General features: G+C 39.3%; 8 protein-coding genes and 1 long non-coding RNA gene across 13 annotated transcripts; 6 read left to right on the top strand and 3 right to left on the bottom strand.

Moving 5' to 3' along the window:
* The first annotated feature begins 2277 nt into the window (after positions 1 to 2277).
* On the top strand, positions 2278 to 11999 carry LOC137187379 (adhesion G-protein coupled receptor G2-like). The gene is made up of 14 exons (XM_067596230.1): positions 2278 to 2656; positions 4925 to 5037; positions 5123 to 5198; positions 5366 to 5507; positions 6274 to 6393; positions 7538 to 7654; positions 7825 to 7870; positions 8017 to 8111; positions 9077 to 9192; positions 9531 to 9799; positions 10042 to 10138; positions 10295 to 10424; positions 10788 to 10944; positions 11734 to 11999. The coding sequence occupies exons 2-14, from the start codon at positions 4926 to 4928 to the stop codon at positions 11826 to 11828; spliced, it is 1572 nt and encodes a 523-aa protein (XP_067452331.1). The 5' UTR covers positions 2278 to 2656; position 4925; the 3' UTR covers positions 11829 to 11999.
* An 8351-nt stretch (positions 12000 to 20350) lies between these two features.
* Positions 20351 to 22765, top strand: LOC137189598 (uncharacterized). The gene is made up of 3 exons (XR_010929671.1): positions 20351 to 20407; positions 20507 to 20598; positions 21111 to 22765. It is a non-coding gene; the product is annotated as an uncharacterized lncRNA (long non-coding RNA).
* Positions 22766 to 26792: 4027 nt separating this feature from the next.
* On the top strand, positions 26793 to 36923 carry LOC137187358 (adhesion G-protein coupled receptor G1-like). 2 transcript variants are annotated; one of them, XM_067596206.1, is made up of 11 exons: positions 26793 to 26952; positions 28396 to 28483; positions 28830 to 28958; positions 30027 to 30194; positions 30279 to 30333; positions 30433 to 30524; positions 31034 to 31152; positions 33421 to 33695; positions 33830 to 33929; positions 34099 to 34400; positions 34489 to 36923. In XM_067596206.1, exons 2-11 carry the CDS (start codon positions 28442 to 28444, stop codon positions 34539 to 34541), a joined length of 1335 nt encoding a protein of 444 aa, XP_067452307.1. In that variant the 5' UTR covers positions 26793 to 26952; positions 28396 to 28441; the 3' UTR covers positions 34542 to 36923. The 2 variants fall into 2 exon arrangements, with proteins under 2 accessions (XP_067452307.1, XP_067452299.1); XM_067596198.1 differs by lacking the exon at positions 26793 to 26952 and having other exon boundaries at positions 27978 to 28483.
* LOC137189006 (uncharacterized) lies at positions 27605 to 76568 on the top strand. The gene is given in 25 exon segments (XM_067598628.1): positions 27605 to 27749; positions 27908 to 27962; positions 55998 to 56085; positions 56432 to 56560; positions 57746 to 57913; positions 57998 to 58052; positions 58152 to 58243; positions 58758 to 58876; positions 61141 to 61415; positions 61550 to 61649; positions 61819 to 62120; positions 62209 to 62248; positions 67485 to 67549; positions 67638 to 67751; positions 67910 to 67964; positions 68397 to 68484; positions 69375 to 69503; positions 69880 to 70047; positions 70132 to 70186; positions 70286 to 70374; positions 71887 to 72005; positions 73947 to 74224; positions 75630 to 75732; positions 75900 to 76207; positions 76293 to 76568. Coding segments are annotated over 25 exon segments (3234 nt in total). The 5' UTR covers positions 27605 to 27619; the 3' UTR covers positions 76403 to 76568.
* On the top strand, positions 37275 to 54078 carry LOC137187348 (adhesion G-protein coupled receptor G1-like). Its single transcript, XM_067596185.1, has 12 exons — positions 37275 to 37777; positions 38447 to 38501; positions 45374 to 45461; positions 45807 to 45935; positions 47120 to 47287; positions 47372 to 47426; positions 47526 to 47617; positions 48135 to 48253; positions 50488 to 50762; positions 50897 to 50996; positions 51166 to 51467; positions 51556 to 54078. Exons 1-12 carry the CDS (start codon positions 37705 to 37707, stop codon positions 51606 to 51608), a joined length of 1509 nt encoding a protein of 502 aa, XP_067452286.1. The 5' UTR covers positions 37275 to 37704; the 3' UTR covers positions 51609 to 54078.
* Positions 76569 to 77880: 1312 nt separating the features above from the next.
* On the bottom strand, positions 77881 to 80232 carry LOC137187343 (zinc-binding protein A33-like). The gene has a single exon (XM_067596173.1). It carries the CDS (start codon positions 80155 to 80157, stop codon positions 79372 to 79374), a length of 786 nt encoding a protein of 261 aa, XP_067452274.1. The 5' UTR covers positions 80158 to 80232; the 3' UTR covers positions 77881 to 79371.
* A 2600-nt stretch (positions 80233 to 82832) lies between these two features.
* slc7a6os (solute carrier family 7 member 6 opposite strand) lies at positions 82833 to 90524 on the top strand. Its single transcript, XM_067596161.1, has 5 exons — positions 82833 to 83072; positions 83893 to 84222; positions 88052 to 88258; positions 88640 to 88772; positions 89637 to 90524. Exons 1-5 carry the CDS (start codon positions 82884 to 82886, stop codon positions 89765 to 89767), a joined length of 990 nt encoding a protein of 329 aa, XP_067452262.1. The 5' UTR covers positions 82833 to 82883; the 3' UTR covers positions 89768 to 90524.
* Positions 90521 to 99724, bottom strand: slc7a6 (solute carrier family 7 member 6). 3 transcript variants are annotated; one of them, XM_067596135.1, is made up of 10 exons: positions 99585 to 99724; positions 96051 to 96633; positions 95819 to 95944; positions 95035 to 95179; positions 94827 to 94950; positions 94618 to 94721; positions 94354 to 94450; positions 93922 to 94071; positions 92386 to 92569; positions 90521 to 92294 (listed from the first exon to the last, which is right to left on the bottom strand). In XM_067596135.1, the coding sequence occupies exons 2-10, from the start codon at positions 96538 to 96540 to the stop codon at positions 92227 to 92229; spliced, it is 1488 nt and encodes a 495-aa protein (XP_067452236.1). In that variant the 5' UTR covers positions 96541 to 96633; positions 99585 to 99724; the 3' UTR covers positions 90521 to 92226. The 3 variants fall into 3 exon arrangements, with proteins under 3 accessions (XP_067452236.1, XP_067452249.1, XP_067452242.1); XM_067596148.1 differs by lacking the exon at positions 99585 to 99724 and adding an exon at positions 99398 to 99542; XM_067596141.1 differs by lacking the exon at positions 99585 to 99724 and adding an exon at positions 97228 to 97815.
* A 1422-nt stretch (positions 99725 to 101146) lies between these two features.
* LOC137187306 (adhesion G-protein coupled receptor G5-like) lies at positions 101147 to 122545 on the bottom strand. 2 transcript variants are annotated; one of them, XM_067596115.1, is made up of 15 exons: positions 121979 to 122545; positions 113323 to 113395; positions 109215 to 109474; positions 108611 to 108797; positions 108316 to 108352; positions 107941 to 108019; positions 106305 to 106427; positions 106064 to 106180; positions 105280 to 105322; positions 105058 to 105164; positions 104791 to 104906; positions 104407 to 104669; positions 104216 to 104315; positions 103715 to 103989; positions 101147 to 102692 (listed from the first exon to the last, which is right to left on the bottom strand). In XM_067596115.1, exons 2-15 carry the CDS (start codon positions 113384 to 113386, stop codon positions 102571 to 102573), a joined length of 1893 nt encoding a protein of 630 aa, XP_067452216.1. In that variant the 5' UTR covers positions 113387 to 113395; positions 121979 to 122545; the 3' UTR covers positions 101147 to 102570. The 2 variants fall into 2 exon arrangements, with proteins under 2 accessions (XP_067452216.1, XP_067452224.1); XM_067596123.1 differs by having other exon boundaries at positions 104407 to 104666; positions 121979 to 122541.
* Positions 122546 to 123688: the final 1143 nt, after the last annotated feature.

Raw genomic sequence — 123688 nt, 5'->3', positions numbered from 1 at the left:
ACAAAGAGGTGACAGACTACATCTCTCTCTCTCTCTCTCTCTCTCTCTCTCTCTCTCTCACACACACACACACACACACACACACACACACGCGCGCAAATAATCTGAATATAACTGGAAAGCAATGGTAAAACACTATGTGAGATAAGGTGACCATAAACTCACTAATCATTAACCCAGAATGAGATTGTTATTACTGTAAGTTTCATTCAGCCACACACACATGCACACACACGCACACACACACACACACACACACATACACACACACGCGCGCAAATAATCTGAATATAACTGGTAAGCAATGGTAAGACACTATGTGAGATAAGGTGACCATAAACTCACTATTCATTAACCCAGAATGAGATTGTAATTACTGTGAGTTTCATTCCGCCACACACACATGCACATACACACCGCACACACACATGCAGGCACACACACACACACACACGCGTGCAAATAATCTGAATATAACTGGAAAGCACTGATAAGACACTATGTGAGATAAGGTGACCATAAACTCACTATTCATTAACCCAGTGTAAGATTTTTATTACTGTAAGTTTCATTCATTGCTTACACTCTTATCTTTCCAGTTGCATCTATTGTATGTCTGTTCACTTCCATTCTTCGCAATGTGTATAAGCAATAAGTGTATTAAGTGCATCATATTTTTTTGCATATTAGGTAATTTTGTTTTTGTTTGTTTGTTTGTGGCTAGGTCAGGGGGAAGCACCTGTCGTCACCGCGGACAGCAGAGATTGGTCGTACTTCCTTAGATAATCCTTCTCAGTTCCTCTGTCTCTGTGTGATGAAGACTGCCTAGAGACATGTCTATAGATCCCTATCAGCTCACTGATCTTTGTAGCCTGAGGTCACTACAAGGGAAGTGGTGCTATTGTCTAATGATCATCCACAAAGGTTGCTGGTAAAACCTCCCTACAGCACTTCTGCAAAATATTTGTGCATCAGTGCATGTTGTAAATTCTCACGTCTCGCAGCTTGTGTCTTAGATCTACAAATAAAAACACAAGAAGGTTTAACATTTTAAAGCAATTCTATGTGTGATCAAGGCAAAAAGCGGCAGTAGATCAGATCATTTTGCTAAACGTAGGACTTTTACAGCGTGGAAATCCCCATCCCAATAGTTTAGTAAGTAACCACCTTTGCTGACAATTTAAAATGCTACATTTAAAAAACAGAGCCAGGTTTTCCCACTCTGTCATAATGAGTAACAACACCTGCTGTGTGTGAGTCATTATGCTTCAGTGGGCACTTTGTATCCAGGTGAGCAGTGTATGAGAGTTCATCACCCCAGAGGCTAACATCCATCACCACTTGTCATCTCAACTGTCATGGCATCAACCAACCAAATACAGGGAAATCCCCCCGCTAACAGACCCCATCCTGACTAATGATTAAAAAAAAAAAAGATGTATTTCATTTTTATTCTTTAGTTGGTAAACTGAGGAAATAATAATGCTCACATTCATAAATCCACACACACCATCCCATTCACAAGAGAATTTAAATCCTACATTATGTAAAGAAAATATAGATAATATATAAAAACAATGGCAGAAATAGCAAGAAAGATGCTAAAAAGTAGAAATAATAGATTATAGATAAATAATGATGATAAAGTTTAAAAGAGAGAAAGTAAGGATCAAGCTTGTCTTTGTCTTGTCTTTATCCCGTGCTGACGGGATAGGCCACCTGCACGCCTAGCTCGTAAACGTCCTGATGGATAAAGCATAATGTGTAACACACACACATACACACACAGCCATGGAATTCCTGTACAGTGTCACAAGCTACAGGTGAGCCCATAAACACATATGAGTATTAGAATTAAACAGAAGTTCAAGTCAAATGGCTGCTGACTCAGGCATTTCATTTTTATTCTTAATTATCTTAAAAAATAAAAACAAGTTAATGGCACATGTGTGTGAGATTGATTAAGATATGTTGGGGGGAATTTGTTTTATTGAATTTCACAATAGAGAGATACAAAGTATGGGAGTAAGAAGTATATGACTTGCAATACAGATCCAGATAATCATGTGGAATGCAGATTTGTTGACCACGCTACGAGGAGATGCCATCCAAGTTTTTGCCCATTAATATGATTTTACAGTTACTGATTCTTCTCTGATTTGGTTTTGACTTTCATTCATGTAATAACAGAGTGGGGGGGAGGGGGAGGGGGGGATCATATGTGCCTTGTTTTACTTGATTTTTTATGTGCTACTGCCCTCTGTAGGTAGGAGAAGTGACATACAGCTAAAAGATCATATACGGACCAATGACCTCTCATGAAATTTAGGTTAACCTGACTTCTAAACAAAACCACAATTTAGGACTTAATGTATAAAGAATGTATATGCAGTATCCAGCCAGTCTTTATCAATGATTTAATGTGAGTCCATGTTTACTTTAGGTTCAGTGGCACAGAGGAGTTACAGAAGGTATTTTTAGCTTTCTGTCTGTTTCTGCTTCCTCTTTTTACCTCACAATGTAATTTACATGTTTGTCTGTTTTTTTTTTTTCAACTTCCCGCAAAGGGTTATAATTTCAACAGCTTTCATCACTGCTGTCACATTAGCTGTGCTCTCTATTCAGACTTTCTACACGGACTCAGAAACATACAGAGGTAGGCTACGTTTTGCTTCTGGTCAGAGCCACTTTGTTTCGCTATCTATATTGATGCTGATATAAGACCTGTGAAGTATCTATTGCTTATTTAAATAAGTCTACAGACGTGACTTGTGTAAATATACTTTCTGTTGTCTTGAGATTCATAAATGTTTCTCTGTGTGAGTGTGTAAGGCTTCAATGTTTTACACACATTTTAATACGAGTAACAGTAATAAATAAAACTTTTATACAAAAAGATGCAAAACAATGTACTTCACAGAAGACAAAAAATACACATACAAAGATAGATGCAAAAATAGGAACATTAAAAACAACACAGAGATGATCTTTAAGCTATTCAATCACCAATTTCTGAAATTAAATTTACAAAACTGTTGACAGGGCTGATGTCACCAGTTGAAGCAGAATAGAGCTACGTGCTGTCTGCACAGCAGTGGAAACATATTTCATTATTTGTGGATATTAGAACCTAATGGCAGCATGTACAGGCAGAAAAGAATGGGGCCCCAGGACTGAACCTCACACCACACGGAACATTTACTCTTTCTGAACATAACTCCCCAAAGGAAACAATGTAGTCCAGATTGAATTATTTTCACATAGAGATATACTGTAGTGTTGGAGCCCCTAAAGTCAGACAGCTGAAGATGAACCATTTTCTTAAGCATTTTGCTCAAAACCACGGAGCTGGAAAAATTAAAGTCATTAATGTTTCTGGCATTTGGAGTGCTTTTCTTCAAAAGTGGCCATAGCAAAGCAGACTGTAGAGAGAGGATGATAATGTACACTACTGTAGTTCTGCTGACAAGCACTCAAAGACTGCCATAACGGACGCGTTCTTAAAATAAAGTGCCCAAATAAACATTGCAATAGGTTTTTCTTGCCATAATTATTCCTCCTCTTCATACTGGCCATTAGAAGATCCCTTTATGCACTCAACAATGTAAGTGATGGGGGCCAAAATCCACAAGCCTCCCTCTGTACAAAAATGTATTTAAAAGTTTATCTGAAGCAAATATGAAGTGCCAGCCATCCAAATGAGTCAAGTCTAGTAGATATCTTTCGACATTACAGTCTTTTTAGTGCCAAAGTCCCTCCTTTTGTTACTATACTTCCATCACAGCTCAACACGGAAACACTGAATGAGGAAACACAAAGAGGTAATTTGATGCTAAAAAGACTGTAAATGTGGCAGATATCCACTTGATTTGACTAACTCAGACTGCTGGAGCCTCATATAAGCTTCAGATCAACTTTTTAAATGCATCTTTTTACAAAATGACTACTATGGCATGAGGTCATGGCCTGTGGATTTTGGCCCCCATCACTAACATTGAAAGTGCATTTGAAGGGGATCTTTTAATAGCCAGTATGAACAGGAGGAATGATTACAGTGATGAAAACCTCTTTCAGTCTTCATATGAGCATCTGACTGTTGTTTTAAGACAGACTTGAAAAATTGTGAACCTATATCTTTTGAGAAAGCTGCTATGGCATGAGGTCAAGGGCACATGTAGTAGACTTAAGAGAATATGCTACACTGTTGAGCAAATCAACATCAACTACATTACAACAAATACTTTTTTTTTTTTTTAAATTAATGCAGGATTCCTGTGAAATATAGATATAAAGTAATCTGCCACGTTAGAGTTAAGAAAATGGTGTCTGTTTCCTTTCCTGGTTACTATCAGAAAGTAGTGACACACAGAAGAATATGCAAAAAAGAACAGCATCAGCGCAAGAGTTGTGGATCGCCTATGTGCTCAGTCTACTAATAGAAACATTGAGAAGCTGATTGAAGTCTGTAGAATATGAAAGCTAAAGCAGTCCCAAAGTCACAGAATCTGTCGCACCATCAACATCAACATGAACAAAATCACCCAGTTTTAGAATTCTGTCATAACACTGCAGTGAATGGTTGATAAAAGCTCTGAATACAAAGAATACAGGGCTGTGCTCGAGGGACATGTATGTAGACTGTAATAGCAACACTAGGATTACTTCTCACTGAAACAGCATGATATCAATAGAGGAGAAACTACCAAATGTCAGTGCTTTATGATTAAGGAAAGAAAGAACTCCCTCACTCTGACTCGCTTACTGCTGGAATATTTTATTAGCTTACAACGATTTAGTCTGTTTGACCTTCATCACTTAAGATCCAGTGTCTAATCAGATTAAATGTCTATTTCTCTGCCATTCAATAAAAAAAATGTTTTTTTGCTCTAAATGAATTCTCTGTATGTGTGGTGACATTAAACAGGATGAAGTGGTGGTTCCTCTGCTGGCTAATCCTGTCTTTGGTGTCTCAGACCCTTGAAAATAATCAACAGCATGGTTCTAGCATATTTGAGGACTACAATTGTGAACACCCAAGTGAGGGACATTAATGTGCATTTTTTTGGAATTATGCTATTTGTGTCTATCTTAAAAATCAAGAAATCTTTAATTTATTATACAGGTATTGAAGATATCAAGTCTTACATGACAGAAGTAACAGACATTATCCAAGAAGGGGACGTCAACAGAAGTATCGAGTAAACATTTTAAAGATGCTATATACAATAAAACACCTTTTATATCTGTTGCGATATTTATGATCTGATGAAATTTTAAGTTAAGGCATTGTGTGGCACAGGATTTATGATCAGGAAAACGACAGCACACAGATGTATGTTAATACTTTCTTGTCTTTTCCCACAAGAGCCACGGAATCGTTTGAAAAGTGTTTAGAGAATACAGAGATTAATAAGACTACATCCATATCCAGAGGTCGTTTTACAGCTGTCCTCTACAAACCCACAGACAGCTTCAACAGCCTCAATATTTATGCCAATGAGACTAAGGTAAGGCTATATTTAAAGCCTCCATCCTTAAAAAAAATTGTTTTGCTCATTGTTACTTTACTTAGATGTTTGAGCTTCACTGTGCAGAATGATGTATGTGCAGAGTTTGACAGTAAAATACTGTTTTCATATTCATCTACTAAAGAGCAAAAGTTAATTTGTACCGACCTTAAATCTGACTTTAAGATGTGCACCTACAAGCAGGATTTGGTGACATCACAACTAGACTAGAATCATGGTCGGGTATACAACTAACACAAGTGTGATGTGGAAACTTGAAGCCTCCAGTATACATACTCTGAGAACTGTGAAATGCAGGCTGGCAGGACAATGCTATATGAACAAGATATCTTCCTCAAATATACATTTTTTTGGAGTGGTTGAGTATATCTGAAGTATTGAATGCTCTCATGTAGAATCACCAACATTATTTTTACACCAATAACTAATCATTACCAGGACTACACAACTACTACACAATTACATCATATTACTTTTCATACTAAATAGTTGTATGTGCGACCCTTCCACAGGGAGGTTGTCAGAGGTAAGTGTCAGCTGTAGAACAGTGACTTCTGCTTCTACTTCTGCAAGCTGAATCTTTGAACCCAGACCTTCTGACTGTAACCTTGTTTGCAAATTCAAATTCTTTACCCAATGTTGATGTGCGATGCAAATGTAGCTGTGAGAGTTGCGTCATTCTATGACGAATATTTACATGCAATCGTTCACTTCCTGTTTTTGGCTCTGTGTCTCTGATATATAGGCACTGACAGAGACGGCTGTCACCAACAGCACAGTGAGTGTTCAGCTGCCGAGTGAGTTGGACATTAAATCACGCAACACGGTTGTGTTCTGCATGATTACCTGCCCTGAAAAAATGGGGGTCAGTGACTACACTTTTTTAAATGTAAAATAGAGTAGAAAAAATAATCTGAGGGGCTACAGTCTATATATATAAATTCTACATTTACGAAGTTTATACATTTTGAGATTTTGTTGACATTGTCAGAAAGGTGATAATTCTACTTTGTTTAGTGGTGGTGGGTGGTGGTGGTGTACTGGAGTGCGTTATATTGAATTGTGTTCCTAATATTTTGTCCACTCGATTAACATACATGAGGGAGGCAAAATATTAGGAACACAATTCAATATAATGCACTCTAGTTCACCACCACCACTAAACAAAGTAGAATTATCACCTTCCTGACAATGTCAACAACATCTGAAGATGTATAAGCTTCTTAAATGTAGAATTTATAGCAGAGCTGTTGTATTGGATTGCATTAGATTGCACAGGTGTTCCTAATTAAGTGGCCAGTGACTGTATATATATATTCATTTTGTACTGTATCCCATCTGCATGATTTAGGTCCAATTAGGATTCATAAAAAATCTTTAGATTTTTTTAAATTCACACATTTTAAATTCCTCATTTCATAGACATCCACTTTTTTTCACGCTCATATAAAAGTTTTTGATAAGTGGGTTAAACAGCAATTTATTTGAAAGCTGCCTGATCTCTTGAGTTAAACTGCACACACAATCAAGCTAGTGAGTAAAATGTTATCATAACAAACAGGAGTAATGGTCAAAATGTATATGTTTACATTACTGCTGCCTATTTTCAAATCATACTTACAGGCACCCATTGGTTTCCATTCATTTTAGTATAATGTGAATACCATTGTGCACATTGTGTTATTTATTTTTGTCAAAGAACCATTTTAGGTGTATCATATTATTACAGTTACAAGCAGGGACCATTTTAAACCAAAATGGTCGATTAATGAGACAAATTAATTTGTAGTATGGGTACGTCGATAAACTACAACAACAATTTAATAAAATGCCAAAACATGCATTGGACAGCTCCTGTAAGATTGGTGCTATCTGGCAGTCTAAGAGAAGCACTGGATGGCTTTTTCCTTAATCACAGTCAAGATACTTCAAGTAATGACAACATTTTGCCTAATAATTGTCTTGGATAAATTGTCAAACTAATGGATTGAATGTGTGTTATACTGTAGGGCAAAAAGGGTGAGCTGTATGAGGGGAGACTGGTTGGCCTGAGTGTGCGGGAGAAGAATATTTCGGGACTACACGAGCGTGTCAACATCACCATGAATCTTACTAAGGGTGTAAACGTAACTAAAACTTCATTATACTTATCATTTGCTATAACCTTACCTTCTGTAACCTTGTGTTATCATCAACTCATACATAAATTTGTGTCTTTCGCACAGTTCATGTTAGTTAAAATCATGAAAATATGTCTATAAACTTGATGTAAACTTGGTATATTGCTGCATCACAGGAGACTGAAAACCCCATTTGTATGTTCCTTAATTTTTCAACAAAGGGTGAGTAACTAAATATCACATCTATGGAAATAATGTTGTATTTTTTGTGGTTTTGTGGTCTCTGCAAAGCAAGTTAATTCAAATATGATAGTAACATTTGTGTAATGGATCAACGTGTACATCTGTTTTTTTGTCTGACTTATCAGACTACAGCGACTCTGGCTGCCGAACACTGTGGGAACGTGGTCAGAGTCACATCACCTGCTCCTGTAACCACCTCACATACTTTGCCGTGCTCCTGGTAGGAATGGCCTTTTTCATCATATGAAGTTTAACTATAGAGAGATAATCACAGCAGAGTAGTTGGAAGCTTATTGAGACTGCACATACAGTAGGAAAGCATCTGAAACTGTTTTATATGTTTCCATCCATGTAGGGCTGCAACTAAGAATTCATTTCATTATCAATTAATCTGTCGATTACTTTTTTAATTAACTGATAAATGTCAAAAAATAAAAATGCCAGAAAATAGTTACAAAATACCCATGACATTTTTTCTGACCAACAATTTAAAACCCAAATATATTCAGTTTACAGCGAAATACAACAGAGAACATCCCCAAATCCTCAAATTGGAAATTAGGGAATTCCGGGCAGTTTTGCTGCCTAAGCAATTATGAAAATAGTTTCCAGGTTATTTTCCTAAATAACTACAGTATACAGCCTATGACTGCCATGACTTGCCAAACATGACACAAATGTAAAATAAATAAATACAAGCCATACTGATTTCAAGTAAATGTACCAATATCCAAAATTTAAAAAAAAAAAAACTTACATAAAATTACAAACATATTATCAGCAAAATATTCTGGAATACTGAAGTAAAAGTATCAAAAGTAGAAGTAATCAGATGCACAAAGGTGTTTTGTTATTCTATTTATTCTATTATGGGATTATTATTACCAATCCTTAATATGTAAGAAGCAATTGAATGTTAAAGCCAGTGGAAGTGGAGCCAATTTTAGCTTCGGCATGTACTTTTAGGGAGCATGAATAAAATTGTATTTTAAAAGTCTCTTGTAAATCCTAATCAGTAGTTGTCAATACATACATTCCTTTACATTTAGTTGTCAGTATTGGAGTACCGTATTTCCTGAAATATAGTTGAGTAGAAGAAGTGTATAATATAAGTAGTATAAGTCACTAAATGTGATTATAGAAATGTGTATATCAAGAGAAGAATCTTGTGTATTTCCTTCACAGGTTTCAGCTTCCACCTCACCTGCAGACAAGAAGGCCCTGGGCTACATCACTCTAATTGGTTGCAGCATTTCGCTCGTTGCCCTCGTCATCACCGTTGTGCTCTTCTTCTCAAAAAGGTTGTTTATTCATCCCTGGTGGATGGCACCCATCTCAGCTTTGTCCTTTATCCCTCCCTTGTTTGACTCTTTTCCACTATTTTCTTCTATATCCAGGTATTGCTTAATTTCTCTTTTCTTTATGACTTTTATCACAATATTATTGCATGCAATTTCTTCTTCTTGAATATTATCCCTCCTTTTTTTCTCTTTCATCCATCCCTCCATCCTACCTCCAGTCTGTATGACCTTATTTTCAATAGAATACTTCTGTCCTTCCTTCTTTACTTCCTTGACATACCCATGAAATCTGCTCATTTTTAGCAAATAACACAGGCCAATTGTCCTCTGTCTGACAGAAAGGCCCGTTCAGATGTCTCTATGAAGGTCCACATCAACCTCGCCATTGCCCTGATCCTCCTCAACCTGCACTTCCTCCCCAGTAAAACAGTGGCAGCACTGTCTTCCAGTGGGTTTTGTCTTTACATGGCACTTTGCCTTCACTACTCCTTGTTGGCCACCTTCAGCTGGATGGCTGTGGAGGGCTTCCACCTCTACCTTCTCTTAGTCAGAGTCTTCAACATCTACGTACAGAAATATCTGCTCAAACTCAGCTTGGTGGGCTGGGGTGAGTAAAGTCACATCATTTGAATAAAGCAAATATGTGGAGAAGGTTTTTTACTTTGTATGTAGTAACTTCTGCAGCACTGTGGTCAAATATTTAGTCTCCCTAATTTATATGGATGGGATATACAGAATATTAGACGCATCTCAGTATAATCTAAAAACACAAGCTACAGCCTCCAAAAATGACCATAAAATAAATGATCACATGAAAGGATCAATTCTTACCTCATTGTTGTGTTGTAGGTATTCCTGCAGTCATTGTGGCCCTGGTGGTCATCATAGACAGAGACGCTTATGGCCGTGTTCCTCTCGACTTCTCTGACCCCAACAGCACCAAAATGTAAGAGGGAGAAGGAACAAAAATTGCAAGCACATGCAAATAAGGCTAATAATTAACTGAGTGTTTCAATAAGTGTCTTGCATGTGCTGTATAAATATAACTATAAATATAACTTTTTAATTTATATTTGACTTCTCCCACTCCCTCTGTTTGTAGATGCTATATAGGCAATAACACAGTGAAGATGGTAACTACAGTGGGGGTGTACAGCTTGGTGTTTGTCTTTAACCTGATAATGTTAGTGGTGACAGTCAGACGTGTTGTCAGTCTTCGCCATCACAAAGAGGTACGGGCCAATCCTCACTCTTTGCACTTTGCTGTTCTTGTTTTGATGCACCTTCATGGTCACTGGATGTCATTCATGTCTTTTAAATTTGTTTAATATGTGCTCATTTAAATCATGGTTGTGCATACAGTCTGCATATGTGAACTACTGTCTCTCATGGAAAGCCCCCTAAAAAGTGATGCCATAATATTTATATTTATCATTTTAAATAAACTGGAAAAGATAAATGCGCTTCCACACAGCTGGATTTTTCTAGACTCGTTGGTGAAGTTCACTGGGCAATGATCTGTGATGAAAAGCAGTTTTGGTGTTTCTGATTGTCTATGACCTGCTAATGTGTCGTACTGCACTATATTTTGCAAGTTTGGGCAGATTCAACGTGACAGAACCAAGCGAGACATCTGCACCCTGCTGGGAGTCTCCGTTCTGCTTGGCATCACCTGGGGTCTGATCTTTTTCTCATTCGGCGACCTTACCACTCCTGGCCTCTACGCCTTCTCCATCCTGAACTCACTGCAAGGTCCGCACAGCCCGCTTCCTCATCTTCAACTCTATTCTGTGGTGATGTTACTGTGAACATGACAGAAAGGGTTATATGAGGCAAATCTGTAGAATACATTATGTATAAAAATGAGGGCAGTATATTCATGTTACATTCAAGAAGATTCAGGATGTGGTACATGCTTGTGTTACTTCCATCACTACTGATAGACACACATAACAAGTCTTTGCATTACTACACATGTGTTTGCACAATTTAACTTGGCTAAGATAATAAATGGCCAAAGTCTCTGGACTTTTAAGCATAACATTAACAGTTGATGATACCGATCTCTGTTGCACAATAAGGTTACACTGCTGTCAGGAAAAACTACATTTAAGCCATTCTCAGTGGTGGATGAAACAAGTACTTTTACCTTAATACATTTTACCTGTACATTTTGCTGCTAATACTTATTACTTACTTCTACTTAAGTGGGATTTTTCATACAGGGCTTTTATTTGTAATGGAGTATTTTTACATTCCTGTATTGATACTTTTCCTAAGTAAAGAATCTGAATACTTCCTCCACCACTGGCCATTTCACACTACAAATAGTGCAAAAGAGTAAAACACATGCTTGTTTACACAGGATTTTTACCTGACTATTTGTACACTGATAAACAGTAAGCTGAGACAGTTAGAATGTAGCGTTGTCCTGTCTGTTTTGTTATTCATCAGAGGCATTTGCATGATTTGCATGACCATCTCCCCCCTTCTCCTCTCTTAACACTCTCCATCTCGTTTTCTTTCCTTTGACTCTCGCAGGTTTCTTCATCTTCCTGTGGTTCGTGATGTCTTTGAGAAAGACTGAATACCCAGCTTCTAAAACAAGCAGTGAAACACGTGACACCAACAGCTAAGCCTAACACACTAAGATATTTGGTGTGCACGTGTGTGTGTGTGTCGGAGGGATTCATACTGGAATTATGTCACGTTTGGTGTTATTATTCACAATTACGATAGCGATGTAAAACACGCAGCAGGTAGTAATGTAATGTCACTCTAACATTAAAAGTTAACATTTTTAGTTATTTTGTTAAAGTTTTGTCATTACTATCATATCACACATCACATCTATGGGAAATTTTTTTTACTTCAACCAGCATGCAAACTCCTGACAGCAAAGCAAGAACTGAGCAACAGTCATTATGGATAAATACAATATGCATGATTGTAACCCTAGTTGTTGGAGTATGCGAGGAGCTCTCTATGAGGGATATACAAGCATATACTCTCAGACCCTCAGGGATGGAGTGTGAAATAGGTTTTCTCACTCCTCTAGGGAGAAGGTTGAAGCCTATCTCAGCATGAGGTGGATGAAAGTATATATGCAAACTCAAGTGTGTGAGACTAACAAGATAGTGATCAAACTTAAAGTGTCTCAATATTTGCAAGATTTGAAAAAAGTTACTTTAGAATTTAAAATTTTTATAAATACTGATTTGTGAAACTTTTTTCCCTAAGTGATCTATTTTGTAATATCTCGAATAAGATTTCTATCATGTATATATTTGATATTTTTTCAGTGCACCCTCTCTTACATGTCACTTTACATAAACAGTAACAAAGGGAGTATCTTTTGCATCTTTTAGTGGTTTTTCAAACCATGACGCTATTGCATATGATATCACATTTCTGTTGACATTTCTGGTTTACTGTGGCAGTGGAGTTTAGACTGTGACGTCAGTTTTCACCTTTTAAACAAGAAACAAACTCACCTAGATTAACTATGTTGACATGATAAAAAAAATTTTGCATAAAACAAATACTTCCAGCTGATGGAACACAGGAACGATTGTATTTTACTTTTAAGTTCCCAATTGTGAGGTTACTCAACCAGCACAGCTCAGGTTTGTCTGGTTCATCCTGTTCACTTCAGAGGTAAGAAGAGAAATTATTCATATATATGGAGCACTATTGTAAGTATTTAAATGTATTTTCCTAAGTGAAAGCACTAAGCATAAAGAGTGCTACAAAGTACTGAAAAGGCTTACATTTTGCAAACATTTTTTTTAGAATTACTTGTCCAGGTCTAAAGTATGGAGTATTTTTGATCAATTAAGATCAAAGTTGAACATTTTAATTAGTTTTACAGATTTAGAAGAAAGCATCAAATTCCCCTTTCGGTGGAACTGTATTACATTATTTTGTCTATTTGGCCTACAATTTGGTGAAACTTAAAAAGCCATGGAAAGAATTTCAAGATTTTTACTGAATTTTGAATGTTAGATTGTTGCTGTAGTATTAGCATGAGGAAAACTGACCCCATATTTGTCAATATATCTTGGGAATGGACTATGCTGCTATGGCCATGGGAAGGCTTGTTGTAAGAAGAGAGAGATTATAACAAGAAAGGAAGAAAAAAAACTTCTTAACAAGTAACTTATTGTAGTATTGAATGTTACTTTTTTCTATATACAGGACAGGAAAACTTGCTATTACATCAATATTTGGGAATTCGGGAGACTCATTTTTACAAAACACTTCATGTTCAGAAAAAAAATGTGTATCATTGTAATCAGAGGCAGTCATATAAGCAGCTTTGTTCTTTAGTCTTGTTTATCCAGTCTCACATTTAAAAGGTATCCTCTTTGGATGTAAATTGACTTGCAACAGAAGTACACTGAATGCATGTGAACTAAAATGTCACTTTATTCTTGCTTTTTATTTATTCCATCAGTCACACATTCAGAGGACGTACAATGGTTCCCGTACTTCTGTTACTTCTGCTGCCTAATGCGATGGTCAACCATGGTATGAATTGAACTGGATGGTATTTTGTTCACCAAAAAAACAGCAATGTATCTATTCAAAATAGATATATTTTATGTATTTCTACCTATTTTTGCTATCTGCCTAGCCTATGCAGTTGAAAACAGCAGTGAAACATCACCCAGTGGGTCATCTAGCACAGCAGTGAGGTAGTCTTCTGTAACACAACAGATCAGGCTGAGAGCTGGTTCTGTGGAGTTCAAAAAAGACAAAAAATAAGAGCTTGTAACTTGTGCTGCATCATCTACATACAATAGATCACGGCCAAATCATTGTAGTTTTTGATCTCCAATATACCTCAGCATCTTTCAGGTTTTCCCCAATCATACAGATAAGATGATAATAGTTGTGTTATTTTGCTTTTGTGTCCTTCATAAGCTCCCCTGAAACTGAAAGACAACAGCCTCAGGTATTAAAGGATAGGTTCACAACTTTTCAAGTGTGTCTTTAAACAACAGTCAGGTGTCCATATGAACAGTGAAAGAGGTTTTCATCACTATAATCATTCCTCCTGTTCATACTGGCTGTTAAAAGATCCCCTTCAAATGTGCTTTCATTGTAAGGGGGCCAAAATCAACAGTCATGACCTCATGCCATAACAGTCATTATGTATAAAGATGCATTCAAAAAGTTGATCTAAAGCTTATATGAGGCTTCAGCAGTCTGAGTTAGTCATATCAAGTGGACATCTGCCACATTTACAGTCTTTTTAGCATCAAATTCCCTCTTTGTGTTTCCTGGGACAGTGTTTCACTGTTGAGCTGCGGTGCAAGTATAGTAACAAAAAGGGCCCCACACCGATACTGGATTTTTGGGGCCGATGCCAACGCTGATATTAGAGAGTAAAACAATTTTATATATACATAGACACACATTTTTTGCAATGATCCCTCAAATGTGGTTATCAAACACTTGTGACAAAGATATGTAATGGAGGCAGGATATTTTACAGTTTAACAATAAACTTTATTGTTTAAAATGACATCAGTGCACTGAAGCAGTAAACTTTGCTGGGAATTTAATAATTATAAATAACTGCAAATAAAAAAAACACATAGAACAAAAACATATGTACATATATATTAAACTTGAGTTTATATATATATATATATATGTATAAATACACTTTGGCACTAAAAAGACTGTAATATTTAAAGATATCTACTGGATTTGACTTATTTGGATGGCTGAAGCTTCATATTAGCTTCAGATAAACTTTTAAATACACTGTTGCACAGAAGGAGGACTGTGGATTTTGTCCCACATCACTTACATTGTAAGTGCATTATGAAGGAATCTTCTAATGGTAACTATGAACAGGAGGAATGATTATGGCAAGAAAAACCTATTTCAATGTTCATTTGAGCTCCTGACTGTGGTTTTAAGACAGACTTAAGAAATTGAGCCCATCCTTTAAGTTACTTTTTATTGAGAAATAACAAAAAATAACATCATAGATTTTGGTTGACTCTTTCAGAAACCAAGTAGCACAGAGCTTCTAGTGCTCCAAAGTATTTCAAAGTACTGCATGTCAATTGGAAAAGTATCACTGGAAGAATATCACTGAGGACAGGTCCGGTTACGTGAAATGCATGATGGGTATATATCCCTGTTCCTTTGACTGCACAGTCAGCAAGCAAGACATGGTTCAATGGATCATCTGTTTGCCTTGAAACTAAGACAAAAGATCCCAAGGTGTTGTGTATAGCTCACAACAAAGTAAGTACACTCTCTCTGGAGCATACAGCTGAATCTGTACATACAGGCCTCTAAAACTGGGCAGCACCACAGTATGCCCACCCTGTCTCCTCAAACAGGACAGCTACATGTCTGCTTGCATTCAGGTGTAACAAGTGCTTTAATGTTGTAGTTGGTCAAGGTGGAGCTCATTTAAATGCTATATCTACAGCTGAGTAGTTTAATCAATAACAATGCACCATGTTTTATAAACTTATGTGTTTTATATGTAAAATCTCACTCTAAAATTAAATAGAGTAACTATAGCTGACAAAAAGATGTAGTGGAGTAAAAAAATACAGCATTCCACTCTGAGATGAGGTGGAGTACAAGTATAAAGTATCTCAAAACTGTGCTGGTAACAGTTTACAATACGGTACACAAGATTGTCTGAAGTTACTAAGGATTTAGAATTATATAATAGATCAATTATTAATAAGTACTTCCCTAATAGCTCAGAAATTACAGATATTTATGAACTGATAATTACCAAATGATTCATTGATATAGTATCTTCCTGTCTGTTCTCTAGTAACTCATCATTATCTACTATATAGTCCTCTATTCTGCGTTATTAGGGATATTAATGATTCATCCGTTAATTACAGTACAGTACTCAATTAATGTACTTTCCACCACTGGTAGATGTACAGTATATACTAGTGGTTGTAGTAGTGGAAGTAATGGTAAACATAGCAGTGAAAGGAGGTAATGAGTTATTACATAATGCTAGAATTACAATGAAATTATGTCAAAGAACAAAACATAGTCATAGCAGTTGAGTGATATATATATATAGCATTATTAATATATATTTCTCCATATTTCTACTTGTTTTCATTTCTACCTCCACCCTTTAGTTCACCAGCTGCACAGGAACCAATCAGCCAGAGGATAGTGCTATTATAAGCAAGTTAACATTTAGGCCAATATCTTCTCAGTTATATTGTATAGGCAACAAAATATAACAGCATGGTATGAAAGAAATACAAATCATCATCATCATCATCAAATGCATCCACTCTAGATAACATCTACTCTAACAGAGTTGATGGTCATAGTCATGATGTTAAAATTAGCAGTAGTTAATATTGTGCAAGTTTCCTGTTTGACATTGCTGCTTTCACATTCTTCTGCAGTACAGAAAGAGAGATTATCTATAACATCATGCCAATGTTCAAACTGGAGAATGGCAGCTCTGTGAACTCCAGCCTGAAGGCCTTGTCTCTGAATGTAGTCAACATCAGTGAGACTCACCTCAACTCTACAGGAAACAACTCCAGGATCCAGATAGAAGCTCCACAGGTGCACAAACTGTGATAAAGGCAGATGTAACAGTGATGACAGATGATAGACAACATGTTGAGAAATATAACAGTGCCTTATCACACCTGCTTTTAGTCAGTGTCTGCTGTGCTCATAAATACTGACAGGTTTGATTATGACATAGTGAGCCATAATACTGATTACATTGCGTGTGTGTGTGTGTGTGTGTGTGTGTGTGTGTGTGTGTGTGTGTGTGTGTGTGTGTGTGTGTGTGTGACTGTCTGTCCTTGCTTGACATCAACTTGTAACATCCACTGTTAGCTGCTGCCTCAGAACCAGTCATTTGTCCCCAAGATTTGGCTGCCTGTGGACGGCCTGTGCACCATCCCGTAGCACAAGTTTCCTTCACCGACCTATGAGCACTATTGAATATTGTAGCATACATGTGCTTTTGATTACATTCTAATAAATCCATATAGAAGAATGATCAAGTGTTAGTGTTTGCAAATAGTTTTTGTAACAACCTGTGAAATCATATATGTAAATGAGAATTCAGATGATACATTAAAGAGTGAGTAAATAACCAAGTGTGAATTTCATTTTCTTATGTATGTTGCAAACTGGAAAACATTATGAAATGCATGTTTGAGTTCTGCTTCTGCAGCAAGAGGTAAGCGTCACAACATGTTAGACATTATACATCAAATGACTTTTGTTTGAACTTGCATCTATGGGAAAATAGTAACATTGAAAATATTTCAATATGTCCAGTACTTTGGTTTATGACCAAATACTGCAAAATAACCATTCCCATCAGCCTCAGTTGTAATTTGTGTTTAGTGCTAATTAGCAAATGACATCAAAGCATGCTAACATACTAAACTGAGATGACTGAGAATATTGACTATGCCAGCTTACCATCAGCATGTCAGCTTTGTCATTGTGAGCATGTTAGCACCATTGTGTCTATAGCACCTCAGAAAGCTCCTAGCATAGCTGTAGTCTTGTTTCTATGAACAACTTGAATGCTGACTGTGAATTACCTGGCGTTACAGTGTTCCTTGCTGAAGATAAGTTTTTTGCTGTCAATGATAATTCTTTAAAATAATTAAATAGTGATTGCTTAGCTCAGTCCACCATGATTGAGATGAAGTTTCCATACTGAAATATAATACTGCAAAACAAGTTCAGGACAAAGGTGACACTCCAGTGGTAGAAAAAGGAAAAGAATCACCTCATTTCTTTTGTTATTTTGGTGAATTTTATTCACAACTGACAAAACTGTTGACCCATTTAATTAGTGCAGGAAACAAAAACAGTAAAATAAAATATAAAGAAAATTGAAAAGGAAAAAGTGTGAAAATGAGAATAACAACAATAAACAATAAAAGTCTTCCATGACTGTCTCCAAAGTGATATCCCCTGGACCAGGCAAGTCATACAGTAGATACTAAGCCGATACTCAGAAAACTCTTCTGTGTGAAGGGTAATATGCATCTTTTTGATTTCATGATTGAGCAAATTAATTGTTTCCCAGAAGTACTTTTATGTATCACCTATATCAACATTGTGTTTTTAATTCATCAAGAAGCCTAACAGCCTCATATCAAAAGAGTTTTATTACAAAGAATACATGAATCATATAGTTGTAATGCCATATAACCTCATGTTTTGCTGAAATATCAATATGTTGGTAGTGTTTTGAGGACAGAATTGTAATATGCTGAATAAAAGGCCATGATGTGCCAAACTTCAATCATTGGATGGTGAACTCAAGAGGTGAGGTGACAATCAGTCCTTATTGGTAAAACAAAATACTTGTTTACTGCTATAGTAATGTTCAAATTGTCATAAATTGGACATTAAAGCTTTTAAAACTTTACACAACATGCATGCAACAGACATGATACTATAAAGTCTAGCCTAGGTATTCTGATACTGTGATTTCCTTCTCACAGCATCAATGAATTCACCATTAACTATTCAGCTGAACAGTTTATGATGTTGTATATGGTATCATTGTAATCCTTGGCCATCAAAACATAGGGGTAGACATCACTTTTTCTGTGTTATCACGTTTGGTTCAGGTGATATGATGCAATATACATAATTAGGTTATGGAGGAAAGTAAACTGGTCGCCATGGCTCCATGCGATGGCTCCGTTTCTGAAAATGTTCAGGGCCCCAATCTGTACGAGTTTCATGCTTTTATGAAAAAGTGAACATATCACCTCAAATTTGGCACATATCACCTGGACTAAGCCAGATTTATATAAACTGCAGTGGGAAATTACAGGTTTTTGAAGAATAATTACAGTAAAGAGTTCTTTCACCTATTTCACATACATATAGAGTCTGGGATATTACAGTGTCCACATGCAGTCATCTCACAGGTCATGGAATCATTTCAGCTTTTGGCTATAACATTCCCACATATCATGCTAAATTATAATCCTACCACGTTAAAGTGATCTTCAGAACAAATTATGTTTTGTGTGAATATTTTTTATGTGTACTTGTGTTTTTTTAGGCTTAGGGGAGTCCTACTCATGAACACACTGTTTACATCCCATCCTCAGCTCTACAGAGGAGCAGAGGTACTGCTGGTGATCACTGTGCTCAACAGCACTTACTTCAAGGTCAGTGGCTTGCGAGAATCAAAGTTTCCTTCAAACTCAACAACAAAAAAGCTTGTTTGTCAGTATGTTCCAGAACTATCAAATGACCATTACAGAAATAATTCATATGACTGTTTCCTGATCTGCCACCTGGTTACGGTTAGGTTCAGTTAAGTTGGTTAAGTTTCGTTTTTTAGGCAGAAACACACCTTGGTTAAGTTTACGGAACAATTGTGGTCATGGTTAAAAGAAAGCATCACTGACTGTCAGTGGAATATAGGTCAGTGTCACCCGACCACCAACTCTGACGTCCCTCAGAGGTTTTCCTCAGAGGCTACAACAATGTCACGATACTTTGTCTTTCGCTATTAAAAACCAAAAGTCAAATGTTGCACAACCACAAGGAGTACTTGTCAGGTAAATGTGAACATGGATAATTTTAGCTGTCCTTGCTGTTGCTTTTCCTGTGTGGACAGTCTCAAGGACATTATTTGAAGCCACAGAATTAATACTAATCACGATTAAATATGGATAAATTGAATGAGGTGAATTAGGGAAGTATTCTCTAGCTTTGAGAAAACAAAGACCCTGATGTTTGCGACTCCTTCATGTTGGCTTCCTCCATGCAGCTCCCTCCAAGTTCTGGCAATCCTTGTACACATATTTTGAAACCTGATTTACCTCAAATTAACCTTTTCCTAGTACTCATGTCACGTGTCCTCTCTGTCTCTCTTTTCAGCTGAGTCTCCCGCGGGCAAAAGGACAAGGGAGAGCATTCACATCCAGCCAGCCTACCTTCAGGCAAGACACTGTTATGGGGGAGTCAGTGCTGGTAGTCAAGGCAGGGAACCTTCCAGTCAGAAACCTCTCACAACCCATCAAATTAACCTCCAAACACAACAAAGAGGGAAAATGACAAAACCAGTTGTGCTAGCATTACAAAAGTGTCACAATCTGCTTTCCTCTTATGTTTTTGTAATATATGTTTCAGGTGGAAAATGGGACTTGTGTGTTTTGGGAGGAGTCAGAGCTGGGTGATGGAACAGGTGGGTTACATACAGCAGATCAGTCTACAGTGAGATTCACCTCAATTTTTCTCTCAAATAAAAACATTAACTCTTTTATATGTGTCTGTGTGTTTTCAGGTCACTGGAGCACAGACGGTTGTCATACCACCTTCACTGAAACTGAGTGTATTTGTAGCTGCAACCATCTGAGTTTCTTTGCTGTGCTTGTGGTAAAACCTTTCAACAGAACATTTCCTCTCACTATCAGCTCTCTTACCAGCCACATCGCTACCTCATGTGCTGAATAATGTCCCTCCCATTAAAGGAAGCTTTCAGAAGCTTGCTGAGTTTTAAATAACTGAGTCTATAAAATAGCAGCCTCCCTCTCCAATGGAAAATGTAATTTGTTTATTCATAGTTGTTTCTGATAGTTTGAGCTAGAAATTTCTATCAAATTTCCGTAGCAATTGTTGTGTAATTTTACTTTTGATGGTAATATAGGAGTAGAAAAATTCACTTGCAAAAAGGGAACCATGTTGTACTTATATAGGGAACCGCCCTAGTGATAAGCTTTCTACTGTTTAGAGTCTGAGCTTGTCATAGAGACATAGAGTAGAACTGTACAGTTCTGCCGTGGAGTGAATGAACCTAAAAAATTGCCAATATTTTATATTGAAGACCCATCCGGCTTAATACAACTTAATACAATATTTCATGTTTATTGCATCTCTTCCTGTTCCAGAGGGCCCTAGCATCAGTGGATGTAAGAAATGTTGTGAACCTTGGCCATATCACCTACATTGGACCTGCACTCTCCGTCTTCTTCACAGCCAACAGCTTGATCATCTATATATGTCTACAGTGAGTTTTTTCTACATCCCTATTACTCAAGAGTGTAGAGAGGGCAGTGGTGCCTAAAGGTTAGCGAAAGTAAGCTTGTCACTAGAAGGTTATCGGTTCAATCCCCTGGACCGGCAGCATAAATCACGGTGGGGAAAGTGAAAAGCAGCACTTGCCCCTCCCTCATTACCATCACTGAGGTGCCCTTGAGCAAGACCCTTAACCCCAACTGCTCCAGTGGAGCTGCTCAGTGGCAGCAGATCAGACTGTGGTTGTACTGGGCAGCTTCCAGGTGTGAATGTGTAACTGTGTGAATGTGATCAGGGCATTCCTGAAAAAAAGAGCACTGCTCTCCTGAATAAACAAAGGTGAAAAAAAATCAAATGAAATATCATAAAATTGCCATGTTAAAAAGAGATTATTTTATGTTTTTAAAAAATGTGTTTCTTCCTTTTTGTCAAGTTTTACAATATATGACAAAAATATGACAAAAAAAGCAATATGTGTGAGTTAAGTGTGTGCAGTGTTTGAGTTACTACTGGACTGGTTTCACAAAGTAACTGCATTTCCTTCCTGTAAAGTATAATAACTCATTACATTATGTGCAAAAAATTATTACATTATGCACTCACCATTTTTATTACATTATTAGCAGATTATTACATTATGAGTTGTTTTTTTTTTTTTTTGTTTTTTTTTTACGTATTTTTATTACATTATGCACAGTTATTGCATTATGAGTTTCTACAGAGTCCACTAGAATTACTAGTCTCATCCTGCACCATATTTATATCAGCAAAGTAATGTGGTGGTCACACCACAACCTGACATTTGCTCATCGACATGAAATAGGTGGAGAGGGAAGCTTTGTGATGTAGAGGCTACTCATAGGGGTTGTTGGTGAACTGCTATAGCCCAGCAGGTCAGTCAAATTACGGTGACCAGACATCCAGTTTTGTCCAGAATTGTACCGGTTTCAAGCTGGGTGTCCTGAGTCCCGACAAATATCTGTAAAACACTAAAACGTCTTTGTTTTCAACATTCACTACCAAATTGTCCATCACAATTAAAATAATGATTATAATGTTATACTTGTTTTCAGTCCTTACATAGATGTTTATCATGTTTTGCCTTACTCATTGTTACCTAACCCAATATAAAAACATAAACAATGCACCAGGCATCTGAATTCAACATTTATTTGTCTGTATGTGTGTCAAGGCTGTTGCTAGCCTATGACACTTACGGCTCTTTCTGACATAATCAGTATGTTAAAGGTTAGCTGTCATGACGAAGAGAGAGTCAGTCTTTTCTGAAGACCCTTTAATTTTCATTAAAGTTGTTTCCTTCACAAACCTTGAATATTGAACGTGTTTATGAATAAAGTTTTAATAAAGCATTATACGACAATGGTCAAGTTTTGCTAATAGCAAATGTTTGTTTTTTTATAAAAAGAAATTACTTTGAATTATTCAGATGATACTTAAAAGAATTTTCATTTTTCCATGTGAGCTGCCAACTTTGAAACACAAGTGATGCAGATATACAGTATATAGACAGCAGTTCAGCAATGTCATCAGAAAAGGTTGCACAGTATGTAGGTGGGCCAGCTCTAGACATTTTGGTGCCCTAGGCAAGATTAGGATTTGGTGCCCCCCCCCCCCCATTATTCAATTAGGGGGAGCGAAGTTATGGTTTAGCTACCCCACTTTTTGTTTTTTTAAAAATAAACTTATCATCATACAGTCTCATCAATCAGGTGATTATATTTCAGCAGCCTATATCAATGATCATTTTTCTATTTTCAGAAACTGACAAAAACTAGTAATAAAAATTTGTTTGACATTTTCGGACCACCCTTTGAGTTGGTACAGTCCAAATTGTCTTATGTATTTGTGTGTAGACTTCTGCAAAATACTCTGTGTCAAAAAGGCCCTCTTCAGCAGCGACACTCTCACCATAACGTTCCCTCTCTGCCCCCTCGAAATCTGCGAGGCATCAGACGCTTTTCTGGATTAAGGACTTTGCTTTGTACTAACTGTCATCTAGTGTCAAGTGCGTCTAACGCAAGTGAGTGAGGTGCTTGAGAATGCTTGTTATAGTTGCTGTTGGTTAGTGAATTGTTTCTGTGTCAGCTGATCTAAAGAGGCTCATGTTCATGTGTTCTACTGACTGTGTAGCCTCATATTAGCAGCTACTGTTACTCACAGTTACCAGATGTTAATAGGCATCATGCCATAAGCATACTGTTAGGACTGTATGTTTGGGTTGTGTTGGTTTACTATATAACTGATAGAATAGAGGACTGAATTGCCACTTGTAGGTCAGCTCGTTAATTAACTGGGCATGCACAACACGTGCAGTTTAGCAGCTCGTTCAGCCTCCTGTATAGATGCCATGCATGTCTACTACTGGCCAATAGAGGTCGGTGTTGCACTGCTGATGGACATAAATCCACCGTTGAAGGGAATAGGCTGTTTCAGCCTCAGATATGCCTGTTTAATCCATGGCCACATTATCAGCTGTTTGCGCCATGTTATCTTGTACAGTGGAAATTTATACATTTGAGAAAATAATATACTTTACAATTTCTACATTAGCCTGTTATATTTTCATATGGATATCTGACATGTTTATTCTGACGTATAATGTTCATTTACACAGGACCACTGAGTCATCAGACTGTTGTACAAGGATTGTGGTTGTGATGTTGACAATAAATCCATAAAAATTCAAGACATCTGCGTGATTCTGATTGATCACCTGCAGCTGGTTCTGTGTGAACAGATCCAGCACATAGTCACAGCAGGGAAACTAGATCTTCCCCACACTCTGCTTCAGTTTCAGTTTTAGTCTGACTTTGGATGGAATTATTCTTAAATATTATGAGGCATCACTTCATTTAATGATTTCTAATCTGGCTGCGCTGCTCTGCGCTTTCATTATCATGATTATTCTCTCATTTTCTCATACAGGGTAAATGAGAGCTGCAAGTTTACAGTAAGGTCTAGTCCTTGAATGAAATGGGCCTTTTTAGTCCTGAGGAGCAAAAGTCACCTTCTGAGTTGTGCATTAAAATAGTCCTTGATTTGAGATAATGTAGGTTAAAATAATCTGCTTCTAAAGTTATGATTGTTCATTCCTGTATAACATTACAACTACATCAGCTACCACTAGAACCTGTGTGTGGGATTGGAATTAGATAGTGGTTGTGAGGCCATTTCATTCATCCAAACTGTTTGTATTTTGTTGCTGTTGTTAGACAGTGAAGATGCCTTGTGAGTATTGAGAATTGTAACCCTCAGGTTTAACATTGTTCAACCAGGTTTAATTATACAAATCATATCGTGATGTGTTGTAAGACTATTTCATATATATAAATTGTTTGTCCTTGTTTGACCTTGAGGATGGCCTAGTAGCCTGCAACCTACTAACATTTTAGGCTACATAATGTTTTTATGAATATAATTTCAAATATGAAATAGCACTTCTTCTGATAATCATTTCCTGTCCTGATCCACTCAATTATAAACTGTTCTTGATCCATTCCTGGTTTTCATAGCACCTTCAATCTAACTAATTTAGACTAGTGCAGGTTGCTGTTTCTTGACTTAATCCAAGAGGTTATGTAGTGCAGAAATGCAGGAAATTTGTTTTAAATTACAATTTTTTTCTGGGGGAGGACCCCAGACCCCCCTCCAATAACTTTCCAAGTTTGCTCCCCCATTTTAATACATAACCATTGGGCTTTCTTTTCTTCCTCCTCTTTTCTCTGTTTTCTTCCTTTCAAACCTGAAGGTATGGACTAGGGGTGTGCAGAGATCCCAGAGTTTGTATTTGTTGAGGCAGCAAAATTATTTGTATCTATATTTGTATTCCAATAAAAGTGGAAAGAGGCTTAAAAATCCTGTTTTTGTTTTTATGACGCTTTTAATTTTAGAAAATTAAAGTGTTACAGTAAGTGTTCATGAATAAACTAACTTACAAAGGAGGTTCCCACATCAGGTCTTGAACTGGAGTCTCCCAGATCATAGACAATTGCGCTGACTACTGAGCTAAAGCTTTGCTCATTGTCTCATGCAGACAGACCTTCACCTATTCATACACCCATAACACAGAGATGGCACACTGTGTAATGTGTAGGGAGGAACTTCAAAGGCAATTATTGCTTTGCACTTTTCATCATTGCCTATTTTTTATAACCTAACTTTGTGGAAAGGAGTAGGGGAACAACAGGTTTGGAGAGTCCCTTGGGAGCACTTTGCTTGTGTCAGTAGCTCAGCTTTATCTCTGAGGAACACTCCCAACAAATAATTTTTTAAATATTTGTATGAAACAAATATTCGTATAAAACCCACTGTCTGTGCTTTGCTGAATAATGTATTTGTATTCAGGCACACCCCTAGTATGGACCTTTTCATTGTGAAATAAAATGTGGATATGCCTCTTGACATCTCTTCATAGACTTGGGCTGTGATGCGCATCAAACAGTATCCCACCCCCCACTTCCAGTGCACATAGTACATCTGCAGGTCAGATGAAAAATTGTGAGGAACAGGGGTGCAAAGTGTATTTCTTTCTTTCTTTCTTTGTTCATTTGTTAACTCGGGAAAGGAAAGGAGGAAGGGCAACCAATGGCAATTTTGTTTTATTTATTTCTTTTTTTCCTTTGAGGGTAAACAGCGCCCACAAGACAAGGTGGCACCCTAAGTGACTGCCTATATGGCCTAAAATAAACCACAACTCCACCTCCTTTTTTATGCACGCTAGCTTCACTCAGAAAACTCAAGTTAGGAGGGGTTGACTCGATAAGAACAGCCGCACTGTTATCTCGGTCTAAACAAGTTTCAATTAAAAACGATTAAAAATGTTTTTCCTGTCAAAGACCTGACATTTAATAACACTACATTTAGTGTGTCAAAAGCATTATAAGCCAAATTTTTTGGGACAGTGGCTGATGAAGAATGGATGCTAAAATTGATACATTTGCAGAATTGGTTGAGTGCTTCCTGTTTGTTAGCAGTTTCAGCATTCCTTTTCTATTACCTATCAAGACAGGAATTGAGGAAGCTATCGGCACACTGGGCCACAGTTTGTCCTGGGAAGAGTCGTGAGTGCCATTAGCCTTGCAGCCTGTACCCAGCACATATCAGTTAGATATACTGTACTGCTCTCCACCATTTCAGACAGAGCACTGCCCAGTCTGACAAACTGCAGTCTGCCTGTCAGGTAATTGGTAATCCAGGATGGTGGACATGTCTACCCACATCGCTTGCAGCTTCTGTCTCAGTAGAAGTGGCTGGATGGGGATACTGTTGAATACACTGGAGAAAATTAAGAATGTGATTCTCACAGTGCAACCAGTTATATCCAGATACAAGTGAGCACGCTGCAGCAGGTAGATGGTGGCATTGTCCACTCCCAAATGAGGTTGGTTGGACAACTGACTGGCTGGCTGGAAACCAGTGATGATGTCATCTATGGTCTAAGGTGGGCCAAGGCCAGCCTCTCCAGTACTTTCATCACATGAACAGGCAGGACAGGTCATTTTGTCATTGTAACTCTTTTGAAAACACATCTGATATGAATCACTTCCTGTCAGCCCTCACTCTGCCACCAACAAGCAAGACAGTGCAGTGCATTGAACTGATACACCATATGTGTGCTTGAGGAACATTGAGACATGATGTTGATGACTCTTTGTCTCGTCTCACTGGTCTGGGTATCTACGAGTCAAGCTGTTGGTGAGTGTTTTTGTGTTTATTTTGTGTTAATGGTTGTGTGCTCATGAGGTGAGCACCATTTGAACTGTTAATATATACAGACAGGTGAAAAATTAAAGGAAAAACTGGTCCAGGTCTGAATGCTTGACCCTTACAGTGAGGGGATCTGGTGGCTCTGTTATACTTGACGTTATTAAAAAGACAAATATGTCTGATTGACAAGAGCCGTGACACTGTTTACATAAAAGTTGGTAAACTCTTCAAGTAAAGGCGTGGAATGCCCGCCCACCTCAAGGTGTAATTAGTAATAATTAGTCGGTCAGTCTTAACAGCTTGAGCACCTGGTGTGGAAGTTAGTATTCACACAGACTATCTCAGTGGGCATACTAACTAACTTGGGCTGAAGTTAACATTACAGAGCAAGAAGAAGAGATGGAGCTAGCTCACCGAGTGCCCTGGCTTCCTGCTGTGGCAGCGGCACAGAGGGCACAGGGATTTTTTAAAGTAAATTGCACTTTAATTGAAGTAAATTGCACTTTAATTGTGTACTTGTGTTTTAATAAGGGGTCAAGTGGACCAAAACCATGCCAGCAAAATGCCCCCCACAGCATAACAGAGCTGCCAGATCCGCTCACTGTAGGGGTCAAGCATTCAGACCTAGACCGGTTTTTCCTTTAATTTATCAACTATGTATAAATATCAAGGTCATAGATCATCAGACCTAGACAAAAACAATGTCGCTCATGGTCCTCTGCTGCCCGACGTTAGTGACTCTAAACCAGCCTGGGGTGAAACACAAAACACCAAAGTTCCCCCGAGTAAGTGGTGAACAGTTTCCTCTCATGTTCTTATTCTGGAGTGAGATCTGTCATTAGCATGTTTTATCTTGTACTGTCAGTCTTCTATCCAGTGTGTATCCATCCATACACTGTACTATCTTAAACTATTTGACTTTCTTTCTCTGTCACTCTGACAGGCTTCTGTGAAAATGTCTTCTCTGAGTGTCAGAAAAGTAATGTCTCCTGGACCAGGTAACTCATTCAGTGGATACTAAGCTCATACTGTAGATCTTACACTCCTCCTTTTAAGGGCAATATACATCTATCTACTACACCAATGTTCCCTGATGTCTAATGAATGCTGGAGTAGCTTTGATATGATTGTGAAAGACAACCTGAAAGTAAAAAAGGACATAAAAAAGCGACTGAGCAAATGAATTATAACATACCGTATATCATATACATGACTCTGTGAATATCAAGGTTTTGAGCTTTTTCTCAACCCATAAATGACTGTGTACGATAATCCTTAAATCAATGTCACAAATCTGCAATGTTTTTACTCAGCAAGACCAGTAGTTGTTAATCTAAAAGTTTTCTCATAGAAATAATTGATTCATGTAGTTATCTTTCTGTATAACTTTGCTTGGTTTGCTGAAATGCTGAAATGTGTCTGTGTTGGTAGGTGTTATGACCACAAAATTCGAAAATGTACGATAAGAGGCCGTGGTATGCCGTACTTCATTCAACGGAGGGTGAACTCGTCTCAAGAGGTGAGGTCAAAATTTGGGGTAACAGACCCTGCAGCTTCTGTCTTGGTTCTTAGAGGTAAAACTATATGAAGTTTTATATGAAATTCACCAACAAATGAGCAAAACAGGAGAAAAAAATGTTTTTGTGTTGTTCATCAAGAGTGATTAAAGACAGAGAATAATAATTATTTTACATATTCCACATCATACATACGAGTTCAGGATGTCTTTCTTGGAACGTACAAAAAATCAGAACAATTAAAATCATCCTCAACAAGTTCATTTCAATATTTTTTTTTCATTGTTGTATTAAATACATGTTTTCCTTGGTGTTTGCGATGTCTTTGTATATACTTGTGTTTTTTAGGCTGTGGAGAGTCCTACTCTTGAACACGGGGTTTACATCCCATCCTCAGCTCTACAGAGAATCAGAGGAGCTGATCCTGAGGAGGAGGTACAGCTGGTGATCACTGTGCTCAACAGCACTTACTTTAAGGTCAGTACCTCTGAACATGCAAACTTTGAGCCACAGGAGACTTCTTTATCTTAATCCCTCCTTGGTTGCCTGTATTATTTCAATACTAATCACAATGGACATGTAGATACAGAGAAGTAGGTGAATTAGGGAGTTTTTTTCAGGAGAATAGATTAACACCTTGATTCCACCGGGCACGGCTGTGTCATGTTCCAGCTTTGGCGTGGTTTTGTGCCATCCTTTGCATGGTATCATATCCCACTGGGAGCGTTTCAGAAGCAGAGCATTTTGCTCCATCAGCGCCAGAGAGAAGACAGCCACCCCTCTACCTGGATAGGAAGCCAGTGCAGTCATGGCAGCAGTGGTACTAGAATAGGGGGGACAACAAGACTTTTTGTGCCCCCACTTTCAGGTGTTATGGTAATAAAGTGTTGACGTCTAAGCCAGGTATTACAGTCACAGCAATAATGTCTAAGCCTACTCTAACATGCTGGACCTTAAATAGCACATGGACAGTTTGGTATTTTCCTGATGTTGAAATCTGCTGTGTCCATGTGTACTATTGTTGTGCCCAATGCTGCATGGTAAACTGATGGGAGGTGATGTGCAAATAGGCAGCACAAAGCGGATTGTTGGTGTTTTTGTGAAAAATGGGTCTTAGACATCTCAGGACCACATCTGTTTCTGGAGCAAAGTCACTCTGCTGCCACTTTGTGATTTTATAAGTGTTGTTTCATTAATAATAAGTGGTGAGTTGCTTCTGGGACGCTTCTGAAATGTGCTGCGGTGTGTCTAGTGGGATCACAAGCATTGACTGGAGTGGCAGCGCAGCTGGAACACGACACACAATGGAATCAAGCCATAATGTTGGTTTCCACTTTAAGTTGGTTGCATTTTCTTTTCATGCTGATTTGCACTGGTTTCCATAAACTCTGTATGACCAAAGTCAGCTGTTGTGTACTATTAAAATCAAGGAAAGGTTGATACTGTAGTTCATACTGTTGCAATTCTTCTACACTTTACTTCAAATTAATTCATCCCAGCATTCATGTCATGCTTCACTTCTGGCACTTTTGTCGATTGTTGCAGCTGACTTCCCCGCTGCCAAAAGGACGGGGGAGAGTACTCAGACCCAGCCCTCCTGTCCACAGGCAAGACACTGTTATGGGGGAGTCAGTGCTGGTAGTGAAGGCAGGGAACTTTCCAGTCAGAAACCTCCCACAACCCATCAAATTAATCTTCAAACACAACAAAGAGGTAAAATGACAAAACCAGTTGTGCTAGCATTACAAAAGTGTCACAATCTGCTTTCCTCTTATGTTTTTGTAATATATGTTTCAGGTGGAAAATGGGACTTGTGTGTTTTGGGAGGAGTCAGAGCTGGGTGATGGAACAGGTGGGTTACATACAGCAGATCAGTCTACAGTGAGATTCACCTCAATTTTTCTCTCAAATAAAAACATTAACTCTTTTATATGTGTCTGTGTGTTTTCAGGCCACTGGAGCCCAGACGGTTGTCATACCACCTTCACTGAAACTGAGTGTATTTGTAGCTGCAACCATCTGAGTTTCTTTGCTGTGCTTGTGGTAAAACCTTTCAACAGAACATTTCCTCTCACTATCAGCTCTCTTACCAGCCACATCGCTACCTCATGTGCTGAATAATGTCCCTCCCATTAAAGGAAGCTTTCAGAAGCTTGCTGAGTTTTAAATAACTGAGTCTATAAAATAGCAGCCTCCCTCTCCAATGGAAAATGTAATTTGTTTATTCATAGTTGTTTCTGATAGTTTGAGCTAGAAATTTCTAATTTCCGTAGCAATTGTTGTGTAATTTTACTTTTGATGGTAATATAGGAGTAGAAAAATTCACTTGCAAAAAGGGAACCATGTTGTACTTATATAGGGAACCGCCCTAGTGATAAGCTTTCTACTGTTTAGAGTCTGAGCTTGTCATAGAGACATAGAGTAGAGCTGTACAGTTCTGCTGTGGAGTGAATGAACCTAAAAAATTGCCAATATTTTATATTGAAGACCCATCGGGCTTAATACAAATTAATACAAATATTTCATGTTTATTGCATCTCTTCCTGTTCCAGAGGGCCCTAGCATCAGTGGATGTAAGAAATGTTGTGAACCTTGGCTATATCACCTACATTGGACCTGCACTCTCCGTCTTCTTCACAGCCAACAGCTTGATCATCTATATATGTCTACAGTGAGTTTTTTCTACATCCCTTTTACTCAAGAGTATAGAGAGGGCAGTGGTGCCTAAAGGTTAGCGAAAGTAAGCTTGTCACTAGAAGGTTATCGGTTCAATCCCCTGGACCGGCAGCATAAATCACGGTGGGGAAAGTGAAAAGCAGTACTTGCCCCTCCCTCATTACCATCACTGAGGTGCCCTTGAGCAAGACCCTTAACCCCAACTGCTCCAGTGGAGCTGCTCAGTGGCAGCAGATCAGACTGTGGTTGTACTGGGCAGCTTCCAGGTGTGAATGTGTAACTGTGTGAATGTGATCAGGGCATTCCTGAGAGAGAGAGAGCTCTCAGTGAAACTCCCCCCTGAATAAACAAAGGTGAAAAAACCAAACAAATGAAATACCGTAAAATTGTTAAAAAGCGATTATTTTATGTTTTTAAAAAAATGCGTCTTTTCTTTTTTTTTCAAGCTTTACAATATATGACAAAAATATGACAACAAAAGCAATATGTGTGAGTTAAGTGTGTGCATTTGAGTGTTTGAGTTACTACTGGACTGGTTTCACAAAGTAACTGCGTTTCCTTCCTATAAGATCAAATATATCAGATATCTTCAGATGTGGTTTAGTCTTCTTGATCAAGAGCTTGTTTTCCTGTTTCCATCATACTGATATTTTTTGACCTATTTGATCACATTGCTTCTCTTTACTTGTTTATTTAAACATGGCTCTAGAGAGTCTGTAGAAACTCATAATGTAATAACTGCACATAATGTAATTAAAAATATGTAATAAAAACTCAAAATGTAATAATAATGTGATAAAAATGGTGAGTGCGTAACATAATAACTTTTTGCACATAATGTAATAAGTTATTACATTTTGAGTTTAGTGGCAACTTTTTTGTTAAAAATGTAATAACTTGACATATGCTTTCAGGTCCATTATGTCCAGAATTTCATAAAGAGCACCTTTTCCATTCCAGCCATCTCCTCATGGCTTGCATGATCTTCATTTAAATCATGCCCCATGTGTTGTCAAGCATAGGGTTACCATTCAAATGCAAACCACACACAATTGTTCTTTTATGTGCATTTTAGGTGTTTTATGTACTAAAATAATGTACACTATCCCAGAATCCACATCGGAAAGAGGCCAAAGCCAAAAACAGAAATAAAATATTGGCAAATCTAGTTCAGTCTATGAATGCATAGATATTATAAATGTATAAATTATGTATATGGAACCTTGTGAATTGTTTGTCAGAAATTAAAATCTTTGAAGTTTAGTTCTGTATATTTGAAACATCTAAATGCTTGTATGTCAACTTATTTTTTACAAAAACAAGATAATTATGAGAAATCCCTGTTGCACTACAGCAAAAACAGCAATATGAGTATAAGTCATGACTGGTAAGACCCAATCAGGAAGTGAACATGGGTGCCTGCATCATTGTTTTTAAGAAAGTCGCAATCCAAGAGTTTTAAAACTAAAACAGGGTCAGCAGCATTTTCAAAAGTCTCTGTTTTAGGGGTTCGCAAACACTGGAGTAGTGTGGATGCTAGGCATTAATGTAGCAAATGTTGTGCGTTTTAAAACAAAAATGTATTAGTGTGGTTGTAGTATGTGTCTCTTTTATGTTTGAGTAGGCCTTGTGTAGTGTTGTAGACTGCTGTGTCCATTTTATGTTCATGTTATTCCTGTGTAAGAAAGACATGGTAGACATGGAGACAGTGCACCTAGCCTGTCGCTGTCTATCGGTGGTGGTGCTGAACCGTTTGTCAATCAATGCACGTAGTGCGCCGCGTGCTGTCCTCGGTGCTGAAACACTTGAACACTTGAACCTGGCAACCTGTCTTTTTTTTCCTTCAGAATAAGCTTGCTTGACAAAGTGCCTTTACTATATGTTTTCTTAGACATGGGCTTGCTTGGCTCAATAAGTGACAATTTGTGTTTATGGATAGGATAGGATCCATCAGCGTTTTGACAGGTTTGAATTTTTAAAATGACTTTATCAGAAGGGCCCCTTGAAAATGCGCCGACCCCTCTGCGCTGAGAGTCTAGCTCTGCCCCTGCCTAGTATCTTTTATTTACTGTAGAAATACTGTAAAAATGTAATACTTAATGATTTGCTGATACAGACCGATACACACGCCAACATGTGAATAAGGGGAGTACCGGCACTTATTTTTTTCCACTTCAAGCACTGTTATTAGCACATACTACACATGACACATGATATGAGTGTTGCACTATAAAATTGACTTAATCTACTATTTTCCTTCCAGAAATTGGCGTCCAGAGAAGGTGATCGGTGTGCATATGCAACTAGCAGGGGCACTGCTCTGCCTCCACCTCAGCTTTCTGGTGTGCAGTATGTTAGTGTTGCAGCAGAATGAGAACGAGGAGGGCTGGGTTTGCCAAGTTATGGGTCTCATTTTACACTGGTCCCTGCTGGCCACCATCAGCTGGACAGCTCTGGAGGGATTCCATCTCTACCTTCTCCTAGTCCAAGTCTTAAACGTGAAGAGATACCTGCTCAAACTCAGCTTGGTGGGATGGGGTGAGTAGATTCTGAGTTGGACAGTGAAACTGTCGAATAGTTGTTGCATTTCATTTAATTTCCTTAAATCAATACATGCAACCATACAGTCAGGGCTTGTTGACATAAACTCTGTCTTTCATGTCTTTATGCAGGTCTTCCTACACTGATTGCAGTGGTTTGTGGGGTTTCAGGTGTTTATGGGAAATACAGTCTGGAACTGAGGGATGCCAACAACCACACAACAGTGCAGATGTAAGAAACCAAGATTCATTGTTAGGATTTTAAATATGTAACCACCTTGGGTGTTTGAATTTTCAGCAAGTATACACTGTGATTTGCTCTGCTCTTCCTTATTCTCCACCAACAAGCAGGTTATTTGGAATTCAAAGCTTTCTGCTTAAACATTTTTACCAACCTGCAGGTGCTGGATGAGCAGCAAGTTCCCACAGAGGCTTTTGGTCAGCTATGTCATTACTATGGCCCTTCTGTTACTGGTGATACTGTGTAATTCCTGTATGCTGGGACTGGTGGTGTGCAAGCTGCAGGGGCTGAGAGGAGGTGGCGGGGACGTGATGAACAGAGAGAAAGGAAGCAGGTTGTGGAAGGACTGTGCCACAGTGCTGGGTCTCAGCTGTGTTCTGGGGTTACCATGGGTGTTAGGCAGCATCACCTTAATCTCCCTCCCCCAGCTGTACCTGTTCACTGTACTCAACTCCCTGTCAGGTCAGTATGTTCTGGATCCTCATAGAGTAAATACTGCTTATATGTAAGACTGGAAGACAAATTTACAGCTTTTCTTTTCTCCCCTCAGGTGTATTTGTGTTCCTGTGGTCATGGTCTTTGATTGACGAGCCTCAAAGATAATGGATACCGGTCTCAATAACTAATATACAATGCTAAAACAAATGTTTCATGTGTAACCTTTATTAGGTGTTTTGGTGTCCATGTATAATGGACAGTCCAAATATAATCAAATCTGAACAATAACTTGATTTGCTGATGGTCAAATGAAATCGCATTTAATATTATTATCTAATTTAATGGTTAAATGGTAATTTATTTGGTTGGAGATGCCAAAAAAATAAAACACAAAGTAAAGACAACTAAATCAGAGGAGATCATCTATAAAAATCCTGTATGAACTGTATGACCCTGAAAATCAATTTAAAAATTTGACACATATGACAATAAAACAGTTCAGAAGTGCCTGTAACAATGGTGAAAGATAAGGCACAGATGGCTGCAGCAGAAGGAACAAAGGACTGCTTAAATCTTATAGTTTTGATCTTACTTTGCAATGTCCTGCCTCTGTTGCTCACTCAAACCTCTGGTGTAGGTGATGTGTACAGTATTTTAGGATCCCAGACATATTTAAAATCTGGTCATTGTAAAGTTGTGCTACTGTTCAAATGTACTCTTTGATTTCAAATATCTTAGTCGCTTTCTCTATATTTACGATTCTTAACACACACATTGACAAACATATAAATCAAGCCAAAAGTTAAGTAACTCTGTGACACCGACTTGTAAAGAGTTGAAGGACACTCTGACTGACCCAAGAAAAACATTCTTTGCTGCAGTGTTTCTTTCTTTCTCTCTTTCTTTCTTTCTTTCTTTCTTTCTTTCTTTACATTGCAGATTATTTTCAAGACTCTTTCAAGGGCTCATCAGAGTAATCATCAGGTTCCTGTTTGTCTTACAGTAACATGAACATTATTTTTACATCATCTAATCTCTCTAATAACACATACTGTGTTTAATGTTTTGTAATATATTATGTTATATTATATGAATTTATTTTTGATTGTTGATTATTTAATCATGTTTAACAATATGGCTAATGATATGTTAACAATATGATAGAATAACACCTTTTATTGAACAGAAGTTGCCATACAAATTTAGTAAATACAAAACAATTTTTATTTACATTACATATTGATCTATTATTAATAAGAAATTAGAAACAAGCTCAATTAGCAAAAGTATAATTACAAGAGATGTAACCACTAAAATTAAATGCAAAATGATTTATTGAGAGATGATTTGGCACAGACTCAACTACCATTGTGCTCCATGGCTTGTTATAGCACCTCCTGGTGGATTGGTGATATTTAGTCACACCTAGTGGAGAAGAAGGAGGATGGAGGTGGAGAGGAGGAAGAACAAGAACAAAAGAGCAACAAGAAAGACAACTTCAACTCCAGTGAAGACTTCAGGAATCAAATCTGATTAGAACCCCAACCCTTTCCTGACATTAGTCCATATGATAAAGCCCAGATGTAATCAAACTTCCCCTGATAATCCCCCATCATGTAACTATAGCAACATGTAAGTCTCCTAATAACCCTGTTCATAGTAGCCTTACTGTAAATTAAGTTACAAAGCAATTTTCTTTACAGAAACATAAATCTTTGTTTAGACAGGTTCCTAATTTCTCAAATATGTCATATGTCCATATGAACAGTGTGTGTGCTTTCAATATAGGTGATGGGAGCCAAAATCCACAGTGTGTCCACACAGTCATTTTGTGCAAAAGTTCATCTGAAGTTTATATGAGGCTTCAGCAGTCTGAGTTAGTCATATCAAGTGGATATCTGACACATTTACAGTCTTTTTAGCATCAAATTCCCTCTTTGTGATTCTTCGGACAGTGTTTCCCTGCTAAGTAACAAAAAGAGGGACTTTGGCACTAAAAAGACTCATTTAACAATATCTAATTGATTTGACTCATTTGGATGACTGAAGCTTCATATTAGCATCAGATAAACTTTTAAATACATTGTTGAACAGAAGGAGGACTGTGGATTTTAGCCTTCGTCACTTACATTGTAAGTGCATTATGAAGAGATCTTCTGATGGTCAGTATGAACAGGAGGAATGATTATGACTAGAAAAACCTATTTCAATGTTCATTTGGGCTCCTGACTGTGGTTTTAAGAGAAATTTGAAAAGTTGTGAGCCTGGCCTTTATATCAATTTTCATTAAAGTTTTTTCCCTCACAAACTTTGAATATTGCATGTGTTTATGAATAAAATAAAGCATTATAGGAGAATGTCGAGTTTTGCCAAAGCCAATTTCATTTTTTCATGTGAGCTGCCACCTTTGGAACACATTAAGTGATGCAGGTCTGTCTCTTTCACTTCCCCCGCTAACAGTAAGTGTCTGAATTGTTGACCACTATGACTTGACTTCTTTCTGCTTGCGTATTGGAAAAGTGTCACATTTGAGAAACTTCCCCTTCATTCTAGGCAGTGCCTAGAGCGAAAAATCATTATAAAATATTTCCATCATTTGTTTCTATGAACAACTACAAACATGTATGTGATGTTGTCTATTATAAATGATATAACTAATAAATAACATTTTAGCTTGGCTCAGTGATTCATATAAATATTTCCCTAACTGAGACCACACCGAGAACATTAGATTTCAATAGTTTAATTGAGATAATGAAAGAGAGCTGATATGTTGATGGATGGGTTGGAGAACCTGATGAAGGATTAGGGATGGAGGGATGAAGTGATGGGGAGAGGAAAGGGGTGAGGTGTGAGAGTTGAGGAACATAGAATGGAGGGTTAAGGGACGATGATGGATGTATGGTATGTCGACTGGACGACGACTGCCGACAGTAGGGAGGTAGGAGGGAACAGGGGGGAGAGGTTGAGACTCTGAGTGGGGGAACTGTCTCTCCGGTCCATCGCCTGGATAGAGCCCCCTGTTCCTGTGTTAAAACAGAGGAGAAAGGATGGTTGATGAAAAGAGGGGTTAGGGTGGGAGGGACTTGCAACTGAGACCAGGGGAGAAGAACGGATGGGGTGTGCCTAAATACTTTGTAGTGCGGAAGTGGGATGTGTACTCGGCGTGGTCTCTGTTCCCGAACCTTGTTTATAAATCTATAAACTTCATAAGTCATTCTCTCATGAGCAGATAAATATGTCAATTAGATTTCTTTTAAAACTCAACTTCACTAGCTCTCTGTAAAACTCCTTATGTCATTGTACTTCGTTTGAAAACATATCTGATATGGATCACTTCCTGTCAACCCTGACTCTTTGTCTTGTCTCACTCGTCTGGGTTTCTACAACTCAAGCTGATGGTGAGTTTTTCCACATGTTTATTTTGTGTTAATGGTTGTGTGCTTGTGAGGTGAGCACCACTTGAACTGTTAATATATATATATCAAGGTCGTGAATCACCAAACCTAAAACCCAAAGGCACTAGTGACTCTACACCAGCCTGGGGTGAAACACAAAACACCAAAGTTTTGTACAGAGGGCACAGGGATTTTTTAAAGTAAATTGCACTTTAATTGAAGTAAATTGCACTTTAATTGTGTACTTGTGTTTTAATAAGGGATCAAGTGGACCAAAACCATGCCAGCAAAATGCCCCCCACAGCATAACAGAGCTGCCAGATCCGCTCACTGTAGGGGTCAAGCATTCAGACCTAGATCGGTTTTTCCTTTAATTTATCAACTATGTATAAATATCAAGGTCATAGATCATCAGACCTAGACAAAAACAATGTCGCTCATGGTCCTCTGCTGCCCGACGTTAGTGACTCTAAACCAGCCTGGGGTGAAACACAAAACACCAAAGTTTCCCCGAGTAAGTGGTGAACAGTTTCCTCTCATGTTCTTATTCTGGAGTGAGATCTGTCATTAGCATGTTTTATCTTGTACTGTCAATCTTGTATCCAGTGTGTATCCATCCATACACTGTAGTATCTTCAACTATTTGACTTTCTTTCTCTGTCACTCTGACAGGCTTCTGTGAAAATGTCTTCTCTGAGTGTCACCAACGTAATGTCTCCTGGACCAGGTAACTCATTCAGTGGATAATAAGCTCATGCTGTAGATCTTACACTCCTCCTTTTAAGGGCAATATACATCTATCTACTACACCAATGTTCCCTGATGTCTAATGAATGCTGGAGTAGCTTTGATATGATTGTGAAAGACAACCTGAAAGTAAAAAAGGACATAAAAAAGCGACTGAGCAAATGAATTATAACATACTGTATATCATATACATGACTCTGTGAATATCAAGGTTTTGAGCTTTTTCTCAACCCATAAATGACTGTGTACGATAATCCTTAAATTAATGTCACAAATCTGCAATGTTTTTACTCAGTGTGGTGTAGCCTGACCGGAGTGGCTGGTCACTTGGTAGGAGGCAGACACAGGAAACCTTATCCAGGTATCACAAGGTGGTTTATTTACAAGAAAAAGTGGCACCATGCTACACATGTAACAAAACAACAAAAAACAAAAAAATTATGTACAAAACAAAAAACAACTAAATAGTTAACTTGGCCTAACTGATCAAAACTCAACTCATATCAACTGAACTTATATTAACTTATCATCATGTGCACACAGCTACACACTGATGTACTAACCCCCCGACAGCCAAAAAGCAACTGCTTAAATAGACCCTTCCATCAGCAGTCCATCAGAGTCAATCTGGGCTGTACCATTGCTGCAGGTGCATCCCATGTCTCTGCTAAAACAGGTCAGAGATAAAGTTATTCACTCTTACCAATCTCCATGGTGAAACACTTCATCATAGCTCACCACACAACACACTTCCAACCATACATACACTGATCAAAGTCACAGTAAATAACTCACTTAACATAATTAACTACCACCCCCGCCACATTATCCAACCCAGTGACATCACCAATGATGTCACCCAGTGTATAAATACAGGCCATTGTTGGGTGCCTCCTCCTTTTGTCTGTGGAGCACATGGTGAGTATGGTAAGTAACACAGAAAGAATAGAATTGAATTATGAAATGCAGACTTAACCCAATAAACAATAACTAAACTTAACAATACTTGTCGGTGTTTTACTTTAACCAAAAATGTTGCTGGTATGTGAACTGTAACCAGACATAATGCAAACCACAAACAAACCCGGGATAGTATGTGTCTGCAAGTTACAGATTGATCATAAACATGTGGCTAAACAAACAATTACCAAGCATGGTTAAATTTGTGAGCTATGTGGCATTGATGGTGAAAGTAGGGACAAATGGTGTATTCTCACCCACTTTGTCACATACCCCCCCCCCCTTAAGACCGTTACTCCTCAGAGTCACGGGACAGGAAGTCAGCAATGACGTTCTTATTTCCTGGTCTATACTGGACCTGAAAACGATAAGGCTGGAGAGATAAATACCATCTGGTGATTCTAGCATTAGTGTCTTTCATTTTATGGATCCACTGCAATGCACAATGATCAGTCTCCAGAACAAACTCTTTACCAATGAGGTAATATTTCAAAGTGTCTAAAGCCCACTTAATAGCCAGAGCTTCCTTTTCAATTGTTGAGTACCTCATTTCCCTTGCGAAGAGTTTTCGGCTGATGTGCTGCACAGGCAACTGGTTTCCATCACCTCCTTGCAGTAACACAGCTCCAAGCCCTACTCCAGAAGCATCTGTCTGAACAGTAAAAGGAAGAGTGAAATCTGGACATTGCAGAACTGGTTCTTGACACAAACAGTTTTTCAAGTCCTCGAAAGCATTCTCACTTTCCTGAGTCCACTTAACCTTTACTGGGCTTGATTTGCGAGTCATCTCAGATAGTAAAGCAGATCTTGATGAAAAGTTGGGGATGAGTCGGCGATACCAGCCTACTAACCCCAAGAATGACCGTAGCCTCCTCTTGGTGTTAGGTAGTGTTGAAGCTGCAATCGCCTCTACCTTTCCTACCTGAGGCCGAATGCCTCCACCTCCAATCACATAACCCAGGTACTGGACTTCCGACTTAGCAATGTGACACTTCTTGGCATTGATTACCAGACCAGCACTCTGAATGCGTTGGAAGACATCACCAAGATGTTGCACATGCTCCTCCCAGGTCCAACTGAAGATAACAATGTCATCAATGTAGGCTGCTGCATAGCCCTCCGCTCCTCTCAAAACTTCATCCACCAACCTCTGAAACGTTGCTGGTGCTCCGTGCAAACCAAAGGGCATCATATTGAATCTGTACAGACCGCTTGGAACTCTGAATGTTGTGAAGTCCTTTGAAGATTCTGTTAAGGGCACTTGCCAATACCCTTTGCAGAGGTCAAGGGTCGTTAGGAAGTTAGCGTTTCCCAAACGCTCAATCAGTTCATCAACCCTTGGCATTGGATAGGGATCAAAGGCAGACACAGCATTCAACTTTGAAAAGTTGACACAAAACCTCAGTTTAGGATCATCCTTCTTTGGAACCAACACCACAGGGCTACACCACTCACTGCGAGAAGGCTCGATGATTCCTGTAGCCAGCATCTCCTCCACTTCTTGCTTGAGTTCAGGAACAAGCCTGGCTGGAATACGGCAGGCGGTGTCCCTGATTGGCTGCTGTTCCGATGAACGCAAACGGATCTCATGTTCAATGAGGTGTGTACAACCTGGCTTTTGACTGAAGAGCTCTTTTGCCATGTGGGCTTGCAGCTCCTGCTGTTTATCTGCCGCCAGATGACTTAAATCTGGTAACACTGGCGTCTCAATTGTAGATGGAAAATACTGCTCCTGAAGCTCTTCCTCATCAACAACTGTACGTGCCCAGAAGGTTGTAGACTGCTCTGGTTGTTCTACCCACTCTTTCAGAAGGTTTACGTGGAAGACTTGATGCCTTTTCCGGCGGTCTGGCAAAAAGAGTTCATATGTGACTGGGCCTGTCCTTTTTGTGACCTTGTATGGCCCCTGCCACTTGGCAAGGAGGCCACTGTCAGCCGTTGGCAGCAGTAGGAGAACTTTCTGGCCCTCCTGGAAAACTCTCCATCTAGAAGCCGTGTCATACCTCTGCTTCTGTCGCTCCTGTGCTTGGCCCAGATTACCATTGGCCAGTTCTTGAAATTGGTCCAGTTTGTCTCTCATCTTCAGGACGTATGAGAGCTCACTGCACTGCTGTTGTGGCATGGGGCCCTCCCAGGCCTCCTTCAAGACATCCATTGGACCCCTCACTGAATGTCCATACAGCAGCTGAAAAGGTGAAAACCCAGTTGATGATTGTGGGACTTCTCTATACGCAAACAACAAGAACGGAAGCCACTGGTTCCAGTCTGACCCTGAATCATTCACAAATTTCCTCAGCATGGACTTAAGAGTCTTATTAAAGCGCTCAACGAGGCCATCTGTCTGGGGATGGTAGGGACTGGTCTTCACACCCTGAATCCCCAGCAACCTGTACACCTCCTTCAACAGGCTTGAAGTGAAATTGGTGCCTTGGTCAGTGATGATCTCCTTTGGGATTCCAACTCTGGAGAACAGCTGAATGAGGCAGTTGACAATCTGGCGGGCCTTAATCTTCTTCAAAGGAAAGGCTTCAGGATATCTTGTAGCATAATCGCAGACTACCAATATGTACTTGTGGCCTGCACTACTCCTTTCTAGTGGGCCTACAATGTCCATGGCAATACGGGAAAAGGGCGTATCAATGATGGGCATGCTTATCAGGGGAGCCCTATCTCCTTTCCTGCCTGGAGCTGTTAACTGACACTGTGGACAAGACTGACAATATTTTACTGTGTCAGCATACTGCTGGGGCCAATAGAAACGAGGAACCATCCTAGAAAATGTTTTTGCCTGTCCTAAGTGTCCTGCCCAAGGGATTGAATGGCTCAGGTTAAGGACTGTGGGCCTCAAACTCTGGGGAATGACTAGCTGATCACCAATCTGACTACGACGATACAACATGTCTCCCTTGACCACAAATGCTTCCCTTTCTCTCCCTGTCACCTGGGTTGACTCGGGCACACATCTAGAAAACAAAGTTGTAAGGGTGGGGTCTTGTCTCTGCAGCTTAGCAATGTCACTAGAAATGGCAAAAAGGTCAGACTGTAAAGGCTCAGACACATGCTCAGCTACCTTTGTCCCCCTCACTCTGTCCTGTCTCCTCTGGCTCCTGCTTTTCCTCTCCTTAAGCTGTTTGGTGTGCTCAACCCCAGGCACTTCCTCCTTTGCAAACGGTAACTCCTCCCATGCCACTGTTGAACTAGCCTGTTCCTGCTTACTTTTGGACCTGGTGACCGCTAGCAAACTTTCACTGGTGCAACTAGCCCTAGCCTCACGAGACTGCTTAGCTATCAATTCAGCAAGGATGGGAAGATCACAGCCTAACACAACCTGATAGGGCAGTTGCTCAAATACCCCTACTGACAGCAAGTAGAGTTGGCCCTCAACCTGGATAGCTACCTTAGCTATGGGGTAACCTACTTTGTCACCATGAACACAGAAAACATCCACTGTCCCTCCACAATAAACAACATCCCTAGGGAGACTATCCTGTCTGAATAGGGTGCGATTACTTCCTGAATCTAGAAGAGCTACGCAGGGTCTGTCTTCAATTAACACACCTATTGTAAGCTCCTCACATTGACCTTCTGAGACCTCCTCCCTCCCCGGCTCACTGACCAGTAACTTGGGAGCAAAACACATGTAGTTTTTACTAACATGGCCCTTAGGACACTCTGCCTTAAAATGACCTGTCTGACCACAAGAGTGACACACTAAGAGGGCTTTGTTTCTAGGCTCAAATTTAGCTGAATTTGAGGGGAAGGAACTATGTCTTGTGTTTCTGGCTCTAAGGTCACTCCCACCAATAGGCTTACCCAAAGGTGTGGGTGGGCGGGACTTGGCTGGGAGGTACTCTTTTGATGGACGGTGGGCAGCCAGGAAAGCTTCAGCCAATTCTGTTGCTTCTTTGGAGGTCTTTGGGTTCCGTTCTTTAATCCAGGTGCGAAGCTCAGGATTCAGGACTTTGAGGAACTGCTCCATGATAATGGTATCTCCAATTTGTTCCTTTGTCTTTTCTTTGGGAGCCATCCACTTGTCATACAAGTCCTTAAGGCGGACCTGCAGCTCTCTAGGTGTCTCCTCTTCTGCCGGCACACTGGAACGGAACCTCACTCGATAGGTCTCTGCACTGATTTCAAACTTCTTCAAAACAGCACACTTTACTTTTGCATAATCCATGGTGTCATCAATGTCCATAGCTACATAAGCAGAACGGGCTCGACCGGTTAGCAGTGGAGCCAGGTGAAGAGCCCACTCTTCCTGAGGCCACTGACAGGCATGAGCAATTCTTTCGAAGGTGATTAAATAATGTTCAATGTCCTCACCTTCACTGTATGGCTGCATTTTGGGGCTTTTCCAGCCAGGAAGCCTCACCAGACTGGAATGCTGTCCTCCATTAGCCAACTGTGTTAGAGCAACCTTAGGCCTGCCTTGGATTGCTGGGATGTGAGGAGGCTCGGCTGTAAGCTCTACAGATTGGGCGGATGGGGTTGCTGAATCTCCCATCAGCTGCTGACGATCCTGGTGGTCCTGTTGCACCTCATATTGGAGCTGGGCAAACTGGTGCTGGATTCGCTTCCACCTCTCCTCCTGTCGCTTGCGCTCCTGATCTATCCTGACATCGCTGTCAGCCTGCTGTTGCATCAGACATCGTAGAAGACTTGTCAGTTCAGCCATACTTTCTTTCTCCTGGGCTTGACCACCTGCTGCCCCCTGCTGGTCACAGACATCTTGAGACACTTCTGGAAGACACTCAGTTGCTTGAGGTTTCTTTTGTCTGGTTGACATTTTCTTCGCTGCCTCCTACTGGCCTGGATCCCACCACTGCCACCAAATGTGGTGTAGCCTGACCGGAGTGGCTGGTCACTTGGTAAGAGGCAGACACAGGAAACCTTATCCAGGTATCACAAGGTGGTTTATTTACAAGAAAAAGTGGCACCATGCTACACATGTAACAAAACAACAAAAAACAAAAAAATTATGTACAAAACAAAAAAACAACTAAATAGTTAACTTGGCCTAACTGATCAAAACTCAACTCATATCAACTGAACTTATATTAACTTATCATCATGTGCACACAGCTACACACTGATGTACTAACCCCCCGACAGCCAAAAAGCAACTGCTTAAATAGACCCTTCCATCAGCAGTCCATCAGAGTCAATCTGGGCTGTACCATTGCTGCAGGTGCATCCCATGTCTCTGCTAAAACAGGTCAGAGATAAAGTTATTCACTCTTACCAATCTCCATGGTGAAACACTTCATCATAGCTCACCACACAACACACTTCCAACCATACATACACTGATCAAAGTCACAGTAAATAACTCACTTAACATAATTAACTACCACCCCCGCCACATTATCCAACCCAGTGACATCACCAATGATGTCACCCAGTGTATAAATACAGGCCATTGTTGGGTGCCTCCTCCTTTTGTCTGTGGAGCACATGGTGAGTATGGTAAGTAACACAGAAAGAATAGAATTGAATTATGAAATGCAGACTTAACCCAATAAACAATAACTAAACTTAACAATACTTGTCGGTGTTTTACTTTAACCAAAAATGTTGCTGGTATGTGAACTGTAACCAGACATAATGCAAACCACAAACAAACCCGGGATAGTATGTGTCTGCAAGTTACAGATTGATCATAAACATGTGGCTAAACAAACAATTACCAAGCATGGTTAAATTTGTGAGCTATGTGGCATTGATGGTGAAAGTAGGGACAAATGGTGTATTCTCACCCACTTTGTCACACTCAGCAAGACCAGTAGTTGTTAATCTAAAAGTTTTCTCATAGAAATAATTGATTCATGTAGTTATCTTTCTGTATAACTTTGCTTGGTTTGCTGAAATGCTGAAATGTGTCTGTGTTGGTAGGTGTTATGACCACAAAATTCGAAAATGTATGATAAGAAGCCATGGTATGCCGTACTTCATTCAACGGAGGGTGAACTCGTCTCAAGAGGTGAGGTCAAAATTTGGGGTAACAGACCCTGCAGCTTCTGTCTTGGTTCTTAGAGGTAAAACTATATGAAGTTTTATATGAAATTCACCAACAAATGAGCAAAACAGGAGAAAAAAATGTTTTTGTGTTGTTCATCAAGAGTGATTAAAGACAGAGAATAATAATTATTTTACATATTCCACATCATACATATGAGTTCAGGATGTCTTTCTTGGAACGTACAAAAAATCAGAACAATTAAAATCATCCTCAACAAGTTCATTTCTATCATTTTTTTCATTGTTGTATTAAATACATGTTTTCCTTGGTGTTTGCAATGTCTTTGTATATACTTGTGTTTTTTAGGCTGTGGAGAGTCCTACTCTTGAACACGGGGTTCACATCCCATCCTCAGCTCTACAGAGAATCAGAGGAGCTGATCCTGAGGAGGAGGTACAGCTGGTGATCACTGTGCTCAACAGCACTTACTTTAAGGTCAGTACCTCTGAACATGCAAAATTTGAGCCACAGGAGACTTCTTTATCTTAATCCCTCCTTGGTTGCCTGTATTAATTCAATACTAATCACAATGGACATGTAAATACAGAGAAGTAGGTGAATTAGGGAGTTTTTTCAGGATAATAGATTAACACCTTGATTCCACCAGGCACGGCTGTGTCATGTTCCAGCTTTGGCGTGGTTTTGTGCCATCCTTTGCATGGTGTCATATCCCACTGGGAGCGTTTCAGAAGCAGAGCATTTTGCTCCATCAGCGCCAGAGAGAAGACAGCCACCCCTCTACCTGGATAGGAAGCCAGTGCAGTCATGGCAGCAGTGGTGCTAGAATAGGGGGGACAACAAGACTTTTTGTGCCCCCACTTTCAGGTGTTATGGTAATAAAGTGTTGACGTCTAAGCCAGGTATTACAGTCACAGCAATAATGTCTAAGCCTACTCTAACATGCTGGACCTTAAAATTCAGTTATAATCAGAACACAGAGTAGCCCATTATGGCTGCCAGTTCAGAATAGTTAAATAATTTGACCACCAAATACAACATTGGATCTATTTTTCGTGCAATGACCAGCGCAAGCAGCACATGGACAGGTTGGTATTTTCCTGATGTTGAAATCTGCTGCGTCCGTGTGTAGAATTGTTGTGCCCAATGCTGCATGGTAAACTGATGGGAGGTGATGTGCAAATAGGCAGCACAAAGCGGATTGTTGGTGTTTTTGTGAAAAATGGGTCTTAGACATCTCAGGACCACATCTGTTTCTGGAGCAAAGTCACTCTGCTGCCACTTGGTGATTTTATAAGTGTTGTTTCATTAATAATAAGTGGTGAGTTGCTTCTGGGACGCTTCTGAAATGTGCTGCGGTGTGTCTAGTGGGATCACAAGCATTGACTGGAGTGGCCGCGCAGCTGGAACACGACACACAATGGAATCAAGCCATAATGTTGGTTTCCACTTTAAGTTGGTTGCATTTTCTTTTCATGCTGATTTGCACTGGTTTCCATAAACTCTGTATGACCAAAGTCAGCTGTTGTGTACTATTAAAATCAAGGAAAGGTTGATACTGTAGTTCATACTGTTGCAATTCTTCTACACTTTACTTCAAATTAATTCATCCCAGCATTCATGTCATGTTTCACTTCTGGCACTTTTGTCCATTGTTGCAGCTGAGTTCCCCGCTGCCAAAAGGATGGGGGAGAGTACTCAGACCCAGCCCTCCTGTCCACAGGCAAGACACTGTTATGGGGGAGTCAGTGCTGGTAGTGAAGGCAGGGAACTTTCCAGTCAGAAACCTCCCACAACCCATCAAATTAATCTTCAAACACAACAAAGAGGTAAAATGACAAAACCAGCTGTGCTAGCATTACAAAAGTGTCACAATCTGCTTTCCTCTTATGTTTTTGTAATATATGTTTCAGGTGGAAAATGGGACTTGTGTGTTTTGGGAGGAGTCAGAGCTGGGTGATGGAACAGGTGGGTTACATACAGCAGATCAGTCTACAGTGAGATTCACCTCAATTTTTCTCTCAAATAAAAACATTAACTCTTTTATATGTGTCTGTGTGTTTTCAGGCCACTGGAGCCCAGACGGTTGTCATACCACCTTCACTGAAACTGAGTGTATTTGTAGCTGCAACCATCTGAGTTTCTTTGCTGTGCTTGTGGTAAAATCTTTCAACAGAACATTTCCTCTCACTATCAGCTCTCTTACCAGCCACATCGCTACTTCATGTGCTGAGTAATGTCCCTCCCATTAAAGGAAGCTTTCAGAAGCTTGCTGAGTTTTAAATAACTGAGTCTATAAAATAGCAGCCTCCCTCTCCAATGGAAAATGTAATTTGTTTATTCATAGTTGTTTCTGATAGTTTGAGCTAGAAATTTCTATCAAATTTCCGTAGCAATTGTTGTGTAATTTTACTTTTGATGGTAATATAGGAGTAGAAAAATTCACTTGCAAAAAGGGAACCATGTTGTACTTATATAGGGAACGGCCCTAGTGATAAGCTTTCTACTGTTTAGAGTCTGAGCTTGTCATAGAGACATAGAGTAGAGCTGTACAGTTCTGCTGTGGAGTGAATGAACCTAAAAAATTGCCAATATTTTATATTGAAGACCCATCCGGCTTAATACAACTTAATACAAATATTTCATGTTTATTGCTTCCTGTTCTTCCTGTTCCAGAGGGCCCTAGCATCAGTGGATGTAAGAAATGTTGTGAACCTTGGCCATATCACCTACATTGGACCTGCACTCTCCGTCTTCTTCACAGCCAACAGCTTGATCATCTATATATGTCTACAGTGAGTTTTTTCTACATCCCTTTTACTCAAGAGTGTAGAGAGGGCAGTGGTGCCTAAAGGTTAGCGAAAGTAAGCTTGTCACTAGAAGGTCATCGGTTCAATCCCCTGGACCGGCAGCATAAATCACGGTGGGGAAAGTGAAAAGCAGTACTTGCCCCTCCCTCATTACCATCACTGAGGTGCCCTTGAGCAAGACCCTTAACCCCAACTGCTCCAGTGGAGCTGCTCAGTGGCAGCAGATCAGACTGTGGTTGTACTGGGCAGCTTCCAGGTGTGAATGTGTAACTGTGTGAATGTGATCAGGGCATTCCTGAGAGAGAGAGCTCTCAGTGAAACTCCCCCCTGAATAAACAAAGGTGAAAAAACAAAACAAATGAAATACCGTAAAATTGTTAAAAAGCGATTATTTTATGTTTTTAAAAAATGCGTCTTTTCTTTTTTTTCAAGCTTTACAATATATGACAAAAATATGACAACAAAAGCAATATGTGTGAGTTAAGTGTGTGCATTTGAGTGTTTGAGTTACTATCGGACTGGTTTCACAAAGTAACTGTTTCCTTCCTGTAAGATCAAATATATCAGATATCTTCAGATGTGGTTTAGTCTTCTTGATCAAGAGCTTGTTTTCCTGTTTCCATCATACTGATATTTTTTGACCTATTTGATCACATTGCTTCTCTTTACTTGTTTATTTAAACATGGCTCTAGAGAGTCTGTAGAAACTCATAATGTAATAACTGCACATAAACTCAAAATGTAATAATAATGTGATAAAAATGGTGAGTGCGTAACATAATAACTTTTTGCACATAATGTAATAAGTTATTACATTTTGAGTTTAGTGGCAACTTTTTTGTTAAAAATGTAATAACTTGACATATGCTTTCAGGTCCATTATGTCCAGAATTTCATAAAGAGCACCTTTTCCATTCCAGCCATCTCCTCATGGCTTGCATGATCTTCATTTAAATCATGCCCCATGTGTTGTCAAGCATAGGGTTACCATTCAAATGCAAACCACACACAATTGTTCTTTTATGTGCATTTTAGGTGTTTTATGTACTAAAATAATGTACACTATCCCAGAATCCACATCGGAAAGAGGCCAAAGCCAAAAACAGAAATAAAATATTGGCAAATCTAGTTCAGTCTATGAATGCATAGATATTATAAATGTATAAATTATGTATATGGAACCTTGTGAATTGTGAAATTAAAATCTTTGAAGTTTAGTTCTGTTCATTTGAAACATCTAAATGCTTGTATGTCAACTTATTTTTTTACAAAAACAAAATAATTATGAGAAATCCCTGTTGCACTACAGCAAAAACAGCAATATGAGTATAAGTCATGACTGGTAAGACCCAATCAGGAAGTGAACATGGGTGCCTGCATCATTGTTTTTAAAAAAGTCGCAATCCAAGAGTTTTCAAACTAAAACAGGGTCAGCAGCATTTTCAAAAGTCTCTGTTTTAGGGGTTCGCAAACACTGGAGTAGTGTGGATGCTAGGCATTAATGTAGCAAATGTTGTGCGTTTTAAAACAAAAATGTATTAGTGTGGTTGTAGTATGTGTCTCTTTTATGTTTGAGTAGGCCTTGTGTAGTGTTGTAGACTGCTGTGTCCATTTTATGTTCATGTTATTCCTGTGTAAGAAAGACATGGTAGACATGGAGACAGTGCACCTAGCCTTTTGCTGTCTATCGGTGGTGGTGCTGAACCGTTTGTCAATCAATGCACGTAGTGCTCCGCGTGCTGTCCTCGGTGCTGAAACACTTGAACACTTGAACCTGGCAACCTGTCTTTTTTTTTCCTTCAGAATAAGCTTGCTTGACAAAGTGCCTTCACTATATGTTTTCTTAGACATGGGCTTGCTTGGCTCAATAAGTGACAATTTGTGTTTATGGATAGGATAGGATCCATCAGCGTTTTGACAGGTTTGAATTTTTAAAATGACTTTATCAGAAGGGCCCCTTGAAAATGCGCCGACCCCTCTGTGCTGAGAGTCTAGCTCCGCCCCTGCCTAGTATCTTTTATTTACTGTAGAAATACTGTAAAAATGTAATACTTAATGATTTGCTGATACAGACCGATACACACGCCAACATGTGAATAAGGGGAGTACCGGCACTTATTTTTTTCCACTTCAAGCACTGTTATTAGCACATACTACACATGACACATGATATGAGTGTTGCACTATAAAATTGACTTAATATACTATTTTCCTTCCAGAAATTGGCGTCCAGAGAAGGTGATCGGTGTGCATATGCAACTAGCAGGGGCACTGCTCTGCCTCCACCTCAGCTTTCTGGTGTGCAGTATGTTAGTGTTGCAGCAGAATGAGAACGAGGAGGGCTGGGTTTGCCAAGTTATGGGTCTCATTTTACACTGGTCCCTGCTGGCCACCATCAGCTGGACAGCTCTGGAAGGATTCCATCTCTACCTTCTCCTAGTCCAAGTCTTAAACGTGAAGAGATACCTGCTCAAACTCAGCTTGGTGGGATGGGGTGAGTAGATTCTGAGTTGGACAGTGAAACTGTCGAATAGTTGTTGCATTTCATTTAATTTCCTTAAATCAATACATGCAACCATACAGTCAGGGCTTGTGGACATAAACTCTGTCTTTCATGTCTTTATGCAGGTCTTCCTACACTGATTGCAGTGGTTTGTGGGGTTTCAGGTGTTTATGGGAAATACAGTCTGGAACTGAGGGATGCCAACAACCACACAACAGTGCAGATGTAAGAAACCAAGATTCATTGTTAGGATTTTAAATATGTAACCACCTTGGGTGTTTGAATTTTCAGCAAGTATACACTGTGATTTGCTCTGCTCTTCCTTATTCTCCACCAACAAGCAGGTTATTTGGAATTCAAAGCTTTCTGCTTAAACATTTTTCCCAACCTGCAGGTGCTGGATGAGCAGCAAGTTCCCACAGAGGCTTTTGGTCAGCTATGTCATTACTATGGCCCTTCTGTTACTGGTGATACTGTGTAATTCCTGTATGCTGGGACTGGTGGTGTGCAAGCTGCAGGGGCTGAGAGGAGGTGGCGGGGACGTGATGAACAGAGAGAAAGGAAGCAGATTGTGGAAGGACTGTGCCACAGTGCTGGGTCTCAGCTGTGTTCTGGGGTTACCATGGGTGTTAGGCAGCATCACCTTAATCTCCCTCCCCCAGCTGTACCTGTTCACTGTACTCAACTCCCTGTCAGGTCAGTATGTTCTGGATCCTCATAGAGTAAATATTGCTTATATGTAAGACTGGAAGACAAATTTACAGCTTTTCTTTTCTCCCCTCAGGTGTATTTGTGTTCCTGTGGTCATGGTCTTTGATTGACGAGCCTCAAAGATAATGGATACCGGTCTCAATAACTAATATACAATGCTAAAACAAATTTTTCATGTATAACCTTTATTAGGTGTTTTGGTGTCCATGTATAATGGACAGTCCAAATATAATCAAATCTGAACAATAACTTGATTTGCTGATGGTCAAATGAAATCGCATTTAATATTATTATCTAATTTAATGGTTAAATGGTAATTTATTTGGTTGGAGATGCCAAAAAAATAAAACACAAAGTAAAGACAACTAAATCAGAGGAGATAATCTATAAAAATCCTGTATGAACTGTATGACCCTGAAAATCAATTTAAAAATTTGACACATATGACAATAAAACAGTTCAGAAGTGCCTGTAACAATGGTGAAAGATAAGGCACAGATGGCTGCAGCAGAAGGAACAAAGGACTGCTTAAATCTTATAGTTTTGATCTTACTTTGCAATGTCCTGCCTCTGTTGCTCACTCAAACCTCTGGTGTAGGTGATGTGTACAGTATTTTAGGATCCCAGACATATTTAAAATCTGGTCATTGTAAAGTTGTGCTACTGTTCAAATGTACTCTTTGATTTCAAATATCTTAGTCGCTTTCTCTATATTTACGATTCTTAACACACACATTGACAAACATATAAATCAAGCCAAAAGTTAAGTAACTCTGTGACACCGACTTGTAAAGAGTTGAAGGACACTCTGACTGACCCAAGAAAAACATTCTTTGCTGCAGTGTTGCTTTCTTTCTTTCTCTCTTTCTTTCTTTCTTTCTTTCTTTACATTGCAGATTATTTTCAAGACTCTTTCAAGGGCTCATCAGAGTAATCATCAGGTCCCTGTTTGTCTTACAGTAGCATGAACATTATTTTTACATCATCTAATCTCTCTAATAACACATACTGTGTTTAATGTTTTGTAATATATTATGTTATATTATATGAATTTATTTTTGATTGTTGATTATTTAATCATGTTTAACAATATGGCTAATGATATGTTAACAATATGATAGAATAACACCTTTTATTGAACAGAAGTTGCCATACAAATTTAGTAAATACAAAACAATTTTTATTTACATTACATATTGATCTATTATTAATAAGAAATTAGAAACAAGCTCAATTAGCAAAAGTATAATTACAAGAGATGTAACCACTAAAATTAAATGCAAAATGATTTATTGAGAGATGATTTGGCGCAGACTCAACTACCATTGTGCTCCATGGCTTGTTATAGCACCTCCTGGTGGATTGGTGATGTTTAGTCACACCTAGTGGAGAAGAAGGAGGATGGAGGTGGAGAGGAGGAAGAACAAGAACAAAAGAGCAACAAGAAAGACAACTTCAACTCCAGTGAAGACTTCAGGAATCAAATCTGATTAGAACCCCAACCCTTTCCTGACATTAGTCAATATGATAAAGCCCAGATGTAATCAAACTTCCCCTGATAATCCCCCATCATGTAACTATAGCAACATGTAAGTCTCCTAATAACCCTGTTCATAGTAGCCTTACTGTAAATTAAGTTACAAAGCAATTTTCTTTACAGAAACATAAATCTTTGTTTAGACAGGTTCCTAATTTCTCAAATGTGTCATGTGTCCATATGAACAGTGTGTGTGCTTTCAATATAGGTGATGGGAGCCAAAATCCACAGTGTGTCCACACAGTCATTTTGTGCAAAAGTTCATCTGAAGTTTATATGAGGCTTCAGCAGTCTGAGTTAGTCATATCAAGTGGATATCTGACACATTTACAGTCTTTTTAGCATCAAATTCCCTCTTTGTGATTCTTCGGACAGTGTTTCCCTGCTAAGTAACAAAAAGAGGGACTTTGGCACTAAAAAGACTCATTTAACAATATCTAATTGATTTGACTCATTTGGATGACTGAAGCTTCATATTAGCATCAGATAAACTTTTAAATACATTGTTGAACAGAAGGAGGACTGTGGATTTTAGCCTTCGTCACTTACATTGTAAGTGCATTATGAAGAGATCTTCTGATGGTCAGTATGAACAGGAGGAATGATTATGACTAGAAAAACCTATTTCAATGTTCATTTGGGCTCCTGACTGTGGTTTTAAGAGAAATTTGAAAAGTTGTGAGCCTGGCCTTTAAATCAATTTTCATTAAAGTTTTTTCCCTCACAAACTTTGAATATTGCATGTGTTTATGAATAAAATAAAGCATTATAGGAGAATGTCGAGTTTTGCCAAAGCCAATTTCATTTTTTCATGTGAGCTGCCACCTTTGGAACACATTAAGTGATGCAGGTCTGTCTCTTTCACTTCCCCCGCTAACAGTAAGTGTCTGAATTGTTGACCACTATGACTTGACTTCTTTCTGCTTGCGTATTGGAAAAGTGTCACATTTGAGAAACTTCCCCTTCATTCTAGGCAGTGCCTAGAGTGAAAAATCATTATAAAATATTTCCATCATTTGTTTCTATGAACAACTACAAACATGTATGTGATGTTGTCTATTATAAATGATATAACTAATAAATAACATTTTAGCTTGGCTCAGTGATTCATATAAATATTTCCCTAACTGAGACCACACCGAGAACATTAGATTTCAATAGTTTAATTGAGATAATGAAAGAGAGCTGATATGTTGATGGATGGGTTGGAGAACCTGATGAAGGATTAGGGATGGAGGGATGAAGTGATGGGGAGAGGAAAGGGGTGAGGTGTGAGAGTTGAGGAACATAGAATGGAGGGTTAAGGGACGATGATGGATGTATGGTATGTCGACTGGACGACGACTGCCGACAGTAGGGAGGTAGGAGGGAACAGGGGGGAGAGGTTGAGACTCTGAGTGGGGGAACTGTCTCTCCGGTCCATCGCCTGGATAGAGCCCCCTGTTCCTGTGTTAAAACAGAGGAGAAAGGATGGTTGATGAAAAGAGGGGTTAGGGTGGGAGGGACTTGCAACTGAGACCAGGGGAGAAGAACGGATGGGGTGTGCCTAAATACTTTGTAGTGCGGAAGTGGGATGTGTACTCGGCGTGGTCTCTGTTCCCGAACCTTGTTTATAAATCTATAAACTTCATAAGTCATTCTCTCATGAGCAGATAAATATGTCAATTAGATTTCTTTTAAAACTCAACTTCACTAGCTCTCTGTAAAAATCCTTATGTCATTGTACTTCGTTTGAAAACATATCTGATATGGATCACTTCCTGTCAACCCTGACTCTTTGTCTCGTCTCACTCGTCTGGGTTTCTACAACTCAAGCTGATGGTGAGTTTTTCCACATGTTTATTTTGTGTTAATGGTTGTGTGCTTGTGAGGTGAGCACCACTTGAACTGTTAATATATATATATCAAGGTCGTGAATCACCAAACCTAAAACCCAAAGGCACTAGTGACTCTACACCAGCCTGGGGTGAAACACAAAACACCAAAGTTTTGTACAGAGGGCACAGGGATTTTTTAAAGTAAATTGCACTTTAATTGAAGTAAATTGCACTTTAATTGTGTACTTGTGTTTTAATAAGGGGTCAAGTGGACCAAAACCATGCCAGCAAAATGCCCCCCACAGCATAACAGAGCTGCCAGATCCGCTCACTGTAGGGGTCAAGCATTCAGACCTAGACCGGTTTTTCCTTTAATTTATCAACTATGTATAAATATCAAGGTCATAGATCATCAGACCTAGACAAAAACAATGTCGCTCATGGTCCTCTGCTGCCCGACGTTAGTGACTCTAAACCAGCCTGGGGTGAAACACAAAACACCAAAGTTCCCCCGAGTAAGTGGTGAACAGTTTCCTCTCATGTTCTTATTCTGGAGTGAGATCTGTCATTAGCATGTTTTATCTTGTACTGTCAATCTTGTATCCAGTGTGTATCCATCCATACACTGTAGTATCTTCAACTATTTGACTTTCTTTCTCTGTCACTCTGACAGGCTTCTGTGAAAATGTCTTCTCTGAGTGTCACCAACGTAATGTCTCCTGGACCAGGTAACTCATTCAGTGGATAATAAGCTCATGCTGTAGATCTTACACTCCTCCTTTTAAGGGCAATATACATCTATCTACTACACCAATGTTCCCTGATGTCTAATGAATGCTGGAGTAGCTTTGATATGATTGTGAAAGACAACCTGAAAGTAAAAAAGGACATAAAAAAGCGACTGAGCAAATGAATTATAACATACTGTATATCATATACATGACTCTGTGAATATCAAGGTTTTGAGCTTTTTCTCAACCCATAAATGACTGTGTACGATAATCCTTAAATTAATGTCACAAATCTGCAATGTTTTTACTCAGCAGGACCAGTAGTTGTTAATCTAAAAGTTTTCTCATAGAAATAATTGATTCATGTAGTTATCTTTCTGTATAACTTTGCTTGGTTTGCTGAAATGCTGAAATGTGTCTGTGTTGGTAGGTGTTATGACCACAAAATTCGAAAATGTACGATAAGAAGCCATGGTATGCCGTACTTCATTCAACGGAGGGTGAACTCGTCTCAAGAGGTGAGGTCAAAATTTGAGGCAACAGACCCTGCAGCTTCTGTCTTGGTTCTTAGAGGTAAAACTATATGAAGTTTTATATGAAATTCACCAACAAATGAGCAAAACAGGAGAAAAAAATGTTTTTGTGTTGTTCATCAAGAGTGATTAAAGACAGAGAATAATAATTATTTTACATATTCCACATCATACATATGAGTTCAGGATGTCTTTCTTGGAACGTACAAAAAATCAGAACAATTAAAATCATCCTCAACAAGTTCATTTCTATAATTTTTTTTCATTGTTGTATTAAATACATGTTTTCCTTGGTGTTTGCGATGTCTTTGTGTGTACTTGTGTTTTTTAGGCTGTGGAGAGTCCTACTCCTGAACACAGGGTTCACATCCCACCCTCAGCTCTACAGAGAATCAGAGGAGCTGATCCTGAGGAGGAGGTACAGCTGGTGATCACTGTGCTCAACAGCACTTACTTTAAGGTCAGTACCTCTGAACATGCAAAATTTGAGCCACAGGAGACTTCTTTATCTTAATCCCTCCTTGGTTGCCTGTATTAATTCAATACTAATCACAATGGACATGTAAATACAGAGAAGTAGGTGAATTAGGGAGTTTTTTTCAGGATAATAGATTAACACCTTGATTCCACCAGGCACGGCTGTGTCATGTTCCAGCTTTGGCGTAGTTTTGTGCCATCCTTTGCATGGTGTCATATCCCACTGGGAGCGTTTCAGAAGCAGAGCATTTTGCTCCATCAGCGCCAGAGAGAAGACAGCCACCCCTCTACCTGGATAGGAAGCCAGTGCAGTCATGGCAGCAGTGGTGCTAGAATAGGGGGGACAACAAGACTTTTTGTGCCCCCACTTTCAGGTGTTATGGTAATAAAGTGTTGACGTCTAAGCCAGGTATTACAGTCAAAGCAATAATGTCTAAGCCTACTCTAACATGCTGGACCTTAAAATTCAGTTATAATCAGAACACAGAGTAGCCCATTATGGCTGCCAGTTCAGAATAGTTAAATAATTTGACCACCAAATACAACATTGGATCCATTTTTCGTGCAATGACCAGCGCAAGCAGCACATGGACAGTTTGGTATTTTCCTGATGTTGAAATCTGCTGTGTCCATGTGTACTATTGTTGTGCCCAATGCTGCATGGTAAACTGATGGGAGGTGATGTGCAAATAGGCAGCACAAAGCGGATTGTTGGTGTTTTTGTGGAAAATGGGTCTTAGACATCTCAGGACCACATCTGTTTCTGGAGCAAAGTCACTCTGCTGCCACTTGGTGATTTTATAAGTGTTGTTTCATTAATAATAAGTGGTGAGTTGCTTCTGGGACGCTTCTGAAATGTGCTGCAGTGTGTCTAGTGGGATCACAAGCATTGACTGGAGTGGCCGCGCAGCTGGAACACGACACACAATGGAATCAAGCCATAATGTTGGTTTCCACTTTAAGTTGGTTGCATTTTCTTTTCATGCTGATTTGCACTGGTTTCCATAAACTCTGTATGACCAAAGTCAGCTGTTGTGTACTATTAAAATCAAGGAAAGGTTGATACTGTAGTTCATACTGTTGCAATTCTTCTACACTTTACTTCAAATGAATTCATCCCAGCATTCATGTCATGCATCACTTCTGGCACTTTTGTCCATTGTTGCAGCTGAGTTCCCCGCTGCCAAAAGGACAGGGGAGAGTACTCAGACCCAGCCCTCCTGTCCACAGGCAAGACACTGTTATGGGGGAGTCAGTGCTGGTAGTGTAGGCAGGGAACTTTCCAGTCAGAAACCTCCCACAACCCATCAAATTAATCTTCAAACACAACAAAGAGGTAAAATGACAAAACCAGTTGTGCTAGCATTACAAAAGTGTCACAATCTGCTTTCCTCTTATGTTTTTGTAATATATGTTTCAGGTGGAAAATGGGACTTGTGTGTTTTGGGAGGAGTCAGAGCTGGGTGATGGAACAGGTGGGTTACATACAGCAGATCAGTCTACAGTGAGATTCACCTCAATTTTTCTCTCAAATAAAAACATTAACTCTTTTATATGTGTCTGTGTGTTTTCAGGCCATTGGAGCCCAGACGGTTGTCATACCACCTTCACTGAAACTGAGTGTATTTGTAGCTGCAACCATCTGAGTTTCTTTGCTGTGCTTGTGGTAAAATCTTTCAACAGAACATTTCCTCTCACTATCAGCTCTCTTACCAGCCACATCGCTACCTCATGTGCTGAATAATGTCCCTCCCATTAAAGGAAGCTTTCAGAAGCTTGCTGAGTTTTAAATAACTGAGTCTATAAAATAGCAGCCTCCCTCTCCAATGGAAAATGTAATTTGTTTATTCATAGTTGTTTCTGATAGTTTGAGCTAGAAATTTCTATCAAATTTCCGTAGCAATTGTTGTGTAATTTTACTTTTGATGGTAATATAGGAGTAGAAAAATTCACTTGCAAAAAGGGAACCATGTTGTACTTATATAGGGAACCGCCCTAGTGATAAGCTTTCTACTGTTTAGAGTCTGAGCTTGTCATAGAGACATAGAGTAGAACTGTACAGTTCTGCTGTGGAGTGAATGAACCTAAAAAAATTATCAATATTTTATATTGAAGACCCATCGGGCTTAATACAACTTAATACAAATATTTCATGTTTATTGCATCTCTTCCTGTTCCAGAGGGCCCTAGCATCAGTGGATGTAAGAAATGTTGTGAACCTTGGCTATATCACCTACATTGGACCTGCACTCTCCGTCTTCTTCACAGCCAACAGCTTGATCATCTATATATGTCTACAGTGAGTTTTTTCTACATCCCTATTACTCAAGAGTGTAGAGAGGGCAGTGGTGCCTAAAGGTTAGCGAAAGTAAGCTTGTCACTAGAAGGTTATCGGTTCAATCCCCTGGACCGGCAGCATAAATCACGGTGGGGAAAGTGAAAAGCAGTACTTGCCCCTCCCTCATTACCATCACTGAGGTGCCCTTGAGCAAGACCCTTAACCCCAACTGCTCCAGTGGAGCTGCTCAGTGGCAGCAGATCAGACTGTGGTTGTACTGGGCAGCTTCCAGGTGTGAATGTGTAACTGTGTGAATGTGATCAGGGCATTCCTGAGAGAGAGAGAGCTCTCAGTGAAACTCCCCCCTGAATAAACAAAGGTGAAAAAACAAAACAAATGAAATACCGTAAAATTGTTAAAAAGCGATTATTTTATGTTTTTAAAAAATGCGTCTTTTCTTTTTTTTCAAGCTTTACAATATATGACAAAAATATGACAACAAAAGCAATATGTGTGAGTTAAGTGTGTGCATTTGAGTGTTTGAGTTACTATCGGACTGGTTTCACAAAGTAACTGTTTCCTTCCTGTAAGATCAAATATATCAGATATCTTCAGATGTGGTTTAGTCTTCTTGATCAAGAACTTGTTTTCCTGTTTCCATCATACTGATATTTTTTGACCTATTTGATCACATTGCTTCTCTTTTCTTGCTTATTTAAACATGGCTCTAGAGAGTCTGTAGAAACTCATAATGTAATAACTGCACATAATGTAATTAAAAATATGTAATAAAAACTCAAAATGTAATAATAATGTGATAAAAATGGTGAGTGCGTAACATAATAACTTTTTGCACATAATGTAATAAGTTATTACATTTTGAGTTTAGTGGCAACTTTTTTGTTAAAAATGTAATAACTTGACATATGCTTTCAGGTCCATTATGTCCAGAATTTCATAAAGAGCACCTTTTCCATTCCAGCCATCTCCTCATGGCTTGCATGATCTTCATTTAAATCATGCCCCATGTGTTGTCAAGCATAGGGTTACCATTCAAATGCAAACCACACACAATTGTTCTTTTATGTGCATTTTAGGTGTTTTATGTACTAAAATAATGTACACTATCCCAGAATCCACATCGGAAAGAGGCCAAAGCCAAAAACAGAAATAAAATATTGGCAAATCTAGTTCAGTCTATGAATGCATAGATATTATAAATGTATAAATTATGTATATGGAACCTTGTGAATTGTTTGTCAGAAATTAAAATCTTTGAAGTTTAGTTCTGTATATTTGAAACATCTAAATGCTTGTATGTCATATATTTTTTTACAAAAACAAGATAATTATGAGAAATCCCTGTTGCACTACAGCAAAAACAGCAATATGAGTATAAGTCATGACTGGTAAGACCCAATCAGGAAGTGAACATGGGTGCCTGCATCATTGTTTTTAAGAAAGTCGCAATCCAAGAGTTTTAAAACTAAAACAGGGTCAGCAGCATTTTCAAAAGTCTCTGTTTTAGGGGTTCGCAAACACTGGAGTAGTGTGGATGCTAGGCATTAATGTAGCAAATGTTGTGCGTTTTAAAACAAAAATGTATTAGTGTGGTTGCAGTATGTGTCTCTTTTATGTTTGAGTAGGCCTTGTGTAGTGTTGTAGACTGCTGTGTCCATTTTATGTTCATGTTATTCCTGTGTAAGAAAGACATAGTAGACATGGAGACAGTGCACCTAGCCTGTCGCTGTCTATCGGTGGTGGTGCTGAACCGTTTGTCAATCAATGCTCGTAGTGCTCCGCGTGCTGTCCTCGGTGCTGAAACACTTGAACACTTGAACCTGGCAACCTGTCTTTTTTTTCCTTCAGAATAAGCTTGCTTGACAAAGTGCCTTTACTATATGTTTTCTTAGACATGGGCTTGCTTGGCTCAATAAGTGACAATTTGTGTTTATGGATAGGATAGGATCCATCAGCGTTTTGACAGGTTTGAATTTTTAAAATGACTTTATCAGAAGGGCCCCTTGAAAATGCGCCGACCCCTCTGCGCTGAGAGTCTAGCTCTGCCCCTGCCTAGTATCTTTTATTTACTGTAGAAATACTGTAAAAATGTAATACTTAATGATTTGCTGATACAGACCGATACACACGCCAACATGTGAATAAGGGGAGTACCGGCACTTATTTTTTTCCACTTCAAGCACTGTTATTAGCACATACTACACATGACACATGATATGAGTGTTGCACTATAAAATTGACTTAATATACTATTTTCCTTCCAGAAATTGGCGTCCAGAGAAGGTGATCGGTGTGCATATGCAACTAGCAGGGGCACTGCTCTGCCTCCACCTCAGCTTTCTGGTGTGCAGTATGTTAGTGTTGCAGCAGAATGAGAACGAGGAGGGCTGGGTTTGCCAAGTTATGGGTCTCATTTTACACTGGTCCCTGCTGGCCACCATCAGCTGGACAGCTCTGGAGGGATTCCATCTCTACCTTCTCCTAGTCCAAGTCTTAAATGTGAAGAGATACCTGCTCAAACTCAGCTTGGTGGGATGGGGTGAGTGGATTCTGAGTTGGACAGTGAAACTGTCGAATAGTTGTTGCATTTCATTTAATTTCCTTAAATCAATACATGCAACCATACAGTCAGGGCTTGTTGACATAAACTCTGTCTTTCATGTCTTTATGCAGGTCTTCCTACACTGATTGCAGTGGTTTGTGGGGTTTCAGGTGTTTATGGGAAATACAGTCTGGAACTGAGGGATGCCAACAACCACACAACAGTGCAGATGTAAGAAACCAAGATTCATTGTTAGGATTTTAAATATGTAACCACCTTGGGTGTTTGAATTTTCAGCAAGTATACACTGTGATTTGCTCTGCTCTTCCTTATTCTCCACCAACAAGCAGGTTATTTGGAATTCAAAGCTTTCTGCTTAAACATTTTTACCAACCTGCAGGTGCTGGATGAGCAGCAAGTTCCCACAGAGGCTTTTGGTCAGCTATGTCATTACTATGGCCCTTCTGTTACTGTTGATACTGTGTAATTCCTGTATGCTGGGACTGGTGGTTTGCAAGCTGCAGGGGCTGAGAGGAGGTGGCGGGGACGTGATGAACAGAGAGAAAGGAAGCAGGTTGTGGAAGGACTGTGCCACAGTGCTGGGTCTCAGCTGTGTTCTGGGGTTACCATGGGTGTTAGGCGGCGCCACCTTAATCTCCCTCCCCCAGCTGTACCTGTTCACTGTACTCAACTCCCTGTCAGGTCAGTATGTTCTGGATCCTCATAGAGTAAATACTGCTTATATGTAAGACTGGAAGACAAATTTACAGCTTTTCTTTTCTCCCCTCAGGTGTATTTGTGTTTCTGTGGTCATGGTCTTTGATTGACGAGCCTCAAAGATAATGGATACCGGTCTCAATAACTAATATACAATGCTAAAACAAATGTTTCATGTGTAACCTTTATTAGGTGTTTTGGTGTCCATGTATAATGGACAGTCCAAATATAATCAAATCTGAACAATAACTTGATTTGCTGATGGTCAAATGAAATCACATTTAATATTATTATCTAATTTAATGGTTAAATGGTAATTTATTTGGTTGGAGAGGCCAAAAAAATAAAACACAAAGTAAAGACAACTAAATCAGAGGAGATCATCTATAAAAATCCTGTATGAACTGTATGACCCTGAAAATCAATTTAAAAATTTGACACATATGACAATAAAACAGTTCAGAAGTGCCTGTAACAATGGTGAAAGATAAGGCACAGATGGCTGCAGCAGAAGGAACAAAGGACTGCTTAAATCTTATAGTTTTGATCTTACTTTGCAATGTCCTGCCTCTGTTGCTCACTCAAACCTCTGGTGTAGGTGATGTGTACAGTATTTTAGGATCCCAGACATATTTAAAATCTGGTCATTGTAAAGTTGTGCTACTGTTCAAATGTACTCTTTGATTTCAAATATCTTAGTCGCTTTCTTTATATTTACGATTCTTAACACACACATTGACAAACATATAAATCAAGCCAAAAGTTAAGTAACTCTGTGACACCGACTTGTAAAGAGTTGAAGGACACTCTGACTGACCCAAGAAAAACATTCTTTGCTGCAGTGTTGCTTTCTTTCTTTCTTTCTTTCTTTCTTTCTTTCTTTACATTGCAGATTATTTTCAAGACTCTTTCAAGGGCTCATCAGAGTAATCATCAGGTCACTGTTTGTCTTACAGTAGCATGAACATTATTTTTACATCATCTAATCTCTCTAATAACACATACTGTGTTTAATGTTTTGTAATATATTATGTTATATTATATGAATTTATTTTTGATTGTTGATTATTTAATCATGTTTAACAATATGGCTAATGATATGTTAACAATATGATAGAATAACACCTTTTATTGAACAGAAGTTGCCATACAAATTTAGTAAATACAAAACAATTTTTATTTACATTACATATTAATCTATTATTAATAAGAAATTAGAAACAAGCTCAATTAGCAAAAGTATAATTACAAGAGATGTAACCACTAAAATTAAATGCAAAATGGTTTATTAAGAGATGATTTGGCGCAGACTCAACTACCATTGTGCTCCATGGCTTGTTATAGCACCTCCTGGTGGATTGGTGATGTTTAGTCACACCTAGTGGAGAAGAAGGAGGATGGAGGTGGAGAGGAGGAAGAACAAAAACAAAAAGAACAACAAGAAAGACAAAAGGTTAAGGATGAAGAGAAATAAGAAGAAATATTAACAAATATTGCAAATAAATAAATAAAATAAAATAAAAAATAAAGCATCACTTTGATATGTTATGATATGAATCAGCTGCACCGCAGCATCCCTGGACAATCCCTGACTACATGAGAGAGATGATTATAAGTGGTTTATTTCTCTATCATATTGCCTACGCAATGTCTTAAAGAAGTAGAAACAATAATCACTGTCGTTGGGTTCCAGTTATATAGACAAACTCTGCCATCCACAGGTTCCCTGTTCGATCAGATCACATCTATTGAAATAAACCCTGGTGTTCTGTTTGATGGTACTTTGGGTTTTGAACATCATGCCATGAAGCTTTGAAATATTTCAATTTTTTCAATATTCACAATTTGAAATTGCTTTTAACTTTTAAAGATGCAGAGACCTTCTTACATGTGAAAATCAAAATTAACCACCGCACACTGTAATGACTTTACTGTGACTTTATTAAGAGCGAACAACGAGTTTCGCCTGTAGCTTTTTCAGGTTCGCTCAGTACAACTGCTGAGTACTCACAGGTCTGATAAATACATTTGAGTCACATGACTAATTATCACAGTCTTCATTTTCTCAAAGTGAACATTTTACAAAGGGCACGAAAATGAAAATATACATATTACAAAAAACATGACGTGATTAATGTTGCACAAAGTTACAAGAATTACACCATTTTATATAATTAAACTTCATTACATCCCGTAAACAACTGACTGAATAGGATGGGTAGAATTCCCTAAGCAGAATGGACGACAGGTCCTACAGCTGTCCCTCTACATCACTAAATGGGAAGGGTGAGTGCCAGTGGCTCATCTCTCCCTAAGAGTCCAAATAGCCTGTGGAGAGAAATAAAAGTTAATATTTACATATCTCAGATGAAAACTCAAATCCTGTGTTTCATAAAGTTAACATACTCATATCACAGAAAAGAACTCAAATCCTGTGTTTCATTAAGTCCATAAGGTTCAATAGTATTCAATTCATAAATCCAAAATGCCTCACTTCTTAAGAGCTGGTTAATCAAGTCACCACCTCTTGGATTGCGTCGCACTCTTTCAATGCCGATAAATTTGAGGGACGTAGCTGACCCATGGTTTTTCTCCTTGTAGTGTCTAGCAATGGCATAATCCATATTACCATTTCTTATGTTCAGCAACTCTTAGTTTGAGATGGCGCTTTGTTTGGCCTACATACATTAAGCCACATGGGCATTTCAAGATGTATATGACATGTGTAGAGAGACAGTACCTTCTTACATGTGTTTATTTACTCATGCTCTGATTATTGCAACAGCTTCTTAGCTTATTATCATGCTGCAGATGTGTACAGAACTCCAGATGTATTAAATAGCAAAAAAACCACAGAACCTTTGCATCTCTTATTAAAACAATCTTTTTTTTCTGAGATCTTATCCTGGTTTTTCTTTAATCTTATATTACTGGAATCTGTTTTAGTAATTTTATTCTGGTCCAGTTGACGTCTCTTGTTACCTTTAAGTTCTCACTTTGATTTGATGTTATATTTGTGGATTTTAATTTTGAAAATTGCTTTATGAATAAAGGTTTATATAAAGACTTTATAATGCTCCAGTGGTGCTTATGGATTCTTTTCTTGGTAAATGAATGAATTTTCTTCAAAGAGTAAAGTTAGGGGAATTCACAAGAAACTGATTTTAAAATAATTCATATCATCAAAATATTACTGAATGTAGCATCATATTGACACTGAGGCCTCTAAACATTTAAAACAGATACAACCAATAAATAATACAAAACATCCAATTGAAAGTAATGAGATGAGAGATAATTTGCTGCTCAAAATGCTTTTTGATTTTTTTTTCATTTGAAAGCTGGTTCCTGGAAGACTTCAGCAGGATGTTTTTGCATGAGAATTGACGCAAAGGCTATAAACATCTCCTGTGGGCTCACATAAGTGGAGGCGGTGTTTAAACAGATAGTGAGTGATAATACACATGATAAATGCTAAACGGGGGGACTTTACGTGAAGTGCTACCAAAATCTTATCTGGTAACAATGTGCTAATTGTTTTTATTTTTTGGCAACACACACAAAGAAAATACTCGTGCTGATTAAAGAACTGTTTTGATTTTGCTAAACACGTATGAAATTATGAATATGATTACATTTAGTGGCCTCACTGTGCTGGGTCTTACCTGCCTCATGGGGACCACCTGAGGCCTGGCCTTGCTGGGCTCAGGATATATGAACTACCCCATATTGTGTGTCTCTCTGTTGGCAGTTAGTTTTTTGTCACGTGTGTCTGTTCAGGTTCTCTTTCACCAGCTTGTAACTCCACCCAAGATGTTGTAACATGTGTTTCTTTGTCAAGGTTTCCTCAAGCAGAGGAAGAGAGATATGAAGGACAGGATGACTTCAACTCCAGTGAAGACTTCAGGAATCAAATCTGATTAGAACCCCAACCCTTTCCTGACATTAGTCCATATGATAAAGCCCAGATGTAATCAAACTTCCCCTGATAATCCCCCATCATGTAACTATAGCAACATGTAAGTCTCCTAATAACCCTGCTCATAGTAGCCTTACTGTAAATTAAGTTACAAAGCAATTTTCTTTACAGAAACATAAATCTTTGTTTAGACAGGTTCCTAATTTCTCAAATGTGTCTTAAAACAACAGTCATGTGTCCATATGAACAGTGTATGTGCTTTCAATATAGGTGATGGGAGCCAAAATCCACAGTGTGTCCACACAGTCATTTTGTGCAAAAGTTCATCTGAAGTTTATATGAGGCTTCAGCAGTCTGAGTTAGTCATCAAGTGAATATCTGCCACATTTACAGTCTTTTTAGCATCAAATTCCCTCTTTGTGATTCTTTGGACAGTGTTTCCCTCCTAATTAACAAAAAGAGGGACTCTGGCACTAAAAAGACTCATTTAACGATATCTAATTGATTTGACTCATTTGGATGACTGAAGCTTCATATTAGCATCAGATAAACTTTTAAATACATTGTTGAACAGAAGGAGGACTGTGGATTTTAGCCTTCGTCACTTACATTGTAAGTGCATTATGAAGAGATCTTCTGATGGTCAGTATGAACAGGAGGAATGATTATGACTAGAAAAACCTATTTCAATGTTCATTTGGGCTCCTGACTGTGGTTTTAAGAGAAATTTGAAAAGTTGTGAGCCTGGCCTTTAAATCAATTTTCATTAAAGTTTTTTCCCTCACAAACCTTGAATATTGCATGTGTTTATGAATAAAATAAAGCATTATAGGAGAATGTCGAGTTTTGCCAAAGCCAACTTCATTTTTTCATGTGAGCTGCCACCTTTGGAACACATTAAGTGATGCAGGTCTGTCTCTTTCACTTCCCCCGCTAACAGTAAGTGTCTGAATTGTTGACCACTATGACTTGACTTCTTTCTGCTTGCGTATTGGAAAAGTGTCACATTTGAGAAACTTCCCCTTCATTCTAGGCAGTGCCTAGAGTGAAAAATCATTATAAAATATTTCCATCATTTGTTTCTATGAACAACTACAAACATGTATGTGATATTGTCTATTATAAATGATATAACTAATAAATAACATTTTAGCTTGGCTCAGTGATTCATATAAATATAAGTCATTCTCTCATGAGCAGATAAATATGTTAATTAGATTTCTTTTAAAACTCAACTTCACTAGCTCTCTGTAAAAATCCTTACGTCATTGTACTTCGTTTGAAAACATATCTGATATGGATCACTTCCTGTCAACCCTCACTCTGCCACCAACATGTGATGTATGCCGATGTGACTCAAACAACCTCAAACAAGCAGAACAGTGCAGTGTGTTGAACTGATAGACCATACGTGTGTTTGAGGAACAGTGAGAGAGGATGTGGATGACTCTTTGTCTCGTCTCACTCGTCTGGGTTTCTACAACTCAAGCTGATGGTGAGTTTTTCCACATGTTTATTTTGTGTTAATGGTTGTGTGCTTGTGAGGTGAGCACCACTTGAACTATTAATATATATATATCAAGGTCGTGAATCAGCAAACCTAAAACCCAAAGGCACTCCAGTTCCTACTACGCTATCCAGCGTTAGTGACTCTACACCAGCCAGGGGTGAAACACAAAACACCAAAGGTTCCCCAAGTAAGTGGTGAACAGTTTCCTCTCATGTTCTTATTCTGGAGTGAGATCTGTCATTAGCATGTTTTATCTTGTACTGTCAATCTTGTATCCAGTGTGTATCCATCCATACACTGTAGTATCTTCAACTATTTGACTTTCTTTCTCTGTCACTCTGACAGGCTCCTGTGCAAGTGTCTTCTCTGAGTGTCACCAACGTAATGTCTCCTGGACCAGGTAACTCATTCAGTGGATACTAAGCTCATGCTGTAGATCTTACATTCCTCCTTTTAAGGGCAATATACATCTATCTACTACACCAATGTTCCCTGATGTCTAATGAATGCTGGAGTAGCTTTGATATGATTGTGAAAGACAACCTGAAAGTAAAAAAGGACATAAAAAGCGACTGAGCAAATGAATTATAACATACCGTATATCATATACATGACTCTGTGAATATCAAGGTTTTGAGCTTTTTCTCAACCCATAAATGACTGTGTACGATAATCCTTAAATTAATGTCACAAATCTGCAATGTTTTTACTCAGCAGGACCAGTAGTTGTTAATCTAAAAGTTTTCTCATAGAAATAATTGATTCATGTAGTTATCTTTCTGTATAACTTTGCTTGGTTTGCTGAAATGCTGAAATGTGTCTGTGTTGGTAGGTGTTATGACCACAACATTCGAAAATGTACGATAAGAGGCCGTGGTATGCTAAACTTCATTCAACAGAGGGTGAACTCGTCTCAAGAGGTGAGGTCAAAATTTGGGGTAACAGACCGTGCAGCTTCTGTCTTGGTTCTTAGAGGTAAAACTATATGAAGTTTTATATGGAATTCACCAACAAATGAGCAAAACAGGAGAAAAAAATGTTTTTGTGTTGTTCATCAAGAGTGATTAAAGACAGAGAATAATAATAATTTTACATATTCCACATCATACATACGAGTTCAGGATGTCTTTCTTGGAACGTACAAAAAACCAGAACAATTAAAATCATCCTCAACAAGTTACAAGTACATGTATTCATCATTTTTATTGCCAATGAGTGAACAGGCTGTAATGTTACATAAAAAATGAGACCTTCCCTGTCTTTCTCGGATGCATGTCACAGCCTGTGGACTGGTTTCTATGTGACCACAAAAAGCCTTGTCTCTCTCTCGCTGACGTCAACAAACAACCAGCATAACGACACAACAATACAACACAACAAACTGAGTAGAAACACCTTGCAGATATTAGCTCTCCAGCTAATGACACGGATAACTGCCTCCGTCAACCACTATACATTTCACAACTAAACATCCCTGCAATGACAAGTCGCCCACTCCGGAGCTACCTCTTTAGTTTTTTCTGTTGATAGTCCGAAGGTGATAATAAGCACACATTTCACAACAAAACTGATTGACTGGGAGTGAGAGATGCTTTGCTGAAACACAGTGCAAAACACAACATTAGAGATCTTTTATGTTATTATGAGAAGCGAGCACGCAAGCGAGAATAGCAGGATGTTGACTGCAGCTCACTCAACAGTCACTGGTGTCACCAATTAGAGAGAATTTCTGATTCTTACAAATAGAACCTTTACATACATGTTTTCCTTGGTGTTTGTGATGTTTTTGTGTGTACTTGTGTTTTTTTAGGCTGAGGAGAGTCCTACTCTTGAACACGGGGTTCGCATCCCATCCTCAGCTCTACAGACATGCAGAGGAGATGATCCTGAGGAGAAGGTACAGCTGGTGATCACTGTGCTCAGCAGCACTTATTTCAAGGTCAGTAGCTGAACATGCAAACTTTGAGCAACAGGAGACTTCTTTAGTTACTCCTCGGTTGCCTGTATTATTCAATACTAATCACAATGGACATGTATATACAGAGAGGCAGGTGAATTAGGAAGTTTTTTTTTCAGGAGAATAGATAAGGAAGTGGAGCCTAATGTTAGCTTCCACTTTAAGTTGGTTGCATTTTCTTTTCATGCTGATTTGCACTGATTTCCATAAACTCTGTATGACCAAAGTCAGCTGTTGTGTACAAATAAAACTGAGGAAAGGTTGATACTGTAGCTCATGTTGTTGCAATTCTTCTACACTTCAAATTAACTTCATCCAAGCCCTCATGTCATGTATCGCTACTTGTCCATTGTTGCAGCTGAGTTCCCCGCTCCCAAAAGGACGGGGGAGAGCATTCACACCCAGCCCTCCTGTCCACAGGCAAGGCACTGTTATGGGGGGGTCAGTGCTGGTAGTGAAGGCAGGGAACTCCCCAGTCAGAAACCTCCCACAACCCATCAAATTAATCTTCAAACACAACAAAGAGGTAAAATGACAAAACCAGTTGTGCTAGCATTACAAAAGTGTCACAATCTGCTTTCCTCTTATGTTTTTGTAATATATGTTTCAGGTGGAAAATGGGACTTGTGTGTTTTGGGAGGAGTCAGAGCTGGGTGATGGAACAGGTGGGTTACATACAGCAGATCAGTCTACAGTGAGTTTCACCTCAATTTTTCTCTCAAATAAAAAGATTAACTCTTTTATATGTGTCTGTGTGTTTTCAGGTCACTGGAGTAAAGTCAGTGATACCAAAGACAATGGAACTCATTTCATTTGTAGCTGTTACCACCTGAGCTTCTTTGCTGTGCTTGTGGTAAAAGCATCTTTGTACAGACTATTTCCTCTCAGTATTTGTTCTTTTTTCAGTCATTTTCTCACACATTCACACATTTTAATACATTTTTCTTGCCATAATCATTCCTCCTGTTAATACTGGCCAGTAGAAGATCCCTTTATAATGCACTTACAATGTAAGTGATGGGGGACAAAATCCACAAGCCTTATCCTGTGCATAAATGTATTTAAAGGTTTATCTAAAGCTAATATGAAGCCACCCAAATGAGTCCAATCAAGTAGATATGTCAATGTTACAGTCTTTTTAGTGCTGACGTTCCTCTGTTTGTTACTATACTTCTGCTGTTTAACAGTGAAACACTGTCCAAGGAAACACAAAGAGGGAATCTGATGCTAAAAAGACTGTAAATGTGGCAGATATCCACTTGATATGACTAACTCAGACTGATGAAGCCTCATATAAGCCAGATAAACTTTTAAATGCATTTTTGCACAAAATGACTGTGTGGATTTTGGCCTCCATCACTTACATTGAAAGCACATTTGAAGGGGATCTTCTCATAGCCAGTATGAACAGGAGGAATGATTATAGCAAGGAAAAACTGTCAGTGTCCATATGGACACTTGACTGAACACAGACTTAAAAAACTGTGAACTTAACATGTTCACATCATGCAGTATGTCACAGGAGGAAAAGTACAGGTGTGAATAATCTAATATTATAATGGCTGAATTCCACGTGGCTGCTTCAGTTTCAGGGTCTTGGTATTGTGCATTCTGGCTCACTGCCACACTGTCTTGGCTAACTGGGACACTTGAATAGAACAGAGACTTTCCAAAGGGTTAGCTAACTACTCAGCTGGAGGGAACAGACATTTTGCCTGAGACGTGTTAGCTTTTTTTTTTTTTTAACACATTATCATGTAGGTATCAAGTAGCCTATGAGATTATAATTTTAAAATGAGGCAGCTGGAAATATTAAACATTTTTCTTGACTAACTCATGGAGCTAGTTAACGTTAGCCTAATTATCTAGCTACAGCTGATCAAATCTGTCAGAGAAAGTTGACATTACAGACGACCAAATGAACGGTTGCTGGCTAGAAATGAGAATCCTGCTTTTGTCAACCTCTGTCTGAAATCAATGAGTCAAAAAATTACAAAAAAAATTTGAGTAGTAAATCAGCCACTGTTATCATGGTAAAGTGCATTATGTACTGTGTGAGAAGTAAAGCTCAACAAGTGTAGTAACAGTAACTGAGGGGAGCGGAACTTAGCGAACAGCTAATTCAGCCACACAGATTTTCTCATTCTAGCTGAAAGACTACAGGCTATCACTGTTTGAAGGTACTTTATTGTCACTTGGGTACGTAATTGGGGAACGACATTGTCACAGAGGCACAGAGCAGAGCTATACTTTAAGTACTAGTAAACCTGAATCAACTAGTACATTATACTAAAGAAAGCTCTGTCTGCCTTCTGAGCTTTAAATACAGTTTGAATATTTTTCATTGTATCTCGTCCTCTTCCAGAACCCCAAAGTATCAGTGGATAAAAGAAATGCTGAGAACCTTAACTATATCACCTACACTGGATCAGCCCTCTCCGTCTTCTTCACAGCCATCAGCTTGATCATCTATATATGTCTACAGTGAGTTTTTTGTTTGACTTTAACTGAACATTTTGATAATAATAATAATCTTTCTTAAGTCCTTTTTGTCAAGGGACTGAAGCAATATATGCATGGTAAATGTGTGTTCTTGGATTTTCTTCACAGAACAACAGTGTTTTCTTCTAGACACAGGGCAGAATTTTTTAGATGAGATTCTGTTCTTATATTTTGACTCATGACTAATTTAGTCACTCTCGGCTGCTTGAGTGTTGTGCCCAAAAGTTATGTGGGTCAAAGGCTCTTTTATGCACAAAACAGGTTGATTCTTTTATAGTGTTGTTCTCTGCGTGTACAGTTTTCACATGCCTTTTCATGCAAGGTGGGTGAGTGTGACTCACCTCAGTAAACAAGAACAAACCAAAAAAAGAGAGCATGTGCAACAAATACACAGACATATCCTGCTTCACCTGCAGACGTGATTACATGTGCATCTACTAATATGCGAAAAATTAGTAATGGGGCATTGAAGAAAGTGTTGGTAGTATGCACTTCAGTTCTGCAAAGGAAAGCATGCATCTTTGCACTCCGAGGTCACAGAAGTTTGTCATAAGGTCATGTAGGTCAAACAAGGTCAGTGATTGAACTCAAGATGCAGGTTCAAAACAAAAAAAAAAATGTGTGATATGTTTGCGTTACTATAGATCTTAATGATACCCGAGCATGTTTATTTACAGACAGCCCAAAGAAGCATCCTGTCCCAGCCCTCTTTACCCAGTGACACATAGACAGGATGCTTTATCTTGCATGCCTCATCTGTTATCAACTGTAGAGAAATACAAACTCATTTGCTTTGCTAGTGTGTGGTTTTCTTTTCAACCACTGTGCAGGAGTTTTGACACTTTGTCATGATTCAAAGTGAAATATCCCCTCACCAGTGGTTTCTGAGATGATGCATGTTTATGCCAGGTCGCAATGCATCCTGGGCCATGTTGAAAGACCCCTTACTCAACTGACGTCGTCTATTTCCCAGCAGACTTGGCAGGAGAATTGCATTGCTGCCTCCAGGTCCATGTACCCTCTGTCCAATGCTGTGTTAAACTTGTTTGATAAGAGGATAAAGAAATTGATTATTTAATATTTCCGTTTTAGTGAGAATTTAAAAAAAAAAAATCTACTTCCCATTTTTCAAGTTCCCCTAATCTGTTTCCCTCTTTAAATCAGCAGTTGTAATACAAATTAAACCAAAACCAGAAAATAACTTGTTTTTCACTTGTCTGACTAAAAAAGTATTTTAGAAGCTAAACATTTAATCCTTTTTTTTCTGGATAGTCCTGTCAAGATGATAACAGTTTTTAGTTTTGCTGCGCTGCTCGACATAATGGAGCTCAGGATATATGAAGAGGATGGCTGCTTAAATCCAAACAGTATAAACCTGGACTTTGTGTGTAACAGCTGACCTTGAGGATGTGTAGAAGAACACAGAACATTATTTAACATTAGATCCTGACTGATCCTGTCAGTGTGTCAGAGATTTTAATAATCAATTAAGTGACGCTGCTGTGGGGTGCAGCCCCTCATTGTCATACAGTAATGAAGTAAGCCATCAAGATCAAATACAGCAGACTCTCTACTCAGTCTCAAATTAGTGTGGTAGCCACCCAGCCTGCACAGAGTAAACAAAAAAGTACTACATCAGTGGCTAAGGTGTTTGATTGATTGATGTCTTTACCAGTTTAGCGTGGTAAAGTGATCAATATGTGAAAATAAAATTGTGTTTCAGCTGGACATAAAAGATGGCATTCGGGACTCAAGAAGATGTGATTTAAGTGGAATTGTTTAGGCTTTGGCAGGAGTTATTTACAGTGTGATGATGAAATCGGTAAAAGATAGAATTCAGGTCAGAAATAGCCAGATGTAGTATGTGCTGAGCAGGCAATACAAAAATGTACTCATTATATGGTGTATTCTGTTTCCTTACAGACGGCAGCGTCCAGAGAAGGCCATTGGTTTGCATATGCAGCTAACAGGTGCGCTGCTCTGCCTGCACTTCAGCTTCCTGCTGTGCAGCTTTTGGGTTCGGCTGCTTAATAAGAAGGACGACTGGGTTTGCGGAGCTCTCGGTTTCTTTTTACATTGGTCCCTGCTGGCCACCATCAGCTGGACGGCTCTGGAGGGATTCCACCTCTACCTTCTCCTCGTCCAAGTCTTTAACATCTACGTCAGGAGATACCTGCTCAAACTCAGCTTGGTGGGATGGGGTGAGTGGAGTTTGGGTTGGACAGTACTTCGTTCCAACAAGTCAATTTTTTAAGGTGTATGAAGGTGTTGTCTTCTGATGTACTGTTGATCAGTCAGACAAATATCCAAATTAATATTGCCTGAATTAGACTGATGTATGAATGTTTGTTTTTTCAGTGATAATTATTTATTAGAATTATATATTATAATACTGTGACGACATTAGTGAAAAACAACCACCACTGCAGAAATATGAAACATATGGTGTCTTGTAGCATGCACAAAAGGACAGTAGTATCACGATGAGGGCAGGATTACCAACTGAACTACCCCAGGCCCTGAAGGCCCCTATATTCCTTTTGTATCAGTTGGTTCTATATACAATATCAGCTGAAATGTTGAGGGGCTTAAACCTGCAATAATTTTTTTTTTGGCCACAGTGGAAACAAGCTGTGTAAACTAACATGTTTTCCACTGACAAGTTGATATAACAATCTTGTTAGCAAACTGTTGCTTATTTACACATTCAGCAGATACTAAGCAACATTAGCATTCATTAAGAGAGATATTTCTGTCCACCTGATAAATGTAAATCCAATATTCTCTCTCCTTTTAACTCTGTTGTTGTTTGTTGCAAACTCCTGGGAAAAAAAAAATCTGTCTCTTTGGCTACTAAATGCTCACCAGCTAATCCTCAACTTTGTCTGAGCAGGTAGCGTACAGTGGGTTTATTAGAGCTTTGTTCACTGAAAACAGCTTATTGCAGCTGAAAATGACACTAATGAATGCAATGAACCAAAATAGTAAGTTGCAAGCTGTAAAACCAAAACAAAGAGCTGAAAGATGCTAAATTGCAGAGTCAGGTGAAAATCCTCCTCAAGCAACACCTTTCACATACTAGTACTCATTCCATACTAGTACTCATCCACATACTGGTAGATCCATTATTAATATAAAACTTTTGATAATAACTGCTTTAAGGTGGCTCCTACATTATTAACGGTCTAGTGGAGCACTGTGTCAAACTTTACACAGCACACATCCCTTTTAACAAATAGTAAGTCTGCAGGTTAATGACTGTGATATACATTTCCGTTGGCTGCTGCAGGCAGCTGCACCAAAAGAAATAGCAATGCAATAAGAGTAAAAGAAGTCTGCAGCAGATGTAATGAATGCAAGTTTCAAAACAAGGAAGGAAATGTTTGAATATTAACGGTTGACTTTTTGTTGGTCTCAGTCATTGTACAGTAAAATGTAACCAAAGGTCCTTTGAGTACCTTGAACTGGAAAAGATTCTTCTCTATGTTACTTAGACAATGACTTTAATTCAAAATCTTAATGTAAAGGAATTCATTTGCACCACCGCAGATAACCATACAGTCAGGGCTTGTTGGAATAAACTCTGTCTTTCATGTCTTTATGCAGGTCTTCCTACACTGATTGCAGTGGCTTGTGGGATTTCAGGTGTTTATGGGAAATACAGTCTGGAACTGACTGATGCTAACAACTCCAGTTCAACAGTGCAGATGTAAGAAATCAAGATTCATTGTGACAATTTTCAATATGCACCACATAATGGATTTGAATTCTTAGCAAGTGCACATTGTGATTTCAACTTTGCTATTTATTCACTGTCCTCAAGCAGGTTATTTTTTAATTGTCTCTCTGATTCTTCTTTTTTAAAATACCCTGCAGGTGCTGGATGAGCAGTGAGTTCCCACAGAGGCTTTTGGTCAGCTACATCACTACTGTGGCCTTTCCATGCCTGGTGATACTATATAATTCCTGCATGTTGGGACTGGTGGTGTTCAAGCTGTGGGGGCGTAAGATAGGTGACGGTGGCTGGAACAAGATGAACAGAAAGAAATGGAGCAGACTGTGGAAGGATTGTGCCACAGTGCTGGGCCTCAGCTGTGTGCTGGGGTTACCTTGGGGATTAGCCAGCACCACCTTCATGTCCCTTGCTGGGATATACATCTTCACTATACTCAACTCCTTGCAGGGTCAGTATGTGCAGGATGCTCACATATAAAGTGTTCTGTGTTTACATGTTTGCTGGAATTGACAGCTTTTCTTTTCTCCTCTCAGGTGTATTTGTGGTCCTGTGGTCCATAGCTTTGACCTGTGCATCCCGATCCAATAATAACTCCTCAGTCAAAGACTCTTCCTCTCAGAAAATGATGACTACTAGTTTATAGTATAATAACTGAAACAGCTAAAACAACTGTATTATTTATCCATTACCTATATTAGGTCTTTGCTGGCCTTTGGATTCCAGTTTTATGCAGCTAAATGATAACTTACAATAATTTTATTTGTTGATGTCTTCCTGCTTCTTTTAATAAAGATAGAATTGAAAACCATACATCAGGTTATTTATCTATGGCATCACCACCTGGGCTGGTTTTTGCCGATATAATTGTGACTAAATTGGAAAAGACTATATTTACATTTCTGCCATAAAATGATATGCCTGTTTTGTCAATGATATTCTTGTTTTGGCCAGACATCGGTCTGTCCCAGGATTCTGGACTGTTAAAATGCTTTTCATCCACATTTTGTATTCACTGATTCATTTTCTAATACTGACACTATTCATTTCCTAGACCTAAACTTCAGATCTAATAATGAGATCTTCATATTCTAAATTATGACACACAGGACAATATATTCATTTCACCAGCTTTATTTCTTAGCAAGACTGAATCTCACTGATTAGAACTTTAGTGTCTTGAGTCAAAAACTCTGTAGTCCTAATCAATTAAGTCTAGAAGAAATATTATATACAAGATCATGACAAAATTGTGGTAGGACAAACCATTCAAGTAACCTCAAGACAGACTGTTGTCCTGAGATATGGATTCATCTATTCCACAATTTACTGGAAAACTTGTAGAACAAATCTTAAAAGATCACAAAAACCAAGAGGAATCTAACTATAGAGGTCAAGTTCAGAATGTGGGACTTTAAACTTTAAAGTATTTTAAAGTTCTGTTATAAATCACGTCAAATCTCCAACACAAAATGCTGCTTGATTTCCAGATAAGATAAGTGAACATGTAAGAACATAATGAAATGAATTCAAACATCTAACTGCTATAACGAAACATCCTGATGAATCAGGCTTGACACCTGGAACAAGGCTGAAGACAACTCATGAAAAAGACGTTAATCTATGGACAATATGCAACAACCCAGATATAATTTACCAGAGTAAATACTTAGTCATCCTACTTCTAAAAAACATTGGTCATTAGCAGAAAATGAACTTTCCTCGAACTGTGGTTTCAAAGCTTCTAAGGAACTGAAGTTGTTGACGTGACATTTAGAGCTTTTGGTTTTGATATTTATTGATGTCCAATCTTGCAAGCAGTCTAGGCCTGTGATGACATCATCAGCCTAACTGATGCAACTATGTAATCACCATTTAGTATTACTAGTTGTAACTTCCTGACACCTCCAGCTTCTCCTAATGATGGTTTAAAGTAACACCAAAAGCTTGGAACTGTAATAATGCCTCTATCCTTTTCGGAGAGATTTTGGTTTTTGTTATATGAATTGTGATCTGTTGCTTTGTACCTCAGGCTGGCTGTTACACAGGTTCAACTAAATACTCAAGAAACTATCACACTCAAGAGATACCTTAGAAACTAAAGTATTTATCAGACCCAGATGATTAAATAATCACAGACTTTTAATTATGTACAAAAAAACTGCACACAAAAGACATACAATGCAAACATCCTCTCTCACATACGATGTAGAGACAAACCTTATGCAAGTCAGCTAAAACAAATGCAGTGTTTAAGGTTTCCATTCAGGTTGCATGTGCTGCTGTGTGGTGGCAGTTGGGCGCCATCTGTTGGGTTTTTAGGTTCCAGTATATACCAGTATTCACAAAGTCAATCAACCAAACTTTCAAATAACAAAAAGTATCTAATGTAAAATGAACTCAGTCCTGTGTTTTTCTGCTCCGTTATTTTATCATTAGACAGACTAACAACCATAAACTACATTAGATTAGATTTAAGTAACACAGTGAAGTGTATGTTATTTGCATCACCTAATTTTCTTTTTCTTTAATGTAAAGTTTTGTTCTCAAAAGGACACCACTATAGATACATTTATTGCCATGGAAAGATATAAACCGAAACTATATCAAATATAATAATACATTTCTTTTGATGATCTGTTTCCTGTTTCTCCATGGATCAATGGGGTGAATAATGTTTCTCTTTCTCTCATTTCTCCTTTCTTAATAAATGCTTAAAACAGCCACTGGAGCTTCCTGTTAGTGCTGTCATCATAGTTTTAGTTTCTTCTGCCAGTAATTTAGAGTCAGTCTGTTTGGTAATTCTCAGGCTCTGGTAAGGTTTGTAATTATCACAGTATTTCTTCCTATTGAAATTATTTTGATAACCATTTCTAGTGATTGTGCAATAAAATTGGGTTTAAATAATACATGAATAAACATATTACTCCTTTAGTACTGAACTATGGTCTGACAGATCTGTTAAGTCCTAAATTTACTAAAGAAACCAGAGAACCAGCTAATAAATGTGTTCACAGTGCATAGACATGAAGTGGAAAACTGGGAGTAAACAACATTATTTCAAAGCAAAACTTGATTTATATAGCACATTTCATTCCAGATGGAGCACAATGTGTTTCACAGAGCGTGAGCTACCACGGAAGCTGCAGCCAGAAAAACTATGTAGGTAATGTACAAAATAAAACATCAGACATAAGTAAACACAGTTAAAACAAACACATAAATAACACATGTGAGTTACAAAAAACCATTTAAAAAGTAGGAATAAAATAAAATAAAATAATAATTAAGACCAACCTAGAGTAATGAAAAGCGCAGCTGCCTTCTGGAGTAGCTGCAGCTGATCAAGATGCTTTTTTCGTATTCATTACAGTAGTCTAGCAGTAGTCTGTCAGCATCCTCCTGGGATAAAAAGCTCCTTACCATCACAATATTTCTTAAATGATAAAATCCAGTTATAATTACGCTGCTATTACTGGAACATAATATTCTGACATAATTGCTACATGAGCCTTTGATAAAGTTTCAAGCCTTGTTGGATTGTTTCATTATTAGCACTTCTGTGACTTTACCTTAAATGATAAGAAATCATTTTCTGGAAAACAAGCGACACATTCAGTCAGTTTTAAGGACAGCAGAGATCCTGAGAGGGGCAGAGTTGTCACCATCATCATTAAAACAAGGACTGAAGAATGGGTAGAGTTCGTCACTGAAGGAGCAACCGGTGAAAGAGTAGATAATATCTGCAGCATCGATATCATAAAAGGTGACCAGACCCTCCTCGTAATCCACAAACACTCCCACCTTCAGAGGCCGTGATTTCAGAGAGAGGAGGACATCGGGGTCGGCCAGAGCCATGTACTCATTTCCATTCCTCAGCTGCAGAGTCCAGTAGCCGGCCTCTGGGCTCGATGTGATTTCTCCCTTCCTGTTGGCCGACCCGCTGGCAACTCCTAAATCCCATTTCGTTTTCCCTTTAACTTCCACCTCATAGTAGAATCTGCCAGAAGAGAAACTCTGCTTTCCCAAGACGATGACACAATATGAAAATCTCTCTGGGTTGTCTGGGAGATTCTTCTCTACATTGTTGTGATTGACTTGTTTCCCATCGTCAGACAGGATGAGTTTGCGATGTGCTGTATCGGGATCGAGAGTTATGTCCGCTGCGTACTGCTGCACCCTCCTCAGCTCAGCTTCAAGCAGCTTCTCCATCCCTTTGCTGAGCGTTTCTTTGAGCTGAGACACAGCTCTCACCACAGTTCCCCCAAAAGATGGCTGACCGAGGCTGACTTTTGTCCAGTCCTTTGTGGGTAGAGAGGCGTTCAGTGAAGGGAACCGTCGGAGGAGTTGGAGGTGGTCTTTGGAGAGCGAGAGCAGCTCCGCCTCAGCATTTCTCTTCATCAGCTCTGAGATCTCCCGATCCAGCTCTTTGATGAAGCTCTCGGCCTGCTTCGCTGTGGTTTTCTGCTTCTTTTTGATCGTGGTCCGACTCAGTGCAAAACTGGCAAACACACATGCGGTCGGTTTTGCAGAACAGCTCCATTATTTCATTGTGCTTTGTACACATCCTGTCCTCAAGGTTCTCCAGAGGATCAATAAGCGTATGTCTCTTCAGCCCTGATACTGTCTGATGGCGCTCCAGGTGAGTCTCACAATATGAGGCCAGACACACCAGGCAGGACTTGAGGGCCTTCAGTTTGATCCCAGTGCAGACGTCACAGGGAACATCTCCTGGTTTAGCACGGTGTTGCTCTGAGCCTTTCTTTACAACCGACTCTCTGAACTGAGCAGCCATCTCCGATATGAATATATTAACATGCAGCTCAGGTCTTTTGTCATAAAGCTTTTTGCACACAGGACAGTGACATTTTCTGTTGATTCTCCAGTTTTCAGTGATGCAGTTTTTACAGAAGTTGTGTCCACACGGTATGGTGACAGGAGTGGTGAACACATCCAGGCAGATGGAGCACAAAAAGTTCTCCTCAGACAGCAGACAGGTGGCAGCTGACATGTTGAACACACTGAGAGCGAGAGTAAAGATATGAAAAAACAATTTTCAGTACTGAATTTAAAAAATACTTGTTTTAAAAAGAACAATGTTCAGGATTAGTCGAAGTACATTTGAATTATTGTCTTCTAGAAATGTTCATTTATCAAGAGCAGTGTCTTTCAGAATACAGCATGTATGTGTTAAAATTGCAAAGCGTAAAAATTGCACTTACCTGTATGTATTTATGTAACTTCTCTGTTCTTAAAAAAGGCAGACTAAACCAAGCTTTGAATTGTCTTTAGAAGCAAAGACCTGTGGTGACCGCAGCCCAGCTGTCACTCTTTAAGAAACCAGTAAGTACACTGGGGGATGTGTTACTCTTCTTTTCAATGTTGCTTCACCTCCTCATAGGCTTAAACTTGTCATGTGACTACGCCCTGAGGACAAACAGCCTAATATCTTTTCTTCTGTCCTAAGTGACCAGCCCTAGAGCCCTCCTGGCATACACAAAACGTGCACAGACTACTGCCAATGTTGCTCAGCAAGACTTACCAGATTGTTGATGTAATGTGACCGCAAATCACATTTTACACTACAGGAATGTGAAAGGAAGGAAAGATGAGCTGGGAGGGCAGTATGAGTTTCAACACATGATTTAGAAGACACATGTTAACACAACAAAAGTTCACACACTTGATTTTAAAATCAATCAGAATTTGAGCTTAAAACGTACATTGGTGTCCGATTGTTAATGCAATTCTCAACATTTTTCCTTGGTATTCACTGAGTTTTTGTTGAATTAATTGTGAGACAAAGAACATCCCGAATGACGATGATTTGAATCATTTAACATCAGCTGTTAGGTAAGTAAATAGTTCAGTTTTCTTAACTTCAGTTTCAGTTTTTGGTACATCTGAACACTGTGTGCTCTCTCCGCAGCCCCATGCACAGACATCTGGTTCAAAATTTGTAGTATCACTTCCTCCCTAAATATATCAGATGTAACTAAGCCTTCAGCAAAGGGCCATATGTCACAGATCTTCCAATTTCAACAAATTCAACAAGATGAACTTTTTTCAAGCGCCGCAAATATAATATGTCTACAGGTATCAGAAGAGAATTATTTTAGTCTTTATAAAAGTATTTATCTTAGTAATTTGTACCAAATCAAATTAATTCATTAATAATTGATCTATAATCTGTTTCCTAAAATTATTAAAGCATGACCTGAAATTACTTAATTCATTCTCTTGGCTGTCGGGTGGGTTTGAGAGTGAAAACCAGCCAGTAACTACATTACAGCCAGTTTAGTGTCAAGAGTGTGCCAGCTAAATAATTATGATTTCTTATAGTCGATCAGTTAAACACATTTTAAAAATTCTAAATCTAAATTATGCACTAAAATAGTATTTATTAAAGATTATTAATTGCGCAAAGTAACAGTTCCGCTTGTATATACAGTATTGTGTTCAAATGATAACTTTTCTGTATTCATTTATAACTGGAAAAAAATGACTTTTTAAAATATGGACAAGTTAAATACTTTCTAAAAGGGTGTATATTTTTTCCTTTTTTTTAGTCCCCACTTATAAGGTTTCTTTGTATTAGCCTGACCACTTTCCCTGTTTAATTTGAAGACATGCTGCCAGTGTGTCCCACTAATTAAACTCAGGGAACTGGTTGGCCAGCCATTATCCTCAGTCAGCTGGCCAATGAACTCATCATCCTTTAAAACATAAACTGCCAAAGACAAATGATGTTAACATGATAGGAAAACCCAACTGAATAACAAACCTCCAAGTTTAAAAGCCTTTTAGAAGATTTTTTTCCAAATCTATTTCAACATTTTATTTATCTAGTCTCCATTTAAAGACACAATAATGAAATAGAATTATAAATTGGCACATTTAACAACGATTTGGCTTTTGGATACCATAATTTAATTGTAACATAAACGTTTCTGTGGTGGCACAGTCGACTTCAAATAATGAGCTTAGAACACATTTTAAATCGAGTGAACAAATCAAGTAATTCGATTACTAGAAGTTTCATGACGTCTGCGGTATCCAGAAATAAAGGCGGAGTGAGAGCTCTCGCCTTCTCCTCTTCTCTGAGTGCCAGGCAGACTGAGGACAACATGGATCCAAACACGACGATTCTGAGAGTCAAGAGAAAAAGGGGCACCGACCCCGCGGATGCTTTGTTGCTGGCATGCAAACGTATCCGACCGGAGACGTCCCAGAGCACCGGCGAGACGGTACCGGAGCCCAATGAAGCCGAGGTGGAAAACTCCGTCTTCAAACTCGTGGCGACCGTAGCGACGCAGGTAAGAGGCCCGCTGGTGCATCCGCAGCTAACCGGGCTAACGTCAACGCAGCTGGCGGGGGAAAGGGTTAGGAGTGCCTGTGGGTAAATTCAAGTTAGTTAACGTATCGGTACAAACGCAGCTGGTTTAGTTAAGTTGACTGACCGATAGGAAGCTGATTTTGATAACTTAAAATGATGTTTGTCGTTGGAAAAATAATGCGCCCTCTGTGTTAGCTGTTGTTAGCATAGCGCTCAAGCTAACTTGAATCAATGCTGTCGTCAAACAGTGGCCTCTGCTAGCTGCTGTCGTTAGCTCATTTTGTTGATGTTGAACGTCGTTGTGACGTGTTTGCTGGCCTGTAAAATGGTTTTACTCAATCCAAAATCAAAGCCAGTCGTATGATTGGCATGATAATGTATTTAAATGTACATGTCAACATTTTCACGTAAGTCACATCCATCACCTAAGCGAATTATTTCAGTTTGTAAACATCACAAGGCCTTCACTTTGGGTTTATGATATCACTCACGAGTTTGATTGTTTCATTTCTGCCGTGACTTAAATAGTCATGTTCTACTTCTTCATTGTGTTTCTGCTGACTGTCCCCATCTGATGCAGCAAGTGTTTTTTTTTTTTTGTTTTTTTTGTTTTTTTTAGTGATGCAGTGAAGATTGGGTATGAAAGTAAAGCATGGGTGGTGTGTTGTTCTTGAAGGTTTATCACCTGACACATGTTTGTGTTCATTCCAACCTCAAGGTGCTCTAAACTAAAGCTAGATATCTGTTAATTTCTGTGTAAGAGCACTATAGATTATCACCTCCTGTCATCTCCTCCCCAGGATGCCCCCGTTCAGACGCAGGTTCGACAGGCCTTGGCCCGGCCTCGCATGGCCCATGCGCTGCGCCCATCTGCTGGCAGTTCACAACGGATCACCGGGGACCTACGGAGCACAAAGTGGAGCACCCGGAGGGAGGAACGCTACAGAATACTCTCCAGCCACCGCACAGGGCTGCCGAGCCCAGCTGAGCAGCAGGATCCCCAGACAGATGACTCTGAGAGTGTAGAGGAACCCGGGAAACACCAGGATAAATGTTTGGGTCTTGGTGAAATCCAGGTGGTTGATCTCATACATGAGGATGGACAAGGCGAGGACAAATCATCTGGCAAGGTGAGTTGAGTGTTATTGTAGCTGGACGATAAGGGATGGGTATTGTTAAGATTTTGTCTGTATCTTTTGTTTCTACTGCTCATTTAAATTGATCCATCTGAATAGTCTAATTGACGGTCAGGCAGAAGTTTGTGTCTTGAAGTTTTGTTGCTGCTTCACTTCCCACAAAGTAACAAAAATGGAAAGAACAGGAAATATGTGGTGTTACTCCTGCATTATTAGAAAAACAAGCATGTGGACTTAACACGATTAATCAGGAATATAAAGATGGTGCTGTGGTTAAGATGCATTACTTCCCTGGTTCAGTTCCATCCAGGAACCTTTGTTGTATGTGATAACCATCTTTCTGTCTCAACTATCAACTGTTCAATCATGGCATAACCCAAAAAACCTACAGAAAGTAGGACCGGAAAATGGTGGAAAAAGTGATGCTGATGGTGTTGCTTTGTGAAGGAAATAATAATTAATTGAGCAGGGCTCTGTATCAAAATCCTGTACCCTCAGGGTACAATTCAAAAATGGATGTATACTAAGGATACTTAGACAATACACAGGCTGCATAGTGATAGCGGCACGTTAGCAGAGCAGCAGCAGCGCTTTCAGTCCTCTGTCTCTGTATACACACAATACGGTGCCTGAATGCACCGTATTGTGTGTAGGTCAGTGGCAGTGCTTTAGACCCAAACATAGACACATGAAAAGAAAACAGATTCACAAATGCCAAAAATCAATTATTAAAATGATGATGATGATGATAATAATGTTAATGTTATGTTGATGGAAAGGAAAAAGGCCGAACTCGATTAGTGCAGCTCCCAGGCGGTGATGAAAATAACAGTGTGCTCAGTCTGTTCCACCTCAAAAAAACCATGAACCCATTCAGTGTGTTGGACAGTAATGGCTTTCCCCAGAGCTAACAGTGCAGCAGAGAGGCTGATCTCCACTGCTGGAGACGTGATGTTATAAACAACACAGCAGAGCACTCTTCCCCCTCCTCTTACTTCACAGCATACACACCAAATTTGTTTTTTTTACAAAAAAACATGTAACCAGCAAACCCACCAATCTGTACACATTTTGTGTAGCAGGTGACGCAGTTTGCTGATACGATCTTAACGATTAAACTGCACAAAAAGCTGGTGACGCCTGTGAGTTCGATTGTGCACGTCAAGTCTAATTGCAAGAGGCAGCAGCGGTTAGCCTGCCAAAAAGCAAAAGAAGAAGAGTCCGACCAATCATGGCATCGGATTCATTCCCCTGCCTTCACCCGGATGTCAAGTGGGGGATGATCATGATTGACAAATGCATGATGTCATTTCCAGAGACTGCGAATCAACAGCAACACGACATTGATTTTTATCCCTCATGTTCCCCCTCCTCACTCCTGCTGGCTGCTCTCTCAAGTCAGAACGGTTCTTTTAACTCCTTTTGCAAAGCTTAACGGACTGAGGTGGATGTGGAAAGTTGAAATTGCAAATTAAGTTAACACAGATCTGCCAACCTTGGGGAAAATATTTAACATTAATAACATTAGCCTAACATTATGTAATTTGCTAGCTTGCTTGTTCATGAGGCATTTAAGTTGGCAAAGTAACGTTAAGTAATATCCTCTGTCTCTCGCTGATTGTGAAACGTGACTTTTCATAGTACTGTATTCATAATTATTATTATTATTGCAGCCAAAGCCATAACTATAATGAGAGGAGCAGATGATGGCACGACGGGGAAGGGGAAAAAAGCGAGTGCATGTGCGGCAGAAATAACGTTACCAGGAGGTGTGTGTGTGTGTGTGTGTGTGTGTGTGTGTGTGTGTGTGTGTGTGTGTGTGTGTGTGTGTTGGCACTGTAGTCTATAACTTTGCCTACTCTAGGAAAATTTCAGGGAAACACGTTTATTGCAAATCAAGTCAAATATGTAAGGAGGGAGTTTCAACAGCCATGTTCATATTCAGCCTGTCATTAGGTCATCATTCAGTAATAGGCTGTCTATAGTGAGAACAGTTGTATTAACCAGCTCTAAAATATTTATTTCATCGTAGCCACAAAATGGTCTGGGGCAGGTTTTAGGTGAAAGACAAACGGGCATAAATGACCAACTGACAGTTTTGGCGTCTGCAGATATTTTTGTAAACAATCTGTTATTGGTATCAAGAATTTTCATCTGAGTGTATCTCTCACTTTTTTTTGTCTGTTTTGAATGCTGTGAGTATGCAAATGATGTGCTGTGATGCGTCTGTATGCAAACGATGTACAATAATTCATTGCGTGCATAGCAGTTATTTGCATCTGACGCATTCAGGTCACTGCAGTAGTACTCAAGAAATTCATCTGAACCAGTTATATTAGTTAATAAATGACACTTTCATTTCATTAGTCTCATTCAGGCAGAAGACTGTAAGATGCTTCCAAATGAATGCAGTTAACTTTTTTTAAGTTAAAGAGCTGCTTTCTCTCACACACTTTTATCCGGTGATAGTGACCTTCATCAAGATCTTAACTGCCAGGTATTTTTTTTATATTTCATTTCAGTGGACTACAGACACTGAACTACTGGACTAAGAGACTAAAATAGTGTCCCCTTTTCTATTCATTCAACCAAGAATCGATGTGCAATCAAATCATGAGATTCCCAAAGAATCCTCCCTCTAATTCCTGAAGACTTTGAGGCTGAGACTAACCAGCCCTCCTCCTGTTCCAGGAGTACCTGCTGAGCAGAACAGAGTTAACAGAAATGTTGAAGTCTGCTTTGTCTGTCACAGTAATTAAATGGAACTGAGTAGTAATTTTATACAGTAAAACTCCCATCTTGACAAAGGGTGAAAACCTAATGCAATTTTTATTGTGTAAAAATGTTGACGTGTAGCAGGAAAGCAACTATCTATATTGGCAGTATTGATGATGTGTGAACAATGGTGACGTCACACTGGTCAGGGTGGAGGATGGGCTATACTGATCCAGCAGCAGATTTCTTCACACTGTCCAAAACACTGCACATATTTGTCACAATGTCCCTTTTAGGTTGCTGGTTTTACCATTTCCATTACATGTACCAGTGGCAATCTGGGAGATCCCCAAAGATTTTCATTTAAATAAATGTCTGTTAGGTCACTATCACTGAATGAAGTAACACTATGGTGACTGAGCCCATGGACTGCTGATGAACGCTCTTGCATTTTCAGTATTATGATTATAAACCAGGTGTCAGTGGCAACTTTCCCATGATGCATTCAAATCACAAGCAGCACAGTTGATGCATTTTCCATCATCCAGTGTTTGATCCACCACAGAGGGAAGCTAATGCAACAGACTCACTCTTCAATTCGCTTGTGTGTGTGCTCTTTACTTTTTTCCTGGTCTCTGCTAGCATGACGTCACACAGCAACACAGTTGGTTCCCTTGGAAGAGGTCCAAAAACACACCTGCAATTACAGTTTATCACCATATGGTGCCGCCACAGACAACGAAACACACCTTCAAACACATCTTAACCTGAACTCCAGTGTTTTAACCTGTTTGGCATAGCGCCATGCTTACATCCCTTATCAGTCATTCATCCTGTGGAGAGCCCTGCACTGTGAAAAGAAAGGTTGGAATAATGTTAGACTTTCAACAGAATCATAGTGGATGTTTAATAGCTTATGAAATAATTGTTGAATAACGGTTTAATCCAAAGAATAGATCTGCGGGGTTGTGACAGAAGGTGCAAAAAATCCTGTTTGTTGTGTTGCATTAACTGCCTTTGTTAATGTGTCAGAGGTTATCGGTCAACATTGCTAATATGGATGACCTCACTAGTGATTAATTTATCCTCTCACTCCATTTTTCCAAAGACGCAGACCCCAGACCCAGAAGTGATCCTGTGCAACAACACAAAGCTGCTGCGGGAGCGTCTGAGCATATCTGGGGAGAGAGCCGGGGAAGAGCACCGGGAGCAGGAAGATGACTACGTCTACGATCTTTACTACCAGGAAACAGTCACACCCGGATGGATCCAGGACATCCTGTCTGTCAGGGCCTACGCTGATGAGGGAGAACTGGTGTGTGTGGATGGATGGGCGGACAGATGAATGAGTGCTGAAATCGGAGTGAGTGAATGAATAAATGGGTGAAGTAGAGGGTAGACATGGGGGAGGTTCACACCTGTCACTACTAGATTCCTTAGAAATGTGTATTTGGATAAATGAGCCAGAGTCAGCTGGCATGCAGCTGCTCTTCACTTTATTACAGTCTCATGCTCAACAGGTGACTCACAGGTTTGGACAATGGAACAAAATGATCGCCCTCTAGTGGTCATTCAGGGTTATGTATAAACCATGTGACTGTATCTTTATTATTAACAGTTTCTCACAAGACACTAAAACCAATAATGAATCAACAAAAACAAGGCTATCACATAAATGGGTCTTTGTTTATCTCAGGTGCCCGACCTTGTGGTTCATGAAGAGGAGGTGTATGAAGATGATGACGACGAGAACGAAGAAGGCAACTGGAGGAATGACTACCCTGATGAGGAGAGTGACTCAGACAGCGACAGAGAGGAGCGCTACGGTGGTACGTCCTCATGCTGCTTCACTTGTTTGTCAGTTATATAAGACTGTAGGTTTGAACCCAGTATCACCACAGACTGTGAAGGTATTATGTGGCAGTAAGTTACACTACACTTCTGTCATACTGAAAGCTAGCATGATGTCAGCTCAGGTGTACTGTGTTGGTGCTGTTTGCTTTGCAGCTGTGACATTAGTTTGGTTTCACACTGCAATGTCCATTTTAAACAAGGCCAGATAAACTGTCACTACTTTTTAATGCAGCTTTGCACATCTGCTCTTATTTATTAGTGAAAGTGTTTTAGTTACTTGCAAAATAGTCTTAAAAACCAACATGAAAAATAATTGATAAGATTGTGGCTCATGATCCTGCCTGGAAAAATTCTGATGATATTTTTACCAATCACCCACCCCTACGTTCCACCGTCACATTAATGCTCGTCACTTAAGGTGAATTTTCCAATAAAATATCTAACTAGCAACCCTATTGGTTGGTAAACCCAGCAGCCTGTTCCACAAGCTCCCCATACTGCCATTCTGATTTCACAAGATCCCCATATCTCCATTAACACTAAATCTAAACAGGACAAAAGTAGACAGGAGTGCTCCGTGAACACCTTGTCTCCGTTTTGTTCCTTTTTGTTCACATTATGAGACGTGTCAGGCAAGTCCCGACACATCTCAGCCACTTATAAGACCGAGATATGAACCATTAATAACCGACAGATCATCACAGAAGTGTGAGTGTGCCTGGAGAGACAGCGATGACTGTTCCCAATAATCACTTCAGTTACAACATGCTTCCAAATGCCATTTAACCGTCCCTCCAGTCACTCATTGGCTGATGTCGCTCTGCCTTGTGTGTGTGCAGGTTACTGGGAGGAGGAGCACTCGTACAGCCGGAGGAGCTGGGAGCGCTACCAGAGGGAAGTGCTGCATGAGCGTGGTGAAGATGATGACGACGACGATGATGATGATGGGAACAAATATGATTCCGATTGATCTACCCCTTTAACCCATCTGTCTGTGGATCCCCTTTTCATGAATAACACCATACTCCATAGACCTCTGTGTAGGGAAAACAAAACATCAGAAAGGCACTTATGTGTAGCACTCATCACTGTTAATAATGAGGTCCAATAACAATCCCCTATGCATCAAAACAATACATTCTATGTGCCAATGTTAAAAATTGTGACTGAACCACAGAGCATTTAGTCCTCTCACTGTTCAGAGAATTGCACACGTACCCTACATCAGGTCCATCCCTCTCTTTGCTACACAGATGTTGAAGGAGCAGGTGTTATTTCCAGCAGGACCCAGTGTCTTTTTTTTTTTTTTTTTTTTTTTTTAAATCTGTGGTGGAGTGAATTTGTGTGTGTGTGTGTGTGTGGGTGTTTGTTCAAAGTGGATGTGTGTGTGTTAGAAATGTTGCACATCAGTGTGATTTGCCTCGTATGCTTTGTGCTGTTAACACTTCTGTTAGTGAGATGTCTCGGGCCGCGTGTGGTTGCAATTTAGGGTGTTTGCATTTTGTGCATGGTAGTGCGTGTACGTACAATTGTGTGTTAGATTTTGCATAATGTGAAAGCGTGGTGCATAATTTTTTTTTTTGTTGTGGGTGTGTGAGTTTGGTTCAGAAATTCTCCCTTTTTGAAATTCCGATTGTTTCTCTTGAATGCTTGTTGAATTAAAAAAAAATACAACTTTTTTTTTGTAAATATGTAGATGTGTATAAAAAGAAAGCTTTCAAAATAAATGGAAAACATCTGGATGTCATTTATTCCTGCATAATAAACATACAGACTGGTTAATTTACATATTAGTTGCACAAACCTGCTGGATAGATCAGTTTACAGAATGAACACAGGATGTAATTCAATATCCAACAAAAGTAAACAGTGCTATGATCCACAACTTTAGAGGTCTATATGTTTCACAGATGAGAGATTCGTTGGAAGTGCTGGCCTGATGTTGCCTGCTCATTTTCCCAAGGCTGGAATAGTCTTCTTTTTATGATCGACAGTCGACGTCCCAGAGGTCACAATAGGAAATCAGTACCAGTTGGTCCAAAATTGTCAGAGATGCATAAGTTGTTTGAGCAGAACTGTCCTAACCTGGTCATCAAAGCTTTCAGTTCCATTAATGTTTTAAAGTTTATGAATGGTGCAAAACGACGCACTAGGTTCAAATCAAGAGCTTTTAAGTTTGATTTCTGTCTTTTGAATAATTCAAAATGTTTTCAGTCTTGATCTGTGGGCATGAGCCTCGTCATACAAATGCTAATTAATTTAATATTTATATATTCATTTTAGTTTTTCTCCTCATCAAATTGTATCCAGATTCACGAATGAAATGACAAGAATTGGATGTAAACTGCAAGTGTAGAAAAAAAAAAAGGTTGTAAATGGTGATTTCATTCACTCTCAAATGACAACTCACAGGAGTGAGTGTAGGAGGCTCCACAAGTATCTCAAGTCCTCTGACTGAAGCCAAACCAAGCAGTGATTCAGAGATAGTTGACGATACTTGAAAATGTGGGACAGGATGTGTAAATGCTGCACAACTGGACATGATTTATAAATACAAAACAAAACTACGTTAATGCTATTTTGTCCAAAGTCTGAACATCTGTTGATGTCTCGAATAATTGGACAAATTGAAAACTGTAAAGAATTAAAATAAATTGATTTAGTGCTACACAGTTTAAAGCAAAGCTACAGTTGCCTATAGTGTTGGACTGGATCTTGCAGACATTTAACTCACCCCGCCAAAATGCTTGAAACATTCACCAGTCATTAAACATAATGGAAAAGAACCAAATGCTATGTGTCAAACATGTAGCATCAAGAATAATAATATGGGCAACGTAGCAGCAGACAAATATTTTCTTCCCTTTTTTTCATTCAGGAAGTGAACATGAACATATTTCTTACAATAAATCCTCTGGTTAGATTAAGTACTTTCTCCTGCTCACATATACTGCACACAATCCCATCCCTCTGATAAAACATCCATTTGACAGCATATAGTTGCATCATTATCAGGTCCCTGTTAAATCTCACAGGCGCATACTGCTCAAAAAGCATATTTACAATTACCGGTTGAACTAACAAGGCAAATCATTTATAATGGAGGTCATTAAATAGTGTGAATTTAAACTGTATGTAACAATATCCACTATATGGAGTATAACACTATAACAGCATCTGTGCGTTAGGTAAAAATTCCTTGACTGTCCTTGAATTTCAGTGTGAATCTGCGAGTGAACATGTGCGTCAATGGCAGCGTTGTCAGTGTTGTAAACAAGTCAGTTAAGTCTGAAAGCTTCGACGTAGTGTACAGTACAATAAAAAAAAAGTCATAGATCCTTTATTTTCCCCCCTCACAGCAGCATCCCTTGTCTGGTCCCCCTGGTGGCTGTGAGGCTGCAGAGACTTCTGGGTAAAGTGTTCGGAGTGCTATTCACTTTTGTCCATCTCTGTCAGTACACAGTAGCAGCTGTACTGGGTGAAATGAGTCAGAGAACCTGCAGTGACAGACAATAACATGTTGTTGAGGGTAAGAAATAACCAATATGACACAAGTGTCTTGAGATACAGGATGTGGGGTAGACTCACGCAGTAGCTTAGTGATGATAGGCGGTCGTTTGGACTCGGGGAGATAGACGCCTAGGAAGTAGACAGGTACACCTGACAGGGCGATGGCAATGCCGATTAAAGAGTTGAGGGTGTCGCTGTAGAGAGGCACGGCCACCAGGAACACCGCACACATACAGAAGACCACCGGATACAATAACGTCAGCTGCAGAGAGAGAAATGAGGAGGGAAACCGTGAGCCACAGAAACAACAAAAAACTTTCTGTTGATTTATTTGTACTATGTGGAAAGATTCTGCTGAATTTTAGTTATTTGTTCTACTATTTCTTTTTATAGTTTAGTTGGTGTCACATTCCATAAAAACTTTTAAGGGGCGGCTGTGGCTCAGAGTTAGAGCGGGTCGTCCACCAATCAGAAAGTCGGTGGTTTGATCCCCGGCTCCTGCAGTCTGCATGCTGTGCTGAAGTGTCCTTGGGCAAGATACTGAACCCCAAATTGCTCCTGATGGCTGTGCTATGGGTGTGTGAGTGTGTGTGAGTACATTAGGTTCTCCTCCTGATATGCACCTTTACCACTGAGCTCTGTTTTGTACATAAAAAAATGAACGTGTAGAAGTAAAGTGCACATAGCGATGCAGAATGTCACTATTTTCATTTTATTCATCTGTGATTCTTAGCAGCAGTTCATACTGACAGATCAGGTGTATTTAATATACCACATACAGTACAACATGCCAGTAGAAGCTACAAACTGATGTCACATTTCTTCAGTGTAGAAACTCTCATTTACTCCACAGACAATCATTAGTGATATCTGTATTAATCGTGATGGCTGCTGTGCCATGAAGGCCAATGTAATACAGTAATCAATTAATTTGATTCATTACAGCTTGTATGGCTGTAGATTAATATCAATAACAATGAGTCTCTCTTTTTATTAACATCCAAGTTGCTTTTCTTTCTGTTTACAGTATGCAGCAGCTTACTGAAGAGTTTTAATGTTTAAGTGATAATCTGCTGTTTTCAGCTATTTCATTGCTGAATCCTTCTGTAATCTCAGTTTTTACAATATTCTAGACAAATGAAAATAACTGAAACTCATACAGTATATGTAGGGTTTGAATCATTCTGACTCTGAACAGGTGTATTGCTGGGGACCCTAGGAAGTGCAGTGTCGAGTGCGAGCTCTGTATAACTGAATCATTATTAAGAATTATCACATTTTGACAGAGCGTTTCTCTTTTACCTGGCGCAGCTTTTCTAGCCTTTGGTTTAACGGCCCAGGAAATTCACAGACCAACTGCATGTGTTGTAAATCTTAAACATGATGCTACTCAGCCAATCAAATCTGTGCATTCCCATAAGCACTGTGACTGAGACACGTGCACACGGGAACTTGAAATTTTTACTCTAAGAGTACTTTATTATTTATAATAATAATTTTTATCCGTTAAAGTAACAATAACAGACGCCAAGCAATCCACACATTTTCAAGAGGCACTGCACCAGTTAAACCTCGATTTCAGAACATAGCCTAGTTGTGATTGGCTGGTCTTACCTTGAGAGGTCTGGGTCGGTCAGGTTCCTTCCAGCGGAGGTAGATCTGTCCGGCGATGGACAGTCCCATGAAAAACCAGTAGCTGAAGCTGTAGTAGTTGATCAGTTGAAAGACATCTTCCACCGTCAGGTAGATCAGTGACATGATGCACTAAACGGTGGATGGATGGAGAAACAATGAGAAATTACATAACTGAGGTGTTTGATCAAATTTAATTTTACTCTTTTACCTTAATGAAAAATGTGTTTAGCCTTCTCCAGCATGGAAAGCAAAGATTTAAAAACTTTTTGTAATTTAAAATTAGTGCAGTTTCACACAATCAGCCCATTTATGAGGAGGAGACTCTACTCTACTGTTAACAACCACTACAAAAATGGAAGATTCCTGTACTTCCTCCACTATACTTTACATGTAATTGATCCGTATTCATACATTGAAGATGAGAGCAGGGATCGGAGTGTATCTCTGTATGTGGATCATGGACAGAGCGTCTGGAAGGTGACCCTCACGAGAGCCCACAAAGAACAACCTGAACACAACAAACATGCATTAAGATGAATACCATGACGCCATTCTAAGAGCTGGACTTTTATGCTGCAAATGAATCACAACAAAGCAGCAAGACTGGATTAATAATCATTATAAAACAACCACTGCAGATTTTTTGCAACTCTAACTGATGCTTTAGTGTTCTACCTGGATGCAGCTATAATGGAGGCGTTGAGGCCTCCATAGCAGGACAGAGCCACAGCGATGGGGATGGTCCAGCTCATCACACCAAGCGTATGATCTGCAAACGTCTGATTCAGACACACAAAGCGCTTTAGCGAGTGCGTTTTCAGCTACTAACACACACATGCATCTTGTCATCCATCTCGGTCCTTCTGTGCTGCTGTCACACTCACCACTGCCACTGCGTCACTAGCCAGTATAGCACTGATGTCCAAAATAGCATAGTAGGCCACATTAGTCAGGATGTAGATGATGGTGACGATGGGCATAGAGATGGCGATGGCCAGCGGCAGGTTCCTGTAGCACAAGGTTGTTGGATTATAATCAACCTCTGGAGTTATTTGGTGGCTCCAGGAGTCAAAAAAAAAAAAGAAATGTTACCTCTCAGGGTTTTTGATCTCCTCTGTGACAAAGTTGAGGGTGTCCCAGCCGGAGTAGGAGAAGAGGGCAGAGTAGAGCGCCAGCGCGATGTCGCCGGGATCTGTAGACGATCCGTGAAAGGCGGATTCAAAGTTGGTTGTGTAACCTGAGACAGAGACACAACATTTAAATGAGCAATCGGGGACATTTTATAACATCAACAAAATGACTGTGGGTTTATTTTCTTAAGTCATAGAGATTTCAAACTCCTTATATAGGCAGTTTGGTCTGTAATGTTTCAGCAACTGGTTTTCAGCCATGACAATATGCCAAAAAAATGGCACTCTCCCTCTCACACAGACAAACACACATGCACGCACGAGCTGTCCACATGCTCGTGCATGTATGCAACAATTAGCTCACAGAGGGTTTGCCTATTAAGACTGAATATGGTTCATGTCACCAAATATTTCAATACAGACTGATAAAGTCTTATTATTTTTTTGTATGACAGTGCAACATCATTTAAAATATGTCCAAGTGATCCAAAACCCATCAATTCTCCTCTCACATCACAAATCCTTTTTTTTTGTTGTTGTTGCCACAAGCAAAAAGCTGTGTGGGCTACAGATGATCACAGTGCAGGTGGGTGAGTGAGAGTAGGTGAGATTGTGGAGGAGAAGACATGTTGGCTGGTGTCGTTGAGCTTATCCATGCCCTAGATCTTTCCTTTTAACCGTGTTGAGGCAAACAACAGCACTGCAGCACTCCTGACAGTTATGACCACTGTCATGACACCGCTCACCCTGACACAGCTTGACGATTCCGGTGACGATGATGACGATGAGGGCCGCTACCTTGGCGTAGGTGAAAATGTCCTGCACGCGGGTGCCCCACTTCACATAGGCGGAGTTGATGAATGTCAGCAGGCCTGGGGGAGAGAGAGAGAGAGGAAGGTTGCACAGATGTTAAAGATATTGTGTCTTGTCTTGTAAGAACAAGCTAGAGTGACGTGTGCAGACGGCAGTGGGACTTACATATACATGCTGCAGCGATGAGTCTGGCTGCTGAATATGGTGGTTCACATGTTGGGAAGAGCGGCTGTACCAGGTAGTTTGCGAACGTAATGGCTATGACCGCCTGGCTGGTGGGCTCAATAATCAACAATGATGTCCACAAGCGGATAAAGGCAATGAAGCCACCGAATGACTCCAGGATGTATGCATAGGAGGCCCCTGATTTGGTGATGGTGGTGCCCAGTTCAGCGTAGCAGAGGGCCCCCACCACAGAGAACAGGCCCCCAATGACCCAGATGACTAGCGACAGCCCGTAAGAGGAGCTGTAGATTAGCACGCCCTTGGGGGAGACGAAGATGCCAGAGCCGATCATATTACCTACGATCAGGCTGACTCCGTTTAGCAGCGATATCTCTTTTTTAAGCTGCATGCTCTCCTTGGGCGGCTCCAGCAGCTGGGAAGAGTGGTCGGCACTGCCGTTCATCTTCCTGGAGTCTTCACGGTCGGTCATGGTGCCGTCGTGTCGGGGCTGAACCAGCGGGAAGTGAGGACCAGCTGTGGACGCTACAGGCCCTGCTCCCTTTCTGGCAACCTCTGGAACAACCTGTCCAACACATTCAGGAGAAACAAGTTAATGCCGTTGAGTCAGAATGAGAAGAGGAGGGCGTTTAAAATGTACCTGAAACAAATGACTACAAACAAACCAACTCAAAATGTGAATATTGGAGCTGATAATGTCGTTATTAAAGGACATGTGGCAAAATGTAAATACGGCAACTAGTAAACTGTCAGAAAATGTCTTTCAACTCATATGTCATCAACAAAACATCAGTGAAAAACATCTGTATTATTTTCAGGAACACATTAACTAAATTAGATCTTCTTTTTTTTTAAATAAATGACATTGTCTATGATTTTTTTTTGCCTGTTTGACAAAGAATGAACTGATAACAAGCTAAAAATCTACTTCCATCACCAGATTCTGCCACGACAACCCCCCCCCCCCCACCTCCCCTCTGCTTTTATATGGCAAGAAAGCTCAGTGGGTCACATACTGGCATTCATGGTTAGCTGAACAGACATGAGGAAAACACCTCAAAATGTCTTTTCATTTCAATTATTAGAGTTAAAACATTACTGACGACCATATTTAAAAGACTGTCATGTCTTATAGCTCACACAAACAAACAAGACATACCTCCTTTATAATCTCATGTTTGCCAGGTGATCACATGCTATCAGTTTAAGTTATTAAGGAACATGTATTTGTGATATTGGGCTGCAGATGTACTCTGATAACCAGCTGAACTATCAGTTGAGACTTGTAGAGAGATGAAGTGACATGTAGATGAGCAGGTTAGAAGTGCAGTGCTGTATGTAACGTACTGTAGGTGTGGAATGTACAATCTACAGTTAAATAAGACACCTATAAATCAGACTGAAGGCTCTGCTATCACAACGGGCCGGTGCTCGCTTGTTGTCTGTGTGCATGTGAGCTGCATGCTTCAGTTCAATCATTAGGCATCTGTTCCACATGCGCAAACTCACCGCAGCACCACCTGTTTATCTGCTGGTAAACACACCGATCAATGACTCAGACAACAACAACACCGCTGTTAACGAGAACTACTCAACAACAGACATCCTACCATACACATCAGTAACACATCAGTAACAGAGTTTGTGTGAAGCCTAGATGAAAGCAACAGCTCGTGTTACGTGCTCGGTGCGCAGGTGATGGTGGTGTGAGGGTTTATATATGTATGTGTGAACTCAAGTGTGTGAGGCTGTGAAATGTGGCGACCGTTCAACTCTTTGTTAACGGTTGTGAGGAAGACGTAGCACGCTGTGAGTGTGATGTACAGTAAACGTTGTAATCAGGAAATCAGAGCTGAAGCAATTTATTTATCATTTGACTGACAGAAGATGAACTGGTTTCAGCTACAAACTACATAGATCATTTTGTAGCTTTATTAGTCTCTTGTGTCCTAGAAAGTGAGTTCTTTAGCATCTGTGGTTGCGTGCTATATGAGAGCTGTTTACACACTCACACAGTAACCAGAGACAGGCCCAGTATAGGAGGAGCCACAGCCAGGTAAACATGACAGAGAGCTGCACATAATGACAACTATTCATCTACTCCTCTGCTCTTCTTTTTCAAATCTGTGACACTGACACATCCCCCCCGCCCCCTCCCCCCGCCCCAACTAGAAACAACTAGAAACAACTAGAAACCAACTCTGTTTTCAAACACAAATGTCATTTACATGAATCACAACAACCACTGATAACTGTTTCAGAGTTGGATGGATTGTAACCAACGTGCTCCACAAGCAAGTTTACATTTCAGCATTCAACTTGAAATGTGTAACTGTGTCAGCTTCTACAAGCCTTAACTGTTTACGCTAAACACATTATATTCTAATAGGCATCTATCATATATGAATAGACATCAATGGGTGTGGAATGCTCTGCTTACAAATGTCATAGGCTGAAGTTTATGGAACAAGATTGTGATAAAAATGTGGATAAATCCTTTCAGCGAGTAAAGGGAGGGTGGTGATGAGTTATCTCTGCTGCTACCATCGATCTGATGACCTAAACCAACCAGGATGAGCTCATTTCAGTTTTTAAGGCTGGACCAGCAGGGATCGGTCTATTTACTGATATGATATGAGATTTATGTTAAGTGAGTCGTGTCTGTCACATTAGAATGAACATGATTATAAGAGATAAACATCTTTAACAAAGCCCGACCGGCGTCTCCGTAGTGAAGGAAACAGTGTCAAGTTACACTGAATTACAAAACCTGACTTCCGTATAAGACTTTCAAAATAAAGCCACAATCATATGTTGTAGTTTCTGAGGAAAATGTTTCGTGTCTTACTGAATATATAAAGATAATTTCACCTGTGTAAACCAAACCCACATAACGTTGTATCACATATAATCTATACGGGGCACGAGGCAACCGGAGATATAGCGGAGCCCCGTTAAAATAGTAAAACGGGTAAATATGGCAAAAAATGAGAATAAAGCACGTAGCGTCATTTTTCTGTTAACAGACAGTTATAATACAAATAATAATACAATAAACATTAGACAGGGATAATAACTTCATAATAATGACAGTGCTAACATTACTAACTATCTTACTCTATATAAAGGAGCAGTTCGCTTAACGTCAGTAACGTCAGGTAAGCTGATGCTTTGTTCTGACTCGTAGCTAATGTTTCCGCAGCTTTGATTCCTACATATGCAACCCAGAGAAAATATCTGCATTCACTTCACTTTTAATGTTTGTGACAGAATACACAAAGCGAAAAACTGCTCATTCTGGCTTTCATTTTGAACGCGAAGCCGCTCACCTCCGGTATTATCGCGGCTATCTGCAGTTAGCTTGTCGCGGCTCCCCAAAAAACAAATAAAAACGGGACTTCCCTTTTGTCCCGCAGGTAGCTCTGTCCTCGACGAATACACGAATATAGTTCTTGCTGTCGCACAAAACGTTATTGCTGAGCGGCAACGGTTTCAGAGTGGGTTTTCCAGTCTTACCTGTGCTGGTTTTCCTCCTGCCAAGTGTTTTTTGACAGCCAGCCAACACGGTGTCCGTTGGCAAACGCATCAGCACCCGTAAACAACTGAGTGCTGCTGCCGCTGCTGCTGCTCCGTGGATACGTCATGTGACGCTGCTGCGCTGCAGGAGCATCGTATGACTTCACTACACTAGACACATACATGCTGCATGTGTTGGGATTATTTTCAGATCAGAACATTTCTTCACTTACTGAAAAACCCATTTTGGTTGTCATGATTTATATGCGGTGCTGTATCCCTGAAACATTGTGTTTGTGTATTAGATTTCCAACACAGCTTCATTATGGAATGTATATAGGGCTAAGATTTTTATAGAAAAAGTGTCACAATACTGAAAATATATATGTTAACAACTATTTGTAAGCACTCTGGAAGCCAACATTTAATTATAATTTTTTTTCTTTTTTATCATATTGTTGTTACTAGCTGATTTGCCACTTTCCTCATCATTTCTCTTATATTATAGTACCATAAACAGTCCTGTGAGATTGCCATTAAGACTAGCGCTGCTAGTGTGTGAAGAACAGGCGTGTAATTAGAGCTGTCCTGCTAGGAGCATGGGGCAGAGGGGATGGGCCTTTGAACAGTATGTCCCATTAGCATGTTAGTGAAGTGTCAGGGATGGTGCAACACACACACACACAGATGCAGGCAAACTATGGTTTTGCGGAGGGAAACACAAACTCAATACTGTGCTGGCATGAAGTACAGGAGCCGTTCATAGAATACATTTTACTAGATAATGGGTAAAGAAATGCTGGAAGAGGAAAAAACACAGCAACTATTAGTTATATTAAGTGTTAAATATATTATTTTAATATAAAAAGTCATTTTACTGTTACTCTTTTTATTTTTATTTCAATTTTATCTTAGTTTCAGAGCAAGGATTCAGGATTCCAGGTTAGCTGACATATTACCAATAACAACAAATATTACAATTACCATCTTAGAGAAGCTGTCCAGTGACAGACACACACAGAGAAGAGTGCCGCCTGCAGACACACTGACACCACAGCAGTAAGAACCTACAGTATCAACACCAATCATGAATAACAGTAATTGTACTGTAATGCTTATTATAAATCTACAATTGCTTTTCAGGCCACATTGGGGGAGGTGATGCCTTGAGAACACTCCTGGTTTGGGGCCATCTTTTATCACACTGTGACCTGACATGCTTCTGCTTTGGGTGGCAGTGTAGATAAAAGTCTTGTAAGAGAGTAAAAATAGGCCGCTTTTAAGTTTTTCTTGTGACCGTTAAGTCAGCTTCTTCCAAGATAGTACTGATTATCATGATGTCGAGGGAAAAGAAACCGTGAGCTGTAGCAGAGACATTGACAATTTCGACGGCAAACAAGCAGCATGTTAGAGAAGAGAACAACAAATGTCAAACCCTGAGGGAGGAAACACACAGGCACAGATAAGAAGGAGGGACGACTGAACAGGAAAACAGCAAGCCTCGAATGTGCTTACTTTGCACTGTCATACACACACACACACACATTTAGACAAACAACCACTTGTTCCTTCTAAACAAAAAGATTTTTTTTATTAATTCTCTATATATATCCACAAAAAACTCAAATAATTCCAGACAAATTACAAAAGTTCACAATAGAAAACAAAAAAGTGCAAACATCACAGTATCTAAAAGTTCACTTGAGGGTTCAGCTGGAGATGATAGTAATGCTTTATTAATTAAATTACGTAGGCAGGAATTTGAAATTTATACTTTAATCAGACCACATTCTGCTAACCTAATATAGTTTAAACTGTGGTTTCATTTAAGTGCCTTTTGGTCCATTTTGAATTATTGTTTTATTTGTATTACATTGACTGAAGTTCTGGAACAATCTCAATGTTCATCCTCTATAAAACATTCAGCTATTATTTTACAATACAAACATACTGTATATGAAATGTCTTATAATGCAAATTACAACAATAGAAAAGATGACTTCTATATGAGGCGGCTTGTATAAACAATAAGCAATATAGTTTCCCATTCACTGAGGTTCTATAAGTACATTTTTAAAAGACTGAAAATCAAAAGTGCTACTTTAAAAGATTTAAAGGACCAGTGTGTAGGATTTAGTGGCAGCTAGCAGTGAGGCTGCAGATTGCAACAAAATGAATACAACTCCCCCCCCTCCCCCTCCCCATCCAAGCGTGTAGGAGAACCTACGGTGGCTTGGAAAAACGTGAAAGTCCCTCTCTAGAGCCAGTGTTTGGTTTGTCTGTTCTGGGCTACTGTAGAAACATGGCGGTGCAACACAGAGGCCTCTGTGGAAGAGGACCTGCACTCTATGTAGATAAAAAGAGCTCACTCTAAGGTAACAAAAATACAACAATTCTTATTTTCATGGAAATATATACTAATTAAATCATACTTATGAATATTATATTCCATTTCTGCCAAGTCAGTTCTGCTAGATGCCACTAAATCTTACAGACTGGTCCTTTAAAAATAGCTACAAAACAAAGTACAAAATTAAAAAGCTTATCTACGGTTCAAGAAATGACAGCAATTCGATAATAATATATATATTTTCTTTACAGCTGATATAAAAGCAATCACAGTGCAATAAGCTGCAATTATTAAATTTCCCCATGTTTTTTTGTCTGGAATGAAGATTTATATTGTCTTCATTTTACATTTTTAAAATCTTTAATCCCTAATCTCTTTCCCTTCTTTAACTAGACCCAGTCTAGGTATTTTACATATACACATATACAAGCTCCAGGCTTGTATTATGAGTCCTGAGTGATGGTTTGTGTTATTTCCTCTCCACTGACCCAGAGTGGAATCAAGTAATCAAGTCGCTTGTCAAATGGCACCAAGAGGTAACTAACTGATGGTTGATGTTAATGCTGGTACATGACAAACTTTAACTGCTGACTTTGAGTCTACCTGTGTGACACGTGCCACATCCTTTTAATCCATCTAGCTCTTCTCCTGTAGCATATGATGTCTGGTGGATCCGGTGCTGGTACTGCCAAGGCCAGAGCCGCCAGCCTGTTTCCGCATCCAGTCCAGCATGTAGAAGCGCAGCATCAGGAGGAAGCCTGGGGGGACAGATCAGAACCAAGATTCATTTATTTTCTCTTCCTTCTTCAGCTTTTCAGAATCAATCTACAGCACAGTGACTGTGAGTCTTTCAGCTACACTGATTTTAGTTTAACTCAATCAATAAAGGAAATGCACATACTCACTAGAGCATGTACACAGTGTTTGGAGGGTGATTTTGCTTCTGTTGTTTGTGAATGCTGCCTTGCAGACGTCTGATATTCTCTGTCTTCTATTACATTTATGAACTTGGACTTGCTTAAGTTATGTAGTTTTTCAATAGGCTTTGTTTTGTTTTGTTTTTTTCCACTTAGTTACAAAGTGTGTGTTTCAGGGGGAAAAAGGATTCTTTCTTTTCCTATGAAATGTATTTAAATCTTTTAATCTTTTCAGTGATATGTAATTTAATTGGTTATCAATAGGAGAGAACTTAGAGTAGTATCTGGTAAAATTAAATTAAAATTGTGTGTACTGTTTGCATGAAGCTAACTCATAACATAATGTCTCATGGAACAACTGTGAATATAGGGCCATGCATACTCCAGATGTGGGTCTAAGCACTTGTGTTATTAACTGTCACATGTTAGCAAGTTGGTATAGAGAATACTATTTCTGAACTACCAACGTGCAGCAAAAACAGGGTTAATAAGTTGAGTTTTTGGACGTGAATCAACAATAAGTGTGCTGCATGTCAGAGGAAACAGCTTTTCTTCTGATAGGCACCAGTAATAGAAAGCCTTGATTAACCATGGCCATTGTCTCATTCTCACACTGATACAATGGACCACTGGCTCCCAATACAGTCAGCAATCTCTTGGAAAACAATGAAAATAACTCTGCCCAAAACCTGACTATATATAGTTAAGCCTTCTGTGACAGTGGTAAAAAAATATTGTAAAACTATGCAGCTTGTCATTGTTCATTCTAACTCTGTCTTCCTTTGGATCACCATATTTGCCTGTGTGACAACAATGCCAAGTCTGGTGGCGGCATATGATGCCAAGAAATGCAATTCTTCTACCTTGAAATGAATTGAGGATGCAGGAGAGGAAGAGAATGCAATCAGAGAGAGGTGTGAAGTCCAGGAAGGTGAGACCCCAAGTTGTCCCGAAGAGGCAGCTGAGGCCCCAGATACTGAGAAATGCGACACGGTTCTGCTTCCATTCGTTCCTGGTGTGAATCTCCCTGTAGACCAGGACCAGCATCACAATGCCCGAGATCACCAGGATGGCCAGGACCGTCATATTGGTGAAATAATGCGCCAGCCAGGCCTTTTTGTTGTTTTTCATCCAGCACCTGGAAACACAAGATACCCTTAGAGAAAGAAAAGCAAACAATCCCAGAATAGTTTCCAAATGACTTATTTTTTTCTGAAACTGACATGACATCACTCCTCTACTGTCAAAACAAAACAAGTATGTGGACTGTGATTTATGATACTGGCTTTTATTTGTACATTATCCAGGCATTACTGCGTATGTTTCTCTATTTCGAGTATCATTGTAATAATAATCTTGCTTACATCAGATAAGGATTGGATACGTCATCGCTTGGCACCACCTCTCTCACGCCATAGACGTCACCTACTGCAGCCAGGATGATGATAGGAACAGCAGGGAGAACTGGAAAATACATTTTAAAGGTTATACACACATTACTATCATGTTTATCTTAATGTACCTTGAACTAAGAAATGTTACTTAACACACTCACTGTAGCCGACCAGGTTCCAGATGTACGGCTTCGGGGAGGGGTTGAAAACCATGCAGACCAACCAGAAGGTGTGGAAAACCTCTATGCCCATCCAGACAAAAGAGCTGAGCAGGGCGTAGTGAAGGGCGGCCCCCACCCAGACGCACACACCCTGCCCTCCCACGTTGGCCAGGATCCCAGTGAAGAAGAAGAGCAGATTGAGGAGGGTGAGGGAAACAGCTAAGCCCAAGTGGATGGGTATGGACTGCTCATTAGATCGCCTGCTAGAGGCGGGAGAGAGACAGAGAGTGAAAGAGGGGGGAGTGGAAATGGGTTTGTCGCATCATTCTTAAAGATCGTTTGATTTTCTGATACGCTGCATAAGCTCTGAAAAAGTAGTGTTACCTCCTCCTGAAGAGGAAGATGATGAGAGCGATACAGCTGATCACAGACACGGCGCAACCCAGAGATGTAATAGTGGTCAGTGCCAGGAGGTGGCGCACTGGTCGAGCCTCCAGTTGCTGTCATGGTACACAGAACAATGAGAGGAGAAACAAGGCCTTTGAACATCTAAATATGCTGTTCATGCTTCTCTTCATATGTATTTTTTGGTGTGTTTCTTCTTCTTCTTCTTGTATAAAAAAGTATCAGTGTATCGGCTGTATATCTCACCACCAGGACAGAGAAGTAAGTCATGTGGTCACAGTGGCACTCGGTGTGTTTTGGTCCTTTCCCCTGTGTCTCACACCCGTCAACCAACCAATTCACCTTCATCGGATCTACACAAAGAATTGAAACATACTTCGTTATCATGTATGGGATCGAGAGAGAAACCAATATATGTTATGTGAGAAATTTTGTGGGGGTTTTTTTAGTTAATAAGGGGGTTCTAACCTTTCCTGGTGTCCCATGAGACACATTTCCTTGAATGTGTTTTCTGAAATGACACAGAAAAAGAGATGTAAGCTATTATTATTATTTCACATGAAGACAGATGCTACAACATTTACAGTCATATCAAGAAAAGGTCAGGTACTTTGTAGTAAACACCGCACAGCTCAAGTCACGGTCAAAAAAACCCGACATGTCAGGTAGCATATTAAACGGTGGGTTTATGTGCGAAAGCGTCTTGATTGTCTTAAGCGTATAAACAACACCATCTGTTTTCACAAGATGTGAAGTAAGAAAAGAAAAAACCTCAAGTGGTTTTTGTGTGCTCTCTGTGTTGTTTAGGCAGCTTGAAACAGACGTCATGGAACAGGAAAGGAGCATCTATTTTCCTTTTTTTTTTTTTCAACTGTGTTTGCAGCAAACCAACATTTGAGCGGTGTTAACGGACATGTACAGCACAGACATTTGTTAGAGTTGTGTTTGTTACAGCAAGGGTTTAATTTTGGCAGAATTTAAGGAAAAAATATCCAACTCCACTCACAGTAAAGGGCTTTCCATGCTGTCTGTGTGATCGATTCATAAAAGCACCTGTGGCCACCATTAAACAGTGAGCAAAACCACCAATTTTCCCTTAATTAGTTAACAAAGACAATTACATTCACTGTTTGTAGCATCAAATGCTTGAATTTTGAATGGGAGACTTTTTGCACCACATTTTAAACAGTAAAATCTGAAAGTATAGATTTAGATGATATAAACTCTCATTCGCAAAAGCAAGCGGACTTACAGGAATGACATCATGGTGGAAACTGATCTTGATTGGCTCAGGCAGATCTCTGATGACCTCGTTCTCCACGGTGATTCCTACCACGTCATTGAGAATGATGCCCTCCTCGTGACCCTCCTGAAACACACACACTCACATCTTTACCTTCCCACTCGTACAATACAGTCTACATATTCACATACAGGAAGAGAAGTGTCTCTTCTGTGTTGTGTGTGTTGACAGAGAGCAAACAGAGGCTCACCTGGAACAGGGAGTTGTTTTTGAAGAAGGTGCAGACTACTTTCTTATTGTTCTTTGCAGCTTCTTTTAGAGTAGGGGGCAGATGGACAGAGGTAACGGACTCTGGAGGAGCATCTTTCATGACCTGGAAAACAGAATATATAGAGTGAAGAGAATACATGAAAAGTATTCAGTTTAATAGATGTAGTAACATTGCCAGTAAATTCAAATGTTTTCACATTAAAATTGTGAGAGAAATCAATGACACGACTTGTTCCACCCTGCTGCTCTGCTTGTGAGAGTGTACATCACAACCTCATGGTGTACACATTTGTAATGAGTAGATCTGCCTGTAGATTGCTACCTATGGCTGGGTACTTACACAAACGGATCTATTTTAAGGTCATTTGGAAGAAAAAATGTCAGCTTTCCACATCCATCCTCTACTTGCCAGTGAAATGCTGTTATCTGTCTCTTTCATGTGGCTAGCCTCTCATCTATTTCCTCATCTCCAGTAAATCACCGTGCTAGACTTGAATGAAGCTGTTGAGAGAGTTACTCATTCACTGGGTTAAAAACCTCCTATAAAGTAAGCCAATGATTAAAAAATGGACGCACACAGTCACAGATGTGTGGCAGTCTACCAACTAGAGCAATGTTATAGAGGGGAGGTGAGTGTAGGTCCTCTGTAGCCATTGTAATGCTTCCTAAGTGCAACTAGAGGACAGATACACAGGCTGTGAGTTATTTTCTGGATTTATTAAGCACTTTGCATGTGATTTAAGAGAATATATTAAGCTATATTTTAATTGTCCATCTTTAAACAGATAAACTCTCATTCTACCCATTGCTGCCACTGAAGAGGAATTATTTTATACTTTTCATATACAGAACCAGCTCTAGAAATATCACTAAATTATAAAGTCACTACTAAAAAATAAGCAACGCTACTACTACAACTACTAATAATGCACTCTGAGAGAACTGCTGTGTCAGATGCATGATGAAAGACTCTTCATGGTACCAGTAGGACTGCTGTGCAGCTTAAATATTTTTGAAGAGGACCATGTGATGCAGTTGAAACCTACAAAAAGCTTATAAGTGGCCATTTGAGTTAAGATTATTTTGCTACAGTGATTCATTTCACTTTCAGTTTACGTATAAGAGGAAATGTGCTTTATTTTTTGAATATGCTGCTAAAACACAAGAAGGAACCAGTGGGGTCACAGTCATGCTGATGTAGTCTGTGTAAACCACATCATATTTACTGGTAAGGCTGGCTTCTTCTGTATTTTTCTTACTCTAGACAAATACCAAAAATGAATTCATCCTACTAACTGTGTATCCAAAGTAGTGCATCAAAAATAGTTCCCAACAAATACGCTATTTACTTTGGTAGTAATGTTTGCTAAAAGCTGTTTTAGGAAATTGTTTAGTCATTTAAAAAGTGAAAGTATGTATTTGTCATCTGTTTTTAAAGATTTACATCTTCAGTAGAAACCAGTGAGCTGGAGGCTGACCACATCTTACAGCTCAGGGAAGATGAAAAGTATTGAGAGATGGACTAATGTACAGCTGGTTTTGGTCTTTTCATTAAGTCCTGGTCTCCTTCTGAATGTGATAATGAGTCAACTCCTCTTTTTGTGTGTTTGTCTTACAGGCGAAGTGATGTTGTAGCCTCTGAAATCCTCCTTCATCTCCACCTCAGCGCTGCGAGCACAGGGGGTATTCTTCAACCTAGACACACACATTAACACACACCACCATAATTTGACATGATAAACTGCAGTTTGAGATGGCTATTATAAAACAACAATTGATTTTTTAACCCTAACACAGTATCAAGTTTAGTATCCTGTTTGTAGTCAAAGTTCGTTTTTTTCACTGACACTTGATTACACAAAGCCTCTAGACATTGGCCTCAGTAATTAAGACAAAGTCATATGAGGAAGGATGTTGACTAAAACACCCTGTCATGCTACTACGACAGTTAACGTCATGGCATATTTGAGATTAAAGAGAGAGGAAATTACATGTTGTCTTCCTGGCTCGTATTAGGACACAATGTTTCTGCAAAAAACAAGAAAGAAAGCATAGTTTTGACATGTCAAACACAATCAAAATCATTTGGATCATCTTTGGATTTTGAGTTGAACAAATCCATCCATCCTTGCATACATTTGACTGGACAAAGGGGAATTTTAACAATTAATGTGGAGAAACTGACTTTTTGTAGTCATCAATAACACAGAAAATCTTCACTTTACTTATAAAGAATAAAACTTATTCCATATACAGGTGAGATAGATAACATTAATCCTTCCTTACTGCAGCTATTGTGGCTTCCATTGAACACGTAGGCTGTCAGTGTTTTATCGGTGACTAAATCACTTTTGATCATTCCATTGACAATGCCGTAGGTTGCTTCTGGGAAGTTTTGGTCATTAGACAGGTCAGAGCAACAGGAGTCTGGCAGGCCAATGGGCTCGCATAGAATAAAGTTCTCTCCTCCAACCTGTACAACAAATAAGAAAAGACAAACAACAACAAGCTGCATTATGCTCTTCAACAAGGAATTAAGCTACTGTAGAATATACAGTGCAAACTGTACACATTCACTGTTTGTTTTATCATTTGCTGCTTTTCACTTGGTATTATCTTGATAATGCATCTGCCAACAGCAGTTACTTTTGTTTTCACACTATCTATATTGTAGGAGGATGACTTCTTGCTATCCTCCCACATTGAGCAGGTTTAGAAAATGTATTTGTCTTTGATGTTATGGAGCCAGATGATCATGAAGACATACGGTGTGCCTGATCACTCACGGGTGATAAATCTGGGTTACATTAGCTTTTGAAGGTGAGAAGTTGCTGCATGCAAACATACTCCACAACAAATCCTCATCTTGCCTTCTTCCGCCTTTTGTTACCTGCAATTTCATCTGGTCCAGCAATGGCTCCCAGTACAGACAGAAGCGACTTTCCTCCCTTGAATTAAGTCCATACTGGTTGAGGAGAATCACCTCAGACCGTGCACACTGAGCCGTGATCTGTCCACTGATGGACAGAGAGCTCTCATTGGCTGATATTAAGATCTGATTACAGCCTGTTGACAGGTTGATGTTCAGGCTCAGGGAACCACTGCCATGTCGCCAGGTGCCACAAAAGTCCCCGTCATTTTCACTTGAAACTGGTGGATGGAGAGACAAAAAGAGGTTGACAAACAGTAGCTTGATGTTTGGTTTTGTATTTGAAAAATGACTGAAAATACATATTCATTCTTAATAAGATATGTGAATTCAATTTTGACACAATGGTGTTTTACACATAAACCCACAGACACACAGATGAGCACTCAGCAAGTAAAAAAGTAGCACCATCCTGACACACATTTTTCATGTGTAGAAACATTCTTATTGACGCAAATAATGGTCAAGAAGATTTTGGGCTTGTGAAATTATGTTAAGAAAGAAACAAGCCTGTGGTTGATCATCCTTTCTAAACCTGTGAAAAAGATCTGCATGAGAAAGTCCGCACATATCAACAGTGAGTTTACAAAAAGACTCAGAAAAAAAAACCTACTATGTGTGAAACTGAGAGTGAACTTACTGTGAACTATTTCAATGAGTCACTGGTATGTACCATGTATGTACGGTGCAAATAGAGGTTAAGTCCATTTAATTATAGAACACATTTTAAAACAACAAATGTTGACCAAAGTGATTTACAGTGAGATGAGAATTACTATCAAATAAAATCACAGATATAATTATGAGGATCAGGAGGTAACAAAGAAACGCTACAGGATGTTATTCCTGCCAGCTGTACAGTGACACCCTCAGTGTCCAGAGAGGGGACCACTCTGACAGTGAAGACATTATCCATCACACTGCCATTTGAACCCACACTGTGGTCAGAGATTACATCCGTAGTGATAAGAACTACCAACTACAAGTTTAACTCTCTAACGCCTGGGACACACTGGATGTGTGAGCAGCGCGCGTGCGTCGCGGAACCTCTTGCTTTTCATTTCAGCGCCCGTGTTAACAGGTAAGAGCAGCCACACAGCCTGCTGCGTCGCTTCATCTTGAGATTCGAGGTCTCGACTATTTTCTCCATGTGACGCACGCGGTTCTCAGCAGAAATAGACCGGGTAACGAGAAAGATAAGGCTGCCAGTGGCAGAAGCGCCACAGCAGATGCGCTTCCTGTGTGGACGCTGCAAGCATGAGAGATGCAGCGGTTCAGCAATGCACACCCACTAATGAGGTTCACACATCCAGTGTGTCCCAGGCGTAAACAACAAGTTAAGAGATTAAGCTCTATTCTCGGTCCTCACACTTGAGAACTTTGTATGTGTGTTGGAGGCATAGTGCATGTCTCGGGCACGTTTTGAACGGACACTACAGTTCATCCGATCAACTTCAACTCAACACAAAATTGTTGACTCCAGATATTCTGCATGTGAAGTGTTAAGGGAACATTGGTAAATTATAGCATCTACTGATAGCCTGTGTATGAGGCATTTAGGGAACATTGGTAAATTGTATCATCTACTGATAGCCTTCATCTGAGGTGTTTAGGTAAATTGTAGCATCTACCAATAGTCTGCCTGAGAGGCATTTAGGGGACGGGCACAACTCTCTCTAGGTATTGAAAAATCGTCCTGTTCTGAACACACATGTTTAGAACGGGCACTGCAATAGTGTACACTTAATTCTAACATCCATGGACAATCATGCACATTACTACCGAAGCAATTCCACCTGACTTGCACTAATGTACAGTGTATTATAGCATAACATCACTGAACAGTGTATACTCAGCAAATAGTATATTATAGTTATGGTTATATCTCTAGTCTCTATTCTATTTATTCTTTAAATTGTATTTGTTTCTTTATCTACCTTACTGTTTTTGTATTTTGATTAATGTCAAGTGGCTGCTGTAACATTTTAATTTCCCTTTGGGATTCATAAAGTACTTTGTCTATCTAATGAAAGCATAGGATAAAAAGTTTGGGATGAATTTGTAACAGAGAATTTAACAGAGAACAGTGGCGTGCCAGCTGACTTCTGGTATTTTTATGGCTGGGCTTGTCTGTGGCGTACTTGAATACGGGGCGGGATCAGAAAGAATACATTATCATACATTACGGGTGGCCCGTGTTAGAGGCCGTGACAATCAAGGCCAATAACATTCGCTACTTTCATCCCTTTTAGACAAAGGGCATTTCCTGTTATGCACTGGCAGTTTGGAAATCATGGTGAGAGCTCTTCAGAAACTTAGTGTTTTCTGGGGCTTGAAGAGTTTCATATATGACTACAGCAGCTCACATAGATTGATAAGAGCGGCTGATGACTCTTAAGTAGAATGAAATGTTCCATGGGACTGTGTGAACTGTTTTCAATGTGTCAGTATTCAACACAGCTTTGGATTTGGATTTGGCTAGAAACTGAAAAAAAACTTAAGTGGTGGATGTCCTGTGTGTAACTGTGGCTTGACAGTACGCATCATCGCTCCAACAGACCCTTTTCACAACAGATTTGTTGAAGCAAAAAGTGCACAGGTGTAAATAATAACACTAACAATGGCTCCATTCTAATAAGTGTCCCAGTAAGCCATGTCAGTGGGTGAGCGCTGGGACTGGCTCATCTACATGGAATGCAGCCCTCATTAATGTTATCAATTCCAACTGTGCTTTTACTGCTTTGACAAGTCAAAATGGAAAAGGTCTATTAGATGGAGAAGAAACAGATACCTGCCACCAAAAGAGAGTCACCAGAATAAAGGAAATGCCTTCAGTATAGTCTACTAACTGGTCTTAATAAGAGATGATGGTAAGAATTACTGATTCATCTTAACGTTATCAGAATAAAACAGTATTTTTCAGTGTCATCGCATCAGCTGAAAGAATATAGAATAAAGGTGAAACAGACGAGCAAAACTTAAATAAAAGGGTGATTTTAGAGAGGTTTGTGTAGGCGAGATTTCGTAAACCTTTCTGGAAACCGCATAGTTGCAGACAGCATGACAGACGCGGTCATCCTTAGCACCAAGACTGCAGTGCAACATGAGTGACTAAAAACCCACAAAATTTGCACTTGTGACTTAAAGATGTGTGCATGTACATGTGTGAACAAGTAACTTCATGTGGTTTTTTTTACAAGTTTATGAAGGGAGATATTAGGGGTGCGCTAAAAAAAAAGCGTTTCACATAAGAATCACAGTTTCTATCTCTGTCGATTCAGAATCCATTCAGAAAATAATGTTTTATTCCTCTCGTTCACCGGCTTTCTCTCCACCACAGCTCATTTTCCTTGTGCACTCTCTGGCTTGCTCGACCACTGCTTCTCTCTCTCTCTCTCTCTTGTCTTTTTGAAATGAGTCGGGAAGCCGTCAGCAAAGCTTTACTTTTAACATTATCAAACAAAGAGAAATGTCCTCCCCTCTTCCTAGTAAAGTTTTTGTCATACGGCGGCGTTGTGCAGCGTTACAGGTTGCGTTTCTCCAAAAGTTGATTGTGGTTCAACTTTCTCTCTGTGGCCCCCAACCCTGCAGCCTAAGTGCACAACACACAACCTGTCAGCCTGCCAGCTGGTTACCTTTGCAGCTAAATATAGCAGGCGGCTTTTGTTTGTTTGATTTTGTTATTTGAAGTATGAATTTAAGTTATTATTTGAAGCTTTACACTTAGTTTGCAATCTTTGCAATCATTTTTATTTTTGTATTAAGTATTCATTTTACTCTTTGTCTCAGGGCCGCTTTGGTTTCCTGTTGACTGAGTGTACTACAGGAAAACTAATCTTACTCTGGTTGACACTGTTGTTTATTTTCTCATCTGAACAATGTAAGCAAAACTGAAAGTTTCCATGTTCCACTGTCGCATGCTCAAATGTCCTCTGTGGTCCAACCAAAAGACATATACATACAGACGTATGCATCAGGCTGGAGCTGCAGTGTGTAGCAGCACAGTTTTGACGCTGAATATGAGGATCAAACAGCTGCTTAAGATGATAAAGTCTCTTTTTCATCTTACATGTGGAGTGGAGGATGATTAAGATGAAGCCAGCCCTCAGAGTATTGGTCAGTCGGAGCTCCATTGGTGACAACTGCAAGAGGTAAGCACAGGGAATGAAATGCAGCTGTAAAAAAGGAACAAATACATGGTTTATTTCTGCATATAGGCAGGGAGAGCAGTCAGTAAGCACATGAGAAACTCCACCGTTGAAACCGGCTGCTGATAAAGTGGAGGATTAAATGAAAAAGCATGGTGTGCATGTGCTGCCTGTACAAATAAGTTATAATTATGTATCCAAAGGCAAATTCCAATAAAACACAGGCATATCCCTTACATTCTTTCTATGTGCAGACATACATCCTGTATGAAACAAAAAGTCCCTATCTAAAGGCAACACAGGTTTGACATCATAAAAAGTTTTATAAATAATATTTTCCTGCACTGTTATCTATACTCATATCCATGAATACAAATGGGTTCAGGCTCAATATACACAGTGACCTTTCTGTGCTGTTATCAAGTCTTACCCTTTAACTTGCAATCACACAGCAACAGTTCATTTTTTTCATCATGCCAAGTTTCAAAGAAAAGAGTAACATAGTTGATATTGACTGTTTCTATATTAACCGCAGACATTAAGTAACTAAGTTCCCCTAAAAAACTTCCACTTGCAACATATTAGACTGAGAACCAAGTGAACGTTATCAGACACACATTTGTCAATTAACCACACACGTCATTTTCAATTTCTATCAAGTTCTGTGTGAGAGAACCCACTGTAACCTGGTTATACACTACATGATAACACAAGTCAATGATTCCTGTCAAAATGATTGCTTCTCAAAGTTCTATGATGAATGATCATTTACTACAATAACATGATCTCAATTATTTTGGTCTAATTTGTTATTTTATATTATTTACTTTTATATACATATATATATAATTTATTTCTCTTTTTTTTCATTTAGTTTTTATTTGTTTTTCAGCTGAATTATATTGAAAGTTCGAGGAAATGTTAAAAAGTTCAATAAATGCATGATGTTTCCAAAGTCAATGAGTAATCGTGTTACATAATCTCAGTGTTGACCGAAATAATTGTGATAAAGATTTTTGCCATGATCGAGCAGCCCTGATGTACAGTATGTGTGACAACGAAAAGTTGTGTAAAGAGATGTAGCCTAGGTTTTGGAGGGGAAATGGAACAGTCGTGGTTGTCGTCACAAGACAGACAGGAACCGGCTGAACCACAGACATAGCAAAAACTGCACAGTCTGTGGGGTCAGTAGCCTATATATAAGTAAGAGACACACACCTAATACTCGAGACAGACCTAAGCCTTGAACAACCAAGAAGCCACACACATACGCAGACAATTAAACAAACACACACACACACACACAAACTACAATGAATTTTGTGCTTTATAATACTTCACCACTTTAACAGCTTGTGCATCATTTACTGATTTAACATTGCAACAATGCCATTTTCACTGGTTTTCACCGGAGTGTTTAATTAAAAGTGTGTAAGATTTAGTGGCATCTAGCGGTGAGGTTACAGATTACAACCAAATGAATACACCTCCCCTCACCATCCCCTTCCAAGCATGCAGGAAACCCTACAGTGGCAGCGAAGCTCTCTAGAGCCAGCGCTCAGTTTGTCTGTTCTGGGCTACTGTAGAAACATGGCGGTGCAACATGGCAGGCTCCATGGAAGAGGACCCGCTCCCTATGTAGATATAAAGGCCTCATTCTAAGGCAACGAAAACACGACGACTCTTAGTATCAGCTGATTATACACTAATGAAAGCATGTTATGAATATTATATTAGGGATGCTCAGCAGCCACACAATTCTCCGTTCTCTATTTGGTGTTGTCAGGTTAGGTTAACCAGTTGTGACTAACTTTGGAGCTGTTTCACTTTTCTAACCACTTGTGCATTTCAGTTCTTCAAATGCAATATTGCATATTCTTAGTTTTATCATTTCCATACCTATTTACAACTTATTTGGGGTAAAATCAACCAGCATAACATACAGTGTGAGACTGTGTTAAAGATGGACAAACAGCTCAGAAATAAAAGATATATTCTGGGGAAGGTGAGTAATCTGTATGTCAGAATGACTTGCTGTACATAATATACTATTCTACTGAAGAAAGGACAATATATAAATACTAATAACTTTGACTTGAGGATGCACATGAGGATATGCAGCCTCTGTAACTCTGTGACATAACATCATTTGGTTGCGTTGTGGTTTTGGTACTTCTCCTTTAGATGACTAGAGCGGCATTAGAAGATTAGGGAAAGCTAAGGTGTGACTTCACAGTGGTTTATGAAGAGGAACTAATGTTAAACACACCCGCATGCACGTACATACAGTCATGTTTCCAACAGAGGATATTACATTGACTTACATTCATTTCCTGGAGATTAACCTTAACAATATCCAAAACATGCCTAACCTTAACCCTTACCTTAAAAAAGGCAGCTGTGGGCAAAAGCGGCTTCAGTTTCTGCTCCTTTGTTAATCTGTGACTAAAAACTCAGTGAGAGGGTGTCAAACTTTAGTCTTTTCAAAGTCTTCTAGTGTATGGTAGGCATTAAGTATTTACAGCTACAGCACTTTTACTGTGGAGCTCCTGAGACTATTTAAAGGAATCCATTGTAAACATAAACAAAAGCTAAATAAGCTTATTTTATTACAACAGAGGTTGCAGCCCAGAATGGGGTCAGACCCAACTGGCTTGAAGAGTACACAGTCAAGTGGTCCTGTGGTGATAACTGTGGATACAAATGCGGTGGTGGTCTACTACATCATGTTATGCAGAAACCTGGTGTGGTTTCAAAAGCACAAACCTACTTATCAGGCAGAGGAAGGTTTTGGAAATTCAATTGAGAAATGTGAGAGTGAAAAGGTCGTTCTTTAACCCTGAGTTACAAAAACTGAAGGTCCACCTACTAGCTTTTCAGAGACCTTCAAACGTACCTCATGGTATTCATCAGCAGATGGGAGTTGGCTCTGTTGTCATGGAGATGTCATCTCCATGACAACTGAGCAAACCATTTCTTTGTCTATTGATAAAATAGAAAAATAGATCAAATGACCAGGTGGGAATATCTGTTTTTGGCTACTCCAATGATATAAATACCAGGACAAGGAAATGTGAATTTGAAATGTTACAAATTCGTAACATTTCAACATCATCTGTAATGCAATAAAAGCCACTCTTCATAAAACATTACCTTGGTAAGATTCTTACTTCTTGTCATTAGTTTTTTTCAACAGATTACTGAGAGGATGTTATGATAAAGACAATAAATGTAAAATGTTTTCACAAAATAGTCAGAAATGATGTAAAACTGTTCTGGTTTGGTTTGATAGCTACACATAATTGAAACAATGTGATCTTTGGCGAAATTTAGACCAAACCAGGATAGCACGGTCATTTTTTGGGGAGGAATAATGACATATGACTCTACAACAGTCATTCAGCATCACACTGGTGGTGAACACAGCATTAATGTGTGACTCACGTCAGCCTCAACCAGTTTTGCCTCAATACGTCTATCTGACTATAGATAGTGTATTGATGAAGAGGGCTTCCAGTTCCACTGAAGGAAACAGTAAACCAGTGTCACCCCACCCACAGAAGTGTGAAAAGTGTGAACACACAGTGGAGCTCTCAGTTCTCAAGAGAAGGCAAAAATGTCCCCTACTATCTTCCTCAACACAAAACCCTTCTGTGTGTGTACAAGTGTGTCCCCAATATGAACGTCTGTAATCTTACTCTTTCAAAGAAGTGTATTTACTGCAGGAAAAATACATTACTTTTGTGTGTGGCTTGATGACAGAACCATTATTTGCTGTTTCTCAGCTCAAACACTACGTTTTCCCTCTCTCACACTAGATTTCAACTTGCTGAAATGGCATGACATGTAAGCTAACCCTCTCTCTACCCCCACACCCTCTCTATTGTCCCAGCACGGCGCCCAGGCATCAATTCAGCCAAAGAATTTCCTCTTTTCTTTCACTTCCCAGCTCTTACGTGTGTGTGCATGCGCGTGAGAAGCACGGACCAAAGACTGGCATAAATTGCTGTGTGTGTGTGTGTGTGTGTGTGTGTGTGTGTGTGTCATGTGCAAGACGCACACTGGAATGCTGCTCGCATAGCATTTCTCATTTTTCAGAGCCCGACCTACTCATTCTGAAACTTGTTGCTTCAGTGCACCTGTCACTCCTACACACTAATAAGGGATGATATTGGGCCCCGACATGTGTTTATGTGTGAAGGCATGCAAATCCTCCAGTTACCCACACATGTGTGAACGAGATAAGGCCCCGTAACCTCCTGACCTCTTAGTCTGTCACTTAGTGTTTTCAAATAAAAAATTCCCATGTATCTTCCCATCTCTGCATTACATAGGGGTATGACTCACACCGTCACACTCAGACAAGCTTGCCTCTATTAATCATCTTCACAAGTCTTGTTTGACCACACGTACAGTGACATGGCAGTCTAAACAAGGTGTGATACAGACAGCAGAAAATAGTGACAGAGAGAGTGGGAATCAGACTGAAAGTAGAGCAGTGAATCAACTCAGTTATGTCTGAGACAATTAAAGATTTATGGTGGCTCACAAGCGGTACGGGTCTAGGGATGGCAATGTCAGTCCATCAGTCCACCACTTTGGTCCAGACAGAAAGATCCCAATAACTACTGGATGGATTGTCATTTGGTACAGACATTCACAACCTTCCTAGAATGAAGCCTATTGACATTGGTGACCCACTGAATTTTCCTATAGCCCCACCATGAGGTTGACATTTTGTGTTTTAGTGAAGTATTTCACTAATGGATTAATTGTCATGCAATTTGGTACAGATAACCATGGTACCCAGATGATGTATCCAACTGACTTTGGTGACTTTTCATCTGCTTTACAATTGTGCTTCAGAGGGAAATATCTCGACAAATATTGGATGGATTGTCATGAAATTTGGTTCAAATTCCCAACAGGATGAATTGTAATCACTAGAGTTTTCATCTTGTGCCATTAATGGCTTACATTTTTAATTTGTCCAATAGTTTGTTTGGTTTATGACCACATACCTGCAAAACTAAGCTGTACTTCATGTTTAGGGATAATGTTTAGTGCAAATATTAGCATGCTAATAAGATGGTGAACATGGTAAACATTATACCTGCCAAACATAACTCGTTAGCAATGTCACTGTGAGGATGTTAGCTGATGTTAGCATTTAGCTCAAAGCACCACTGTAAGTACAGTCTGACAAAACCGCTATAAGAGGTGTACTGTAGACTCGTATGCTGCTTTTAGTACGTACTAACATGCAGTATGCATACAGTATGCATACAATTAGGACATACTACTTTGTCATAACATTGTGCCTTGAACTTTGACCCATTTGCTCATACATCCATAGTAGGCTGTAGTGCAAAATTTGAATATTGTTGACAAAATGGTTTGTGCTTGAATGCATCATCTGTCTGTGCTCTCTCAGCGGCTCAGTCAGTATGATGTAGCCTATCTTTCGCTGTGCAGAGGATTGTGGGTCAGAAAAGATAAAGGTCAGATGGGAAGTGATTTCTATCAAAAAGGTGATTTGGCTTTTATGTAACAGCTGCACCTCAGATCTTGATATCATCATACAGGAAAAGCTGTCAGTACTGTAAAGCCCCTTAAATATACCACTTCCTGCACTTCTCAGTGATTATAGCACTTGAATGTCAATTCTTCTTGGATGGTTGCAATTGCTTATTTAATGTCTGCTGACTGCTCACCTGAATGATATATTGTGATTTTTTCAGTTCTTTTTTGGGTCTTTTCTCCTGCAATAAGTCGTGGCTTGCAAAGCACATTTCAGGTACAGCTAACAATAAAGAAAAAGAAAAGTTTTCATCATTGCCTTACACACACATTTAGATCAAATGTGTAATGTGGATGTTTTGTCCTTTTAGTCTTCCTTCGCCCTCCTGCAAGCAGCAGAGTGAAGGCGCAGAGAATGTGCATGGAAGAGTAATTCAGGGAACAAAAGCTGCTCTTTGTTGTCATGGCTTAGAGCTGAAGTGACAGCTAGCGTAAATGAGGGTCAAAGATCACTGGCCAGTTCGGAGGCTGTTTAAGCCAATGGTTAAAAGACATGCACACATACAAACAGCTCTCACTCTCTGTGCAACACTGGGACAAAATGACAGGCGAGGCACAGAGGTTACAGGCCACTTTGAAAAATTATATTTCTAAATTGTCATATGAGTAAATTTATTGCAGCAGAAGATTCATAATGCCCACAATTTGATAAACCGGGTTTATCGTCTGTGTCTTTGGAGTAGGAGTAAAACAAATTCACCATGTAAGGTAGTAAAACGACACACGTGTTTCATGACCACTTTCAGGAAACAGTCTCTTCTCACTTTTTTTTCTGAAATAACACTTTGACCATATTTGTCTTTTTCATTTGTCAGGACTGTGCGATTAGCTGAGCGGACCACAGTAACCGCACTGCCCTCCCTGCAGAGCCTACACAACAGGAGGTGCGTAAGCAGAGCTAGGAGGACAGTAGAGGACCCTCACTACCCCAGCAGTGGACTGTTTGTGTGGCTGCGATCAGACAAACGCCTGCACAGCAACAAATCACAAGGTGAGGGACTGAATAAGACTGACTATCAGAGCCATGAACAATGAACAATCAACTCCCCAGCACTTTCACCTATGTATATTATACTATACTCTGCACTACTGTCATTCAAACACTGGTTCCACCTTATCTGCACTGTTTACTATATAACCATATTTAATATTTTGTATATTTTGCTAACTTTGTATGTTTTGTCTCTTTATCAATAGTATTTTTTATTGTTGGCTCCATTCATAGATATAGGTATAGATTTTGTGAATATTAGCTTAGCTTTTATAATTTTTTGCACTTGCATTTTACACTGTCTGGGAGTTTGACACAACAACATTTCACTATATGTACTTGTATGCATATGTGACAAATAAAACCTCTTGAATCTTCTTGCAAAAGGAGCCTCTGAGAGAAGGTTACACTGTGCTCCAATGTTCTGAACTGCTGCCAACATGGTTACAAGATAAGATTTGTGTTTGTTTTCTTGAGTCACAATACAATAAGCAGCTGGCATGCTGTGGTCAACATGTTGATTTACAGCATGAGGTATAGCAGTTCAGGACTTGTGTTGGAAAACTGCAGGTTACAGTCATATACTGAGCGACTACAGAGGAAGCTTCTAATTGAAAGTATTTACAATAATGTGGACTTTCTTCCTTTCACCAGCATGCAACAAACACTAAAATAAAACCCGACAGAACTGTGTCCAAGCAGGAATGAGCATTAAAGTCTCTGCATGGGAATGTTTCAAGTTGAAGTCAAAGGCTAGACAGAATATGGCTGATGTGGAATGCTCCCTAGGCTACATTTGTGTGTGGACCTTGCATTCTTTGCGATAGCAGCGTAGTGATGCAGTGCGCGTATTTGCTTGAGTGTTTATGTGTTCCTTTATCTGTATCTTGATGTTCTCGGTGAGGAAATTGGAGGAGCAGGTGGAATGCTGCAGATATTTCCTTCGGGGCTATGAATAAATCAATAAAACAACACACACACACACACATGAACAGACATATGCACAGACAAAAGCCAGCATATTATTACGCTTAAATCACCCGCAGCGTGGCCTTAGGTGCGGGTCACAAGGTTCAGCTTGCCATCAGGGGCTTTCTTTTCCTCATTATGAAAAATGAAGTCAGCACAAAAGAGAGGGTGTTTCTGCAATGAGTCACACATCCACTGCAATATTTGCATTTCACAGGAGAGAGGGGTTTAAAAAAAAAAAAAAATCTTTCTTCATGTTGTCATTTCTTCACTTTCACCAAGTGCTTCGCTGATCTGCAAGTGGTGGTTTATGAAATATTTGAAATGAGACAATGCCCAAAGGTTTTGGGTTTTTCACACTTTTTTTTTTCATTGAGTGCAGTCTTTTGATTGTGCATCAAGGCAATGCCAGGAAACCACACAGATGTATATGTATGACAAACAAAGTAGAGCACCGTTTGCACCCTTTGAAACCCGCCTTTCAACACCAACATGAACGCAAACATCAAGCCTTGGCACAACCCTGTTACTGTAAACAATAATAAGGATAATAATAAGGATGCCTTCATGACCCCACCCCCAAACACAAACACACACATACACAAACATTTTTAAAAACATTATTGCCTAAAAAAATATCTGATATATCTGATATATATCTGAATATATGACTAAAGGGGGATTTCACTGCAAAAAATGAGGGAGTGAACCTTGCAATTTTAATTTTATTAAATCCATACCTGGGAAAAAAATGCTAATTTTAATCACACACAAAGGCAGCCTCAGGTTCACATACATTAAGGATACGTTACAAATAAAATTTGTCGTAAGAATATTTTCAAAAGACACGATATGAACGACATTATAGTTTAGTATGAATACTATGAGAATTTTTTAAAGTGCAAAAAGGTCACCAGCGGAGGTGCTAATGACTATCAAACGAGCTCAAATTAATTTGGGGTACTATATAGCCTAGCTTGTGTCTCAAAGCTAACGTTAGCGATAAAGTCTTTTTCTTCTTGGGTGTCTTGGCTTACCTTAAGTAGTTTTCCTGTGAGTAGTCGAGGTTTTTTTTGTCTCCTGCTGTAGACTACCAGCCTTTCTGATGCTCAAAGCCTCCAAACAAACCGTCTCCCACTGTCGCACACAAACTGGACCCCGCAAGAAATGAAAAAGTAGCCCAGGCAGCGTTAAATACACACCGCGGTGACAACCAGGGATGGACGCTCAAATTCAGTAAATCACATAAACCGATTCAGGTTGACTACAAGGAGGATAAAAAATAAAAAAAAACTTAAGACTTATTCACTTGTTGTTTTTCAGGTCGTTTCTGGCGTTTTAAAAACACTTGAGACTGTTGGAGGATATTTTAAAAATGGAAAGTCCTGAGAACAAGACCCCTGCCAACTCGCAGCGCTGACCGATGACACCTCTGCTCGGGTACGGACTTCGGCGGGTGCGCGAGATGTGATCTGAACACAGTGTATGGATCTGAAGCACCAACGACAATAGAGGCATTGTTTCCGGTCAGGACTTTCACAATACATCTGTGACTTATTTATTCCCCGTGTTTATCTTTGTACAGATGACCCTGTAAACATTTCGGTGAAGTTTTCAATATGCTTATTTACAGCTAATATAGCAGACAAATATAATTTATAGCGGTGGTTCTCAAAGTGGGGTCCAGGGACCCCCAGGCGTCCTTGAACGGGTTCCAGGGGTCCCCAACAAAAAGGGGAATCATTTACTTTCACTATAATTCCATCCATAATTAATACAACGACAGAATGAGACTGTTATGGTCATGGGCTTCATACACTTTCTGTAATAAAACATCTAAAAGCAAAAATCTTATCAGATGGGGGACCCTTTGACAAAATCTTATCAAATGGGGGTTTGTGGTCTAATTTGTGTCAGTTTAGGGGTCCTTGACATGAAAAAGTTTGAGAAGCACTGACTTGTACTATATGCAGTTCTCTAAACCTTCCAGTATTAGATATTATTGGTTTGCCAAAACCATAGTTTCATATAGAGCCCCAGACAAAATGCCATAAATGATTATCAGATGAGCTACTGTTCAATAAAATTAAATTTAGGGCTGCACGTAACTATTATTTTCATTATTTTCATTTAATCAATTAATCTGCTGATTAGTTTCTCAACTAACTGATTCATTGCTTGGTCTATAAGACATCCAAAAAAATGTCTTCAAATGTCTTGTTCTGTCCTGGCCAATTCTCCCATTTGAGAATCTGGAACCTTTAAATGTTCAGTATTTGTGCTTTAAAAATGATTTGAATGATTAATCAATGATCAAAATTGTTGTCAATTAATTTTCTGTCTTTCTGATTGACTAATGGTTGCAGCTCTTATTCAAATGGAGTGTATGCGTGTGTGTGCTTTTAGTTTGAAAGCAATGCCGTTTACCGGTTTCCTCCTACTTTCTGCGTCTCTGTTTCACTTGACAGCTGTCAGAACAGCAAGGTGTGGAGGACAAACCTGGAAACAGATGAATGGCTGCATGGGATAAATGAGAGTAAAATTCTCGAGGAAGTGCAAAACCTCTGCATAACTTTGCATAACTATGATGACCACCATTTAATATAATCGTTATTGACCCGTAGTATCTGCATTATAAATATACATTATCAGATATAAAAATAAAATACAATAATAATTGGATTGATATTATTTTGTTGTATTATTATTCTGTTTAAGTTTTGGATTGAGTAACTGTAGAGCTCAGT

This window comes from Thunnus thynnus, chromosome 1, assembly GCF_963924715.1.
Source record: "Thunnus thynnus chromosome 1, fThuThy2.1, whole genome shotgun sequence".
Classification (NCBI taxonomy): domain Eukaryota; kingdom Metazoa; phylum Chordata; class Actinopteri; order Scombriformes; family Scombridae; genus Thunnus; species Thunnus thynnus.
This window is presented reverse-complemented; position numbering and strand designations above follow the sequence as displayed.

What these genes read in the sequence shown, in the direction of transcription:
- LOC137187379 (XM_067596230.1), top strand. Translation starts at nt 4,926, where the DNA reads ATGAAGTGGTGGTTCCTCTGCTGGCTAATCCTGTCTTTGGTGTCTCAG. An exon ending in CCTGCCCTGAAAAAATGGGG is followed by an intron (nt 6,394 to 7,537) that starts GTCAGTGACTAC and finishes GTTATACTGTAG; the next exon opens with GGCAAAAAGGGTGAGCTGTA. An exon ending in CATCCTGAACTCACTGCAAG is followed by an intron (nt 10,945 to 11,733) that starts GTCCGCACAGCC and finishes TGACTCTCGCAG; the next exon opens with GTTTCTTCATCTTCCTGTGG.
- LOC137187358 (XM_067596198.1), top strand. Translation starts at nt 28,370, where the DNA reads ATGCTGAAATGTGTCTGTGTTGGTAGGTGTTATGACCACAAAATTCGA. An exon ending in GTTTCTTTGCTGTGCTTGTG is followed by an intron (nt 30,525 to 31,033) that starts GTAAAACCTTTC and finishes TTCCTGTTCCAG; the next exon opens with AGGGCCCTAGCATCAGTGGA. An exon ending in TGTACTCAACTCCCTGTCAG is followed by an intron (nt 34,401 to 34,488) that starts GTCAGTATGTTC and finishes TTCTCCCCTCAG; the next exon opens with GTGTATTTGTGTTCCTGTGG.
- LOC137187348 (XM_067596185.1), top strand. Translation starts at nt 37,705, where the DNA reads ATGGATCACTTCCTGTCAACCCTGACTCTTTGTCTTGTCTCACTCGTC. An exon ending in AACCACACAACAGTGCAGAT is followed by an intron (nt 50,997 to 51,165) that starts GTAAGAAACCAA and finishes CCCAACCTGCAG; the next exon opens with GTGCTGGATGAGCAGCAAGT. An exon ending in TGTACTCAACTCCCTGTCAG is followed by an intron (nt 51,468 to 51,555) that starts GTCAGTATGTTC and finishes TTCTCCCCTCAG; the next exon opens with GTGTATTTGTGTTCCTGTGG.
- LOC137187343 (XM_067596173.1), bottom strand. Translation starts at nt 80,157, where the DNA reads ATGAAGAGAAATGCTGAGGCGGAGCTGCTCTCGCTCTCCAAAGACCAC.
- slc7a6os (XM_067596161.1), top strand. Translation starts at nt 82,884, where the DNA reads ATGGATCCAAACACGACGATTCTGAGAGTCAAGAGAAAAAGGGGCACC. An exon ending in TGGCGACCGTAGCGACGCAG is followed by an intron (nt 83,073 to 83,892) that starts GTAAGAGGCCCG and finishes TCTCCTCCCCAG; the next exon opens with GATGCCCCCGTTCAGACGCA. An exon ending in AGGACAAATCATCTGGCAAG is followed by an intron (nt 84,223 to 88,051) that starts GTGAGTTGAGTG and finishes ATTTTTCCAAAG; the next exon opens with ACGCAGACCCCAGACCCAGA.
- slc7a6 (XM_067596135.1), bottom strand. Translation starts at nt 96,540, where the DNA reads ATGACCGACCGTGAAGACTCCAGGAAGATGAACGGCAGTGCCGACCAC. An exon ending in CTAGTGACGCAGTGGCAGTG is followed by an intron (nt 94,722 to 94,826) that starts GTGAGTGTGACA and finishes TGTCTGAATCAG; the next exon opens with ACGTTTGCAGATCATACGCT. An exon ending in TATCATCACTAAGCTACTGC is followed by an intron (nt 92,295 to 92,385) that starts GTGAGTCTACCC and finishes CTGTCACTGCAG; the next exon opens with GTTCTCTGACTCATTTCACC.
- LOC137187306 (XM_067596115.1), bottom strand. Translation starts at nt 113,386, where the DNA reads ATGGAGCTCCGACTGACCAATACTCTGAGGGCTGGCTTCATCTTAATC. An exon ending in AATCATCCTCCACTCCACAT is followed by an intron (nt 109,475 to 113,322) that starts GTAAGATGAAAA and finishes TCCATCCACCAG; the next exon opens with TTTCAAGTGAAAATGACGGG. An exon ending in CATCCTCAATTCATTTCAAG is followed by an intron (nt 102,693 to 103,714) that starts GTAGAAGAATTG and finishes CTGTCCCCCCAG; the next exon opens with GCTTCCTCCTGATGCTGCGC.